This window comes from Rhinoraja longicauda, chromosome 6 (genome assembly GCF_053455715.1).
Source record: "Rhinoraja longicauda isolate Sanriku21f chromosome 6, sRhiLon1.1, whole genome shotgun sequence".
Classification (NCBI taxonomy): Eukaryota; Metazoa; Chordata; class Chondrichthyes; order Rajiformes; family Arhynchobatidae; genus Rhinoraja; species Rhinoraja longicauda.
Window position 1 is genome coordinate 36853599 of NC_135958.1, and position 138986 is coordinate 36992584.

The window sequence follows — 138986 nt, forward strand, 5'->3', positions numbered from 1 at the left end:
GGAGGGGAGGGAAGGGGGTGGAGGGGAGGGGGGAAGGGGGGAGGGGGGAAGGGGGGAAGGGGGGAGGTGGAAGGAGGGGGGAAGGGGGGAGGGAGGGGGACCACCCATTTTCCCAGTACCCCTCTTTCCCCTTTGGGCCTGTCCTCGTAGGGTTTCCATTGTAACCGGGAGGCAGGGAGGGAGGGAGGAGGGAGGTGTGTAGGGAGGAGGGGAGGGAAGGGGGTGGAGGGGAGGGGGGAAGGGGGGGAGGGGGGAAGGGGGGTAGGTGGAAGGAGGGGGGAAGGGGGGAGGGAGGGGGACCACCCATTTTCCCAGTACCCCTCTTTCCCCTTTGGGCCTGTCCTCGTAGGGTTTCCATTGTAACCGGGAGGCGGGGAGGGAGGGAGGAGGGGAGGGAAGGGGTTGGAGGGGAGGGGGGAAGGGGGGGAGGGGGGAAGGGGGGGAGGTGGAAGGAGGGGGGAAGGGGGGAGGGAGGGGGACCTCCCCTTTTCCCAGTACCCCTCTTTCCCCGTTGGGCCCGTCCTCGTAGGGTTTCCATTGTAACCGGGAGGCGGGGAGGGAGGGGGGAGGGAGGGAGGAGGGGAGGTGGATGGAGGGGGGAGGGGAGGGGGAAGGGGTGGGAGGGGAGGGGGAAGGGGGAGGGGGGAGGGAGGGGGACCTCCCCATTTCCCAGTACCCCTCTTCCCCCGTTGGGCCGGTCCCCGAGGGGTGAGGGAGGTGGGGAGGGATGGGGAGTTAGTTGGGGAGGAGGGGGGGAGGGAGTGGGGATGGAGGTGGGAGGGAGTGGGGAGGAAGGGGTTGAGGGGGGAAGGGGGACCTCCCCTTTCTTTTTTCGAAACACTTGCCCCGGTGGCCCACGAGCATAGGGGCCCCATGCTGATCTGTGTATGTTAAGTGACTTGCTATAAAAAACACAACTTTAAAAAACAATCAGCTGCTTCACACAAGCATTGTGACGTCACAAGCTGAAGACCTTGGAAAAAAAAAGGTTAAAAATAAAAAGATGTAAATTTGTAAAGAGTAGACACCCAATAGCAGCTGCTTGTCCATTGTGACATCACACGCTGAAGGGGGGGGGAGGGGGTCAGCTCGAGCTCATCTCACAGGGGCATTGTGACATCACAAGCTGAAGACTAAATCCGCACCGCAGCGCCCCCCTGAAAGGGGGGGGGGGGGGCAGCGCTTTAAAACCTCTGTAACTTAAAAAACACGCGACCAAATTAAATGAAAATATCACGGCCGAGCGAGCGCGAGATTGGCGATTGAGGCGGTGCAAAAACCGTCGTGCTACGGTCCGCCGTTTTGCTGCAATCGCTGTTACGTATAAATATACGATATATTCAGGTCAAACCCAAAAAAATATATAAACAAGATCTGAGTTTTAATAGTATACTAGCACAAGTGTGCCCGTTGGGCCCGTCCTCGTAGGGTTTCCATTATAAACGGGAGGGGAGTGGGGGGGAGGGAAGGGGGAGGGTGGGGGGAGGGAAGGGGGAGGGTGGGGGGAGAGAAGGGGGAGGGAGGGAGGGGAGGGGGGAGGGGAGGGGGGAAGGGGGGATGGGGGAGGGAGAGGGGAGGGAGGGGGTAGGGAGGAGGGAGGGAGAGGGAGGGAGGGAGGGGGGTAGGGGGAGGGAGGGGGAGGGGAGGGGGGGAGGAAGGGGGACCTCCCCTTTTCCCAGTACCCCTCTTTCCCTTTTGGGCCCGTCCTCGTAGGGTTTCCATTGTAACCGGGAGGAGGGGAGGGAGGGAAGGGGGAGGGAGGGAGGTGTGGAGGGAGGAGGGGAGGGGAGGGGGGAAGGGGGGAGTTGGAGGGAGGGGGGAGGGAGGGGGGGAAGGGGGGAGGAAGGGGTTGAGGGGGGAAGGGGGACCTCCCCTTTCTTTTTTCAAAACACTTGCCCCGGTGGCCCACGAGCATAGGGGCCCCATGCTGATCTGTGTATGTTAAATGACTTGCAATAAAAAACACAACTTTAAAAAACAATCAGTTGCCTTTCGCTACAATGTTGAACCCATCTCACACAAGCATTGTGACGTCACAAGCTGAAGACCTTGAAAAAAAAGGTTAAAAATAAAAAGATGTAAATTTGTAAAGAGCAGACACCCTATAGCAGCTGCTTGTCCATTGTGACATCACACGCTGAAGACTAAATCCACACCGCAGCGCCCCCTATAGAAACTTCAATAAGGGGGGGGGGCAGCGCTTTAAAACCTTTGTAACTTTAAAAACATACGAACAAATTAAATGAAAATATCGCGGCCGGTCAGCCGGGAGGTTGGTGATCAAGGCGGTGCAAAAACCGTGGCGCCACGGTTTACCGTTTTGCCGGAATCACTGATTTTTCCACAAATCCTGATACAAAACCTACAAGATCTGAGTTTTAATAGTATATAGATAGATAGACTAGACCAAGTGGGCCCGTTGGGCCTGTCCTCGTAGGGTTTCCATTGTAAACGGGAGGGGAGTGGGAGGGGAGTGGGGGGGGAGGGAGGAGGGAGGGAAGGGGGAGGGTGGGGGGAGGGAAGGGGGAGGGAGGGAGGAGGGGAGGGGGAGGGAGGGGAGGGGGAAGCGGGATGGGGAGGGAGAGGGGAGGGAGGGGGGTAGGGAGGAGGGAGGGGGGAGGGAGGGAGGGGGGTAGGGGGGGTGGGAGGGGAGGGGGGGGGAGGAAGGGGGACCTCCCCTTTTCCCAGTACCCCTCATTCCCCGTTGGGCCCGTCCTCGTAGGGTTTCCATTGTAACCGGGAGGAGGGGAGGGACGGAAGGGGGAGGGAGGGAGGAGGGAGGTGTGGAGTGAGGAGGGGAGGGGGAGGGGGAGGGGGAGGGGGAGGGGGGAAGGGGGGTAGGGGGGTAGGGAGGGGGGATGGGAGGGTGGATGGGGGATGGAGGGGGACCTCCCCTTTTCCCAGTACCCCTCTTTCCCCGTTGGGCCCGTCCTCGTAGGGTTTCCATTGTAACCGGGAGGGGAGGGAGGGAAGGGGGAGGGAGGGAGGAGGGAGGTGTGGATGGAGGAGGGGAGGGCGAGGGAGGGGGGAGGGGAGGGGGAAGGGAGGGGAGTGGGGAGGGAGAGGGGTAGGGTGGAGGGGGAGGGAGGGGGAGGGGAGGGGGGAAGGGGGGAGGGAGGGGGACCTCCCCTTTTCCCAGTACCCCTCTTTCCCCGTTGGGCCCGTCCTCGTAGGGTTTCCATTGTAACCGGGAGGAGGGGAGGGAGGGAAGGGGGAGGGAGGTAGTAGGGAGGTGTGGAGGGAGGAGGGGAGGGGGAGGGAGGGGGAAGGGGAGGGAGGGGGTGGGGGGGGAGGGGGAGGGAGGGGGAGGGAGGGGGGAGGGGAGGGGAGTGGGGGAGGGGGAAGGGGGGGAGGGGGAGGGAGAGGGGTAGGGGGGGAGGGAGAGGGGTAGGTGGGGAGGGAGAGGGGTAGGGGGGAGGGAGGGGAGGGAGAGAGGTAGGTGGGGAGGGAGAGGGGTAGGGGGGAGGGAGGGGAGGGGGGAAGGGGGGAGGGAGGGGGACCTCCACTTTTCCCAGTACCCCTCCTTCCCCGTTGGGCCCGTCCTCATAGGGTTTCCATTGTAACCGGGAGGAGGGGAGGGAGGGAAGGGGAAGGGAGGGAGGAGGGAGGTGTGGAGGGAGGAGGGGAGGGGGAGGGGGGAAGGGGGGAGGGACAGGGGAGGGAGGGGGGTAGGGGGGAGGGAGGGGGAGGGGAGGGGGGAAGGGGGAGGGAGGGGGACCTCCCCTTTTCCCAGTACCCCTCTTTCCCCGTTGGGCCCGTCCCCGTAGGGTTTCCATTGTAACTGGGAGGCGGGGAGGGAGGGGGGAGGGGGATGGAGGGTGGGAGGGGAGGGGGGAAGGGGTGGGAGGGGAGGGGGGAAGGGGTGGGAGGGGAGGGGGGAAGGGGGGAGTTGGAGGGAGGGGGAGGGGGGGTGGTGGGCGTTGGAGGGAGGGGGGAGGGAGGTGGGGAGGGGAGGGGGAAGGGGGAGGAAGGGGTTGAGGGGGGAAGGGGGACCTCCCCTTTCTTTTTTCGAAACACTTGCCCCGGTGGCCCACGAGCATAGGGGCCCCATGCTGATCTGTGTATGTTAAATGACTTGCAATAAAAAACACAACTTTAAAAAACAATCAGTTGCCTTTCGCTACAATGTTGCAACCATCTCACACAAGCATTGTGACGTCACAAGCTGAAGACCTTGGAAAAAAAAGGTTAAAAATAAAAAGATGTAAATTTGTAAAGAGCAGACACCCAATAGCAGCTGCTTGTCCATTGTGACATCACACGCTGAAGACTAAATCCACACCGCAGCGCCCCCTATAGAAACTTCAATAAGGGGTGGGGCAGCACTTTAAAACCTCTGTAACTTTAAAAACATACGAACAAATTAAATGAAAATATCGCGGCCGGTCAGCCGGGAGGTTGGTGATCAAGGCGGTGCAAAAACCGTGGCGCCACGGTTTACCGTTTTGCCGGAATGACAGACAGACAGACAGACAGACAGACAGACAGACAGACAGACAGACAGACAGACAGACAGACAGACAGACAGACAGACAGACAGACAGACAGACAGACAGACAGACAGACAGACAGACAGACAGACAGACAGACAGACAGACAGACAGACAGACAGACAGACAGACAGACAGACAGACAGACAGACAGACAGACAGACAGACAGACAGACAGACAGACAGACAGACAGACAGACAGACAGACAGACAGACAGACAGACAGACAGACAGACAGACAGACAGACAGACAGACAGACAGACAGACAGACAGACAGACAGACAGACAGACAGACAGACAGACAGACAGACAGACAGACAGACAGACAGACAGACAGACAGACAGACAGACAGACAGACAGACAGACAGACAGACAGACAGACAGACAGACAGACAGACAGACAGACAGACAGACAGACAGACAGACAGACAGACAGACAGACAGACAGACAGACAGACAGACAGACAGACAGACAGACAGACAGACAGACAGACAGACAGACAGACAGACAGACAGACAGACAGACAGACAGACAGACAGACAGACAGATAGATAGATACATTACTCTTTATCGAAGGTATCACAAAATGCTGGAGTAACTCAGCAGGTCAGGCAGCATCTCTGGAGAGAAGGAATGGGTGACGTTTCAGGTCGAGACCCTTCTTTAGACTGATGTCAGGGGGGGGCGGGACAAAGAAAGGATATAGGTGGAGACAGGAAGACAGTGGGAGAACTAGGAAAGGGGGGGGGGAAGAGAGGGACAGAGGAGCTATCTAAAGTTAGAGAAATCAATGTTCATATCGCTGGGCTGTAAGCTGCCCAAGCGAAATATGAGGTGCTGTTCCTCCAATTTGTGGTGGGCCTCACTATGACACTGGAGGAGGCCCATGACAGAAGTGTCAGACTGGGAGTGGGAGGGGGAGTTGAAGTGCTCAGCCACCGGGAGATCAGGTTGGTTAAGGTGGACTGAGCGAAGGTGTTGAGCGAACTGATCGCCGAGCCTGCGTTTGGTCTCGCCGATGTAGAGAAGTTGACATCTGGAACAGCGGATGCAATAGATGAGGTTGGAGGAGGTGCAGGTGAACCTCTACCTCACCTGGAAAGACTATTTGGGTCCTTGGATGGAGTCGAGGGGGGAGATAAAGGGACAGGTGTTGCATCTCCTGCAGTTGCAGGGGAAAGTGCCTGGGGAATGGGTGGTTTGGGTAGGAAGGGACGAGTGGACCAGGGAGTTATGGAGGGAACGGTCTCTGCGGAAAGCAGAAAGGGGAGGAGATAGGAAGATGTGGCCAGTAGTTGGATCACGTTGGAGGTGATGGAAATGTTGGAGGATAATTTGTTGTATACGCTGGCTGATGGGGTGGAAGGTGAGGACAAGGGGAATTCTATCCTTGTTACGAATGGGGGGAGGGGGAGCAAGAGCGGAGGCCCTAGTGAGAGCCTCATCTATAATGGAAAAGGGGAAGCCCCGTTTCCTAAAGAATGAGGACATCTCTGATGCCCTAGTGTGAAACACCCCATCCTGGGTGCAGATGTGGTGTAGACGGAAGAATTGGGAGTAGGGGATAGACCTTTTGCAGGAGACCAGGTGGGAAGACTGGGCCTCCTCCAGTGTCATAGCGATGCCCACCGCAAATTGGAGGAACAACACCTATTTCGCTTGGGCAGCTTACAGCCCAGTGAACATTAACTTCTCTAACTTTAGATAGCTCCTCTGTCCCTCTCTTCCCCCCCCCCCCCTCTCCCAGTTCTCCCGCTGTCTTCCTGTCTCCACCTATATCCTTTCTTTGTCCTGCCCACCCTGACATCAGTCTGAAGAAGGGTCTCAACCCGAAACGTCACCCATTCCTTCTCTCCAGAGATGCTGCCTGACCCGCTGAGTTACTCCAGCATTTTGTGATACCGTCTAACAGTGTAATATTAATAGGAATTACTTGAATAAAATTTACCATTTTAAAAGCATACTGTATTCTGACCATGCACACACCTAATATACTACATTCTACATGCAAGGATGAACATAACTCCTTTTAACCAACACCAGAAGTACTCATGAATCATTGCAAAATAAACCCAATGGTATATAGCTACAAATGGCATATTTTTATTCAATTTTGTATTTGGCAAATTTTAAGAGATTTATTCAGAAAGATGCCTACACACTCATGAAACTAATAACAGCACAGGAATATTGCTGGTTGGATATCCCAGATACTGGTGTTAGTTATTGGTCCCCTCCAAACTCTGTCAAGAGAAATTTCCCAGTTTAAATCCAGCTACTGAAAGAAAAATAATCAAGGATTTGTATTTTCTGTATAGGCATTAGATCCTGGCAGTCTAGCCTACTTTCATGCACCTCTGCCCCCTCATCTCACCCCAAACTTAAAAGTATACAGCAAGTGGTAATAATGAAATCATTGTCCATCTGGATCTTTACTGCAGCTGATTAGTTCCAATATGATCAATGCAAAAAATATTTTAACTTTGATGGAGACATTTTTAACATTATTGAAAAAGACTCAGGACTATTTACATAAGACAGAACCAGGCCAATCAAGCCTGTTTCACCATTCAGTCAGCTTATTGCTGATCTGCAGCTCAGTTCAATTCAGTATTTTAATAGTATCGATTGAGACCCTTAAGCGGCACAAATGTGCTAATTGCAGCCATCAATATTTAAATTGATCCAATACTCACAATCTATAATGGTGAACAAATTCCAGATATTAACTATCCGTTGTTTGAAAAATTGATATTTGATTCTTACGTAGGCTTGCTTTAATTTTATTACTGATTAATCATTTTCTGTTATTATTCATCTTGCTTCTTTTCCATCTCTCAAGAGATGAACTTTATGTACAAGCCTGGCATCTTTTCAACAAGTGCCTAATTAGCTGAGTTACTCCAGCATTTTGGATACCGTCTAACAGTGTAATATTGATAGGAATTACTTGAATAAAATTTACCATTTTAAAAGCATACTGTATTCTGACCATGCACACACCTAATATACTACATTCTACATGCAAGGATGAACATAACTCCTTTAGGCCTCAGACCAGCGAATGAGTATGTGATGTTGTGGCCTTGAAGCTGACCAGGAATTGTTGGTCATTAGTGATTGGGCCAAAGCGATGCTCCACAGAAGATGAGGTTTGTATATTGCTGGAAGCATTCATTCAAGAATTATTGAACAAGTTCCACAATTTCAATGATGAATTATACTTCTCAGCACTATCCCATATTTGCACCTTCCTCTAAATCCTTAATTTTACCTGGACCTGCAGAAGGTCATTTTTCCAGGGATATACGGCCATGTGCTCCATTTCTCCCATGCTTCATAGCAAGCAGCAACACTCCCAGGGATTAGATGCCAATCCATATATTAGTTTAGTGCCATATGTAAAGAGGTACAGTGAAAAGCTTTTGTTGCGTGCTAAGCAGTCAGCAGAAAGACAAAACATGATTATAATCGAGCCATCCACAGTGAGTTATGTATTAGAGCTAAGATAGACACAAAAAGCTGGAGTAACTCAGAGGGACAGGCAGCATCTCTGGAGAGAAGGGATGGGTGACGTTTCGGGTCGAGACCTTTCTTCAGACTAGTCAAGGGAAAGGGAAACAATAGACATAGATGATGATGTAGAGTGATAAAGAACAATGAATGAAAGATATGCAAAAAAAGTAACAGAGATAAAGGAAACAGGCCATTGTTTATTAGAGCTCTTAGTGTTATAATATCCTCGATGAGGTTCAGTACTTTAGTTAGCAGCCAGAAAAGATTTTGTGAAAAGGACTCAAAAGCAGAAAAAAATGTGCAGTCAGGAGTTCCATCAGCATACCCAAAGATTAACAAAGATAGTTAGCATCCTATCAGAGTGAAGGAACTTCTTTCCAATGACCCATTTCAGATTTTTAGATGTGCGTAATACTTCTCTTTAAAAAGGTCACTTTTCTTTGAAAGAAACTAACCTTCCAGAGCGTTTTCTTAAAATTCATATTAATTCCCACAATAAATTATGTTGTATTTTTGAAAGATAACTTCAAAATCGCATGATGCAGTAAGAATGCACTAGGATTTATAATTTGCACCTCAATCAAATTTGACAGAAGAGCTTTCTTAATCACAGTATCAGGGGATTACTAGAATATCCTTAGCAGCAGACGTGTAGAATAACAAAATAACATTTGATATACTTAGTACATATTCTGCATTTTTATTGTAATCTCCTCATAATCTTTTAAGTAAATTTAAATGGTCTAAAATTAGTAAACAAATCGCAGCTAGTAATACCTGTTAATCATTTATATAGGGAAATTAACTATTTTGAAATACTGAATAGATAGGAAATAAATTACTTTATGAATGGTAACCAATGAACAGATTGAACTCTTGCATTTAATATTGAACTTTATTGTTGTTTTGAAAATTTACTGCTTCAAAAAAAGTGCTATCCATTTTATAACATGATATCAACTACATGATATCAAATTGGCTCATCCCTAAACTTGTGGAACTTGGCCTTGAGGCCTCCATTTTTCAACAGCCTTCTGGATTTCCTAACGGACAGATCTCAGGCACTCCGATGTGGTCATAAGATTTTCTCCACTCTGACCTCAGCACTGGTGCTCCTCACGGTTGTTTGATCAGTCCCTTGTTTTACTCCCTTTACATACTTTTATTACTAATTGATCATTTCCCATTATTATTCATTGTGCTTCCTTATCTCAGCCATATCTGAGAAAGGATGTGCTGGCTCTGGAGAGGGTCCAGAGGAGGTTTACAACAATGATCCCAGGAATGAATGGGTTAACCTATGATGAGCGTTTGACAGCACTGGGCCTGGACTCACTGGAGATTAGAAGAATGAGGGGGTACCTCATTGAAGCATAACAAATAGTGAAAGACTTGGATAGAGTGGATGTGGAGAGGGTTTCCACGAGTGGGAGAGTTGAGGACTAGAGGTCATAACCTCAGAATTAAAGGATGTTCCTTTAGGAAGGAGATGAGGAAGAATTTCTTTAGTCAGAGGGTGGTGAATCCGTGGAATTTGCCACAGAAGGCTCTGGAGGCCAAGTCAATGGGTATTTTTTAAGGCAGAGATAGATTCTTGATTAGTACGGGTGTCTGGGGTTATGGGGAGAAGGCAGGAGAATGGGGCTAGGAAGTAGATCAAGCATGATTGGATGGCGTAGACTTGATGGGCCGAATGGCCTAATTCTGCTCCTATGACTAATGACATCCATGGCTGTGTGGTCAAGTACCACGCCAATTCTATCTTTAAGTTTGGCGATGATACCACTGTGGGCGAACAGATCAACAACAAAGATGAGACAGATTAGAGGAATGTCAAGAACTTTGTGTCATTGTTAGCCCTTAACATGAGTCGGATGTTGTCTTAAGCAAGTGAATGTGTCAATACACCCTGACCTCATCAACTAAGTTGCTGTAGAGATAGTCGACAGCTTAGTTCCTAGATATCCGTATCACCAGCAACCCAACCTGGCCCCTTCACACTGATGTGGTGATGAAGAAAGCACCTATGCCTGTTTACTTTCTTACACATCTGAGAAAATTTAGCATGTCCAGGAGGATTCTCACAAACTTCTACAGAAGTGATATGAAAAGTATTCTGACAGGCTGCATTCACAGAGTGGTGAATACAGCCCAGTCCATCACAGCCTTGTTACTTCCTTCCATCCAATCCATCTTCACGATGTACGATATCAGGAAGCCTGGAGGATTTCAAGGATGTTTGTCATCCCAGCCATTCCATTTTCTCTTCCACATACAGGGGGAAAGAAGCAGGAGTTTGAAAGCTCAGACATCCAGAGTTAACAAAAGCTTCTTCCCCATCACTATTAGACTGATGCAGCAACCAATTCTATCACACCCCCTGCCCTGGGATGCTGTCAAATACCTTTACTACTACCTCTGCTTCTTTTGGTCATCCTGTTAATGAACTTCAATTGTTTTTTTGCACTACTTCAGATTGCACTACAATCATTCACCTTATCTTTTGTGTTGCATTCATTATTGTATTTATCATTTCTATATGTATATTGTTTACTCCATGAGCTTCATGTGAACAAGGAATTTCATTGCATCATGATGCATATCAAAAGTGTGATGGCATGACACTTCATTAAGCAGATTAAAGGTGCATTTGTTCTGTTGTTAGAATGGGCAGAAAACAAATTAATCTGATACACGAGGCAGATGGGAAGATGAAGAAGGCAAAGGCCACTTCAGCAATTTCAACGTTAGACAGCAGATTTTGTCGTTTCCCCGTGATTTAAAATGCCACCCCGGAGAAAGAAGAGAATCCATCATGATTATGGAAAATGTCAAATCACCTTTCTGGTTGATTGAGTTCTAATTAAATATTCCTTTTCTGTAGCTACATAATTTAATTATTGGCAGCACAGGCTCCCGTACAGAATGTAATTAACCAGTGTTAACATGAACTGGTGCCCATGATTTCTCACAAGTAAACGGCACTTTTCATAGTTAATAATTGGACACAGTTTTGCAAGAAGTACTAAATAATCCACCTTATTAGCTTCAGGAAAAAAGATTGAAAACTATTAAAAGTTGTATTCGATCAGAAGTATCGAATTGTATATTAATACTGGAACATAAATCAGAATTGAATAACATTCTCATCATTTGTAACCTGTTTTATCAATTTACATGTACCCAAAATCTTTACTGTGGCAGTCACACAGAAAATGTCACTTATTGGTAACAAAGTGTTACTTATTAACATTTAAAAAGCCAATAACTGTCAAAGAATTGTGTGTACATTTTATAGTATATTAAGAGAATTTATTTTATAATGTCAGATTAACAGCCTATTCCAAGTTGTGCTGGTCTGATTCATGCGTTTGTTTGGATCAAGTATTTGCCCATTAGCTTCCGATTCCTCGAAGCCAGCCACTGCTAAAATCAACCTCACCAACCAAATATTTTGTAATGTCCCTCAATTCCTTCTCCCTCTCAATAGCAATGACAGATTTTCATCTTTTGAGACTGGTTCATCCTGTCATTGTGAAACAGATTGCTCCGCAGGTTAGCTCACTCATTTATTAGAAGCAAGACTTGGAATTGGATAGTAAAACAGGTAGTTTTAACTTAATGATAACTTGCGTCTCAATCATATTTCCTGCACCATTACAATGATAATTCCATTAATTTCATGCAATTTGACTTCTTACTCCAATCTTTGGATTCTTACCATCGCACTTTTCAATCACAGGTTTGTTAGCAAAATATATCCTGGCAAAATCCCCAAGATCTTCTTTCAAACTGGAGGTACAGTAAAAGTTAGGATATCCTTCACATCAGCTTATTAAAATAGCTCATAAACACTTATCTGCTTCAAGGAAACATCCTTCATTCCAGTTCCCAGGAAAAGGCATGTGACCAGTCTCAATAACTACACTACTGTAACTTAATCCACCATAATAGTACAGGTGTCAGAGGTTATGGGGAGAAGACCGGAAAATGGGGTTAGGAGGGAGAGATAGATCAGCCATGATTGAATGGCGAAGTCGACTTGATGGGCCGAATGGCCTAATTCTACCACTATTCTTTATTCCTATTCTACTCCTATTCCTTATAATCCAATTGGCTGGGCAAATGTAAAAATTGTCCCTAGTGGGTGTAGGATAGTGTTAGTGTGCGGGGATCGCTGGGCGGCGCGGACCCGGTGGGCCGAAGGGCCTGTTTCTGCGCTGTTTCGCTAAATCTAAAATCTAATAAAGTGCATCTGGACAATATGGACCTTTTGCAATATGCTACTGGACAAATAGGTCTATGGAGGATGTCATCTCCCTTGCAATGCATTAATTTCTGGATCACCATGGTATTTAGAAAACTTATGTGAGGATGCTATTCATTGACGACAGCTCAACTTTCAACACCACAATACCAAATAAGCTCATCTCTAAATTCCTGGACCTTAGCCTCGGGGGGTCCACTTGCAATTGGCTTCTGGATTTCACAACCGGCAGACCTCAGTTGGTTAGAATTAGTCATAAATTTCTTTTACCTTGCCGCATAACTTTGTTGCTCCTGAAGGCTGTGCGTTCAGTCCCTGCTCTGCTACCGAGACACCCATGACTGTGTGGGTAAGCATCACGTCAACTCAATCTTTACTTTCAGCAACAATACCACTGTCATCAGCCAGATTAACTATCATGATGACGCGGATTCGAGGAAAGCGATCGGGAACCCTGTGTCAAGGTGTCAGGCCAAACACCTAGTCCTTAACATCAGCAAGACGAAAGAGTTGGTTGTGGACCTTAGGAATCGGGCAGGGGAGGTGGTGGTAAACACAATGCTGTCCTCATCAAGGGAACTGATCTAGAGTGGTTGAGCTTTAAAAGCCCTTGTATTCACACCACTAGAAACCCTAACCTTGTCCCTTCACGCTGATGCAAAGCCGCCACGGCAGATGCCTTCCGGAGGTGCCGGTGAGAAGCCAAGGCCGGTGGCTCGCGGGTCGACGAAGCTCACAGCTGGGATCTGGGCCGGCGACATGGAGGCATCCGGAGAGGGCCCAGCAGCGTTAATGGAGAGATCAGTGCGGCGGTTGACGATGGCGCCGACCCACGGACAAGGACAGACACGTTGAAGTGAGGACGCCGCTGCCGAGGGAAGGAGCAAAGGAGGATTCGGCATGGGGGGACCACCATGAGGGAGCGGGGAGAGCAATGGAGGACCCGGCATGGGGGGACCACCGTGAGGGAGGGGGAGAACAAAGGGGGAACTGGAGTGTGGGGGGTGAGGGATTTGTAACTTTGTAAGCGCCCTTTATGGGTGACTATTTGCATACCTTGGGCATGCAAGCAAAGAGTTAGTTTCACTGTGACTTGTCACGTTAGTCGGCCGTTGAGGTCTTGTACGTTGGATCCATACTGTCCATATATAATATAAATCATAATCATAATTTATTAGTCAAGCATGTTTTGCAGCATACGAGGAATTTGGTTTGTCATAGTCATACCAAAAAAGCAACAAGATACAGAACCTCATTAAAATTTGACATAAACATCCACCACAGCGGCTCCTCCACATTCCCCACTGTGATGGAAGGCAATAAAGTCTTATCTTCTTTACTCCTTTTCTCCCGCGGTTGGGGGAAGTCGAACCATCCACAGTCGGGGCTATTGAAGCTCCCAAAGCCGGCGATCGAAGCTTCCACGACGGGGCAATCGCAGCACCCGTGATCGGGACAGTCGAAGCTCCCACGGCTTGGAGTCCCGAAGCCCGTCGCTAACCAGTGACCGCGAGCTCCACGTTGTTAACGTCCGCAGACCCCCGCGGTTGGAGCCCCCGAGGTTATCCCTGGCAAAGGGATTGCCAGCTCCAAGATGTTAAGTCCGCAGGCTCCCGCGACTGGAGCTCCAGAGGTCTCAGCAAGAGGCCGCCAGCTCCACGATGTTAGGCCGCAGTGCAGATGAAGATGCGACACGGAAAAAGTCACATCTCCATCGAGGAACGAGATTTTAAAAGTTTCTCCCACCCCCCACAAACACAAAACTAAAGATAAAATAAAACATACATTTTATAACAAACTAAAAACACAAAGTAGGAAAAAGATGACAGCCATCGTTCGCCGCCCCCTGGTGGTAATATGATTACAATCGAGCCATCTGAAGTGTACAGATACACAATAAAGAGAATAGCATTTAGTGCATGATAAATATCAGTAAAGTCTAATTAAAGACGGTCCAAGAATCTCCATTAACGCACATAGTAACTCAGGACCGCTCTCTTGTTGTTGATAGGATGGTTCAGTTCCCTGATAACATCTGGGAAGAAACTGTCCCTCAATCTGGAGCTGTGCGTTTTCACACTTCTGTACTTCTTGCCTGATGGGAGAGGGTTGAAGAGGGAGTGGCAGGGTTGCGACATCCTTGAATATGCTGGTGGCTATGCTGAGACAGCGCAAGGTATAAATGGAGTCAATGGAAGGGAGGTGATGGTCTGGGCTGTGTCCACAATTCTCTGCAAATTCTTGCAGTCTTGGATGGAGCTGTTCCCAAACCATGCTGTGATACATCCCAAAAAAATGCTTTCTATGGTACATCTGTAGAAGTTGGTGAGAGTTGTTAGGACATGCTGAACTTCCTAAGCCTTCTAACGAAGTAGAGGTGTGCTTTCTTGGCCATTGCTTCGATATAGGGTGGTCCAGTACGTTGCTGGTGATATTTACTCCTAGGAACATAAAACTTTCAATCATGCCTACTTTGGCACCAACAATGCATAATGGGTTATGTGCCTGAAGTCGATCACTATCACCTTTGACTGGCTGATATTGAGAAAGGTTGTTGGCTTGGACAGTAGAGGTGTCGGTGAGCACGCTCCGTGATTGCATCAATGTGCTGGGCCCAGGACAAATAATTAGAGATGCGCATGTCTAGGAACTTGACGCTGTTCGCGATTTTGTTCCATCGTTGAGGAAAGGCCCCTCATCTCTCCCTGGCCCCTTGCGTTGCTAATAAGAGCAAGATTATTATTCTGGCACCACTCAAACAGATGGTCGATCCCCTGCCATACTCTGACTTGTCATTACCCGTTATTCATCCAACAATGGTACTGTTGGCAAATTTAATACGTTTATAAGTCTTAGGAGCAGAAGTAGGTCATTTGGCCCATCAAGTCTCCTCCGCCATTCAATCATGGCTGATCTATCACTCCCTCTCAATCCCCTTGTCCTGCCTTCTCCCCATAAACCTTGGAACCCATATTAATCAAGAATGTGTCAATCTCCACCTTAAAAATACTCAATGACGGCCTCTATAGCCATCAATGGCAATGAAGTCCACAGATTCATCACCCTCTGACTAAAGAAATTCCACCTCATCTCCTTTATAAAAGTGCGTCATTTTATTCTGAGGCTATGCCCTCTGGTCCCAAACTCTCCCATGATGACCTTGGGAGTGCTTTCTGGTTACCCAGTTGTGGGTATCTAGAGAGTGTAGTAGGGGACTAAGCAAAGCCCTGACGTGCCTTGGTCATTGAGGATTAAGTGCTGTTGCCAATCGGTACTGATCGAGGTGTGTTGATGAGGAAGTTGAGGATCTAGAACGGAGTAGGGACCCAGTTCCAGAGTTTGACAGGGATAATGGTGGATGCCAAACTGTAGTTGATGAACAATAGCTTTACAAACGTGTTCCTGTCAAGTGGTCCAGCATATTGTCGAATCAGGCATACAGCATGGAAATAGGCTCCCGCTGATTCATCTTGGTTACTTTCATTGCAGCTGTCAAACAGGTGTACAGCCACTGTGAAATGGAATTAAATGCAATGGAATGCCACCTACAGATTCCCCTTCAAGTAACACACAATCCTGACCTGGAGAAATGCTCGTATTCCTGCCCCACCTCCTATCTAATTCCTGAAACTCGCTACCCAACAACATGATGGGCCAAAAGGCCATGCTTCCAACAGTCAAAAGGACTACAACATTGAGGTCAGTGGGCCCTATAACTCAAAGGGCAACAAAGAAAAATCAAATGAGGTGCTTCAATGATAGGTTTATAGGATAGAAAGAGATCAACAAATTATTTTGATATGCGAGTGCAGAACAAAGGGTCAATGAGTTAGGCCATTCAGAGGTGAGATTAATATTTCACACAATGATTTGGAATTCTCTCCCCAAAAAGATTTTTGAAGCCAACTAAAATTTTAATGAGCAAGTTTGATAAGAGACATGCGACACAAGCTGGGCAGGTAGATGGGGATACCATTCATGTAGGCTCAGTCATAATCTAATGGAATGGCAGAACTAGTTGAAGGATGTAATTGCCTAATTCTATTCCCATGAGGGAAAATATGGGTTGTTTTCACAGCAAAAATCAGCCTTATTTAATAAGCTCAAACCATCATGGTCCACTGACAGCTCCGAATAACCTTCACCACTGGCGAAGTCATCTGCACAAATATAAAGAGAGTATAAATCCAGGTTCAATATTTGAAATATCTGAACTTTGATGGCTTAGGGAAGAGATTTATCCTTAGATAAACTCAGCTTTCTTTCAACTGCAAGATAAAAACTCCCAAGTTCAGACATGCTTTTATTTCAGTACAAAGCAAGGAGTGAACTGTAGCTGTGGTGATTTAAATTTGCCCACAATTTAAAATGGATTATCTTGGACTTGCAGGTAAATATCACTTGCAGCAAGCAAGCAAACTCAGACAAATGTAGAAATGGACTATCAAGGCTGTTCCAAATAGGAAGAGGACGAGACCACTGTCTGTAATCACCCAATATGATATTAAGGGAATCGGATTGTACATCAGCTGAGCAGTAATATAAATCAAAATAGAATTACATCAACTTTAAAAACAGTAGGGTTAAAATAACATACAACTAAAAGTTACAAAATGTTATAACTATTATGAATATAAAAATATATTGCAGCCCCCAACAGCAAAGCCTATTGTACAAAACCAATATAAGATTTGAATATCACAAAAGAGTAAGGTGCATAACTACAAAGAAAGATCACATATAACCATATAACAACTACAGCACGGAAACAGGCCCGTTCGGCCCTACCAGTCCACGCCGACCACTCTCTCTGACCTAGTCTCATCTACCTGTTCTCAGACCATAACCCTCTAATCCCCTCTCATCCATATACCTATCCAATTTACTCTTAAATAATAAAATCGAGCCTGCCTCCACCACTTCCACCGGAAGCCCATTCCATACAGCCACCACCCTGAGTAAAGAAGTTACCCCCTCATGTTACCCCTAAACTTTTGTCCCTCAATTCTGAAGCTATGTCCCCTTGTTAGAATCTTCCCCACTCTCAAAGGGAAAAGCCTACCCACGTCAACTCTGTCCATCCCTCTTAAAATTTTTAAAACCTCTATCAAGTCCCCCCTCAACCTTCTACGCTCCAAAGAATAAAGACTCAACCTGTTCAACCTCTCTCTGTAGCTTAAGTGCTGAAACCCTGGCAACATTCTAGTAAATCTCCTCTGTACCCTCTCCATTTTGTCGACATCCTTCCTATAATTTGGCGACCAGAACTGCACACCATACTCCAGATTCGGCCTCACCAAAGCCCTGTACAATTTTAACATTACATCCCAACTTCTATATTCGATGCTCTGATTTATAAAGGCAAGCATACCAAACGCCTTCTTCACCACCCTATCCACATGAGATTCCACCTTCAGGGAACAATGCACAGTTATTCCCAGATCCCTCTGTTCCACTGCATTCCTCAATTCCCTACCATTTACCCTGTACGTCCTATTTTGATTTGTCCTACCAAATGCAGCACCTCACACTTATCAGCATTAAACTCCATCTGCCATCTTTCAGCCCACCCTTCCAAAACTCTACTTCATTATTAACTACACCACCTATCTTAGTATCATCTGCATATTTACTAATCCAATTTGCCACACCATCATCCAGATCATTAATGTTAATGACAAACAACAGTGGACCCAACACAGATCCTTGGGGTACTCCACTAGACACTGGCCTCCAACCTGACATACAATTGTCAACCATTACCCTCTGGTATCTCCCATTCAGCCATTGTTGAATCCATCTTGCAACCTCACTATTAATACCCAACGATTTAACCTTCTTAATCAATCTTCCATGTGGAACCTTGTCAAATGCCTTCCTGAAGTCCATATAGACAACATCCACAGCCTTGCCCTTTTCAATTTCCCTGGTAACCTATTCAAAAAATTCAAGAAGATTAGTCAAACATGACCTTCCAGGCACAAATCCATGTTGACTGTTTCTAATCAGGCCTTGTTTATCCATATAATTATATATATTGTCCCTAAGTATCTTTTCCATTAATTTCCCCATCTTTTCCATTAATTTTCCCTCTTTTCCATTAAACAACAAAAGCAAGAGTGTACACTTTCTTGGGGGAAAATTTTGGATTAAACATTACAATTGGAGAAATATTCGTAAGATTTTAGCTTAATATTATACAGAACATTCATTACTGTAATAAAACATTCTGTCTAACTAGTCCAAAGTGGAGTTTAGGCTCAACTCGAGGTACTTCCCATCTTACCTCACTCAACTTCTATTGATCACTCAACTCCCAGCAGTTTTCTTTTCCCATGTGTTTTAGCTTCTCTTTAAATGTATTTGTACTATTTGTCTCAATTACTTCCCATGGGAGTAAATTCATTATGCATTATTCACTGCATAAATTAATTTATTCTGAGCTCCCAATTTGACTTCTTGATCAGTTTTTGATTATATACTTGAGGCCCTCACATTTGCTCTTCATTGTGAATGCAAACAGACTATGTATCTATCATTACTTAAAAAACCTTTACAAGGTCACCGCTCATGTTTCACCCCCTCACCCCTCCCCCCCACCCCACCCCAAAGAAAGCAAATCCATTTGCCCTTTCCTGATGGTGTTCACATTGATGACGAAGTTGCAAAATAAAAAAGAACTTTCATACATTATAAAAGTTGTTAAGAGCGTGTGAAGATTGTCAATTTTTAGTAAGGAGGTTACTGCATTGGATTCTCAATTCATTATTGAGCACAGATGAAGACAAACAGATGAGAACCAGAGCAGGCCAGGCAGACAAAGAATAAGTCAATTAATAAATAATCATGAGAAAAACAATTGAACCATGACCTAGGACAGAGAATTAAATTCATTATGTATTATGTAAATAAATATGTAGAGTTATAAATATGTTAATTAATTGAGAAATCAGGGAGGGGTGGGATAGGGAACATGGTAATGACTGAAGACATAAATTAAGATGGAGTCCGGGCATAAATTTCTCAAAAAATGATTAAAAACTAACCTTCAGTTAGTATCTCAATGAAGCAGAGAATTACAGAAATAAAACCAGTGACTGTGATTAATAATATGCTCAAAGGAGGATTTAATTCCTATGTTAAACTCCACAAATGGCAACATATTTGCATTTAACATCCTGATAATGAAGCAGCCTCAGAAATGAAGGCTCATTTAATAATCAGTTAGAGCAAAATAAAGTTATAAATAATGGCAAATAAAGAGCGTAACATAATCACATTCTGAAAGTCATCGGAGGACATGCAGGGTATAAACCGAGTGTCTTGTGACTGGAAAACATTATTTGTTGTGTTGTGTGCCAAATTGGTGACTGGCAAATGGTTTACAACGGCCCAATGACTCTCTGGCACTCAATGTAGTAAACTCTGCCAGATGGTTAGAGGTATGTAAGAAAAGTCACTTCAATTTTCCAGCTCTCCTTTCAAGATTTGATTTCCAATGGTCTTTGCCCAATCTTCAACTCATTGAGGCTATAAATTTACCATGTGATTTACACTCATCGGGACAATGAGGCACACCAAACTGTATCACCCATGCACACGTGCAATCGATTTTTGCAAAATTTGTCAATTTAATGATTAATATTTTTTCATTCGAGCATCATCAGTCAATTTCTGAAAAAAATATTTTTGTTCAGCACAAACTTTGGTGGTGGCATCTTTGGAGGTTACATCTTGGACAGCATCACAAGCAAACCCCAACTGAAAGTGGTCTTGAGGAACTTTCCAGATTTCATAACTCCTCGGTACGTTGTAGTGTTGACTCCAAATCTCATTTCCAATTACTAATAATGTGGAAACATGATAAAGCTCAGGGTGTGGTGACTGAGGTTACCTCTTAGACCCACTTCTTAAATGCATCAGTACTGCGCACTCACCTTACTTGTGTTGGTTGGGTAAGCTTATTGCTGAAGCCAAACCCCATTGGCACTCAGGCCTTGCACGGCACGGTAGCGCAGCGGTAGAGTTGCTGCTTTACAGCGAATGCAGCGCCGGAGACTCAGGTTCGATCCTGACTACGGGTGCTGCACTATAAGGAGTTTGTACGTTCTCCCCGTGACCTGCGTGGGTTTTCTCCGAGATCTTCGGTTTCCTCCCACACTCCAAAGACGTACAGGTATGTAGGTTAATTGGCTGGGTAAATGTAAAAAATTGTCCCTAGTGGGTGTAGGATAATGTTAATGTGCGGGGATCGCTGGGCGGCACGGACTTGGAGGGCCGAAAAGGCCTGTTTCCGGCTGTATATATATGATATGATATATGACTATGTAATCGCAAAAAAAAAACTCAGTAAAATCCTCTAACAAACTGATGGCAAAGCTGTACTGCCAGCTCCAGAAACATTCCAAAACTATTCAAAGTGAAATAATTAACTTGGTAAATGTGAAAATGTAAATTTAAAAAATCATCTATAAATCGTGAAAAACATTATCACAAACACAATTTTAAAATGTAACTTACCTTATTCTTACTTTCTTCCTTGCAGTTCCAAAAGCTGTTGTTAAATGAGTGGGCATGTAAATGGTTCTCCAAGTACAAGCTGGCATAAATAAGCAGTGTCATTGCTAGGAAGCGCCTGATCATCAACTTCACAAGTTCAATTATTACATACGGTTTGGAAATTAGCAGTGTAGCTTGGCAAATTCAAGATTTACATTCACAAGGGAGACACAAACTTAATAACACTTAAAGTAAAACTCAGCAAAATAAATGCCTTTAAGATCTAGTGTTGGAGGGTAAGGTCCTATCCATTCATCTCAAAAGTCATATTTTATAAACGTAGTGAACCACATCTCCGCCTCCTTTGTTTCAAATAAATCATCCCTTCACAGCTCATCCTAATCGTGCCAAGCTCCACTATTGCTGAACCTGTAAAAAATCATGCTACCTTTCCATTTCTCCCTCCAGCTTGGCTTAGCTTCGGAAGGCAAAACATCTCCAAGCTTTATTTCATTTTGATGCCATCCAGTATTCATCAGCCAAGAAGCAAATTAATAAAATAAATAGGGCGTGGCAAAAATTCTGAATCCCCAAAACCTGGTTAGGACAAATACATCCAAATAATCTGCACATAATAAGCACCAATTTTGTGCAATATTATCAAATAAATGCTCCCATCCTCTTTAACCTTCTTTCTTCAGATACACCATGAAAAAATCACGAGAGGAATAGATCGGGTAGATGCAGAGTCTCTTGCTCGGAGTAGGTGAAATGAAGACCAGAGCACATAGGTTTAAGGTGAAGTGGAAAAGATTTAATAGAAATCTGAGGGGTAACTTTTTCACACAAAGAAAGGTAGGTGCATGGAACAAGCTGTCAGAGGAGGTAGTTGAGGCTGGGACTATCCCAATGTTTTAAGAAACAGTTAGAGAGGCACATGGATAGGACAGGTTTGGAGGGATATGGACCAAATGCGGGCAGGTGGGACTAGTGTAGCTGGGACATGTTGGTCTGTGTGGGCAAGTTGGGTCGAAGGGCCTGTTTCCACACTGTATCACTCTATGACACCAGTAAAGTGCTCAAACATTTTTCCATATCGATAAATCCCAGGACACTGGCTTAAACCTCTGGAGCAAGACCTCATGCTCCCAGATTGACAACATAACTGTGCAGCAAAAGATAAACATAGCAAAGAGAACCTGAAGGAAAAACTATAGACAAGACAGAACTGCAGAGGAAAAGTTTAAAATATTGGATGGGGAAGTGAAAACATGGGTACAATAGAGTTCATTAATAATGGTCGATTAACAAAGTCAAGAGAGATTCTTAAATACTTATTTGTTCTGACTGCTGGTTCATGAATGTTCCACTTTTCAGAACAATGCCCCAGGTCTACGTCACCTGTGAACCATTTTGTTAAAAGTCACTTATTAGTACAACTCTGATTTAATACCAGGTCCAATACATTCACTTTTGTTTCCAATTAAACAATTCCACATTTATTGGATCAATATTCTCACACATTTTCACAATCTGTTTTTGAATACAAGATCTGGGACGTATTTTACAATAAAATATTTTTACATTTATTGAAGAATTGTTTCACACAAATGCACAACGTTTCTGATAAGCAAATGCAAAAATCAGCATTTTTGTACAAAAAACTGGCAGCCTATTGGTGTTCCCCATGGAGTTTCTTTGCTGCAGTTAATGCTTTCCATGACTTACATTTATGCCCATTTTACCAGTTAATTGTTATTGCTATTGGCCAACCTGTACAATAATCATCAATTTTGCTTCCCCCGACTGCACACAGCTTTTCACCTCTTCTCGATTCTTTCTTGGTTTATTAAAAATAGGTCAACTGTTTAATAGAACCATGCAGCATAGAAACAGGCCATTTAGACCCACAACATCCATACCAACCCATCTACACTGATCCCAATTTACCTCTTGCATGAAACCCCATCTCTAATTGTCCTGCTACCAATTTACACTAGTGTTAATTAACCCACCAAGCAGCATATCTTTAGATGTGGAAGGAAACCAAAGGATCCAGGGGAACCCTGTGCAGTCACGAGAGAAAAAAAGTGCAAAATCCTTACAGACAGAACCCAAGAAGATCATGATCAAACCTGGGTCTCTGGAGCTACAAGGCAGCTACATGAACCAACTCGACAAAATAAGTAGTGGCCTTTATTAATTCTTGATGTCTGTAAAATTCAAAAAAGATGATGCCAGCAACAATACAAACATCTATGCATATGTGGAAGCTTACTGAGATGGAATTTCAATTATGGTCAAAAGTAATTTCTCAGAACACCTCTGCTATACCTGATAGGACTCCAGTCAAGTACAAAAATGTACTGAGAGGATTCTGACTGCAAAAGACCACACACAGCAAAATCACAAGATGTTCACATAACCAAAACTATGTTGAAAATTTGAGTAGGCAAGACCAATTGTTAGAGGATAAAGGGACCTCAGCAAAAGAATAAAAATTGTTTGGAAAAAAATGAAGTAAATTAAATTTTCTCTCAGATTAACTGTGGCATTTAGATCTATATTTGTGAAGAGGGGTTCAAAGAAATAAGCTTGTTAAAAAAGTTTTGAGAAGAATAATTAGAAGTTGTAAAGCGTCTGGAGTCTTTTTGCATCCTTATTCTACTGCATGGAGCTTCAAGTTTTAAAAGTTACAACGAAACAAAACAATTTCCAAGAATTTAGCTGTGTTCTTTTTAAATCGCAAACATTTTAGATTCCGGTGTCAGAAGAATCCACCAGAAAAATCAATCATTTAGGACTTCATCATAATTAGATATATCTTGTTTCCATCTGCAAAATATAGCAGGTGCAGGAAATTTGAAATAAAACCAAAAATGTGAAAAACACTCAACAGACAGGCAACAGCTATGGAAAGAAAAGCTTTATGCTTTTGCTACCTTGTCCTATTACTCCTATTGTTACTTCATTTATCCAACTTTATATTCAACGATTTTCCATTTAGTCTTTTCCTCCCACCTTTTTCCAAAACTTAAACACATTTTTATCTCTTTGGGAATCCCTGTATGAATCAAAATTCAATGATCTGATATGTAACTTATGTTTCCCTCCCCAGGGATACATGCTGAGTATTTTCAGTATTTTTTGTGTGTTTTTTTAAATTCTCCAAGTTACAAATTGAAAGCCAGCTTCATTTTGTTAATAAATCAAGTAGTTACATCCCTCTCACAGGACTACATTCAAAGAAACTTTCACAAAACAATGATGCTATTGGGCTTGACAAATTTAAGAGCATAAAAGGAGATAACTTGGAATGCGTTAATTTTAGCAAATCAAACAAAGCTTGTTGAATAAACAATAGAATATGGCATATCTAACAGATCTTGCTATCTATGCAATGTTTCAACTACATAAACTTGGAAAATACCAGCTATTCTATACTCTCAGATGCAAGTTTGGACCAGTATTTTCCCTTGTGATTAATTATTTTAGTTGATTCTTAAAGTGTCAAAGGCAGCTCATTTCCTCTCCTTTAAAGACAGCTTTGTGGTTGGTTGAGAAGAGGATCTCCTGTAGATAAAGATACATTAAAGTATAATCCAGCTAGAATTCTCTTGTTCACTTATTCCACTAAAGAAAGGTAATGTTTTTGATTGTTACAATACTTCGTGGTGGTGTCATTTCAGATATCCACGATAAAATGGAAATAAAATTTCAAGGATTCACTGAAAAAAAATGCAAGTCTTCGCAGAGTGAAAAAGTGTGACATTTGAACAATGAAACAATTCTAGCATAAAAATTAATAATTAAAATATTCATTGGAATGCACATGTTACTTGTATACATTGCAAACAAGTTAGCTGACCCTTTGCTCTGGGCACAGATCAACTGCTCAATGTCAAACCTCATGATGACTGCAAAAAGGCTGCTGCCACACCTAACTTGAATGCATTCCATGGTGACGATAATTTATTCATCGCCAGCACTTTACTGTGACAAATTGAAAAACCCACACACCACACCACAACCTGTTTTGCTAAAGAAATAGAAAAATGTAGATTAGTTTTATCTCTCACTTATAATATACAAATATAAATTTAAGGACATGAATATTTGGACAGCTTTTCTACAAAAGTTAAAAAACAGTCAAAGTCCAAAGCGTGCTGGTGTATGGCGTGGCGTCACTGGTGTTCCTGGTTCCCTCCGCCCAGGTGTATAGATCTTCACCGACCTATAAAACAATTACAAAATTATAAGGAATATTTCTTCATTTCAAATTAAAACAGAAAGGTAGGTAAAAAGTATAAATTAGACAAGGCAAATCACCTTTAATTACTGGGTTCAAAGGTTTACAATAATAAGCTATTTACATGAATAGCTGCACAAAAGCAATTTTCTTTTCCAGCTTGCAGTCCTGTGCAAAACACAAATCAGGCTGCTCTTTTCATCTATATTAAATTATCTTGTCTATCAAGTGTCTGCAGCTGTTTTTTTTTATTTTCCTTCTCAATTCCAATATGAGAAGCAGGCGATAAGTAAAAGGCTAGCTGTATCTTTCAATCAATCAATCAAAAAAATTGTTCAGCCAGACAATCTCAGCCGCCAAATTGTTTTACTGATGAAAGGGTAAAAAGAAAAACTACCAAGATTTTCTTAATGCACTATTGTGTAATCATAAACTTGTTTCCACATAAAAAGGTTTAGGATTTTATTACAGCTAATGGACATTGGATATCTTCTCTCTGTTAGAGCTGATGCAAACTCCTAATACAAGTATTATCTCAAAAGGAGTTTCTGTGGTGTGCAGATTGTAGACTCAAAAAATGCTAAATTGAGGTGTTCCAGCTGTATCATTGGAAGATTGTAATTACAACAAAGCAGTTTACACAGCCAGTTTCCATTAACAATGTGGACATAGGAATTTATTATGAAATAGCTAACATGAGATATGCAAGCCAACAAGATTTTTATATATTGCTCGTTAGTAAAAATGTATTTATCGGCATGGTACAAATAATTGAAAAATTAGACTGCATCACAATCCAAATGTTTGTTTTACACGAGCATCAAGGTACACATTCATGCTGTGCACAACCAATCCCCTCTTTTTTCCTCCACTTCTGTATTAAAGATGCTTTTAACCCTCAGCACATACAACTTGTGGGAAGTCCTATTTGCAACATCAGCAGTAATGTATATCAAAAATGGAGATATTAATCGTTTCCATGCATCTTGGTACTAAAACAATAAAAATAGGAAATGTTGAAAATATTCAGCAGCTCAGATCAGTAGGGAATCTATGATCTATCTCCTGAACTGAAAATTCAAATCAGATGAAAAGATGATGATCTGAACCATTAACTCTGTTTATCTCTTCATGGTTGCTGCTTGACCTGCTGAGTACTTGGTGCTTTCAGCTTATGATTTCTAGTATCAGCAGTTATTTTGCTTCAACTATCATCCAATAGTCTATCGTCCAATTTAAGATTTTAAATTTCATTTCTTATGTTTCTTTATGTGATGAATAGCATTGTTGACAACCTCCGATGAGAAATTCAGTGCAACTCTCCAAGGTTATCCTTTACATTTTTTATGCACACCAGATAATGACAAAGAGCATTTAATTGATCTAGCCTTTTTTCATGCCATGACCTTCCTCAAAACATCTAACCACATTAAGTACTCAAATATTTTTACCTGCAACACTCTCATTGCACAACAACTGCACTCTAAATCAATCCAGAGCCTGACGTCAAGCCTGAACTTGTCACTTAACAGCTTGCACCTTAACATGCCATTGTATAAAGTACAACAGCGCCATTCAGGATGAATAAATACACATGTTTTTTCTAATTCTTCTCATTTTTCTGTAGGAACTCAATCCTATCATTTGAAAATAGAGCCAATAAGCTTAGCAGTTTCATCGAAGCACCAAATACACAGTTAGGATATTTTGAAATTATTTAGTTTGTGATATCTTCATGCCCAGATTTCATTGCTGGGTGTGAACACTTGATATCATTTCACTTTATATACCAAAGATAAGAATATTCAGCTGGTGTTGAAATACACTTCACACCCACAATCCAGTTATTGTTCTTGTTTAGACATTAACGCATTCGATAAGCATAAGCAAATCAAAAATATATTAGATGGCAGGCCAAATCACATTAGAAGTCCTCCAACATCACCAGTGAATATCCCCATATCTGCAGAGGAATGCATTATATGCAAAGAAATGCAATCTTTATTCTGCCAAAGTAAATTACCCATAGAGGCAATGGGGTATGTTATTTGTAGTTATATTGCCAATTAAGTGATACGCTATCACATTTTTTGTGAACTCATCCAATTGGAACTTGAACAGTATTTAAGATTATAGCTCTTACCCCTCAAGATGTGGGGTTCTAGTTTCAAGCTACACTGGGAGATGAACACAAATGTATCTAGTATTGAAGAAATGCTGAATCATCAGAGGTGTCATTTTTTGAATGAGATATTAAGCAAAAGTTCCATCTGCACTCTCAGATGTAGATAAAGGATCCCATAAAAGCATTTCAAACTACAGCAGGAGCAGGAGCATTATCCCCCAACTCTATGGGCAATGATTAATCTTCAATCACCAGTTTTAGCTTATCTGTTAGATAAGCCTAGCTAGAGAGAAAAAAAATCACATATTACATTGTATCGGTCAGAGGTGAACAAAGGCTGAAGAGAATTATATTTACTGACTTTGTCATGTTCTTACAATGAAGGCTATTATGAATTTTGTTCAACCCGTTAGATTATCACGATTTTTCACTGCACACCTACTGAGAGAAGTATTCAGGAATTTTAATGCAGTGTGATTGATAAAAGAATTTGGATATAGTTTTATTTGGAAACCACAGTGTTCAATCATTTTATTGGTTACAATTTCAATACTTGATATAACGCAAAAATAAAAGCAATCATTTCATAACCAAGCTTGATCCGCACTGTACCAAATAATGAAACTAGCCCACACAAAATACAATTCTCTCTTGACTAACGAACCTAATTTTTGCTAAAGTTCCTGTACCCTTGCAGATACCACAATTACTTAAATAATAGGTGTAAATTGCTGTCTCGGCATGAAAATAATTGTTTAATGAGTTATATGCATTGAACAGAACCTCTTTCAACAAATTTCACTGCCAGTAACAAAATTAAAATTGTTTAATTTTAAGGGGGTATGGGGAGAAGGCAGGAACGGGGTACTGATTGAGAATGATCAGCCATGATCACATTGAATAGTGATGCTGGCTCGAAAGGCCGAATGGCCTACTCCTGCACCTATTGTCTATTGAATGGAACACACCATCATTGGATGTGTGTTTTGGCTGATATCATCAGTTCATCTGTATTCTTCCAACCTCCCCAGTTGAATTTAAGATATCAGATAATGGTACGAGGTGGAGCAAAAAAAAACTAACAAAAATGAAAATATTGTGTTACCCTGGAATATTTCCTGACATCAGTCCTGTCTCCACCTATATCCTTTGTCCTGCCCTTGGCATCACTTCCTGTCTCCACCTATAGCCTTTCCTTGTCCCGCCCACCCCCTGAGATCAGTTTTTCTCACTGCTCCCCCTCTGTGATTCCTCCTGCCCTCCTACTCTCCCACTGTCTTCCTGTCTCCACCTATATCCTTTTTTTGTCCCGCCCCCCCTGACATCAGTCTGAAGAAGGGTCGCAACCCGAAACGTCACCCATTCCTTCTCTCCAGAGACGCTGCCTGACCTGCTGAGTTACTCCAGCATTTTGTGATACCTTGCCATTTATAAAGATCGCTTGATTTCTGATGGCTCACTGGGTCGATTTTAGTTGATAAGAATAAACAACGATCCCAGACACAACCCCAACAGATCAGGAATTAAGCCATGATGAGGAAGAACGGTAATAAAAATAATACAATTGGTGTTAGCTACCCTATACTAAAGAAAGACCAAAAATTTCAAAAAGAAAAGCCCAACATTTCCATTCCTTATCACAAGCAATGACCACCCCCCCCACCCCATTCTTCCTCAATAGCCCATATTGAAGAAGAGAACCAACTCACAAGCAGTTTTTCCACCACCCAACATGCATGAAGTAGCCACTTGGCTTACATACTGATAGGTCTGCTATTATTTTTAGAACTGTACTAAAGGACCTGAAATGATTTGAGGGAAGTCAGTGACAAGTGCAGGACATTTTGAAGTGGAACTCTTGTTGTGGATATTAGCATTTCTGAAGTCAAATCACCGAATTGCATTTGTTCAACAATACAAAAATTAAAAGATTCAATGTTCTGGACTTTTATGCTAAATATGAGGAGCCCCTTACAGATCTGCCACCCTTTGCCATTCATCATTTTTGCATGGCAGAAGCCTCAAAGATACGGAATGATACGGTCTCTCAACTGGCTTTGTTAGCCAGTAAAGTTCCACCTCTATCTTTGCCAACTCTCTAAGAGTTCCTGGACAGAGCCAGCTTCAGTACATCATTGGAGGGTCTGCTTCAGCTGTTGTTTGGGAAACTTTGGGCCAGTACATAACTTCAGGGTGTAGTGACTAGAATTGGCAGGTGCATACTAATAAGGAAGCATTTCACCTTTTCCGTGATTAAATTAAAAGGAATGAGAATATATTGTGGAAATTAATTAAAAAATTAAACTCCACAATTGTACCTTCAAATTACATTTAGGAATTAAACTCTGTTATTTGTCAAGAGCATGTTAAATAAAAACAGCTGCAGTTCAGCATATTATTCAGCAATTATTCAGTAAATACTAACACCAATGACTCAACTTCCTCAGAAGGCTTAAGAAGTTCGGCACGTCCCCAACAACTCTCAACAAACTTCAACATGCTCCACAGAGAGCATTTTACCGGAATGCATCACGGCACGGTTTGGGAACAGCTCCATCCAAGACCGCAAGAATTTTTTTTCTTATATATCAAAAAATACTTTATTCAAGTAATAAATATTTACAAAACATCTTCTTTTCAACAACTCCATCCCACATTTCCGGAGGTTACACATTCAATGCAGGTATTAATTTCCAAATTTACAGAATCCCTTATTTGGAGGGGCGTCTCCACCACACCCTGCCCCCCATGTCCAGCAGCGGAAGGACCCTAGACTGTGGTCCTCCCCCACAGAGCCTTGGCGTTGGCTGCACCAAGCTTCAGTGCGTTCCTCAACACGTACTCCTGCAGTCTCCAGCGGGCCAGTCGGCAACATTCCCCCACGGACAGCTCGCTCCGCTGGGAGGTCAACATAGCTCGGGCAGACCAAAGAGCGTCTTTCACCGAGTTGATGACCTTCCAGCAGCACTCGATGTCAGTCTCTGAATGCGTCCCTGGGAACAGTCCGTAGATCACAGAGTCCTCTGTGACGGAGCTGCTCGGAATAAATCGTGACAGGGACCGCTGCAAACCTCTCCAGACTCTCTTGGCAAATCCACACTCTGTGAAGAGGTGGGCAACCGTCTCCTCTCCATAGCAGCCGTCCCTTGGGCAGCGTGCGCTGGTAGTGAGGTTCCGGCGGTGCAGGAGAATTGTGGACGCAGCCCAGACCATCACACAAACCGACCTCCCTTCCATTTACTCCATTTACACCTCACGCTATCTGGGCAAGGCCACCAGCATAATCAAGTCACACCCTGGCCACTCCCTCTTCTCCCCTTTCCCATTGGGCAAAAGGTATAAAAGGCAAAACACACACCTCTGGATTCAGGGACAGTTTCTTCCCCGCTGTTATTGTTAAAGTTCGCTTCTTCTTAAAACGGACAACACACAATGGGTTAGGTAAACCAACACAAGCTTTACTGGTTGATCAGGATGTACATCAATCAAGTATCCAACTGAACTTGACTGTCCCGAGCCACCACTCCCCAGAACAAAGACTGGACCGGATGTTTTATACTGTAAAGATCAAAAAGACACATTCCTTAAGGCATTAGTCATGATCCCAAAATGCTGTCGTTCGTTATCATCTTTCCGGCAACTCTGAGATTGTCTCTCTCTTACATAGCCAGGTACATCAAAGGAAGAACAGGAAAGACACATTTCTAAAGGCATTAGTCCTGGTTCCAATATACACCGCAGCCCAAGCCCACCAGTCTGGGTTTGTCTAGCACTTTCCAACGAGAGAAAGCCTGCTAAAGAAAATTTACGAAGCTACAAAAGATAGTCCTGTATCCCCTCATGCATCAATTATGTATTTAAAGCATTTAACTCTTTCATTATCAGGCAACTGAACCATCCTACCACAACTAGAGAGCAGTCCTGAACTAATATCTACCTCATCGGAGACCTTTGGACTATATTTGATTGGACTTTACTGGCTTTATCTTGCACTAATCGTTATTCACATTATTCCCTTTATCATGCATCCGTTCACTGTGAATGGCTCGATAGTAATCATGTATTGTCTTTCCGCTGACTAGTTAGCACGCAACAAAAGCTTTTCACTGTATCTCGGTACACGTAACAATAAACTAAACTCAAACTCACCAAGTTATAGTTTCAATAAACTTTAGGTTTGATTATGATTTCTATTGAATTGATTTTCACAAGGGAAACAGTGTATTATCAAAAATAGACTCAAAATGCTGGACTAACTCAGTGGGACAGGCAGCATCTCTGGAGAGAAGGAATTGTTGATGTTTTGGGTCAAGAACCTTCTTCAGACGTATAATCAAGCAAGATATGCACTGCCTGTGATGGCTCGGTGCATATTTAATGCATATGATCACTGGCAACATTCATTTATTCCCATAAACTGATTACTGAATACTCAATACAGAGAAAATAAAACAGGAATAGTCTAAAAATAGCCAAATTAAAATAAAACTCCAAGAAAAATATATCACCCTAAAGAAATCCCATCAATGCTTTTTGTTCCCGAATTAAAAGCCAGTTACCAGTCATAAAAGGAACGGCATCTAACCTTGCAGTACCATCTCCTTTGTAAATATCTTGAACAAGAAAGCCCTGGATATCTTTCAAATTATCAGCCAATTCTATATTGTCTGAATTACTGCTAAGTGAAGGAAGAGTGAAAATCTAGAACAGATTTCTTATCTATTTCCATACTGTTGACTAATTAACTGTTGAATTAGAATAATTTGCCTTACAATTTACAATGATTACAAATTACATTGTCATCACTTGCACAATATTCTGAAATGCATTTTGCTCAATATTCCATTTTAGCAGCACTGATAGCTTTAAAGGAATATAATCCTTCCTTTCATGCACACTGGTGAAATTACAAAATATCAATAATATACTAATATTTGTGAGGATATCTGGTTAACTGAACATCTTTGATAAATGAATAAATTTAGCAGTAAATCCACAAAACACATTTGGCATACATTGATTGCACATTTTTAATAAATCATAATTTGGTATTGCATCAGTGACACCTATAGGTGACCTTCTCCAAAGAACTGTTCAAAAAGGGACTGTAGTGTTTTATCTTCAATATTGGGCAACTATAGGAACAGAGAATATTTTCCTATCTCTCTTTCCCAGAAATAGCAGGCTATTATTTCATTCACTTGAGAGAAGGGGAAAAAGAGGGGAGGAGATACTGTATTAAAGGAATCTATCAAATCCAAGATGAAAGTCACCAGAACAATTGTGTTCTCCTGGAAAAAGCCAGACAGATCCCCCAGCAATTTTTGTGCTAGATATTGTTTCTATTCAATTTCGTAAATCAAAGTCTGCTGCGAACACTCTCTCGGTTATATTTAGAAGTGCAACTACTGATGGCTGCATGACACTAGACAGCCACAATATTACATGAAAAATCCTCACAAATCCCTAATGTTTTCCAGTTAATAAATTAACAACAGCTTGGTCTCAAGAATGACAAAATATAATTACTATTCTTAAAGGCTGACGTTAAAGCAACTGTAAAGGGATGAATATTTAAAATATTTACATTAAATTATGTCAAACCATACTTCAAACATTAACTCTGCATGCATAATTAATTACATTTTATGTACATTTTGAATAATCCTTTTTCATAAGGGTCATAACTGTGATGTGCAGAAAGATGTGCTTAAAATGAATGTCTGAATCAGAAGATTAATATATTTACTTCAAAGCTAAATCTATTTTTATCATTTTTTACCCAATTAGATTTTCACTATATTATCCCAAGAAGAAGGTATCTCTCACAGAGGATGATTTGGTAGGAAGCAGTATAGGAACTATCATGCAGAGAACTGAAAAAGGCACAAATGCTCCTGGCTGGCAGGTAGACATCAGTCCGCAGCTTTATTAAAGTATTTCAATACTATTGTTTTGTTCATTCCAATAAACATGAAGACACGAGCCTAATTACAAAAAGGTAAAGCAAGCAAACACATGGCTACGCCAACCTTTGCTGGGAATCGTAAGTTTGCATTTTTATGTTCTGATTATTTTAAATGCAAAACAATAGTGAATCAAAATTAGACAAAATTGAATATTAATCTCTTAATTTAAAAATGGCCTGAACAAGATTCTACTCTATCACTCAGAATAAGGGCTTTAATAATAGTCTGGAATGCTATGATTCTTAGCTGAGCAGTGAAGCCACTGGCTTGCTGCTGAGCAAGTGACAATATATTCTGGACTCTGTACCCGAGCAGTGCAATGGAGAAAACAGGAACACACTGGAGGTGAGGTGCGGCCATCATGCTCCATGAATTACAGACCCAAGGGACAGTTACATTGGTTTTTGTCCCCTTGGGTTTATGCCAACCATAGATGAATCAGAACACCACCCTTCGTTTTAAAAAGGCAAGGTTAAATTCTCTTTATTTCAGTACATATTCATATCCCAAATAAAACATAGAAATTTTGTGTGCTTATAAATAAATGTATTATTTGTAATTTTTGATTTTTTAAATACAGGTATTTTTATTCATTTTCCAACATCACCAATTATCAGAGATATTTGGAAACCAAAAAAAGACCTTCTGCAAGAGGCAGGGCCTAACTTCCCTTGAGTTTTAATAGTTCACAACTAATTTCTTTGATCAACTTGGCAATTACAATTTCTAGCCCACTGCACCTTGTAAACCTGCACTGCACCCTGCACCATTTACCGCATTGCAAACAATACATGAGAAGCTGCAGGGGTGCAAAAGCTGAATGCATGGCTAGCACAGGCACAATTTAGGAGGCCCATGTAGAATCAGTGTAAACCAGCTCAGTTTGTGTATCTATGTTTGCACCAAGGTGAATTATATAATTTGGATATGCTAAATATAATATAATTTGGATGCCGAGAAGTTTCAAACTTTGTCTCATAATATTATTGATACAAAATACATCTTCTTCAGTCTTTCCTATACTGGTACACCACTCTCTCTCTCTCTCTCTCTCTCCCACACAGTTAATCCATACAAGTGTAACATTAAGCTGTTATTTTGAAAGAACCAACCATTAAGATGGTGAAATGTACAAGACAACAATCAATTTTGAATTTGTAAATATTGATTTAACTGCCAGTTCTCCTCAATAAGACTATTGCTAAGAACTACAAAAATGCAGGTCCATTATGGTAACAAGATGGTGATGGTAGTTTAGGGGAGGGTGGAAAAAGGATGATTTCAATGCCTGAGCAAATAAGGAATCCATTAAAAAAAAGTAATTTCCCGTGTACCTCATGCACACTATACTACACTGCTGAAATCCACATGAAGAATAGTTTTTTCACTTCTCTCTCAAGGATGTGGGGATTCATAATCCTACAATTGGATAATACTCATGATTTTTTTGTAAGAATTGTGAATGCAATTTTGCACCCAAGGCCATTGAAAGGTTACTTCCACTGTTCTAACACATTTCATTTAAGACTTAAGTCACAACAATAAAATTCAGCTGGATTCTAATGACAGGACAATGTTAAAGTAAATACAACAAGTTATTCATAAATCTACTGGAAAACCTATAGCAATTATTTTAGGCAACATCAGCAACAAGACCAGAAAATCCAAAGAGATATTAGTTTATACAACTAAATTCAGTTTCATTAGTTTTTTAAAAAATTTATAAAATGCTTTAACAATGTAAATTTTGACAGTGCTGATACTCAGCAATAATTAAATAATTATTTTCTTTGTTATATTCATATTAAAGACTGTGTAATTTAAACTAATCAGACGATTGCCGTATTACATGGTGGAAATTAAATCTGTTCAGTTGACAATCACATTATTTGCATTGGAATGTAGCATCATTGGGAAACAACGGAAGACATACATATTTAATTATATTCTTCCAAATGAAGAAATTCCAATCAACATTACTGTCAGTACTGAAAGGTCTGAAATATTTTGGCTCAATGAGATAGTTCTAAAAATACAGATAAACTATTTGATTAATTAGTCTGTACAGTGAATTACTAGTATTGATCTGTCTTTTTCATCAAAAATATATCATACAAATCCACATATTTAGTTGCTTATATTAAGGTCACAACCAGTTCACACACACATTAACGAGCATTAATATCATCTGCAATCTCAAAATAAAGGCATAATGTGCAAAACTAACTTTTTGCTTCAAGCACAAAGGAAAATTAATGATAGATTAATGTCACTTAAGTCTCGATTAAATGCTTGTTAAAAAGTTAATTTAATTCCATATCAGTGGAAGCCACTCTTGTCAAAAGAATTGAAAGGCCGTTGTGCTGAATTCAGGACAAATTCTGCACAAATTAAGGGTAACACGAAAGGGTCATATGACCTCAATTTGGTTAGGAATATGTTAAGTTTACAAAATAAAATCTCAGTGCAGCAGATGTATTGTCTGAAGAAGGGTCTCGACCCGAAACGTCACCCATTCCTCCTCTCCTGAGATGCTGCCTGACCTGCTGAGTTACTCCAGCATTTTGTGAATAAATACAAATCAGTAAAAGGCAGACTTATTCATTCTATGTGCTATGTTTGAGCAAAGTACTGAACAGGATTATGTGCCTCCCCCCCCCCCCATATTCTACATTCAGTCCTTCAAAAAGGTGTATTACAATAAACTTAAAACAAAAGGGACTGTTTAATTTCCTTCCCTGGTTTTAAGTTCATACTTTCCATTTGCAAGGGGTGAGCAAATGATTTCAAGAATCTTAAAAAGGTGTACCAAAGGAATGCCTAGTTCTTATATTTTTACTTTTAATGTAAACAGCCAATTTCTCACAAATTCGGTAGCAGAGCTGAGATAAAATCTCTTGCTATGGTACATCACAGCAAATTCAGCTCTAAATACTTAAAAAATTTGTTTTGGATTTTTAGAGTTTCATTTATGTTATTTGCAGACGATTTTTGAAAATAGACCCATCTTACTTTAAGATATATATTTCACATTCATTTTTCCGTTTTAGTCTCTCCATTTCAGACACTACCCAGTAAAGAGAAAGCCGATTGCAAGTTCTTCCAGCACCATTTCTGTTGTGGATGCACGTAGACCTAATCTACAGTAACAACCTGTCAGGGAAAAATGTCTGCCTGCTCTGCACCTTATTAAAATTATCAGATGGAAATAAACTCAAGGACGTGCTCAAGGCCTCGTTATAAAGTAACATCCTCACTGATTCTTGTGAATTCCTAGCCCATGACTGCTGAAAGAAGAGCAGCATTTCAGATGCCATCCCTATTATGTTCTACATTTTCTTTATGGAAGCAAATATTATTCATGATAATTAAAAACAACTGCAAACGCTGGAGATCCAAATTAAAAACAGACAATGCAGAAAACACACTGCAAATCGGCATCATTGATTTAAAGCGAAACATTTAGGTTGAAAATTCCAATAACAAGGGAAAAAAATAAGTTGGTTTTACGTTGGAGAGAGGACAAAGGAACTATCTCTGATAAAGCCAGGCCACTGTTGCCATGGAGATAAACTGTAAAGGAAACAATCCAGTCAACCCAAACAATCCTTCCAGATGAAGAGGCGATTCACCTGCATTTCTTCCAATCCAGTGCACTGCATTTAGTATTCACAATGTGGTTTCCTCAACTTTGGAGAAAACAAACACAGATTATGTGACCGCTTTGCTGAGTACCTGCATATAGTCTGGGGAGCGACCATGAGCTTTCTGTTGCCTGCCACCTTAATTCTCCATCAGACCCGTTCTGAATTATTGAAACAAGGTCCAACAGAAATTTGAGAAAAGGCACCTCATCTTCTGTCTGGACACTTTGTTCCTCCTGGGCTCTGTATCCAATTCTACAGCTAACTCACTTTCTCTGTATCTGTATTGTCACTTTAGCTCAGATTTTCACTCTTCATTAGTACAGGATGCCCTGCCAGACACGTCTGATTGTACTACATTTCATAACTTTGTTCTTTTGTGTTCTCATTTGCTAACTGCAACCTTTACTGAACTCTGATCTTGGGTTTTTTTTCCAGAGATATTCCCTTAGCCACAACCATCCTTCCTCCACCATCTCTACAACTTTAAACCAACTAGTTACTTTTCCAGTTTTGATTGTTTTGTAAATCCTAACTCTGTTTTTCCTTCTATAGATGCTGCCTGACTCGCTGATTCCAGCATCTTCTGTTTTATTATGGAACATTACTCTATGTTACGTAGTAAAAGACCACGTGAGATAAATTTCCCATTGAAATGTCATTTTGTACATTTCTATCAAGTTATCCAAAATGATTAAATTAAACTTTCAAAATTTTCTAATTGATTTTTATAAAAATAAATTATGATTCATCACTGGCATGAATTTAAAGTCTTTAATTGAAAGTGGTCAGAGAAGGAGATTTTAAAATTTGGAAACTCTCCTACTATAATCCTTTGCCTTCCCAAGTATTACAGTTTTTAAAAACTCCTTTAAAACATAGACATTCACCATCTTCCATTTCCCTTTTTTTCCATTTCTTTGTTTTCCATCCCTTGATGTGGCAGTTCAACTCCCATTTAAGTTAGAATAACAATTTATATGCAATCTACCTTTGCCATGGCCAATTCACTTATTTGCATCAGGGTACATCAGCTTTGTAGCGATGTATATTGATAGTATATTGAACTGGATCCTTGTCTGCCAATCCAGATTATTGCCTGTGGCTCTTGATCCTGCACTGAACTTAGTCAAAGGCCATAGGCAGTACAGTCACACAGGTACACATCCAAAATGGTTGTGTCGATCAGACAGAGGCTAAGCTGGGGACAACACTTCTATAAAAACTGTTGAGTACATTGTAATATTTGTTTTTAACTATCCATGATATTCACAAACATTTAGAAAAATAGGTGCTGAACTAATTAAAATTTAAAACAAATTATCAATATCATTAAAAATATTAAACTAGTGGAAATAATTAAAAATAGCTTTAAAAAAAACAAAGTGCTGGAGTAACTCAGCAAGTCAGGCAACATCTCGGGAGGGCATGAATTGGCAACATTTCATGTCTAGATCCTTCTTCAGTTTGGTTGTAGTGTGGAGAGAAAGATGGAAAAGAGGTGTGGGCAGGGCAAAGTCTGGCAAGTGATTGTTGGATACAGGTGAGGAGGGTTTGGTTGGCAGATGGGTGGACAAAGGCAAGAGGTGAAAAGGAGATTAAAGGGCATCCAATAAGGAGAACAGAGAAGTGAAATGTAAAGCCAGAGGGAGAGATATAGGAGGAAGAGATAGGAGGGGATGGTAAAGGGGATGGGAGAAAGGGAGAAATTAGTTTGCACCAGGGTGGGGCACAAGAGGGGAGAAATGGCAGGAAAGGGGTGGTGGTGTGTTATCCAAAATTAGAGAAGTCAATGTTCATACTGTTGAGTAATAAGTTACTCAAGCGGAATATGAGGTGCACCGCACTATTATCATCTGGACCGGTGGTTCGAGATTATTTTCAGTTGAAAGGAATGCTATTGCAGCATTCACTACATTCACTACACTAGATTTCAGACATCATTACCAAATAAAAATAATCTTTTACATAGATACATAGACAATAGGTGCAGGAGTAGGCTGTTTGGTCCGTCGAGCCAGCACCGCCATTCAATGTGATCATAGCTGATCATCCACAATAAGTACCCCGTTCCTACCTTCTCTCCATACCCCTTGATTCCGCTAGCCCTAAGAGCTCTATCTAACTCTCTTGAATGCATCTAGTGAATCGGCTTCCACTGCCTTCTGAGGCAGAGAATTCCACAAATTCACAACTCTCTGGGTGAAAAAGTTTTTCATCATCTTAGTTCTAAATGGCCTACTCCTTATTCTTAAACTGTGGCCCCTGGTTCTGGACTCCCCCAACATTGGGAACATGTTTCCTGCATCTGGCGTATCCAATCCCTTAATAATTTTATATCTATATACTAAAACTCTCGTTTGTTTGTTTGTTCCTGAACTATGGGGGGGGGGGGGGGAGAGGAGGGGGGGTAGTGGGGGTGAGTGGGTGCTGCACCAATACAGGAGAGGTTTGAGCACAACGGGTCCACTTGGTCTAGTGTTTCCATAACATCCCCTCTCATCCGTCTAAATTCCAGTGAACACAAGCCCAGTCGCTCCATTCTTTCATCATACGACAGTCCCGCCATCCCGGGAATTAACCTCGTGAACCTACGCTGCACTCCCTCAATAGCAAGAATGTCCTTCCTCAAATTAGGAGACCAAAACTGCGCACAATACTCCAGGTGTGGTCACTCCAGGGCCCTGTACAACTGCAGAAGGACCTCTTTGCTCCTATACTCAATGACGGCCAACATGCCATTAGCTTTCTTCACTGCCTGTTGTACCTTTATGCTTGCTTTCAGTGACTGATGTACTAGGGCACCCAGGTCTCGTTATGTTTCCCCTTTTCCTAACCTGACACCATTCAGATAATAATCTGCCTTCCTGTTCTTGCCTCCAAAGTGGATAACCTCACATTTATCCACTGTTTTTAGGCTTTTCCATACGAATAGATTGATGGTAAAATCAAAGTAATATATTCAAAGAAAATCAGCTCAGAATTGCAAACATAAATCTACATATAGAAATCTAGAGTCAACAGGTAATTAAAACATGTTTCATGCTTCAGAGTGACCATTCTATTTATATTTGCAAAACCTTTAAAAATACTGGTTTAGTTGAAAATGAAATATTGCATCAAGGATATCCAGTATGGAGATCCTCGTCAAATTTCTACAGTTCCCTTTATAAACTACAATACAAAGAGAGAGTTGCAATCCTGCAGTGATGTTAAACTTAAGTCCTGAATGTTCAAATGAAAGGTCCAATGAAATCTATTTCAAATATTTTCTCCGAACGTTAAAGCCAATACTCATTCCACAAAAATATCTCCAACAGAAAGTCAAATCACACATAATTTTTAGGGAGTATAAGAAAATAACTGCAGATGCTGGTACAAATCGATTTATTCACAAAATGCTGGAGTAACTCAGCAGGTCAGGCAGCATCTCGGGAGAGAAGGAATGGGTGATGTTTCGGGTCTGAAGAAGGGTCTCGACCCGAAACGTCACCCATTCCTTCTCTCCCGAGATGCTGCCTGACCTGCTGAGTTACTCCAGCATTTTGTGAATAAAATAATTTTTAGGGATCCTGTTCTGTACCAAATAGGTGAAATGACATCTGCACGCAAATGCCTACCTTTGCAAAGTACTTTGAAAAATATTCTAAATATTAAAGAACCTACTTAAATCCACGATTTTACATGTACCCTGTATTTAGAAGCACATTCAATCGTTTTATTTATATTTTAAGGAGTACAAAAATGTGTTCTTAAAGATTACTAGGGATTCTGAAAATTAGATACGTAGCAATGAAACTGTGGCGCCCTCTGTAGATTGCACATGGAAAAGATAGCAACAGTTCAGAAAATGTTTTCAAATCAAAATAATCAAATCAAAGAAAAAAAAATCAAAAATCAAAGAAGCTGCATTGTACTCAACGTCATGCAAAAAGATCTACTGCAAATCTTCATTGTCTGAGAATTTTCAGTTCAAGTTCTGAAGCCTGCATATACTCAACCAGCCATTTATCTTCTCAAACTATTCTGAACATTTTAACAAAGCCACACAGCAATTTTATGTCAACATTTAGAGTGGAAGGGGATTACCAGAAATGACATATCTGTATGAACATAACTTTTTTTTAATCTTAAAGATTTCAAATCTAATTCCCAATTCTCTATTTGAAAATGAAACCATTGAACACATTTTGATTGCCCATTAAGATTATTTTAAATACCAAATGGTGTTGAATTGATAAACAGATCATGGGAAAAATGATGTGTGCAAACTAAAGGCAAAGCTATCAAGTCATTAATAGGCAAATTCATTTGTAATCAAGGCAATAATGAAGTGTCCATTGATAGCTTGCTCTTTTAAGCATGGGTCACATTCAATATTTTTAAAACTGATACCAAAACTATTAAGCAACATCAACATAATACTTTAGGGGAAAATACTAAATGATCCATACCTCACACTATTCAAAATATTCTTTTTTTCCTGTTCTTCCTTCCGTGCCCGAAGCTGTTCCTGTGCCATAGCCATTTCTTCCTCCATGGACGATAATTCCTCTTTGGCACGCCGGCGGTTTTCCTTTTTATTTATCATAAAATATAAGAATTTAAGGATCATTTTAAAGTACAAATATGGACAAATATGAAAAGAAATATTGTGTCTCCCACTTCCATACTTTGCTAACTACAGCACAACCTGTTCAGCATGACAGGGACAAGATTATAATTTTTCTGAATTTAGGTTTGAGATGTAATTAATCAATGCTGCATGTTTTTCTGATTTCCCCAATTTTATTTCATCAAATTTTCTCTCTGATATATTGGTTCAGAGGTGGGTAAATGTTTACTATTAAAGATCCAAATACATTATTAAAGGGTATATATTTTGCTTAGTTCCAAAAGAAGATGAAAGTATTGGTTAAAAAAGCCACTGCTTCTTTGACTTGGTATCTATCTTTATATCTTCATGTAACTAACCCACATCCTATAATGGTTTCACTCCTAAAAGTCTGAAGAAGTGTCCTGACCCAAAATGTCACCTATCCATTTTCTCCAGAGATGTTGCCGGACCTGCTGAATTACTCTAGCATTGTGTGTCCATCTCTGGTTTCACTCCTGCTTGGGAGTGAAGAACAAAGGTGGAACCTACACTCTTGAATCTGGGCTTCTTTTCAAATATTCTTCACTGGGAGGCATTATGTGAACATACGTACATAAGAAATAGGACCAGCAGTCGGGTATTTGGTTCATTAAGCCTGTGTCAACTTTAAATAAGATAGATGATCTTTACTTCAACACCAGTTTCCTACACCTTCTCCAAACACTGGATTCTGCTCATAACAAGAGGAGTATGAAGAAGGGTCTCAACCTGAAACGTCGCCCATTCCTTCTTTCCAGAGATGCTGCCTGTCCCGCTGAGTTACTCCAGCATTTTGTGTCTACCCAAGATACTTGTGGATCTCTGCTTGGATTACAATCGATGACTTTGGCTCAACATCCTTTTGAGTGAAAACTTCTCAAGTTTCACCGCTTTTGGGTAAAGACATTTCTCCAGAGTTCAGTCCCAAGTAACCCACCAGTTTCTAATGAATTAGAAGCAGAATTGGGCCATTCGGCCCATTAAGTCTACTCCGCCATACAATCATGGCTGATCTAACTTTCCCTCTCAACCCCATTCTCTTGCCTTTGCCCCATAACCCCTGACACACTTACTAATCATGAATCTGTCAATCTCCGTCTTAAAAATATACACTGACTTGGCCTCCACAGCCTTCTGTGACAATGAATTCCATGATCATGGGACTTTGAGATCACAAGCACCTAACCAGAGGATATATTCTCATGACACCCAAGATAGTGCTAGAAATGCTGACAGCAGATAGGATAGAGTTAATACTTCAGGTTAAAGAGTCATCATTAGAACTGTAAAAATAGTTCTGATCAAGGGTCAGAAATATTCCGATTCGCTTTCTAGAGACGTAACCCAACTTGTTGAATATTACCAGCACTGTTTTATTTTATTTAGATTGCAATTGTATGCAATTTTTCAATTTGCCTTAAATATAGAGGTATCACGAGAGGCGTAGTTAAGGTAAATGGTTAGTCCTTTTCCTAGGGTATGCGAGTCGAAAACTCAAGGGCGTAGCTTTAAGGTAAGAGGACATGGATTGCGAGGAATGAAGGCAATTAAGGAAGGCAAATTTATTTCAAGAGGGCTAGAATACCAAAACAGGGATGTAATGCTGAGCCTTTACAAGGCACTGGTCAGGCTGCATTTGGAGTATTGTGAGCAGTTTTGGCCCCCATATCTGAGGAAGGATGTTTTGGTGTTGGAGAGGGTCCAGAGGAGGTTTACAAGAATTATCCCAGGAATGATTGGGTTAACATATGATGAGTGTTTGAAGACACAGAGCCTGTACTCATTGGAGTTCAGAAAGATGGAGAGGGGACCTCACTGAAACTTACTGAATAGTGAAAGTCCTGGATAGAATGAATGTGGAGAGGATGTTTCCACTAGTGGGAGGGTCTAGGACCAGAGGCCATAGCCTCAGAATAAAAGGATATACCTTTAGAATGGAGATGAGGAGGAATTTCTTTAGTCAGAAGGAGCTGAATCTGTGAAATTCATTGCCACAGCTGGCTGTGGAGACCATCAATGGATATTTCTACGGTGGAGATTGACAGATTCTTGATTAGTGAGGGTGTCAGGGGTTATGGGGAGAAAGCAGGAGAATGGGGTTGAGAGGGAAAGATAGATCAGGCAGGATTGAATGGCAGAGTATACTTGATGGGCCAAATGGCCTAATTCTGCTCCTAGAACGCATGAAGGTCGCATACTATCACATGGATGCAACAGGATAATTAGCCTTGGAAAACAATAAAAATGAATAATTAAGGGTCTGGTATTGCAACAGATTCTGTGAATAGAGCACACGCAACATGCTAGGTTGTGGGGCAGCAGGACAAATGCAAAATCAGCAGCTCCAAATGAGGTCTTCAAATTACTTCAAGATGTTTCACAGGCGGTATCATCAAACAAAAAGTGACACTGGGTCACATAACATAGATTGTCATGTTTAAATGAGTGACTCAACAGAATTCAAGGGATTAGGGCATGGTGGCTGAAGGCCTGACTGCCAGTGATGGAACAATTACATTTCAGGAAGAATAATAGGCCTTAATGAAAGGAATTCAGATATTTCAGGATTGATAGGCTTGAAAATAACGAGAATTTTAACATTAAGTCTTTACAAGTGAGAGTTAATGTAAATTTGGGGTGTGGTGGAGGAAGAATGAAAAGAAAATTAAATGACGCAAATGCAGGAACACAGAAATAAAAACATCAAACCTAAAACAAAATGTTAAAAATTGAATATAAAACAGAAAGGAACCAATTCCAAACAAGGCAGAAAATGCACCAAAAACACTAATGGTCTGTGATCACAGCTTCACCACATCACCATCTAGTGGCCAGAAGCCTTGCCAGAACAATGACTGTACCATTTAACATGTTCACTTTTATTCCATTTAGAAAATATAAACATGAATGTGTTTATATCCCATTATTGCTATTGATATAGAAGGATTAACCAACAAAGTGATTACATGAAATGAGATTCAAGCAAATCTCACAAAAAGGATCAGGAATTTCAAATAATAATAATATAATATATTCCTTTATTCGTCCCAGGCCGGGGAAATTTAGTCATACACTTCCTGCTAAACATCTGTACAATTCACGAGAAGACTATTGACAGACAATCACTGTTTGCCACATTTCTGAGTGCAAGTAGTTCTGCTATAACACATTTCACTACACAAGTTGGATATAATGCATTTGATGAATTCAGGAACACTAATTGCTTTGCATGGGTCAAATTGGTTATAACATAAATCTGATCGAAAACTGGAGAAGCATTTAAAAGTTACTTTGGAAATAGACAAGTAGAAAGAAAGCGGTCTTGGGGGAAAAAAAAGTCCCATGAGAAAAAAACGTTCCATGTAGCAGTAATCGCCTACCCTTGTCTCCTAAGAATACAGGCTGCTAGCTTAACCTCAGATGGACATTGAAATTAACAAGCAATTGCTTCTGTTGACACTTGTGCAATGAAACAATGTAACAAACCACCTTTCATTTTATCAGCTCGCTGTAACAAAACTAAATTTATACCTATTAAATAGACCTTTAATTTTGAAAATCCTTTGGGGAAAAATGTAATTGCGAGTCTGGTGCTCTCTCTCAATCCCGTACCCACCCTTTCCCCATGACACAAGTGTTTTTAAAACGTAATTTTCTATAATGCAAGGTTTCTGAGGAATGCAACTATCCTGTCAAAGTAAAACTACCTGTATGTCATTAATGGGAAATATTAAATTGCCACCCTGTATACTCAAATCCAAGATGTCACTATCTATATCTGACAATGATCCCAACACTTCAGAAACACCATCATACACCTCTCTCCATCTAAAATCATCAATCAACACAAATCTGCTTTCTGTTATCAGAACATAAGAAATAGCAGCAAGGGGGTACACGATACCTCCCCTTAAGTCTCCTCCATATTCAACAAGATCATGATTTATCTATCCAGTCTAAAGTAGGAACCCAACACAAAACATTATCCATCTATGACCTCCGGAGATGCTGCCTGACCCGCTGTTACTCCAACACATTATATTCTACATACGATTCCAGCTACTGCAGTTCCTTTTCTCCATGATTTACCTTGATTCCATTTTCTCATCCAGTCCCCATAACCCTCCATTCTTGTAAAATCCCAAACTCTCATTCAAAATTACAGCAAATCAGCATTCACAGCTCTCAAGGATACAACATTCCAAAGAATCACAAACACACAGAAGAAATTCCTCCTCACAAGAACACGTGAAAATAGGATCAGGTGTAGGCTACCAGACCCTTCAAGACTGCATCACCATTTAATACAATAATAGCTGATCTACGCTGGCCTCAACTCCTCTTCTGTGCCATTTTACCAAACCCCTCTATTCCCCGATCTGTTCCCTGATCTCTACTTTAAATACTTTGAATGATCCAGCTCTATCACCCAGCAGTGTAGAGAATTCCAGACATTCAAAACCTGCTGTAAGAAGATATTTATACGTACCTCCAGTTTAAATGACAAGCCCTTTCTCTCAGTTATGTCCCCTCGTCCTTGACCATCTCATGAGTGAAAATATTTCAATCTAGACTGCAAGTTGGTATGTTGGCATTCATAGCAAGAGGATTTGAGTTTAGGAGCAGGGAGGTTCTGCTGCAGTTGTACAGGGCCTTGGTGAGACCGCACCTGGAGTATTGTGTGCAGTTTTGGTCTCCTAACCTGAGGAAAGACGTTCTTGCCTTAGAGGGAGTACAGAGAAGGTTCACCAGATTAATCCCTGGGATGGCGGGACTTGCATATGAGGAAAGACTGGATAGACTGGGCTTGTACTCGCTGGAATTTAGAAGACTGAGGGGGGATCTTATAGAAACATATAAAATTCTTAAGGGGTTGGAGAGGCTAGATGCGGGAAGATTGTTCCCAATGTTGGGGGAGTCCAGAACCAGGGGTCACAGCTTAAGGATAAGGGGGAAGTCTTTTAGGACTGAGATGAGAAAACATTTCTTCACACAGAGTGGTGAGTCTGTGGAATTCTCTGCCACAGAAGGTAGTTGAGGCCAGTTCATTGGCTATATTTAAGAGGGAGTTAGATGTGGCCCTTTTTGCTAAAGGGGTCAGGGGGTATGGAGAGAAGGCAGGTACAGGCTACTGAGTTGGATGATCAGCCATGATCATATTGAATGGCGGTGCAGGCTCGAAGGGCCGAATGGCCTACTCCTGCACCTATGTTCTATGTTTCTATGTTTCTAAGTTTAGATTGCAGTCTAGTTTGCATGGGATCCAGGGAGAACTAGTCAGCTGATAGAGAATTGGAAGGAAGCAGAGTGTGATGGTGGCAGGTTGTTTTTTAGACTGGAGGCCTGTGACTAATGGTGTGGCTCAGGGATCGGTGCTGGGTCCGTTGCGTTTTGTGGTTTATATCAATGATTTGGATGAGAGCGTACAGGTCATGATTACTAAACTTGCAGTTGACATTAAAGTGGGTGGCATTGTGGATAGCAAAGATGTTTATCAAAAATTGACACAGGATCTTGATCAGTTGGTCTGAGGAATGGTTAATGTACTTTAATGCAGATAAGTGGGATGTGTTGCACTTTGGGAAGTCAAACCAGGGCAGGACCTTCAGTGTATGGCAGGGCTCTGGGGAATGTTGTAGAGCAGAGGGATCTGGAAGTGCAGGTGCATTGAAGGTGGCATTCACAGGTAAAAGGGGTGATCAAGATGTTATTGAGCACATATCCATTCATCAATCAAACTCTTGAGTATAAAAGTTGGATCGTTATGTTATAGCCATACAAGACATTGGTGAGGCCACATTTGGAGTATTGTGTTCCATTTTGGTCACCCTGTTATAGGAAAGATGTTGTTAAGCTGAAACGGGTGAAATACCTTCACAGCATCCATCCTGCCAAACATCTTAGAATTCAGAAGCAGAAGGATCTCTCACATCCTTCCAGAGTCAAAGTCAGACAGCACAGAAGCAGGCCCTTTGGCCAACTTGCCCATACCAACCAAGATGCCCCATCTACACTATTCCTATCAGCCCGCATTTGGCAAATATCCCTCCATGTACCAGTCCAAATTTCATTTAAATGTTGTTATACAAACTGCTTCAACTACCTCCATTGCACTCATTCCATATACCCACCAGTATTTTGTGCGACAAAGTTGCCCCTCACGTTCCTATTGCATCTTTCCCCTCTCACCTTCAACCCATGTTCCCTCACTTTTGATTCCCCTACTCTGGGTAAAAGACTGAATTTACCCAATCTATTCCACTGGTGATCATGTATACCTCTCTAAGATCACCCCCAAACCTCTTGGAAACCAATGAATAAAGTCCTAGCCTGCCTAACCACTCCCAAGAGCTCCTCGTAGATTTTCTCTGCACACTTTCCAGCTTAACAAAATCCTTCCCACAGCAGGACGACCAAAACTGAACACAATATTCCAAATGGGGCCTCACCAACACATTGTACAACCTCTATACTCAATGCCCTGACTGACAGCCAATGTACTGAAAAGCCTTCTTCATCACCCCATCTACCAGTGATGCCACTTTCAAGGAACTACGTACCTGCGCTCCTAGATCCCCCTGCTTTACAACACTCCCCAGAGCCCTGCAAAGGTCCTGCCCTGGTTTGAACATTCATGCCCTGAACTCCTGTAATCACACTTTAAAAGCATCCCACTTTCCGGACTTCCTTTAACCAGTAACAACCTACTCCAATCAACTTAAGCAAGTTCCTGTCCAATAGCAAAGTTGGCCTTAACCCCCATTAAAAAGTTTAACTCATGGGCCCACCCTATCTTTAATCATAACTATTCCACCCATCTAAGCCCTTGGCACTGTGATAATCCCAGTCTATAATGGGAAAGTTAAAATTCCCTACTATGACCACTTTATTAGTCTTTATTATCAATCTCCTGGCATATTTACTCTTCTGATTCCCATTGACTATTTGGGGGCCTGGAGTACACTTCCAACAAAGTGATCAATGCCTTTTTATTTCTCAGCTCAACCTTTACAGCCTCATTGGATAAACCATCAGTAATGTCATCTCTGACTACTGCCGTGACATTCTCCTTAATCATTAAAGCAATATCCCCTCCTTGCTTACCTCCACCTCTCCCGTTACACCAGCACATGTACCCTGGAACATTAAGCTGCCAGTACTATACCTCTTAACTAGATTTCCATAATGGCTACAACATCTCAGTCATACATACCTATCCACGCCGAGTTCATCCGTCTTACCCATCTCTCACATTGCCAACATGCACAATGACTTCTGGCAGCTCATCCTCCCACTTGAGAATGTTATGCAGCCGCTCCAAGACATCCTAGATCCTGGCACCAGGGAGGCAACACCGCATCATGGAATCTCAATTGCTCCCTTTCCAAACTCCAGAACTGAGGTAAACACTATCTTTCCTCATAAGCCAATTTGTCCTGGCCAGGAATTGGAAGCATGAACCTTAGCTAAACGATCTCCAAGTAAATTGTTCCTTAAAAAAGATACAATTTATATGCAAATCTTTCGTCAATTTTATATCCAAGCTGCTAGTATTTTTAGTGCATATCAAATGAAACTTTGCCAAAAGCCTTTCAAAAGACTATAAAATGTAACCCCAGCTGCAGCTCTTACTCCAATTCCTCAATTGTTTCAGAGAATTCAATCAAGATAGTCAAAAACTGTTCGTCTCTACACATCTGTGCTGGTTTTCATTACTCCATACTTTTTCAAATGCCAATTAACTTACTTTTTGGCTGTCTCTTAAAGTTTCAGAGTACCCAACTTTAGACTGACTATAAAAACTATAGGTTTCTTCCTATTTAAACAGGGATGTAACAATCGGATTTACCACTCCCGGGGCACCACCGCATATTAAAGATGTCATTTTCTATCATGAATTGGCTATAATGTGACTGATGAATTAAGGAATACGGTTTGCATTATTCAGGCCAAATAGGTTATCATGTACATTTAATCGGAAACTAGAAAATCACTTAAAAGTTCGTTTGGAAATTGAAATGCAGAAAGAAGAGTCCTGGAAAAAAAGTTTAGTGGAAAAAAAAACTGTTTCCTTGTAACCTCCCACAGTAACCAGAACCATTGTCTCTTAAGAACTCAGGCTGCTAGTTTCACTTGGGGGGCATAGAAATTGACCAGCAGTCACTTCTATTGACACCTATACAATGATACCCTATTAAATAATGTAACAACTGCCTTTGGTATTCCTAGCTTGTAGTAACAAAGACCTTTAAGTCCTGTGAGGAGAAAAAAAAAACCTTGCTTATTGTGAATCTGAAACTCTCTTGGTCCTCATCCCCTTTCCCTAATCGATACAATAGATTTTTCATTATGCAAGCTTGCTTATGATAACTATCGTGTCATAGCAGAACTACCAGTATATTCAAATAATCAGCAATGTTTAAACATATGTTTTAACAAGCAGGATAAATCTTATATATTCACATTAAAGTGACTGTAAACTATTAGAGTTAACCGGCCATACCTGTCGGGTTTTACCAGCTTGTTTAACACTGTAAAACATTGGCCCAAGTTCAGCTAACCACTCCCCATCCACTGCAGTTACGCACTGCATGTATTCCTGAAAAAGATGATTTAATTCGTTACATATCAAGTAAAAATTAAAATATTTAAAGTACTCCGAGGTAATGTACAGATATTTTCCCTAGAGTTTTATCATTCTGCAAAGAAAACAATGCTGATAATGTTTTCTCCCACCCATTTCTCCCACTATCCTGCCCCCCCCCCCCCCCCATTCCCTGCAACCTGTATCCCTCTCTCTGGCTTTACATTTCATTGCTCATCTCTACTATCTCACCCTTTGGCTCCTTCTCATCGCTAGACTTTGTCCACCCATCTGCCAATCACTGATCCCCTCACCAGTGTCCACCTATCACTTGCCAGACTTTGTCCTGCCTCTTTTCCAGCTCGCAATCTCCCCCCCCCTACTACAATCAGTCTGGAGAAAGGTCCCAATCTGAAATGTCACCTATCCAAATCCTCCACAGATGCTACCTGACTCGCTGAGTAACTCACGCACTTTCTAGTCAAGATTCCAGTATCTGTCGTTCCTCGTGTCTTTTTCTATATTCAATACCCTGACTGATGAAGGCCTATGTCTCAAAAGCCTTCTTTACCAACTATTCTGCATGTAACACCACCTTCTTTTGCACCCTTTTGACCTGTGATTCAATGCCCCAAATAATTTACTGTTCTCTTTCAATATAAATCATTATAAAGCCTGACACAACCCATAAATTCAGTGTCATGATTGCACAAAATTAGAGTAGGCACAAGGGTATATGATTAAGCACATTTACATCTCCTATCGAAACTCTAGCTAGCTACAAATTAGGCTAACATTTGCACTGAAATTCAAAAAATGAAAAGACAGCATTTTAAAATAATTTGTTATTCTTTCAACAGAAACGGTCATCCCAGCTTCTTACCTTTGAAGTCATCACGAGTTCGTGGTACACAATGTAATCCGGTGTGTATCCCATGCCAAAAAGTGAACTAGTTGGGTGCAAGTGACAAGGCATGCCTGTTCTCACATTCACATACTCTCCTATACCCTGCAAAACATTACAAAAAGAGATAATTGTTAAATTAAAAGGTGAGGACTACAGAGCCGAAGTTCTCAAATACTGAATTCCCGTCATACTATGTTATGAAAATAGTTAATACCTAATGGGACTCGAGAGCTTAGTGGCAGACTATTCTACATGAGGATAGAACAGAAACATAGCCATGGTGAAATGGAGCCATAGCCAGAGAAAGTGAAACAAAGTGAACAAATGCATTCAGGAGATTTTGGAAAACTAGTAATTAATATGGATAAGGACAGGTGGCATGGAATATGATACATGTGAATGGAACAAAAATAAAATGAAAAGTTGGACAAAAGGCCATCCTAACAATGATGAAATATGCCACACAATTAATGGAATAATGTATTTCACCAACTTTCAGAAAACGGGGCTTCCCCTCCTCCATTATAGATGAGGCTCTCACTGGGGTCTCTTCTACATCCCGCAGCTCCGCTCTTGCTCCCCCTCCCCCCACTCGCAACAAGGACAGGATCCCCCTCGTTCTCACCTTCCACCCCACCAGCCAGCGGATCCAACATATCATCCACCAACATTTCCGTCACCTACAACGGGACCCCACCACTGGCCATATCTTCCCATCCCCTCCCCTCTCTACGTTCCGCAGAGACCGTTCCCTCCGTAACTCCCTGGTCCACTCGTCCCTTCCTACCCAAACCACCCCAACCCCGGGCACTTTCCCTTGCAACCGCACGAGATGCAACACCTGTCCCTTTACCTCCCCCCTCAACTCCATCAAAGGACCCAAACAGTCTTTCCAGGTGAGACAGAGGTTCACCTGCACCTCCTCCAACCTCATCTATTGCATCTGCTGCTCTAGACGTCAACTTATTTATATCGGCGAAACCAAGCGCAGGCTCGGCGATCGCTTCGCTGAACACCTGCGCTCGGTCCGCATTAACGCAACTGATCTCCCGGTGGCCCAGCACTTTAACTCCCCCTCCCATTCCCAGTCTGACCTCTCTGTCATGGGCCTCCTCCAGTGCCATAGTGAGGCCCGCCGGAAATTGGAGGAGCAGCACCTCATATTTCGCCTGGGCAGTTTGCAGCCCGGTGGTATGAACGTCGACTTCTCCAACTTCAGATAGCTCCTCTGTCCCTCCCTTCCCCTCCTCCTTCCCAGATCTCCCTCTATCTTCCTGTCTCCACCTATATCCTTCCTTTGTCCCACCCCCGACATCAGTCTGAAGAAGGGTCTCGACCCGAAACGTCACCCATTCCTTCTCTCCCGAGATGCTGCCTGACCTGCTGAGTTACTCCAGCATTTTGTGAATAAATGAATAAGTCACAATCCTTTCGTCAAAAATTCACAGTAGATTATTTTTTTAAGTGACCATATGACAAGCACTCTATTCGAGAAGTTGCTACTCACACACTTCTACACTTGTTCCTTTGATAATGCACTTAATAACAAGAGGTTGAAGTAACAAAGCAGTTAATACCAAGAATAACTATGCCGAAAACATTACGCACAGCGGTAAAATGAAAGAACCACCTGGAGGGGCACAGCACATCAAATAAAATCTGCCAAGAATATACACCATATTATATATCTACTGACCTTGAGTTTTGCAGCCTGATGAAAGTATGCTGCACAGATACATTTTCTGATGATATCCCAATCAGTACCACAGCTTACAATATTCATACGTTGTTGCACCATTATATCCTTTAACTGAGAACGAACTTCTCGAACCTTTGGTAAGAGAGATAGGCAAGTCAATGATCTCAATACGACATCCGAAGGCATCACAAAATGCTGGAGTAACTCAGCGGGTCAGGCAACATCTTTGGAGAGAAGGAATGGGTGACATTTTGGGTCGAGGCCCTTCTTCAGACTGAAGAAGGGTCTCGACCCGAAACGTCACTATTCTTTCTCTCCAGAGATGCTGCCTGACCCGCTGAGTTACTCCAGCACTTTGTAATACCTTCGATTTGTACCAGCATCTACAGTTATTTTCCTACTCAATACAACTTCCAATTAGCAATCTGTAAATTTTCAGTATTCCTTCTCCTTCCTCTTGGCTTTCCTTTACCACCCATCCAATACAAAACTATTCCTCTGTGAATTTCCAGAAATTTGTAGGTAACATACAAAGTATATGAACAAGAAGCTGTAATGCAAGGGTTAAACAGATTGCGTCAGCTAAAATGGAGTTCTCAGCTAAATTAGCAGCACAGCAATTCAAACCCTGCTTAGGAAAACAAGTTTTCGAAGAACGTTCAGCCTAACTCAAAGGGACCAGTGGAACATGCGGACACCTGCGAGACCACTAATATAAGCTTTGCTTGCCCAGAGACATCCAAGACTAGCTCGGTGTCTGACAGGACCCATAACTCACGCCATTTTGGTGCCAAGGAGAATAGCTAGTTTGATACATAATCGCCTGTTGTTCTTAGAGATAAAAGTTATTATATAAATACATGCTTCTACCATGAGAACATGAGGTTCACCTTCGGGGAGAGAAAAGAGCTTCAAAGAGAGATAAAGACTATGAGCAAGCCTGGTGACAGCCAGACAGGAGAATCGAATACTAAGAGGGGCTTGAGACCTGTTATCTATTCTCCTCTCAGAATCTATTCTCATCTACACACTCGGGCCACTTTACTGAGATTGGTTAACCTCCCAACCAGCACAACTTTGGGATGTGGGAGGAAACCAGAATCCCAAGGTAAAAACCATAGTCATATGCAGAACGTACAAACTCAACACAGATAGTAGCCAAAGTTAGGATCTAACCCATCACTGGAGTCATGAGGATGCAGCTCTACATTACTATGCTGCTGAAGTTGCAGAATGAACTTCAAAAGAAACAGCTGTGTTTCAGCTGAGACAGACAAAAATGAGGGAAATCATTATTTTTTGAACAATAGCAATATTTTGAAATGCATATAATGCATTTAGTAGGCATATTTATTTCTGGAGGAGAAAGAAGGAGAATAAACACTTTCCATACTTGTTAACAAAAAATCTGCTGATAACAGTGTTGTCATCAGTCATCATTCTTTGGCGAGGACTGAGGAATGGTCAGGTTGGTACTCAGCAATGAGGAATGGTGGGGAGGGTTGCTTCACTCCTTTGAAGGCTAATATTATAGAAAGTACAATTTCCACATCACCACATTTTAAGTAGAGCCTTATTGATTTCTGATAATAAATTAAATCCAAAAACCTATTATAATGTGCAAAAATTATTACTGTAGGGAGTTACCTTCCTCATAGCTTTGGCATGAATAAAGTGTTCATTAGACCAGATTGTAGAATAATTGTTATTCTTCCACTGCAGGTAAACATTGAGGTATGTCAAATGGTCACTTTCGGGCACAGCAAACTTCTCCCTCATCTGATCACTCTCTTCTTCTCGGCCCTGTAATGTTAAATATATATATCATAAGAAAATCCAGAGACCCAGGTAAGTTATTTCACCTCTGAAAGATAAAAGAAAACTAATTATTCCACTCCTGTGACCTTGGATTGATTTATTACAGTGTACATTGTGTAAATGCAACAAACATTTGAAACCAATCAGAGAAAATGGTCAAAAGAATAGTTTAGAGGGGAAGAAGAAAAAAGATTCCAGCAGAACTATTTTTATTATCAAATTGGAAATTTGACATTTCTAGAGCCAATACAGAGATATTGATCCTATCAGCTATTGCGATTCAGAAACCAAATTAAGAAATAAAACTGGAAAAATTAAGATTTTCAAAGTGTTTCAGGTTGATAATCTTATTAAAAAAATAATAAAATGTGGAAAATGTAGCAGATTTAACCCAGTTGTGGAAACAGAGGCACTACAAGCAGAGTGGAATGGGAGGTGGTCAGGGGGTGAGGGAAGGAAGAACAAAATGGAAATTCTGTAAAAGGCAAGGGAAAGATAAGATGAGAAAAGGGATACAAAAAAAGGCAACAGAGCATTTATTTGTAAAAGTTATGGATATACATGAAAAGTGGCAAAAGATGATAAAACAGAATTTTTTATTGGCTTTAAAAATAACTTGGATAAAGAGTTGAATGTGCTGCAATTTAAAAAGCTACACATTAGGCCATGAGGAATGGGATTGCTTTTTTCAAACCAGCATCAACATGGCTCAGGTGCCTTCTTTTGTACTGTAAATTTCTATGTTCAATGAACTGCAAAGTTATTACTAACAGCTACTGCTGGAAGGAGTAGCTCGTACCTGAAATTGATAGACTTATCAAATCTGGGAAATAATAACAAAGGCCAAATTGAAAGTTCCGATGCTCCTGAATTGTTGAGTTTAAAAGAGCAATGAATTTTCCATTAAAGTGGCAAAAGATGCTGAAATGAAGCAAGATGGCTGTCATATTTTGAATCGATTTAACAATCAACTGTTGCCCTGCTTAATATTAAACCACAAAGGAAATTTTAGAAGAAAAAATTTGAATTGGAATTTAAAAAAATTATATTTATGTTTCAAGTAGTTGAGGGGTGACTGCATACATCTTTCAAACCATGAAGCAGAGCCATGAAATACATTTTCTTACATACTAGTATTGTTATTAATGGGTCAGATAGTATCTATTTATAAGCTAAATTGTACAGAGAAATACTGATTATCATCCACATCATCCATTTATATCTGTGCATTGAAATTTAGATGTGAGCAAAAGGTCAGATTCCCACTTTATTGCTGAACTAACCACACCTCAGTCTAACAACGGAGGACAGACAGGAAAGAGGTCCAGAATGTATTTGCAACCCTCAGAATTACATCTGGGACAGTTGTTGTGGATAGTATTTCAATGGGCTAATCAATCAATAACACAAAACAAAATATGAGCATGGGTAGACCACCCAGCCCCTCAAGTCTGTCCTGCCCTTCAACACAAGTGTGGTTGATCTGCCCCAGGCCTCAACTTTTCTTCTGTGCTTGTTCTCAATGCGCATTCTGACCGCAATGATTCTATTAAATAATACCACGAATAAAAATAAATATCAAAATTGTTAATGCGGTCATTTTCATGGAGACATACCGAAACAAAGTGGAGAGAACTCCGCACAAATTTGGGTAAAAGCATATTTCACCATTCTCTAGAACCGCCTATATTTCAGGTTCTCTCACATACCTTTGGTCGATAGAAGATGGCAGGCACTGAAAGCATTGACACAATGATGAGGACATCAGCACTACAGCTCATATCACACGATACTATCAACATCTTTGAGAGAGCAGGATCGAGTGGGAATTCAACCATCATCCTTCCAGTCGGAGTCAGACTGCCTATCAGGGTAAAAGAAAATGACATAAAATATTGGTTCAATAAAATTGGCTGGATTTTCCCAAACATCGTCCACTCCCTGGATCACCAGCTGTAAGTCACACAAGCCGGGCAAGATGTAGAAAGCAAGCCTCAGTGACTCTCTGCACCGAGCAATCAGTTAGCATGTACAATGTTTCAGGAGGTGTATACACACAGCCTAGCCCCCTAAACGCATTAAGATTTTTACAAAAGCCAAAGCTACAGGGAGGGATGGGGTAGGTGGGAGGAACGACCAGGAAAGAGCGTTAGGGCACGTATGTGATAGAGTACGCAAGTTTAATCGAGAGCGAGACAGAGGGAGAAAGAGCGCAGAAATTAGATGGGTGCCATTAGAGTTGGGACATCTTAGGACAGATCTTTGGAAACACCACCGGGTGGCGCCACTATGGCTGCCTCGCCAACTGTCTGTCTGCCCCTTCTTTGTGTTTTAAGAGTATGTGTTAAATGTATGTTTTTAGCGTTCTTTATCTTGTTTTATGTGGGGGGTGAGGAGTTGGGGGAAACTTTTTCTGACCTCTTACCTCGACGGAGTTGTGATTTTTTTTCCGTATCGTATCTCCGTCTGCACTGTGGCCAAACATCGAGGAGTTGGCGGCCTTTGCTGGAGACCGACTTTTGAGAGCTCCACCGCGGGTAGCCTACGGGACTTACCATCGTGGAACCCATGATCCCTTTGCCAGGGATCGACCTCAGAGCTCCAACCGTGGGTGCTTGCGGACTTAACATCACGGAGCTCGCGGTCTCTAGTCAGAGACCGACTTCGGGAACTCCAAGCCGCGGGAGCTTCGACCGACCCCACGGATGGTTTGACCGCCCCGACCGCGGGAGAATAAAGAGGAAGAAGGTTGGACTATTTTGCCTTCCATCACATTGAGGAATGTGAGGAATCCGCTGAGGTGGATGTTTATGTTAACTTTTATGTAGTTGTGTGTCTTGTTGCTTTTTTTTTTGTATGGCTGTATGTTAATTCGCAAATCACTGTACCTTAATTGGTACATGTGACAATAAAAGACCTTTGAAACCTTTGAATAAGGACTATACGGTCCACACTGAGTCAACACATAACTGAAGCCAGCTCTGGAAGGGAGGTGTCTTGCAAATAGCTGTAGTGTTGGTAGCAGCTTAGAAGTCTTATTGCTAATACAGCAGGCATTAACAGACTAATTTCTGTGCACCCTCTCCCTCTGGATTAGACTCACACACTCACAGTGGGATTACAATATTAGTTCTTTAGCTCGCAAATCACTGATTTTGTTCTTGCCAGCATTTCAGTTTTAAATTTGAAAGGAATCATGCATCCAAGGTTAAATCTAGATAGAATCGTGAAAGGCTTGGATAGAGTAGATATGGAGAGGATGTTTCCACTAGTGTGAGAGTCTAGGCAAGAGGTCATAGCCTCAGAATTAAAGGACGTTCTTTTCGGAAGATGAGGAGAAATTTCTTCAGTCAGATGGTGGTGAATCTGTGGGATTATTTGCCACAGAGGGCAGTGGAGGCCAAGTCAGTGAATATTTTTTAAGGCAGAGATAGATAGATTCTTGATTAGTACAGGTGTCAGAGGTTATGGGGAGAAGGCAGGAGAATGGGGTTAGGAGGGAGAGATAGATCGGCCATGATTGAACAGCGGAATAGACTTGATGGACCGAATGGCCTAATTCTACTCCTATCACCTTTGACTTTATTATAATTAAGTTTTGCCTAAAAATACATTAACATGTTTCAATTAGAACCTCTCTCTCCCCCAAAGAGGTTTTCCCAATCACTACTTGGCATGTCTGGGTTAAATCCAAACACTGGCAGATTAGTGCTGCATTTCGAAACTTCGACGCCATCTGCAAAACCCATGATTTTCAGGTTGAACAATACAATCACAAAGAAGCATTAAAATATAATGCAGAACGGGAGTTTCCAAAAAAGTCCTACAGAATAATTACCCGTGTTGTCAAGAGCACCCAGGATCCAGAGTTGGTACATAGAATTCAACATGTTATCTTCAGGTGGCGGGTCCATAAAGTGAAACTGGAGTAAATCTTGAACACCAAGTGATTTAAGCAGCAGCACCACATTCGCCAAATTTGTTCGCTGAATTTCAGGAACAGTGGCGGACAGCATCTCATTTTTATAAGCACTTTGTGTGTACAACCTAAGAGGTTTAATGAATAAATTATTCATTTGAGGGGAAATTAACGCGCATCTTTCACCAGTCTTATTACTTTTGTACATATAATTTACCTGTATATAACATAATCCTTGCGATCAAGTGTAATAACAAGCACAAAGATAACCCCATATAAAATGAAGTGCTTTTAGTTTATTAAAGTAATCTATTAAAGATGATAGTCTAGAGTAAATGTATAAAGGTTGTTAGTTGCGATGTTCACAATGTAATGTGATAATTATGAAAGTTGCTTCACCATAATCAGTAGTCAGATAAAGAGCAAGCCTTTGGGACCAAAGAACTAATCTATGTATGGAGCCAGGTGATATGGGAAAGGTACTGAATAAATACTACTCACCTATACTCCCCCAAGGAGAAGAACATGAAAGATACAGAGTTCAGGGAGGGGCACATGGATAATCTGGAGCAGTTCTAAGGGGAAGGTGCTCGGTGTCATGTAATGCTCACGGGTTAATAAAGCCCCACGGCCAGATAAGATCAATCTCACCCCACGCCTTAATGGAATATAGAACAGAGTACAGCACAGGAACAGACCCGTTGGCCCACAATGTCAGTACCGAACATGATGCCATGCTAAACTAATCTCCTCTGTCTGCATGTGATCCATATCTCTCCATTCTCAGTGTATCCATTTGCCTATCACAAAGCCACTTACAATGCCATTATAGCATCTGCCTCTCCCACCACCCCTGACTGTCCACCCTACCTACAGCTCTCACAACGTGATATATTTTTATCTGGTCTCCCCTCAGCCTCTGACTCTCCAGAGAAAATAATCCAAGTTTGTCTAACCTCTCCTTATAACTAATACTCTCTAATACAGAGTAGGTGAATCCAAGACCAGAGGACGTAAGATTAAGGTGATGGGGAAAAGATTTAATAGGAATCCGAGGGGTAACTTTTTCACAAAGGGTGGTGGGAGGATGGAACAAGCTGCCAGAGGAGGTAATTGAGGCTGGGACTATCTCAACATTTAAGAAACAATTAGACAGGTACGTGGATAGGACAGGTTTGGAGGGATATGGGCCAAACGCAGACAGGTGGGACTAGTGTAGCTGTGGACAAGTTGGGCCGAGGGGCCTGTTTCCACCTCTATGACTCTACAGGCAGCATTCTGATAAACCTTTTCCATGCCCTCCAAAACCTCCACATCCTTCCTGTAACGGGACAAACAGAAATGCACACAACTCTTCAAATGTGGCTTAAAGTCCTATAAAGCTGCAACATGATTTCCTGACTCTTATACTCAATGTCTACATCCCTCACACCTTCTTTACCATTCTACCTACACATGTTGCCACTTTCAGGGAGCTATGGACTTGGACCCCAAGACCCCTTGGTACATTAGTGCTGTTAAGGGTCTTGCAAAACGCTATACTTTTCCCTTCGTTTTACCTCTCAAAGTGGAAAACCTCACACTTTCTCAGATTTGTCATTTCTCCACCCATTTCTATAGCTGATCTGTATCCCACTGTATACTCTGATAACCCTCCTCACTGTCCATAACTCCACCAATTTTGGTGCAATCTGCAAACTTATTAACCAACCCATCTACATTTACGTCCAAGTTGTTTTTATTTATATATATATATATATATACAGATCCATGCTAACTCCACTGGTTACAAACCACCAGCCAGAATAAAACCCTTTCATCCTAACCCTCTGCTTTCTATGAGTAATCCAGTTCTGAATCCAAACTACCCGTGTTCACCATGGATCCCGTGCATATTGATCTTCTGGATCTGTTTGCCACGAGGGACTTCATCAAATGCCTTACTAAAATCCATATAGACAACATCCACTGCCTACGCTCATCAAACACCTGCATCACCTCCCCAAAAAAACTCAACCGAGATTTCTGCATCTCCGTTAGCCACAATGAGGTACCAACAGAATGGAGGATAGCTAATGTTGTTCTTGAATTTACAAAGTGCGCCAGAGATAAGCCTAGTAACTACAGGCCAATGAGCTTTGCACCAGCGATAAGGAAATTATCGGGGAAAAACCCTAAAGTAAAAAAAGTTGCCGATCAAAGATAATCAGCTTGAATTTGGGCGTGGGAAATCTCGCCTCACTAACTTGAGTTTTTGTTTTGAGGAGGTAACTAACAAGAATGATGAAGGTGTTAAATTGTCTATATTCATTTTAGCATGGCATTTATCAAGGTCGTGCATCGTAGGCTGGTCCAGAAGGTTAAAACAAGTGGAATCCAGGGAAAGCTTAATTGGATCCAAAATTAGCTTGGTGATATAAGGTGATAGTGGAAGGATGGTCTTTGGATTGGAAGTCTGTGACCAATGGTATACTGTAGGGATTGGAGCTGGGTCCCTTGTTGCCTGCGTTTAATTTAGTTTAGTTTAGAGATACAGCACGGAAACTGAAGGTTCCCACTGGTGAAACTATAATGGATTGTTTTCCAACCTATTTAGTTCAAGCCATCTACTTTCGTCATCACAAAATAATTTAAACAAAGTCATTATTTTTACTTAGAGCTTCATAAAGTTAAACAACTCTTTGAAATTGAAGACTTTTATTCTGCCTTGACGTAGTTTAACATTCAGATGAAGCAGTTTTCTACTTACACAGGGACTTGCATGTAATGCATGTGCCTCGAGGAATACCAGGAGATGACACAACCGTGATTAGGTACCATATTATAATGACAGGTTTGCATATCCCACAAAGATTCACCAAATATTGGTCAAGCAATTGGAAATGCAGCACATCTGCAAAATAATGGGCAAGGAAATATTATTAGTTATTACCTGAAACACTGTCCTGGGCCAGTTCTCCCAGCTCGACCAGCACGCTGATTGGCATTGGCCTGGCTGATTGGATAAATCTGAAGAGCATCCATACCCATTCTGGGGTTAAAGACCTACATAAGAGTTCAAACATTAAAGTGCAAAAATAATGGCAATCAATATGCATTTGAACAATGTTTTTGCATTGTTTTAGCGTTTCTTTTCCGAAGTGATTGACTGGCAAAAAATCAAATTTTGATTTGTCATTACAATGTTCAGGCAACTGAATCATCCTACCACAACCAGAGAGCAGTCTTGAACTACTATCTACCTCACTGGTGACCCTCGGACTATCGTTGATCGGACTTACTGGATTTACCTTGCACTAAACGTTATCCCTTTATCATGTATCTATGCACTGTAAACGGTTCGAGTAATCATGTATTGTCTTTCCGCTGACTGGATAGCTTTTCAACAAAATCTTTTCACTGTACCTCGATACACGTGACAATAAACTAAACTGTTAATTCAACATTGGGAATAAGAAACACCTTTATGTTCAATCAACTCTGCTCCTTCATCCCACAGAAATATTTCACTAGCCACAATACCATTGTAACCACACTTCACCCTATCAGAGTTATTACTTTGTCCTATCCATCTGTTCACTCACTCAGCAACAAAACTACTTAATTCTACTCTTTCCCAGTTCTGATAAAGTATCTCCAACTTAAAACATGAGCTGTGTTTCTCTTTCTACAAATGCTGCCCGATCTGCTGAACGTTTCCAGCATTTTCACCTTAATAGATACTTACTTTTAATTTGCAGTATCCTGAATCAACAACAAACATGATGCCATCCACTGTGAGTGAAGTCTCCGCAATATTTGTAGCCACAATACATTTGCGGATTCCATCCGGAGCCTTGATGGACAGACAATTGCAGAAATGAGGAGAAATGAGTAATATCTTTACAAATCCCAGACACTTGGCGGATATCAGTGAATTAAATCAGTAATTGTTTAACTTTTGCTTTAACGTTGCAATGAAATGAACATGCTGCCTTTCAGTCAATCCATAGTGAGTGTTCTGGAGCTGTTTTCTTAGAAGTGTGTAGATCGTAAATAAAAATAAGAACCACATACATTTACATACAAAAACCCTTTCTCAGAAATGAAGTGAAGGGGAGGCCAGAGAAAAAAAATCTTCCACGCTTCACGATTATAATTTGGAACGCACTGTCTAAAGATTAAGATGCATAGGGTTAATAGTGACTTGGTTGTATAGATTCATAATTGACATAGTGATGGAAGACAGAAGATTATGGTGGTGGGGCAATATTCAAACTATAGATATATCCCTGAAAATGGCAACCCAAGTAGATATAGCGGCATACGGTATGCTTGCCTTCATCAGTTGGGGCAATGAATACAAGAGTAAGGAAGTCACGCTGCAGCTTTAGAGGACCTTGATTAGGCCACATTTGGAACACAGCATGCAGTTCTCATCATGCCATTAAGGAAACAATATGGAGGCGTTGGAAAGGGTGCAGAGGAGGCTTATCAGAATAATGCATGGATTAGGGTGTGTTAGCCACAGGGAGGGGTTGAACAGACTTTGATTGGTTTCTCTGGAGCACCAGAGGTTGAGACTTGATAGAATTACATTAAATCATGAGAGGAAGAGCTTAGTTCTGACTGTCTGCCCTATTTCCCCAGGGTGGAAATAACAGATACAAGGCAGCATTGCTTTAAGGTGAGAGGAGCAAAGATGTGTGGAGATAGTTTTTTTCACACAAAGGGTGAGTAAATTCCTAGAGCAGTGGTGGAGACAGAGACAACATTGGCATTTGAGAGACTGTTGGATAGGCACATGGATATGTAGGAATATAGATTGTGTGCAGACAGACAAGGGTTGGTCATGTTCAGCCCAGACAATACGAGTCAAAAGGCCTGTTCCTGTAGTGTACTATTCCATGAAAGCACAGTGGGGGGTGGGGGGATATTCAACTATGATGTAATAGACTATTACTTGAAAATATAAAATGTAAAAAATATTGCAAGCAAATAGACAAAAGGACAGGAAAATGGAAGTGACAAAAAGATCTGAAACACTCAATGGGCCAAAGGGTCTCCACTTTTTTGTAGCAATTCAATGCTTCTATAATTAAAAGGTAATTCTATAATTAAAAGGTAAAAAGCCTGATTAGAAACAGTCAACATGGATTTGTGCCTGGAAGGTCATGTTTGACTAATCTTCTTGAATTTTTTGAAGAGGTTACCAGGGAAATTGATAAGGGCAAGGCTGTGGATGTTGTCTATATGGACTTCAGTAAGGCATTTGACAAGGTTCCACATGGAAGGTTGATTAAGAAGGTTAAATTGTTGGGTATTAATAGTGAGGTTGCAAGATGGATTCAACAATGGCTGAATGGGAGATACCAGAGGGTAACGGTTGACAATTGTATGTCAGGTTGGAGGCCAGTGTCTAGTGGAGTGCCCCAAGGATCTGTGTTGGGTCCACTGTTGTTTGTCATTTACATTAATGATCTGGATGATGGTGTGGCAAATTGGATTAGTAAATATGCAGATGATACTAAGATAGGTGGAGTAGTTGATAGTGAGGTAGATTTTCAAAGTCTACAGAGAGACTTGGGCCTTTTGGAAGGGTGGGCTGAAAGATGGCAGATGGAGTTTAATGCTGATAAGTGTGAGGTGCTGCATTTTGGTAGGACAAATCAAAATAGGACGTACAGGGTAAATGGTAGGGAATTGAGGAATGCAGTGGAACAGAGGGATCTGGGAATAACTGTGCATTGTTCCCTGAAGGTGGAATCTCATGTGGATAGGGGGGTGAAGAAGACGTTTGGTATGCTTGCCTTTATAAATCAGAGCATCGAGTATAGAAGTTGGGATGTAATGTTGAAATTGTACAGGGCATTGGTGAGGCCGAATCTGGAGTATGGTGTGCAGTTCTGGTCGCCAAATTATAGGAAGGATGTCGACAAAATGGAGAGGGTACAGAGGAGATCTACTAGAATGTTGCCTGGATTTCAGCACTTAGGCTACAGAGAGAGGTTGAACAGGTTGGGTCTTTATTCTTTGGAGCGTAGAAGGTTGAGGGGGGACTTGATAGAGGTTTTTAAAATTTTGAGAGGGACGGACAGAGTTGACGTGGGTAGGCTTTTCCCTTTGAGAGTGGGGAAAATTCCAACAAGGGGACATAGCTTCAGAATTGAGGGACAAAGGTTCAGGGGTAACATGAGGGGGAACTTCTTTACTCAGAGGGTTGTGGCTGTATGGAATGGGCTTCCGGAGGAAGTGGTGGAGGCTGGCTCGATTTTATTATTTAAGAGTAAATTGGATAGGTATATGGAAAGGAGGGGATTGGAGGGTTATGGTCTGAGTGCAGGTAGATGAGACTAGGTCAGGGAGAATGGTCGGCGTGGACTGGTAGGGCCGGACAGGCCTGTTTCCATGCTGTAGTTGTTATATGTTATATGTTATATGTAACTACAGTGCCCATCATAATGTTTGTGAGTAAGACCCATCATTTATTTATTTGCCTCTGTACTCCACAATTTAAGATTTATAATAGAAAAAAATCACATGTGGTTAAAGGGAACATTGTCAGATTTTATTAAAGGCCATTTTTACACATTTTGGTTTCACCATGTAGAAATTACAGCTGTGTTTATACATTGTTCCCCCCATTTCAGGGCACCATAATGTTTGAGACACATGGCTTCACAGGTGTTTATAATTGCTCAGGTTTGTTTAATTGCCTCCTTAATGCAGGTATAAGAGAGCTCTCAGCACCTAGTCTTTCCTCCAGTCTTTCCGTCACCTTTGGAAACTTTTATTGCTGTCTATCAACGTGAGGACCAAATTTCTCATGTAATGTAAACACTGATGTAATTTCTACATGGTGAAACCAAAATGTATAAAAATGGCCTTTATTAAAATCTGACAATGTGCACTTTAACCACATGTGATTTTTTTTCTATTACAAATCTCAATTTGTGGGGTACAGAGGAAAATAAATAAATGATGGGTCTTTGTCCCAAACATTATGGAGGGCACTGTATCTGAACAATAAAAATACCAATACATGTGCAGAAGTTTCTCCATCTCACAATAATGGCTGACTATAACTTGGCTGCAAGGAAAGGGTGAAAAGGTAAATTTACTCTAGTAGGCTGAAAGATATAAAGTGAAGAGTTACCTAAATTCAGTCTAGCCATGTATGTGTCAGAGCATGAGAAACTGGCCTTGTGCTAGTAGTCCAAATTTAGACCAGTGGTGCAGCAGTCAGTCCTGCTGCCTGACAGCTCTGGATTCAATCCTGACCTGTGCAGAGTTTGCACCGTTTCTCTATGATCACATGAATTTCTTTTATGTATCATGGTTTCCGCCCATACCCGAAAGATATTCTGATAGGTTGAATGGCTACTGTAAATTATCTCCTTAAGTCAGTCATAGCCAAAAGAGAATCAATGAAATTGGTGAGCCTGCATGAGAAAGAATAAGTTGCAAACTTACAGGAAAACAAGGACAGGAAAAAAAAGGAGCCAGCATGGATCAGAATGGCTTCCAGCAGCATAATCATAAAATAACGTTCAGTTTAGCCAAATGCGATACATTTCTTAGAATCAACATATCCCCGCCATACATTTTATCAATAAACAAAAGCAGAAACGTTTTGCACTTTCAGTTCACCATGATAAATAAAAACACATGTGCACCTTTTGAAAAATCTTGGCCTGAAGATCCGAGGGCAGCTGGGAATATATTGGTAACACTGCCAGTTGTGGAGAATTTTCTAGTTCTTCCAGGCGTTCCACTATCTGATCACAAGTCACCTAGATAGAAATAGCATATTTTCATGAGAACAAAATTCACAGTTTTAGACACCAACAAATAATCTTCATGCCCATTCTCAAACATCAACCACTGAAGTGAAATGAAGATTTCTCAAAAAGGAGTTTGCAATAGAAATACAGTTTGGATAGATTTCTTATTTTATCAAATGGTCACAATCCCCCGAGAAAACTGACCTCTGGCAATGCCTGACATGCGTGTGGAGATCTCTTGAACATCAAAATAAAAAGATTTCACTTTGAGCCATTTCTTTGGTAGCATTAAAAGAATTGCAAAAATGAAAGGCTGATGATTCTTCTCAAAAACTAAATCAGAGTAGCAGCTAACATCATCATTGTCAAGCAATTTGGACACTCCATTTAATCTTATCCCAGAGTCCTGATGACCACTGTTATTTTTATTCAAATACACACTTGCTGTCACAATACCAGACCCACACGCTTTCACTCTTCATGATGACAAAGTAATAACCCATCTGCATGGCAAGATTCTACCATTTGCAGTCCTCAAAATGCAAAAATCACTTTTCCAATGATTTTGTTATTGCAAAGTCAGTTGGAGAGTCATATAGTAAGAGAACAGGCCCTTCAGTCCAACTCGTCCATGTCACCTAGGATACCCTATCTAAACCAGTCCCATTCCCACCCTGCTTCCTGCAAAGACTCTATCCCCTACTCCCAATTCCTCCGTCTACGCCGCATCTACGCCCAAGATGAGGTGTTCCATACCAGGACATCTGAGATGTCCTCATTTGTTAGGGAATGGGGGTTCCCCTTTCCCATCATAGATGAGGCCCTCACTTGTGTCTCCTCGGTACCCCGCAGCACCGCCCTTGCTCCTCCTTCCCGTAGTCGCAACAGAGACAGAGTTCCCCTAGTCCTTACCTACCACCCTGACAGCTGTCGCATACAACACATAATCATCAGAAATGTCCGCCACCTCCAACGGGATCCCACCATTCGCCACATTTTCCCATCTCCAACCCTTTCCGCTGAGACTGTTCCCTCTGCAACTCCCTGGTTAACTCATCCCTTCTCACCCAAACCACCCCCTCCCCAGGTACCTACCCCTGCAACCGCAGAAGATGCAACACCAGTCCCTATACCTCCTCCCTCGACTCTGTCCAGGGACCCAGACAGTCCTTTCAGGTTCAGGTTTCACTTGCACCTCCTCCAATCTCATCTATTGTATCCGTTGTTCAACGGCGAGACCAAAAGTAGACTGGGCAATCGTTTCGCTGAACACCTATGCTCAGTCCACCTGAACCTACCTGATTTCTCGGTTGCTAAACACTTTAATTCTCCACACTGACCTTTCTATCTTAAGTCTCCTTCACTGTCAGTGAGGCTAAACGCAAATTGGAGGAACAGCAGCTCATATTTCACTTGGGCAGCTCACACCCCAGTGGTATGAATATTGATTTCTCTCACTTCAGGTTCCATCCTATCCCACCTTCTCCAGACCCTTCTGACCCACATCAGTGACACTGCACACACCCTTCAACTCAGTCTAAAGAAAGGTCTCGACCCGAAACGTCACCCATTCCTTCTCTCCTGAGATGCTGCCTGACCTGCTGAGTTACTCCAGCATTTTGTGAAATAAACACCCTTCAACTCTTAATAACTTTCCATTTCTAAGCCCCCATTGCTTTGTCTTTACCATGGACATCCAGTCCCTTTACACCTTTATTCCTCACCACAAATGTTCTTCCTTGAACAGACCTAATCAATCTCCCTCCACTAACACTTTCCTCCACCTGGCAGAACTTGTCCTCAGCCACAACAATAACTCCTGTGATTCTTCTCACTTTCTTCAAGTTTAAAGGTGTGGCTATAGTTCCTCACATGGGCGGCAGCTCTACCTGCTTTTTTGTTGGTTGTGTCAAACAATCTTTGTTCCAAACATACACTGGCACCATCCCCCAACTCTTTCTCCACAACAACTGCATTGGATCTGCCACCAGCACCTGTGCACAACTTGTTGATTTAATTAACTTTACCACTAACTTCCACCCTGCCCTCAATTATCTCTGATACCTCTATCCCTTTTCCTGATCGCTCTGTCTCCATTATAGGAGACAAACTATCAACTGACATCTACTACACACCTACTGACTCCCATTCATCCCCTACTCTCAGTTTCTGCGCCTCCGCTGCATCTGCTCCCAAGATGAGGCTTTCCATTCTAGACATCCAAGATGTCCTCTTTCTTTACGAAACATGATTTCCCCCTTACTGTCATAGACGGATCCCTCATCCACATCTCCTGTGTCCCTGTAGTTCTGATCTCACACTCCCTTTCCCCCCGAACAGAACATGAATTGAGTTCTCTGGACCTCACCTTTTTTTTCCCCACCAGTGTCCACATCCAACACCATCACCTCTTCCCAACCTCCCCCCCCCCCCTTATGACCTCCGGAGAGACCACTCCCTCTGCAACTCTATGGATCACTCATCCCTTCCCACCCAAACCATCCCCTCCCCAGTTATTTTCCGCTGCAACCACGGGAGATGAAACACCTGCACCTCCTCTTGCACCTCTTTCAAGGGACTCCAACGTGTCCTTCCAGGTGAGGCAAAGGTTCACGTGTACCTCCTCCTACCTCATCTACTTCATACGGTGTGCTCGATGAGACTCCTGTACATCAGTGAGACCAAGAGTAGGCTTGGCAGCCGTTTTGCCAAATACGTGCTAAGTTCGCCTCTGTTCCACACCTGGACTCGCACCCATTTCTCCCCTCCCCCCCCCCCCCCTTCACCTGCCACCTATATTCCTTATTCTAGCTTCACAATTCATAACTCTTCAATCATTTTGTCTGCACTGTCTATCTTTTCATCTCTAGCCTTAGTCCAACCACCTGACAATAAAAAAGCCCTCACCTCTATCCGCCTATTACCTGCCAGGCTTCATCCTGCCCTTCCTCTCCTCCAGCTTTCTTCCTCTACCCACAATCATCAATCTGAAAAATGGCCCCAACCCACAATGTAACCTATCCAGATTCTCCAGAGATGCTGCATGACCAGCTGATTTACTCCACCATTGTGCCTTTTTTTTCTCCAAATAAAATCACTGTACTTTCAAATAACTCTTTGTGCAATGCTTTCACATCAGTAATACCCCAAACATTTTACAGTTAATTAAACCTAATTGTCTTTGCCCCTGCTACAACTCTTTTCCAGATTTCTTCCCCTTACTACAATTAATCTGAAGGGCCCTGACTCAAAATATCACCAATCCATTTCTTCCACACATGCTGCCTGACCCAGAGTTATTCCAGCACTTTTACTCAAGATTCCAGCATCTTCAGATTCTTGTGTCCCCATGATGGTTCCCGACTTATGTCAAAGCATGGAACAATAAAATTCTGGAGGTTTTAAAAATTCTGGAATAAACTAAACAATAGTGGTGTTGGTGGCCAGATATACATTTTAACTTTACCGTGTGCACAGTTGGCTGACACAAGGAACAATCATAAGTGTGTGACAAGTTCTGACAAAACATTGTCAGCCTTAAATATTAACTCAGTTTATTCCTGAAAATAAACTACCAAATCTTAATTATTTCCAACATTTTGTTGTACTTCATATTTCCTGTAACCACACAATTTTACATTTTCCAAAGTTTCTTGCATGTTCATGACCGAGGTCAGGCTATACAGAACTATAGTTAGTTAATAAACATGCCTTTGTGTTCCTTTCAGCTTTGAGTAATGCCATATTTCTGTAACATTCAGCTTTCCACAACGATTCCAATAAAAGTTTTGTTTTAGCATGCAAAATCAAGCTTAAAAAACAAGCCGTAGTATTTTGCCATTTTAAGCATAAAAGGGCTTTACATTTTGGTTTTCATGGGGTTTACTCAAAAATAAACAATGTTCTCCTCTGACTGCCACTGGACCATGATAAAAGTCAGCATTCAATATGCCAATCATTCAGTGCTGCTCTCCACAGGCCAGCTCTGTAGTGTCATCGTCCTATTGATCCAGGGAATCATTTACTGTGATTAAAATACATCACTTCATGACATGTCCAGTATTTGTGCTTTGGAAGGGGTGACATAAATGAGAAAAGATGAAATTATACTGTTTTTTAAATTAATTGACAGTTCTCTCACCTCAATATCTTCTTGGCCTGGCATAAAAATCAATATATCACCTGGAATAGTTGACAGGTGAATTTGAAGAGCCTGTTTAACTCCTCCTTCAACATAATCTTCTGTGGGGGTCTGTAAAATGATATAGAAATTAACTACTTAATAAGTAGAATGTAACACAGGGCAATCAAACTTAAGGTTTTAATAATCTTGACTTAACTCTCAGGTTTATTGAGATCAGCTAAAAAAAAATCTTCCAAAAATGTGTTTCTTTGATTGGACGACGACAGTATGTCAGGCTACAGAACTGTGTCTCGGACATGGTAGTGAGCAACCCAGGGGCCCCACAGGGGATAATCCGCTCTCCCTTCCTGTTCACCATCTGCACCTCGGCCTTCAGATAGAACTCTGACTCTTGCCACCTGCGGAAGGTTTCGGATGACTCTGCAATTGTGGGCTGCATCAGTGAGGGGAAGGAATCTGAATATAGAGGTGTAGTATCATATCATCATATCATATCATATCTATACAGCCGGAAACAGGCCTTTTCGGCCCTCCAAGTCCGTGCCGCCCAGCGATCCCCGTACATTAACACTATCCTACACCCACTAGGGACAATTTTTACATTTACCCAGCCAATTAGGTGTAGTCAACGACTTTGTTGAGTGGTGTGGGCTGAATCACCTACAGGTCAACACAGACAAGACTAAGGAGTTAGTGGTGGACCTTAGGAGGAGAGGAACACCCCTGTCCCGTCTCCATCAAGGGTGTGGATGTGCAGTTTACCAAGGAGTACAAATGCCTTGGATTTTAGCTGGACATTAAACTGGACTGGTTCATTTATGCTGGGGCATTGTATAAGAAGGGACAGAGTTGTCTGTACTTCCTGAGGAGGCTCTGCTCTTTCAATGCCTGTAGTAAGACTGACTCCTCCCTTCCCACCCCCAATCTTTGCACATCCCCAATCCTGGACTGTCCACTCGTTGCTTTAATTTCATGTTTCATGTATTTGTTGTGTTTTATGATTGTTGGCAGACCTATTTCCTAGGACAAATACATTTATATCATATAAATATCAAAAATAATAATTTATTTTGATTTAATTTGAAACCATTTTGTCAGCCATTGTATTTTTCATGGAAAGACACCCAGGGCTCCAAAATTAATTATTAATTTTATAGGAAATAAATTACTTACTTTGTAGTTTTTTTATAATGCAATAATGAAACTGAGCAATTTATATTTAGTGGGTTTTTTAAAAATGTGTAAGTAATTTGAAAAAGAGATAAAGATAAAGATCCAGGCTCTTTCATGTGATCCACCCAATCATCATGCAACCATGTGGATAATGATCGATAGGCCTGGAACTTTATCTTGCATGCTCCACAAAAAAGAGGGATATCACTTCATATCCTACCAGTAATAGAACAAAATTTCAAACCACAACAAGCCATTATTTCTTACAATTTAAAGTGTTTGCTTCTCTTGGGGAAAATCTAGAAGTAGGGATCAATGTTTAATAAGGGGTCGCCCATCTAAAAGAAAGCCTTGGAATATTTTTAAGATAGATTTTTGATCAGAAACAATGCGAACAGGTGGATGGAAATGTGGGGAATTGAGGTGAAAGCACATCATGATCTTATTAAATATTGGAATCCGAGGACCCAAGTGACTACTCGTGCTCCTAAATTCATGAAATCATTTGTGTAAGTGCAGCTAACCATTAGGTATCAACAGTTTTCCTTCAGGAATCTGACAGTTTTATGTTTAGATTCAATGTAGTAAATTCTGAATTAATGTCATAATTTGCAGTAATAATCTGTTCTAGAAGAGATTGAATCTCAGCAAACAAAAAAATTCTAGCTCTGCCCAACGATCTAAAATCCATGTACCCTTAAATTACATTCACTAAGACTCTCAATGTAAGCATTTGAGTCCAACCTTATTTTTAGGGAAACCTCAAAGATATTCTCCCCGACACTCAATTTTTCATATCATATCATATCATATATCTACAGCCGGAAACAGGCCTTTTCGGCCCTCCAAGTCCGTGCCGCCCAGTGATCCCCGTACATTAACACTATCCTACACCCACTAGGGACAATTTTTACATTTACCCAGCCAATTAACCTACATACCTACATTACTTTTTCTAAAGTAAATAGTCTTGTCCGTGACCAAGATCTCCAATGCTGAGCTTGATCTGCACATTCTTAATTCACCATGTGAGCAAAACAGAAAACATTGCAAATACATTCACTCAGTGCATTATATAACCTAACCACAGCAACACATAACCTAACCATAGGCTATTTGCATTACATCTCAATTTAGACTTCAGAACTACAGTGCAGAAACAGGCCCATCGGCCCACTGACTCCGCGCAAACCAGCGATCTCCCCGTACACAAGCACTACCCTACACATCAGGGACAATTTACAATTTTACCAAAGCCTTGAAGCCAGTACGTCTTTAGTGTGGGAAGAAACTGGAGCACCGGAGAAAATCCACACGGCCACAGGGAGAAAGTACAAACTCCCTGCAGGCAGCACCTGAGATCAGGATCAAACCTGGGCCTCTGGTGCTGCAAGGCAGCTACTCTACCGCCACCGCCCTATTCATTTATTCCAGCCACCTCATTCTGCTCTCCCTTGAATTGTACCTTGTACAGCAATATATGCAGAGCAATGCATTGACTTATACCTCTGTAAGACGTCTATCATACAACCCTACTTCCTTCATTTGACCAAATCTGCCAATATCATAGATTTGTTTTAAAATAATAACTCTTTACTCATTCTCATTTCATTAACAAATTTAGGAGTTTGTTACGTAAACATTTCCACGCACATCTCATTTAAACTTTGGCTCTCTCAACTTAAAGCTCTGCCCTCTAGTCTTTGATATTTCCGCTCCGGGGGAAAAAGGTTCCGACTGTCTACCCTACCTATGCCACTCATAATTTTATGTGCTTCTACCAGGTCTCTCTAGCTTTCAAGAGAGTTAGCTATAACTCTTTGGGCTAGCGGAATCAAGGGAATTGGGGAGAAAGCAGGAACGGGGTACTGATTTTGGATGATCGGCCATGATCATATTGAATGGCGGTGTTGACTCGAAGGGCCAAATGGCCTACTCCTGCACCTATTTTCTATGTTTCTCTGTTAATGCCATTACCTAAATGAATTTAAATGAATAGCTCATAACCAACTATCCTGATCCATTCCTATGTTTAAAATATGTTATTAGTACCTTCCCACCAATAATAACTATCCTCGTGTCATGTAATCTAATATTTTCACATGAGCCTTCTGCATGATACTGTACAGAGGGTCTTTTGGAAACTGAAATTTACAACATTATCCATTCATCATTCTAAGAATTTCATCAAAGCAATCTCCAGTTTGAGAGAACGTAATTTCATCTGAGCCATTCCCAGATTCCTTACTGGAAGAGGATGGTTCAGTAAATTAAGGTCAAAGATGATAAATTGTCATAAATAGCAATTTTTCTTGCATTTAGGATTTGGGTTGGCTGCGAGTTCTCTCAGGCTGTATGTCGAGGATTTTGCAATTCATCATTTACATTGTTGATCTTTAATTGCATTTTATTAAATTTGTTAATGATCTAAAAATGGTCAATGGTCTTGGAGGTCAGCACGGACTATTGTCTGTGAGAAAAAGGATAACTGGAAATAAAGTTCCCTTGGAACACATGCACAAATACATGCAAGTCCTATGGCGTTGTTTAAAATTAACTACCCAGTAGGTTTTAACAAGAAAAAAATTGTTGATATCAAGGTACTTCTTCCTTTCTCCTCCACTGTGGAAGAGCAATGAGTTATTTTGATACTAAGCTGCAAAAGTTAGAAGATCTAATATATAGAAGTCTAGTATATATTGACTTTTAGATCAATCTTGTTAAAAGTCAGCTCGAGTTAAAATCACTGCTTCTCCTAAGGGGTGATTTTGGAGTCCTTAAATCTAAAGAGGCAAGTGCTACATCTTATTCAACATACAAACATGTGAATTCGGAGTGGTAATAGACAGCTTAGCCCTCCAATCCAGATCTAACAGTCAATAAGGTTCTGACTTGCCTGATTTTAATTACTTCCATCTATGCCCAGTAACCTTTCAGCAATGTGTTCTTCATATATCTATCTACCTCTAATTGTAACGGTAGTAGAAACAGTCAAATATATTTCAGGAAAGAATGTTTCCAAGACAGATTAATTTCAGGGAAAAGAATTGGACCTCACCTCAGTCTTGAATTGGTAAACTGTTATATTTAAACAATCGCCTTTAGTTTTGGACTATGCCACAAGAAAAAATATATATCCTTTCCAAATCCTCCCCATCAAGAGCCCAGAGATATTACATTTCAATCAAACCATCTCCCACTGTTCTAAATGCCAGCATGTACAACATTGGTCGGTTAATTCTTTCTCATGACAACATGACCATTCAAGGTACAAGTCTAATAGACTTGCTTCCAATGAATTAGCAACCTTCTTTACAAACTCTTAATCTTTTATTTTTCTTATATTCTTATTTTACCATCTTTTGTTTGCCTTTTTTATTCTGTCTCGCCATCAGCCTTTGAACAATTGTATACTTTTAAGTGTGACAGCTAAAAGATACTTTCTTGCAGAGAGTGGTGAATATGTGAAATTATCTACCCATGAGGATTGTGGAGACTGGATCACTTGGAATATTTCAAGAGGAAATAGATACATTTCCGAAAGACCACCGATTTGAGATCTATAGGAAACTGATACTGAAAAGATGAGGCTGGTAGAGATTAGCCATTCTCATATTGAACTAGGGCAGGCTTGTGGGGCTAAGTATCCTCCTTCATTCTTATTTCATTACTAATATTTATTATCTTTCCCTTTGACGGGTACCCGTAAAAGGGACCACATCACACTGATTCTGGCCTCTCTCCACTAGCTCCCTGTACGGTACAGAATCAACTTCAAGCTCTTCCTATTCACATATAAAGCCCTTAATGGACATTCCCCCCCCCCCCCCCCCCCACATCAAAAATCTTCTAACCCACCTCTCTAACTCCAGGTCCCTCAGGTCGGCCGACTTGGGGCTACTCACCATCCCGCGGTCTAGGCTTAAGCTCAGGGGTGACTGCGCTTTTGCGGTTGCAGCTCCTAGACTGTGGAACAGCATCCCTCTCCCCATCAGAACTGCCCCTCCATCAACTCCTTTAAGTCCAGGCTCAAAACCTATTTCTACTCCCTAGCGTTTGAGGCCCATTGAGGAGGCGCTGTGAACTGTTTTGTATGTGCTGTTATGTTTGTGTGCTACTGTATGTTTCATTTTTTCCTTAGTACCTAAACAGATGTACAGCACTTTGGTCAACGTGGGTTGTTTTTAAATGTGCTATACAAATAAAATTGACTTGACTTGACTTTAAGTTAATTGCAGATGTTGGGTCCTTCCCTAGAATGTACAGGAAGTAAATTGTAAGGAAAAGACGTCATTTTTTTGGGAATCGCTGGGTTTGGATTCAGGTCACTCGCTGCTTGAAGCAGTGATTACATTTTCCTTCTTTTTTATATACTGATTCTCCTACCCACAAAGGAGATCAAGGATAAAGTGGCCACTTTACAGAATGCTTTCATTAGGTCCACAAGTAACTCCAAACTTTTGGTCACCACATTCCAGTCTAACCTCTGTCGTGTCCCTCCTTCATTCATCCAATGAAACTCAACAATCTTAAGAACAGAACCGTATATTTTTGACTGGGCACATTACAACCTTGACAACTCTGATGTCAACAATTTCAAATATTCAACACTTACAGCATATTCATTTCAAGATCTTCACATTTCTGATTTTAGATAAATATCCTGCATTTATATTTTCCCTAGACTTTTAGTTACTTTTCACTATCATTTTTGTCGCTTTATCCTTCTCGTTCTCCATCATATAGCTTTCCTTTTGTTCTCTTCGCCCACCCTCTGCAAACCAGTTTTCTTCAAGTACTCCCACTTCTGTTGGGATTTCACTGACCTGAAGAGTTAATGGCTCTACGGATGGTGCCTAAACCGTTACATATTTTGATCACTTTATATTTCAGAGTTACAACATCTACGGTGTTTTGGTTCTGTAATGCAGTTTAAGAGAATTGTATAATAGAACAAATTTATTAAACTGAACTCCCAACACAAGTAGAAATTTCCAAATCAGTACCATACCTTGCTGAAGAAAATATCAACTGGAAATGTCCGGCCAGGGATATAAAACACAGGAACATTCCCAAAAAATATTGCAAATTTGCCTGCATCCATGGTTGCCGATGTAACAATCAGTTTTAGATCAGCACGACGACCTACAACCTAGAAAAGGGTAGACACTAGTTCAAGAGAAATATTTTCCATCTCCTACATCATTCATAATGTATTTAATGAAATTCAAAACCTTAATACACTTAATAAAAACAGATTAAGAACAGAAATAGAGAAATTACAAAGTCACAAATACTCAATGTACGAAACTGATACGCAATACCTCCGCTTTGTAGATTATATACACACCTCTCGAAGTAAGCCAAACAGTACATCAGTGTTTAGTGACCGCTCATGGGCTTCATCCATGATGACAGCACTATAATGATCCAAGTCTGCTTCTCTCAGAGATTCTCGAAGTAGAATACCATCCGTCATATATTTAATGACAGTTTGTTCAGAAGTACAATCTTCAAATCGAATAGCATAACCCACCTAAAAAAGTAATAATACAAAGTTAATACTCTGAAAAATAACAATGGATAGCTTAAGATCTTAAAAGTTTTCTCTTTTTCTGTCTTCTGTCTCTATCTTATAGTTTTTTCAATGGCCTGTGCCCTTACATAGACATTCCTTCTGTTCTTTCCACAACGTTTCTCATTTTTTTGACTTCTGAAATGTTAAATCAGTTACAAATCACATTCAAATCCTGCTTCAAGGCAACTTTGCATGTGTTTAGTTGTACTTTTATCATTGAAAACATGTTCAATTTATTCAAAGCCATCAGAATTTTTATCAACTTTTCTCATTTTATGATAATACTATTAAACTTCTTGAAAAGCTATACAATTGTTCATAAAAAAATATTAAATATCTGAAAAAAAGCACTGTTTATAACTAGCTTACTTTTATGGAGCTGAGTTTTTTTTGAAGATCTGGCTCAATGCTAATCTTAAAGTAAATGTAAACCTGGCAGATAATGCCCCTGAAGTATAGGGCTTCTTCAATGTGAGCCACAGCTAGTGATCACAGAATAAGTTAACAATTTTAATATGAATTTCAATGATGCTTTTCACTCTCATTGAGAATACTAAATGTTTGACATACTGTTTCATAAGAAACATAATTAAAAAAGAAAAGCTATTGCCATGCATCTCTGGTGAGCATAATTAAAGTAATATTACAAAATCGCAACCAAACTAATTTCATTACCTCTTCTCCAAGATTCACATTCATTTCCTCACTGACACGTTTTGCCACAGACATGGCTGCAACACGCCTGGGCTGAGTACATCCAATCATGCCGTAGTTTGAATACCCATCTTCGCTAAGATACTGTGTTAGCTGAGTAGTCTTTCCACTCCCAGTTTCTCCAACAACAATGACCACGTTGTTATCCCTGTAAGAATGAAGGAAAAAAGGGGATACTTAAATGTTGCTCCTTACTGCTTTCATCTTCTCGAGTTAGGTTTATCTTTTTATGTCCTAAATCCACGATAAAAGTTGAATCAACTCCTATGGTGTTTTGACATTTCAGGTCGGGTCTCTTCTTCAGAAAGATTGTTGTTTGGGGGGGGGGATTCTGGGATCGATGGGGAGGGCAAAGCCTGGCAGGCAATAGGCTGATACAGGTGAGGAGGGTTTTCTGATTAGCAGATCAGAAACCCGCCCGAGGGCTTGATGGACAGCGTAACCGGGAGGAAGCTGCAGTGGTTGGACGCAAAGACCGGTTTGAGGGTTAACCATAGTAAAGACTCCAGCGCCTTCAGGTTGGCTGCAGGTGGCACCCTCGGGACACAAAGATGGCTGCTCAAGGAGAGGAGAGGGACATCGGTCACTACCTATAGGAAAGGGTCCGTCGAGTGAGGAGGGCAAAATCTTAGAATAAGGCATTTGCCATTTAGGACAGAGATGAGGAGGATATTTTCCACACAGCTAATTGTAAAGTTTTGGAACATGGCGACTCAGAAAACGAGGGATGTTCATGTGTTAAGAACATCCAAGTCAAAAAACAGTAGATATGAGCAGGAGTGAAATCAGATGATATGACAAGAAATTTGAGGTATGTGATTAGATGAGACCTTACTGAAAAAAAGAGCAGGATCAAAGGCTATAAGGCATGCAATTCCTCTTATACTGAATCTTAGAAAGTCAAGAACGTGAGAAGCAGAAAAATCAGTGATGACACGTCATCACTTAAGCCTTTAAGTATTACCAACCTCCATTATAAACATAAAATGACTGCTTACCGTATTATATTGAGCAACTGCTCCCTGACAGCAAATATTGGTAGATACTGTCTCTGTTCTAGAATCGTTTTCTTTTTTGCAAAATCACTGCTTGCAACATTCTTGTCTTTCATGTGGTCAGCAAACTTTTGATCAATTCTATATTTTAAAAACATTGGAAAATACATTTTAGTGTATTTAACTGTAATAAAACCATAGTAGGACCATGACTTTTGAATCTTGAGACAACATACAGCCACTTAAATGTGTATTGATGGGTGGCAGAGAACAAATGACATTTTGTGATTAGTTAAACTTGCATTTGTTAAGATACATTGGAAAAAGACAATATACAGAAGTGTGTTAGAATACAGTTTTTTTTATTGCCAAGATAATTTGCAGCTGCATATCGAGTTGAGCTGTCTCTTTGACAATTAAAAGGCTGTACTGCAACACCTGTGTGAGCAACGTCATTGCATTTCCTAATAATCACGAGGATGCAAACTGCAAATTTCACAACTACAATTAACTATTTACTTGTTGGGCAATAGCTTACGATTTTCAAGATTAATTTTCATTTGTTTGGCCAGTTGTGCAATTTATGAATAACTAACAAACGAATCGAAAAAATCAGTGACCATTTTTCACACCTAACATCCTCTTATACCATTAAATTCAATGTCCGATTCCCGAACTGTTTTGTACAAAACCTTTCTCATATTTTGTATTATTTTGCTGTTAGCTTTTACAAACTATTAGGACTGCGTTGTTCGAACAATGGCTTCCAAATTCAAGCTGCGAACATACCAGTCATCTAGTACGAAATAGTAGATATTGAACCCCGTGAGAATAAATTGAGCAAGGATTCAACACCCTATTCAATATAGGACTTCTTGCAGGTCAGTTCAATTGACTGCAATTCTTAACTTGGACCTCAAAATATTCTTCTCCAATTTAGGGAGTCTAAGCATTCAATAGTTTGGGATTAGCACTGCTGGGTTGGCAAGCAAAGAATTTCACTGTGCCGAGTAACATGTATTCCAATAAAGTATTCCAACTATTTCTTTAAATTAGTTTAACTTATTTTAACATATTTTGCCGCTACTGTTTGGCAACCATTTTATTTTACGAATTAAAATGTTACAAATATTGGTGAGGGGGAAAAATGAAAACATTTTTAAAACAGTAAAAATTAATCTACCTGTAATCCACTTTCCCATCTTCTCCTACATCTTTATCTTTCTCTTCTACCTGTTTTATGCCCATGATGTCTCCCAATTTAGTCCCAGCCAGTTCCCAGTGTTTATGCTGAGCCTAAAAAAGAAAAGTTGCATTAGAATTATATTATAAAAAATACCTCAGCCATTTCACCATAATTGTCACAGCTTTCAGAGAAACAAATTGGGCTAGACAAATTCCATTCAATATTTCTTTATTTTCTCAACAGTCACGATGTCTCGCTTACTAAGTTAAAAGCAATGTACAATATAAATGTAGTGCTGGCAAGCATGGTGTGTTCCAGCTGTATTGTAAAAGTATTTTGAAAATATTGTTACTTCTGCTGAACAAAATGCTAAATAGCACCCACAAATAGTTATGAAAAATAATTAGCTGACATGAGAAATGAAGTCTCTCAGATTGACTGTCACACCAACAGCCAGAATATGGCACAGTTTATAATTTTATCCAAGAAGCATATCAATTTAAAATTACTACATTTCAATCCAATTGTGAATATCTTTGGCAAAAAGTGAAGGTTCCAGAATTGATCCTTGAGAAATGCAGCTATACATTAGCCAATCAATCAGACGATTTCTTAGTTTAGTTTATAGATACAGCATGGAAACTGACCAAAGTCCACACTGACCATCCTACACACTAGAGGAAGTTTGCAGAATCCAATTAACCTACGAACCTTGTCGTCTCTGGAATGTGCGAGGAAACTGGAGCATCCGGAGAAAACCCATGCAGTCACAGGGAGAACGTGCAAACTCCACAGACAGTACCCGTAGTCAAGATCGAACCCGGGTCTCTGGCGATGTGAGGCAGCAGCTCTACCACTGCTCCACTCCCAGATTTATGCTATTCATATTCCAAACAAATTACCATAAAATGGCTCCCGAAGGTTTACAAAGACCTCATCGAAAGGAATCCCCAATCCACCACACAGCTGGCAATCACAAAAATTCAATCAGTGATGTACCCTACACTTCACAAATCTTTCTGCACATACTATAATTCTGCCGCTTAAAACTGATTCCAAATTCTTTTCTCCAACTGACAGGTCTGATTTTACCTTTGCCTCCCTCCTTGAATGAATGATATTTGCAAATTTGCAATCCAAACCCCATTTGCTGAACTCAAATATTTGGGAAATTATACCCAATTTATTCGAAATTTCCTCAGTATGAAATCCTGGAAACTTGACTATCTTGACTTATATCTTCCCTTAAATAATTCTGCATATTGAATTCACAATACTACTTCCTTCGCTCTTATTTAGCTTATTTTATTGCTGTGACAACAGGCACCAATAAAAGTTGCTTGGCAAGACAGTTGTTTCTTTCTTTGTCCATTGTAGCACAACATTCAGTTTGTTACTGAACCCAGTTCCTTTAAATGTCTCAAAATATTTAAAATAATTAGGTTTAATCACCATTAAGTCTATATTCTGTTGCAATTACCAAGATTTACTCTGAATTCCCACTGCTGGCAAACACAGTAAATTCATGTTTTTCCAGTATTTATGCATCCTGAATTTTCATGCAACTGGAAAAAAATTGTAATAGTAAGCAATTTAGTTTAGTTTATCAGTTTAGAGATACAGCGCAGAAACAGTCCCTTCGACCCACCGAGTCTGCGCTGACCAGCGATCCCCGCACATTAACACTATCCTACACATGCTAGGGACAATTTTTACATTTACCAAGCCAATTCACCCACAGACCTGTACTCCTTTGGAGCGTGGGAGGAAACTGAAGATCTCGGAGAAAACTCACGAAGGTCACGAGGAGAATGTGCAAACTCCGTACAGACAGCACCCGTAGTCGGGATCGAACCCGGGTCTCCGGCGCTGCAAGCGCTATAAGGCAGCAACTCTCCCACTGCGCCACCGTACCGCCCAAAATTTCATAAAACATTCTCAAATAAGCATAAATTTGAACTTGGGTTCTGATGATAGTTTTTTCACTCAGTGATTCCCATTCCCTGTCCTCAGTCCATCATGTATTTACAAATGCCAGGTGGGTTCCAATAGTGTTTCATAAACTGTAAATTTATTTTGCCCATCTATCAACTACATCAGATAAAAATACTCCTGACAATGGTATGAAATGGAGATGAGTTCTTTTAATATCAAAAATAGAAAGTAGAAATAGGTAAAAGACCTGAAAAAAGTAAAAATAGTACTGTCTTATGGAAGAATTGAACATTGATTTCTCAACAATTTGTTACATTACATCAAAATCCAGTTCATGAATTCCTCCTGAGCGCTAAGAGAGATACAAGTTTTGAAAAATGCCATGCATAGAGCGAAGGACAACCAAGATCACACTTTATATGATTAGTTTTCCTTGGAGTACAGAGGACATCTCAGGGATAATGCTGTGGAAAAAGTAGAGGTATTTTATGAAAAAATGAAAATCCCAGAGCCTTCTCTCAAAGATAGCTACTCGTTTCAAGATTCGGTGTGGAATTCAAAACTTAGATGCCTTTGGCGGAAAAAAAAACTGCCGAAACAATAACAGCAGAGGCATTTTGCGAAACATAAGAATTTAGCTATTGAATAATCTGGGTGCCGAGCAAATTTATGATGCTGATGAAACAAGGTTAATGTGGTACTGCCTTCCAAACACAACATTAACTGGTGCAAATGCTTCTAAATAAAAAAATCTCTCAAATATACATGTGTGCTAATGCCACAGGAACCCATTATGTGCAATTACTTGTTATCAGGAAGTATTCAAAGCCAAGACATTTTACAGATATTATTCATCTCCCTGTCAATTATCAAAAGAATGCCTGGATGGATGAAGAAATTCATTGTGTAGATTCATCATGTTTTTGACAACGTATTTATGTAAAAAAAGTTCCTGAAGACAGCAAAGAAATGTTTTTGTTAGATAACTGCACTCATCCTTCTGCAAAAAAAAAACTTGTGAATGGACATTTTATTGGTATTTTTCCTCCCTGGCAGGGTGACAAATTTAATTCAGCTTACGGGTCAGGGCATGATACAAAATGTATACATTTTGTAACAGTATGAAAGTGATGATGAATGAGTGCCAGAGGAAAACATTTATTGTTAAATTACTGCCAAAGTAATTTTAAAATGTGTTAAAACTTGTTCAGCAACGAAATGGCATTCCTGCTCACACTGTAATACAGATTCATCTTCTTCATTTACACTTTTGCACGATAAAAAAGTCATGTAAGCAAGCGCACATAAAAAAAAGCCATGTAAGCAAGCCTAAATCTTCTCAGCCATGTCTTTAAAAGTTCTGTGGAAATTGATGAATAAACTGCATTGCCATTTTGATATTTAGAATTTAATGATTTTAGTTTCAATGATACCCTAGCCTTGGCTAGGATATGCATAAAAGTATATGCATAGCCTATAAAAGGTTGATTAGCTTTTATGAACACATTTAGTTTTGTATTAAGTTAAATAAGTGTAAAAAGACATGTTTAGTTTATTTATATGTTAATACCGAAGGTCAGTGCAGTTGTAGGCCTATTAAGAGCAACATCCTCTGAACATTTGGCACATCACGTGATAGTGAATAAAAGAGTCTCAAACCGAAACCATTCCTTCTCTCCAGAGATGCTGCCTGTTACTCCAGGTTTTTGTGTCCATCTACAGTCTTTTGACTTATTTTTCCTGTTGTACAGTAATTATGTTTAGCATGAACATATAATTGCAGTACATAGACATTTAAATATTTATAGGGCAGTTAAGTGGTATATAGTTCAGTCATTTATTTTGTAGGTTCATGCATAGAATAGTGGTGTGATACAAAAAAAATTGAGCATTTCTCATGTAACTGGCATCCCACATGGATGCCAGATGCTGAATATGTGCGGCACATCCAACTATTTTCAATGAAATCAATTCATGTTAACTCTAGCTCTACAGCTCTCCCCATTGATTACACGATTACAGCGATCAGACACTAATCAATAACAAAAGCAGAAAATGTGAGAAATACTCAAGGCAGCAGGATCAAGCTAGGGTTTCATGGTATTATGCCCTTTACAAAATTGCCTGGTTGATAGATTAATGAGGGCAATTAGAGAGAGAGTTTAAAAAAACAGAAGATGTAAAGCTGTGAGATACAGGTCAGAGCTATTGCAGAGAGACAGATCAGGCAGTACTTGTAGAGAAAGAAAAACTCAATTAACATGACAAACAGAATCCTTAGTGCAGGACCGGCTTGTGCTGATTCAAACAGACAAGGCAAGTTATTGCAATTATCAATTTCAATATTTAGAACTGAAGATTACAGTGTGTCTAGGCCGACCCTGGAGTCTGTATTTACCTTCACAAAGAAGCGAGGAAGAACGAGGCGGATGCAGTGGCTCATACAGACAGTGGCCAGGAACCAGACTTTGGGCGGCGGAATGCCGTGGTTCTGGACGTGGCTATGATCTGCTGGGCTGTCTGCCTGTCGTTGATCAGCTTCTTCACCCACTCATGGATGCGGGGCTTCTCCAGCACGCCGTTGAAGTACATGACAAGCTCGATGTTGCTGCTGAGGCAGGCCTTTGACAGGGAGCTCAGCATATGGTTCCAATGCCCGCCGCCATTTGGCCCTAAACCTGTCCTATCCATGTACATGTCTAATCGTTTCTTAATGTTCTTAAAATTGAAAAATTCTCTCTACTCATATTCAAATTTCACATTTTAAAAGAATCCACTCCTCTCACCTTGCAATAAATTCTTCCCTGCAATTCAAAGTAGCAGGACCATTTTAAATTATAATCAATTTACCTTTTTGCGCTCCTTCTGCTCACGGTGCCTACGCACGAGCTGGCTTCCTTTACGAGAGATGATAGCCATGTCGGATGTGGCATCTTTTACTGGAATCACTGGCTCAGGCTGCCAAAAGGAAAAAAAACAGTGTAAAAATATAATCAATGGCAGAAATAGGTCATTTTGTCCTTCAAGCCTGCCCTATCATTCACCAGCATCATGGCTGCTTCTGCCATTTTCCTCCATCAACCTCATATTCCTCAATTCCCTTACACTCAGAATTCTATTGTTCTGTTTAGTGTGAAATGAATGATAGAGCGCCCATGTCTTCCAAACATTAATCACCCGCAGAGTGAAGATTTTTTTTGTTTCATCTCAATCCTAAATGGTGTATTACTTATTCTGAGATTGTAACTCTTAGTTCTAGACTCCTCAGCAGTGAAAACAATCGCAGCATCCAGTTTATCATGCCATGTTAGAATTTTACAAGTATCTAAATTCTGGAGACTCAAATCCTCTTGAGATAAAGGCCAACGTACCATTTGCTGTACTTTTACGTTACCTTTCAATAACTTTTATGCAAGCACAATTAGCTCCCTTTGAAGAAACAAGGAACTGAAGGTGCTGATTTACACCAAAGGACACAAAGTGCTGGAGTAACTCAGCGGGCTAAGCAGCATCTCTGGAGAACATGGATAGGTGACAATTCGGATCCAGACCTTTCTTCAGACTGAATCAGTCAGAAGGATCCCAACCTGAAATGCCACCTACCCATGTTCTCCAAAGATGCTGCTTGAGCTGCTAAGTTACTCCAGTACTTTGTGTCTTTTAGCTCCCTTTGAACTTCAATATTAAACATCACAAAATATTCTGTTAAAATGTTATGTGCACCGACTCAGCTGGTGCTACCGAGATCTAAAAGGCAAAGATCAGAAATCACAATGTAGTTTGGATAGTTTCTACAAAGCAGGGTTGGGTTAGTCGGACTAAATTAATACTATCATGTATGAATGGGTTATGCTGGTTCAAATCAGGAAGCTGATGAATTTTTCCAAAATTCTTCCACTTTAACTTATCAATGAAGGGGGGAAATTACAAATTAACTTAGCTGAATGCAATGTCCAATCTAAATCCTATGTGATATTGTGACACTTGGACCAGCACGGAAACAGGTAGTCTCTCTGTCTGCAGTTGGTTGAGCAGTGGCTGAAAACACTCAGCAGTGCATTATAACACTGCAGATTGTTAATGGAGGTGTTATATCGACAGAAAAAATGGGTAACTGCCAGACAAATGAGGAGCAGAAAGGTATTTCAGGAATCTTCAGGTCAATTTTGCTCTCAAAGCTCCCTCTTTTGACACCACTGGGAGCAATGTTTCCTCAGAGGAGTGCAGTCACTCATGGGTACAGTTCTCAACACCATGCTGCATTAGACAATTTTCTCATCACCTTTTCTCATCCCCTTTTGTCCCTTTGGTGAATTACTATAAATTTGTTGTCTCATCACTTACACTTCTATCATCTGAAGTAGCTCTCCTTATATACAATATTATAATTCTTTATGATGGTGATCAGCTTCATTAAATGTTCCTTTACACTTCCACACTCCAAGCATAATCCCAGATGTTCGAGCTAAATGTGCCTGAAGTTCAACATCCATTGGGACGTTCTCTGCATTCACGCTACATTAATCAGTTCCTTCCTAAAGTGGGCTGCTTAAAATTATACAACCGTAGCTGGGTTTCAAGTGGAAATGTAAAAGTTCAGCACAATTCCATTCATATTTTTGTATCTGAACACATTTCAAACATGTCTGTGAACCAATTAAAACACTACAGGTGCACTAATGCTGGCGGCATACATTAAGTCTGAGATAGATTTGTAACAATGCCACCATTGTGAATATTTGAAGATATGGGCTTTACGCTGGTTACAAAACTATTTATTTCTTTAAATATTTTTAACTATTAATCATCTCCAAACATTAAAAACCATACTTCCCTTTGAAAAGAACATAACAGCTGGCAGCCCAACATAGATCTCTTGACTCCAACATTATTTTATACAGACAGGTTTAGGATTTGAGTTGGTTAAAAATAATACAGCTAGCTGTGGACTTACTTGTTTGGTGAAGACAATTCGTCCATCCAAGAATGGCGGGACTAAATTGTGTACTAATAAATGAACTCGAGTTGCATTGTCCTCTTCAAAATCTTCATCCACTTCCAGACGTTGAACCACACCACTGGTTAACATTCGATTTGTTTCCCATCGCTCATTATCCTATAAAACAGCCATTTGGCAACAATCAATAATTTCTGACATATTCTTCAATCAATTGTACCGTATGAGATTAATGGAATCAAATGTCTGAATACAATTTTGTTAACAAAATATAACTCAGCTTCAGCAAGAATCTGATGAAAAAGAAATCTAACTCAGGAAAGGACTTGAATGCAATATGGTACAAAATGTAATACAACTAGGCAAATATTTTACAAAACCAAATAAACTTAATAATTACCAATAGTGTTTGACAAATCTGAATTCCAAGGAAACCAACAGTGAATTCAGCAAGGTAAACTTATGGGAGTCTCAAAATATAATTACCTGAATGATGGCCGATTAGGAGAAGGGGAGATGCAACGAGACCTGGGTGTCGTGGTACACCAGTCATTGAAAGTAGGCATGCAGGTGCAGCAGGCAGTGAAGAAAGCGAATGGTATGTTGGCATTCATAGCAAGGGGATTCGAGTATAGGAGCAGAGAGGTTCTGCTGCAGTTGTACAGGGCATTGGTGAGACCACACCTGGAGTATTGCGTACAGTTTTGGTCTCCTAATCTGAGGAAAGACATTCTTGCCATAGAGGGAGTACAGAGAAGGTTCACTAGATTGATTCCTGGGATGGCAGGACTTTCATATGAAGAAAGACTGGATAGACTCGGCTTGTACTCGCTGGAATTTAGAAGATTGAGGGGGGATCTTATAGAAACTTACAAAATTCTTAAGGGGTTGGACAGGCTAGATGCAGGAAGATTGTTCCCGATGTTGGGGAAGTCCAGAACAAGGGGTCACAGTTTAAGGATAAGGGGGAAGTCTTTTAGGACTGAGATGAGAAGGTTTTTTTTCACACAGAGAGTGGTGAATCTGTGGAATTCTCTGCCACAGAAAGTAGTTGAGGCCAGTTCATTGGCTATATTTAAGAGGGAGTTAGATGTGGCCCTTGTGGCTAAAGGGATCAGGGGGTATGGAGAGAAGGCAGGTACGGGATACTGAGTTGGATGATCAGCCATGATCATATTGAATGGTGGTGCAGGCTCGAAGGGCCGAATGGCCTACTCCTGCACCTATTTTCTATGTTTCTATAATCTTAAGCAAGTTTTTGGTTAATGTGTACATTTTAAAATTGCATACTCTAGAAATGCTAGAAATAGGTTTACATTTTACACTTTTTCTGGATGCTTTCAACAAATTGGGGTAGAAAATAAACTTAAAATATGATCTGTACCTCATTAATTTGTCTCTTCTGAGCAGAAATTCTTTTCTGAGACTGTTTTTGCAATAATTGTTCCCGTTTCTTCACATATTCTTCTGAAGTGTATGCTAGAGGATTATGAAAGTCATCATGTCCTTCGTCCATCATGTACCAATCTCTATCTGCTTGCTACAGACATTTTAAAAACACAAACAAGATAGAACAATAATATAATTGTTTATCAAATAAAACAGAAAATTAGGTTTTCTTTACTATGCTTCCAATGTTTTACAGATCACCAAGGATTCTGTAATGATTTAATTTTGATGCAAATTGTGTTACCATAAACATTAGAACGGTATACAGATCTTCAAAATGTATAGTATTATCAATGGAAAATCATGTTTACATGTAAAGAATTCTTTGCAGGAAGACGTAGCAGCTTACACCACTCCAGTGATCACAATGATACTGTCAATAGGCAATGTGAAAGGAAATTTGGCTCAATTACTAATTTTCTGGACCTCGTCAGTTATAATGTACTCAACCTTGCATTCAAGATCACTGACATGAGAACATAATTGAAACTACTGTAAAAATCTGATAGTTTGGCACCCTTTGAAACTTTCAGAGGGCAGGAAAGGGTTCCCACTGAGCAAAATGCTGAACCATTGGTATTTCAGGACAACTGGGCAGTGTATTTTCAAAGTTTCACTGTTTCAGGAACGTGCAGTGCTCTTGGACTGCAGAATGAACACGGGTGCTGTCTTTCTGAGACATTAAACCTTTCTAATTGTTAAATTCAAAGGAATCTGTAGCACTATTCAAAAGAAGTGTCCTACCCAATAGCATTCCATAACTGGTCATTTTATTTTGTGTTACATTCGTGTGCACTTTTGACTCAATTACAACCGAGATGAACCTTAACACTGCAATGCGCTTAGGCAGTAATTAGGAAGTGAAAGGCACCGTAGAGGCAATTCTTTTTTTAGATTCATATTCCAAAATAATTCAATCATATACTTAATTTTAAGTGGTTCTTTCTTTCAATCAAATCAATTCTCATATGCACACGGGTGGTGAGGTACACATATAGCAAAAATCTTGCTGCAGCAGCATCATGGGCACATTGACTCAAACATACAAAGACAAATTAAATGTAAAGATCACAAAAAAATGTATTGAATTTTACGGTAAGGCAGTAAAATTGAAAAAAGAACTATGCAAAAATAAAGACATTAGTGAAAACAATTCTTTCCACTGAAAAACAAATTGATATTGATGAAACAGTCATTAATGAATAGCCGAGGAGGTTTGAGGGACCATAATGGACTACCTCTACACAATTTTAATGTTGTTCATACAGTCCAAGAACAACTGCTATGTGCACAATCCTAATGAGCTCCCTCCAGAGTTCCTCACCATCACACAAGCTAACTTCGTCCAATTCAATTCATTCCCTGAAAATAAAAAAGTAGCTTTGACTTCTGAATGCAGCAAAGTCTACGGAAGCAGACAAATTCTCAGCTGCAGCATTGAAGGCTTGTGCACAGAATTACCTAGATCTCCAGAAGAGTTACAATTCTGACATTACCCAAGTATATGGAAAGTTGCCAAGCTGTGTACAAAAGGAGAGTTAAATCTAATTCAACTAATTACCACCGAGTGAGTGTACTGTCCATCATGAGGCCACAGCATGTTTGTCCTTGGCAATAGGGTAAGGCTTATTAAGACAAACATATTCATTATTATTAACTAAAGCTCACTAAAGCACAATTAGATTCAGAAAAGGAGTTCCGTTTACGCAATGGCTAGCAAAGGAAATGCACACCTGTGATTGGAGTCATACCTTACCAAGGATGGTTGCGATTCTAAATTGGGCGAAGGCTAATTAAAACAGTATTAGGCAGGAAATGGAAAGAGTAGATTGGTTCAATGGTGCTTTGTCACATGTGCAAAGTGCAAATGCAGTGAAATTCTTTTCTTACAAACTGTCCAGTAGAGTATCGCCATACCACCCCCATTAGCAATTGTACAGAAATAGTTCACTGAACCTACATGCAATAGATACCCTGTTTTGGTGCCCTTTTCAAAGTCCAGTCAAAGCTCCAGTTGTTATAAGTGGTGCCCGATTCAAACCACAGGCTGCTGTGGGCCTCCAGCTTTCTACTTCCTTGGTCGACTAGCAACCGATGTCCTCTCCTTGCTAGATTACCTTTGTCCCACAGCTGACCTCGATGATGTGGTAGTCCCAACCCCGGTTTCCTCTCTTACCGGTCTTGCTCCTCTCCTGTCGCATCTGGGCTTCATCGCCGGCTCCATCCTCCATAAGGAGCAAACATATCTTTGATTTTTTTTTTCTATGACTCCGAGAGCAGCCTCGATGCCATACGTGCTGGCAAGAGTGGATATCTTTTGAGTACAGAGAGCCGAGGTCCAAGATATCATTATACTTGAATATCTCGGTAGTTTCTTCCCGTAGTGTTCAAAACAGTTTCCTTCTCTCCTCTCCTGTTGGCCGTTTTGTTCCATGGAACAGCGAGTGAGGCAACGAGTGATTCCTCTGGTCCCATAAACAACTTCGTTTTGTGCCACAGACATAATTAGTGAGGAGAGGTCAAAGTGCACCTTTATGATAGGTAACTTCAGTTTAATCTCACACCACTGCATTTACTCTTGGGTCTTCGATCTTGCCTGTGGTATCAATATTTTCTACTCTTTGCCTTGCGGCTCTTTGTAGACTCAGAATGTTCAGAAGAATCTTGGTCGGTGAGTTCATGTTCTTGTCTTCAGGAAGGTCTTCATCTTCCCTCTCCACCAATTTGTCTGGATCATCTCCGGCCTCCTCTTCCTCACTTCAATTTCCTCATCCTGTTTCCAACACTTTTTGGCATCTGTGGTGGCAGTGTCTCCTTCATCTGCTGCTGCATCAATGATTTGGACCTCCTCCTCACTAGCTAGTTTGGGCAGTGGCTGCTTGAGGGTACATCTACATATAACATGTTTGAGTCTTTCAAAGGCCAGCTGGTTGGAGTCCAGGTCAAGCATGATCCTATAAGGTTGAAAGATGCGGTGCCAAAGTTCAGGAACCTTGGATGACAAGAGATCTTGTAAAGTCAAAATACAAGGACAAGGCCCTAGCGTGATGTAAAGGAAGCAAGAAATGTCCTTGGCAAGTGGGATTAAGGAGCACCCTTTCCCCAACTCTCTTATTTTTAACAGACATATATTAAAAGTAGGAGAGTAGGTCCACTCAAGAAGAAAGAAGGGAATCCACGCCTGGTGTCAGAGGAAGTGGACAAGATCCTAAATGAGTGATGTGTGTTGGTTTTGGATCGTAAATGAATTACCAAAGAGGAGGTACTGATGGTTTTAAAGTGAATTAATGATAAATCCCCAGGGCATGACCGAATACACCTTCAGACCCTGTGGGAAACAAGCGAGAAAATTATAGGAGCCCTTGCAGATAACTGCCCAATATGAAGTAAAAATGTTGTTAGGACATATTTGGAGTATTGTATGCAGTTCTGGTCGCCATTACAAGAAAGATGTGGAGACTGGAGAGGATGCAGAAGGTGGTTACCAAAATGTCTGGATTAGAGAGTATGAACTAGAAGAATCTGGACAAACTTGGATACTTTTCTCTTGAGCGTCGGAGGCAGAGGGGCAACGAGATAGAAGTATATAAAATTTTACGGTGATGTAGATTTAGCTGATGGAGACTTTTTCCACAGGGGGAAATGCCAAATACTAAAGGGCATAGGTTTATGGTAAGATGAAGTTTAAAGTAGATGTGCAAGACAAATATTTTACATCTAGAGTGCCGGGTGTCTCGAGTATGCTGGCAGGGAGGTGGTGGAAGCAGATATGTTGATGTTCGAGTTACATGTTCCATCACACACCTAACTCTTCAGTAAAGTAAGTAATCCATTTCTGATGCAGCAAGATTCTCAATGATTTTCTAGCATGAGAGGGGCAAATGTCAGCATTTGCATGACACAAATGTTGGGCAATGACCACTTTAGAAATATAGCGTGAAACCAAGTCCTTCATCCCACCGAGTCTGTACCGACCATAATCACCCGTACACATTCTAGGGATAATTTACAGAAGCCAATTAACCTGCAAACCTGTACACCTTTGGAGTGTGGGAGAAAACCAGTGCACCTGGAGAAAACCCACGCAGTCACAGGAAGAACATACAAACTCCATACAGAGAGCATCCGCAGTCAGGATCAAACTCGGGTCCCAGGCCCTATAAGGCAGTAACTCTACCACTGCCGCCACGTCTAACCGGAAAGCCAAAGTACTCAGTTGATTTTCAACAAGACTGCCTTTACGAAGATCTATAGTCACAATCCTGGAGATCATAATTAGCCAGAAAATAAATTGGATCAGCTCTGTAAAGGTAAAAACATCAGCAATGGTATCCAATGCCAAATGACTCAACTCCTGATTCTACAAAGCCTTTCCACATTTAGAAAGCAAAGAGTTATGGATGAGTGTTCATTTTCCTGTACAAGTCTATTATGTAAGATGACTTACACCATCCGGAACATAGGCGTGTGCATGATAACACCTTGACTAACAATGTTAAAGATGTACGTCACTTTCTCAAGGGCAATTAAGAATTGGCACATGCTTTGTCAGTATTGGCCACATCCTATAAATACGCAAAAAGTCTTGTTCATTACACAAAGAGAACAAGTGAAAGTTTAACAAAAGCTTAACTGCGTAGAAATTCTAATAATTTTCCAAAGACAAACAGCAATGTTAAATTCTTTTAGAAACGTTTTTTTAAATTAATACACCTTACCCTTTGATCTTCTTCCCATTGTCTTTGCTCATCTTCATTTTCAAAATAAATGCCATCTTTACCTTCCTCCCTTCTACCTAAATTAAATTGAGATATTTAGTTTAGTTGAATACAGCAAATCAATCGTAGCTGCGGCAGAGGGTCGTCTTTCAATCACAATTTGATTATGTTAAATTTCCAAATCTGCACACCTTTAGAATGTGGGAAGAAACTGGAGCTCCCCGAGAAAACCCCCATGCACATAGGGAACATACAAACTCCACATAGACAGCACCCGTATACAGGATCGAACCCGGGTCTTTGGCATTATGAGGCAGCAGCTCTATCGCTACGCCACTAAGCATTCCTTGGAATTTGGAAGGACAAGGAATTACATGATTTAAAGGGAGCTTGACAGGTAGATACTGGGATGTTTCCACTAAGGGTGCAATATTACACTTTAGTGAAAACGTGTAATATTAATAAGGTTTTAAAAGAACGATATCAATAGCATTCAAGAGAGAGCTAGATAGAGCTCTTAAGGATAGCGGAGTCAGGGGGAATGGGGAGAAGGCAGGAACGGGATACTGATTGAGAATGATCAGCCATGATCACATTGAATGGTGGTGCTGGCTCGAAGGGGCGAATGGCCTACACCTCCACCTATTGTCTATTGACCATTGAAAAGCATCCAAAACTATACCTTTGCCTTTGGAAAGTCGTGGCGTTGCCCCCAGATGCTTTCTGTCATCAGCCCATTCATTGTATTTATACGATGGCGTTGGTAATGGTGTATCCTCTTCATAATGATTCCTTCTAGACCTGAACCAAACAAGACATCCAAATACCATTTTTTCTTTCATATTCAAGTACTTACCCAGGTGGTAAACTCTAAAATAGTCTACGGTGGCAAAGTATACATTACAGAACCGAATGAATCATGGTAGTTTGGATTTGTTAAATGTTGTAATTTTTTTATTCATTTATGTACAGGCATAGCACTAGAAATGGACATTGAAAGGCTCTAACAATGCAAGCAATTCTATTCCAAGATATAATCAACTAAATAAGCATCTTTTCAAGAAGCATTTTTATGTCACAGGGAAACAAAATCCACACCATCTCAAATAGCTTACAATAAATTATTTTCATTGTGATCTTCGCTATATCCACATTTACAACAATGCATGAAATATTCACATAGAATACTGCATTACCATGCATTGCTGCCAAAGCTCAATGTGTGCAGTACTTGGATTGTGTTACTTATGTAATTTTGCAAAGTTATAGTAAAGTCCTTGTTCAATACCAAAACTTAAATCCTATACAAATATTTAATGTAAATATCATACTGATATTAAGCTACATTTACACATTCAAAAGGAACCAACATTGTTAAGTTACTTAAAACAGAATGTCTTGGGTTGTCTTATATTTTCATCTTCCTCAACAATTTTCTCAGCTAACCACCTAGTCTATTGCAATTCCTCATTCATTCTTTGGTATCTCACCCAAAGTAGCCAATAATCATGTAGCAACCCTGACAATTCTTCAACATTGGGAAATGTTTTAAATCACTCACAAAGCCATCTGTGAAATTACTATCTATCTATCTATGCCTGATTTGAGATCAGTTGGCATAGATCAGTTAGGGCGGCACGGTAGCGCAGCGGTAGAGTTGCTGCTTTACAGCGAATGCAGCGCCGGAGACTCAGGTTCGATCCTGACTACGGGTGCTGCACTGTAAGGAGTTTGTACGTTCTCCCAGTGACCTGCGTGGGTTTTCTCCGAGATCTTCGGTTTCCTCCCACACTCCAAAGACGTACAGGTATGTAGGTTAATTGGCTGGGTAAATGTAAAAATTGTCCCTAGTGGGTGTAGGATAGTGTTAATGTACGGGGATCGCTGGGCGGCACGGACTTGGAGGGCCGAAAAGGCCTGTTTCCGGCTGTATATATATGATATGATGATATTTGCTCTGCTATTCATCATGACCCATCAAGGGAAAGTGTCTACAATGAGTGATTTAAACTATCACAATGTTTAAATTGTAGTTGGGTCTACAATAATCATGGCTACAGTCTCTACGAGTGCCAAATACTTTATCAACAACACAATCAGAATTGTATTTTACCTCCATCAGATAAGAGTTCCTTCCTGGAAAGCTGAAACAGCAGCCATAATCATAACACTACAGCCATCTGTATTTAAAATATATTCTTTGTTTTGGATTGCCATACCTTTCTTTATCACGTCTCTCAGTATCCCGGCCTGAACTCCGATAACTTCTTTCACTCTTATCCAAATCCTTTTGCGAGGGAGTAGGAGATGGTGATTCCCATTGAGATCGATGTGAATAATAACTTCCATTCCCACTGTCATCATCCTCCCAGCTAGATCGAGAAGGAGTAAGAGCATCTATAAAACAAGGCATTTCAACAGTAATGCAAAACATTAAAATCAGGCCACTTTCATTTCATTCTAAGCCATCAAACTACCCACCACCCACATTCACTCTTGCTGCATCTTCTACGTGAAAGAGCTGGAACCAAATAATCTATTCCACATTTTTGGCAATGCTTTTGGTAAATGTGAAATTGTTCTATAATTTTCTCATATTTTGCTTTTATCCACTGGTCTACACCTCTAATGTGAACAGATTTTAAAAGCTAAGAGACAGGAAGCACCAATAATCCATTGGAAAAAGAGCAGTACTACGAGATTGTCGGAGATATAAAGTTATTTCTATATTTGGGCAGGCCACCAAAATAAATTTAGGGAAGCAAGATCATTATTAAGCACAATAATGTGGAGGGCCCGTGGCTCACTTTTCCATTTAGCAAGATCATGATTGACCCTGTGCTTCAAAGTTACATTCACACTTGTACCCAGTATGATCCAATATTCTTTTCAGTAATACGCTTTTGATTCCGGCCTTTAATGCAGTCAATGAATGAGAGTCTACCACAGTCCCCAGTTAGAAAATGATACAAACCTCTGCCAAAGGGACATTTCATTTCAATCCTAACCGGTAAATTGCTTTCATGGATCTTTGCCTGCCAGCTTCTGACAGAAGCATATGCTGAGAAACACTTATCATCCCTTTTCAAACTTTTTTATATCAAAACGATCATTCTTCAAAATTCCAGAGAATAAAGATCAATCTTACTCATTCTCGCTCGTCTGTGGCAGGAAAGAAAATAGAGTCAAAGTACAATCCTTATGTTCTACCCATGGAGTGGAGCGGACAAGGCAACGGCCAACAAGAAGAAGTGGCAGCTGGTGAGAGGAGAGGATGTGCCACTGTGACCAAGCGCATCTTGTTACTGGCAGGGGCCAGAAGAAAGCGTTGTCGCCAGGGCTACAACATGAGCGGCAACAACAGCCATGTCAAACAGACCATACAGTGATGAGGAAGAGGTCACTGGTGCAAACCAGCATCAACTGCACCTAGTTTGAAGATGAAACAACACAAAGTGCTGGAGTAACTAGCAGACCGAATCAGTCTGAAGAAGGGTCCTGACATCCTCTATCCATGTTCTCGAGAGATAATGCCTGACCTGCTGGGTTACTGCAGTTCTTTGTTTCAATCACATACAATAATAATACCATACTTGGTTACAGTGGACAATCGGCAATAACGGACACCATTTCCCCCCACTACGGTCTGTTCCAACAAGAATTTACTGTATTTATGTTCGTATTGTCAAGACTAAGGAGGAGTGACACCGAAAATAGGAATAAATAAGCATGGAGAACAGGTAAATAATTGGCAAATTAATTTCAACATGAATAATTGAGAGTTTTTACAATTGGCAAGAGTAAGCGATCAGCTCATTTGAAAAATAATAATCTAAATGTAAAGTAGAAAAAGATCAAAAGCAGAAATACACTAATCATCCAGGTTAATAGGGTCATTATAAAGGATTTATTTCCAGAGTCAAATTGGAAAATAGTTAAACTCATCTCGTAATTGTTAGTTAATCTTTAGTTAGCCCATTATAAAACAGCATTTTGGCCACAATAGGAATATTGTGCCTAGCTCTGCGCGCCATCTCTTGGGGAAGGCTCCAAAAGGAATTACAAAAGTGATACTAGGAAAGAGTAATTGAACAGACTGGACAAACTGGAAAAGTAGATGTTGTTCATCTTAAAATAGAACAAGTTACAATGGGTAGAACACAAAGGCCAGAGAACACAAAAGCTGGGTCAGGCAGCGTCTCTGGAGGATATGGATAAGCGACATTTCAGGTCTGGGCCCTTCATTAGACTGCTTCATGGAGGTCTGATGAGGTATTTAAAAGCCTTGAAGGGTGTAGACAGAAATGAAAGGAAAAAAATATATATTGGCGGGGGGGTCAAGAACTTTGGAATATAAAATGAGGACGATTTGCAGAAGAAACTGAGAATTATTCTTTATTACGTAGTCACTGATTAGTGTCAAGAATGCACCGTCGGGGAAGGCGTTGGATGCAGATTCAATAGTAATGTTCAAAAGTATCTGAAAGGAAACATTGCAGGCCTATGAAGAAATGACAGGTAAATGGGACTAGCTGCATTACTTTTAAACAGAACCAGAATTGATTCAGTGGGCCAAATGGCCTCCTTTGATGGAATAAACATACTGTGATCTGTGAAGTGGGCAATAAAATCAAACATTAATTCCATGAATCATCACTAATGTCTTTCTTCCTAGCCATTTTCTAAGCAAATAATGTAGACTCTCAAGCAGCAGGTTCAATAATAATCAAACTGCATAAAAATGTATCTTTTCTCCACATCAAATTAGGAAACATTTTCATTCATTCCAAATATTGATCAATATTTGAGCTCACCTTTCAATCTGTGTCTGGGAGTGTCAGGTTCATCTTTTCTGCTATTTCTACTTCGATCTGAGCAATTGTCTCTGTACCCTCTCTCACTTCGCTCCAACCGGTCTCTGTCCTTGACTCTGGACGAGCTGGACCTGCTCCACTCTCGATCATCTAGAAAGAACAATATAAATAACCATACTATCAGGATGGATCTAATTTACATTTTGCCCATGTGAAACCAAGCTATGGTAGAGCTCTTGCAAAACTTGTATTCGACTAACATGTCTATAAGGCTCTTATTTTTCTCTCCCTTTTGTATTTAAAAAAAAAATTAGCATTATTGCACTTTCCAATTACTTATTTCAATGATAAATTTTCAAATCTTGGCACTGGATTTAATTAACATAATTTGGTTAGTTATAGATCTAAATTAACAAAAAGCTAACCAATGCAGATGGCCAGCAAAATTAACCCTTTCTTTACTTGAAAACTATAACTTTATTCTCACATGACATGCTTAACACTTAAAATTTTACTTTTAGTGAAAGTATCATTATTCTAGAAGTCATAACATTTTTTTTTAAAAGAACAATTCTAATTTGGTATCCAGACAATATAGAACAAATTCAAATGTCATCTCACTGTATTCAGCATCGTTAATGGTTCCCCTTAGCAATATGCCACCTGTGCAGATTTAAACCTTAAGTTATAAACTGTTTAGGTTTTTAAATATTAAGAGAATTAAGAGATATATGGTTGGAAAGTGGTACGGGCCATGTTGCAATTCAGGCATGAGGGAACAAATGGCTTTCTCCAGCTTCTACCAATATGCTTAAATTGACAGATAGGTTTAGCAGGTAATATAAATATCAAAGTTCCTAATGGCAGCAGAGCTGGAGTCCCAAAATATGACAGCAACATCAGGTAAAATGATACAGTGAATTTGATTCACCATTGCAACTACATTTACGACACAAATAAAAATAGTTAAAGACTTACCTCTGTCCCTCCTCGATTCGCGATCATGGTCTCTGCTCCGATCTCTTTTCTTTTCCTTATCACTGTCCTTTGAAGATGCATAAACTCCGTGTTCTCGGCGATCTCGTTCTCTTTGCCGATGCCGTTCCTTAAATTCCTCGCTAACACCACCTGTGTGCGAAGGTGTCTCTGCACCAGAAGTCCGATAATATCTGCAAGAAAATTACCAATTTTTAAACAATGCTCACGTAAAATATAGTGCCATAACTATTATTTACAATCTAACTTAAATAGTAACCATTCAATTGTATTAAGTTAATACCGAAGCATTTGCACATAATTTTTCTGGCAATAATCTCTAGCATATTATTCCAAAATTTAATGCAAAAATGAATTTATATACTTTGCAAACAAATTAAATACAATCCACTTGTTAGCTTAAGCCAGAACTTGCTGACGGCAATGAACCACTAACTCTTAATAATTATCCATTATGTACTTGTTGTATGATATTCGCCTGGTCCATGTATGAGCTTGTAGGTAGGACCTTGGACAATACATGCGGCGGCTTGGAATTTTAGGGGAAGGGTGTTGAGGATGGTGGTCGAGCAAGGCTTGCAAATAAAACAGCAAAAAAAGAACATGACAGTTGGCAATGCAGTAGCTTGAAGATTTCAAACTTGTCAAGAGTTGTACAGAATAGAAACAGCCCACCTAGTCCATGCCAACTATCATTCCTATCTATACTAATCCCACATGCCTGTATTTATTGCATATACCTCTATATGTTGCTAACTCAAGTACCTGTCTAGATACCTCTAAAGTGTTGTTACTGTCCCTGCCTCCAACTCCTTTTCTGGCAGCTCATTCCAGATAGCAACTTCTCGGTATTAAAAATGTACCCTTCGGTTCCCCTTTATACCTCCTCCCTCCGATACCCTCTGGTTTTAGTCACCCCATGAGAACAATTCACATCTTCGAATGTGGCTCGTGTCATATTACTTTGTTGAATGAGAAATGATAGACGCTTTTAGCAAATTTGGACAGATAGTAAAGCGAAAACAAACAAAAACACAAAAGGTTTTATAAGCATTAATAGCATTAATCAACTAGAATGTCTTGCCTCTCCTTTTTCCCAGCTTTGCCAGCTTTGCTATCGCTCTCCTCAATTGGGCCAAAGTCTTCCTTTCCTTCTTCCCAGTCTTTGTATGACACCTTGGATTTCTTCTTCTCCTCTTTTTCTTCCTTCTCTTCTTTTTCTTTTCTTTTCTGAGCAGCCAATTTATCAAGCCCCAGTAGTGAGGCCTTTGGTGCTGGGGCTCGAAAAATGTGCTGATCATCTGTGGCACTCTTCTTTTTTATTATCAATCCCCCAATCTGATTGTCAGGGTCATAGCCCTCCAACCTGTGAATGGCATCGTCATCATTCATAATTGAAAGTAGGCACGCATAAAATCCACTAAACGGTCGTCTTTGCGGGAATTAGGTAAAGGCCCCTAAAAACAGGTTGTAAAAATCATTATTGCAGAAATTCATTATTAATGAAAATTACAACGATTAAAATTCAGCAGAGTGTGATTAAAGATAGTAACTGCAATGATTTATTACTTGATAAAGTGTGTTATCCCACATTTGGGAGTTTGTCTAAATGCAGATACCCAGAACATGACATGCTTGCTAGTAAGCTATCCATACATTCAGGTGCAAGGCCATCAAAACACCCTTTATTAAACTAGACAGGCTTTATAACACAAAACATTAATGTATAAGGAAATTCATGCTCGTTTATAAATTATGACCCTCAAAGGTCATTTCCGATGATTAAATTGTTAAACCTGTTTCAACTATTTTACTATACCAGCTACAGTGCTGTCCATGTTTGGGACAAAGACCCATCATTTATTTATTTGCCTCTGTACTCCACAATTTGACATTTGCAATAGAAAGATAAAACACATGTGGTTAAAGTGCACATTGTCAGATTTTAATAAAGGCCATTTTTATACATTTTGGTTTCACCATGTAGAAATTACAGCTGTGTTTATACATAGTCTCCTCCCCCCCCCCCCCCCCCCCCCACCCCCATTTCAGGGCACCATAATGTTTGGGACACATGGCTTCACTGGTGTTTATAATTGCTCAGGTGTGTTTAAAAGCCTCCTTAATGCAGGTATAAGAGAGCTCTCAGCACCTAGTCTTTCCTCCAGTCTTTCCATCACCTTTGGAAACTTTTATTGCTATTTATCAACATGAGGACCAAAGTTGTGCCAATGAAAATCAAATAGGCCATTATGAGACTGAGAAACAAGAATAAAACTGTTAAGAGACATCAGCCAAACCTTAAGCTTACCAAAATCAACTGTTTGGAACATCATTAAGAAGAGAGCACTGGTGAGCTTACTAATCGCAAAGGGACTGGCAGGCCAAGGAAGACATCCACAGCTGATGACAGAAGAATTCTCTCCATAATAAAGCAAATTCCCCAAACACCTGTCCGACAGATCAGAAACATTCTTCAGAGGCCGGATGTGCATTTGTCAATGACCACTGTTCGCAGAAGACTTCATGAACAGAAATACAGAGGCTACACTGCAAGATGCAAACCACTGGTTAGCCGCAAAAATAGAATGGCCAGGTTACAGTTTGCCAAGAATCACTTATAAGAGCAGCCACAGTTCTGGAAAACGGTCTTGTGGACAGATGAGATGAAGATGAACTTATATCAGAGTGATGTCAAGAGCAAAGTATGGAGGAGAGAAGGAACTGCCCAAGATCCAAAACATACCAGCTCATCTGTGGAACACGGTGGTGGGGGTGTTATGGCCTGGGCATGTATGGCTGCTGAAGGTACTGGCTCACTTATCTTCATTGATGATACAACTGCTGATGGTAGTAGCATAATGAATTCTGAAGTGTAGAGACACAACCTATCTGCTCAAGTTCAAACAAATGCCTCAAAACTGATTGGCCAGCGGTTCATTCTATAGCAAGACAATGATCCCAAACATACTGCTAAAGCAACAAAGGAGTTTTTCAAAGCTAAAAAATGGTCAATTCTTGAGTGGCCAAGTCAATCACCTGATCAGAACCCAATTGAGCATGCCTTTTATATGCTGAAGAGAAAACTGAAGGAGACTAGCCCCCAAAACAAGTATAAGCTAAAGATGACTGCAATACAGGCCTGGCAGAGCATCACCAGAGAAGACACCCAGCAACTGGTGATGTCCATGAATCACAGATTTCAAGCAGTCATTGCATGCAAAGGATATGCAGCAAAATACTAAACATGACTACTTTCATTTACATGACATTGCTGTGTCCCAAATATTATGGTGCCCTGAAATGGGGGGACTATGCATAAACACTGCTGTAATTTGTATACCAAAATGTATAAAAATGGTCTTTCTTAAAATCTGACAATGTACCACATGTAATTTTTTTTATTACAAATCTCAAATTGTGGAGTACAGAGGCAAATAAATAAATGATGGGTCTTTGTCCCAAACATTATGGAAGGCACTGTTTTTCTTTGTTCGAGCATAGAATGCAACAGTAGAAATCAAGCAATAAATGTAAAAAACTATTGAAATTTCACTAGCAATGTGTACAATTATGGTAATCACGTCACAGAAAGGATACTTCTGCACATGTTGAGCATCATCCTGATATACTAAGGAGGAGACTGACAGATATTTGAAATGTCAACAAGTTGAAGTCTGGGGGAGATCAGATTGGGGTATTGATGCCAGGACTGGATCAGCCACTATTTTGTTGAATAGTGACGAAAGCTCAAGGGGATGAGTGGTCTCCCCCTCTGCCACTTCCAATGCTCTTGTGAACTTGCCATGGCATTTCCCACTTATGAGTGGCAGAGACCCAGTAGATGGTCAGTGTCTTTTTCCCAGGATGGAAATGTCAAATACCAGAGTACAAAGCTTTAAAATGGAAGGGGGAAAGTTTAAAAAAGATTCATGAGGCAAGATTTTATTTTAAACACCAAGAAAGGTAGGTGCCAAAAATGTGCTGCCAGATGATGTGGTGGAAGCAGATCAGGGGCAGCACAGTGGGACAGTTATAGTGCTGCTGCCTTACAGAGCCAGAGACCCAGGTTCAATCCTAACTACAGGGGCTGTCTGTATGGAATTTGTACAGTCTCCCTGAGACGGCGTGGGTTTTTTCCGAGTGCTCCGGTTTCTTCCCACATTCCAATTGGCTTCTGTAGATTGTCCCCAGTGCGTAGGATAGAACTAGTGTAGAGGTGACCGCTGGTCAGCACATACTCTGTGGGCCATGGGGCTGTTTCCAAACTATATCTTTAAACTGAACAGATACATTTAAGAGAAATTTAGGCAGGGGATGGAAGTATAAAGAACACATGCAGGCAGATGTGCAGTTTAAATTAACATGTTTATACAGATATTGTGGGCTAAATAACCTGTCCCTGTGCTATAATGTTTTAACTTCTAAAACGGTTGCAAATGTAACATTGAAAGAGCAGCAATAATCAAATAGAGTGTGGACACCAAAGTAATTGTGAATTATCATGCAAATTCCATGTAAAATCTGCAGATTTAACCAAGGGCTATTTAAACCAAATAGAAACAGAATATTATCAGACCCACTCAAGTAAAGAAATCATTGTCAAGAGAATGCAGCAAAAGACAAAAGTAGTGTTCCAGGGAGTTTGAGAGCAGATATATTTGCCGAGCTTTGCTGATGATCTGGTACTATTGTTGTTCATTTTATTTGTATTGCTGGGAGTAGTGGTTTTCAAACTATTTTTCTAATTACCTGTTTTAACCAAAGGGTTCACCAATGAGATTTAATAATAATAACCAGATAACTAAAAATCTAATATAGGTAGTTAAACAACTTTAGTTTAAACAACTTTAGTTAAACCCTGATATATATATGTCATAAGAAATTTATATTTCATGTAAATTTCTCTGTTAGGTTCTGTTAGAACAGGAGGATTTAGAGCAACAAGGGCATAGGCATAATATGCAGTTATCATGAAGCCAAAGAATTTAACAGCACAGAAATAGGCCCTCCAGAATCTCACTTCTATGCCACCCTTTTTCCCCATCTACATTAATCCCTATGATCCACTTTAGATCAATATCCTTCTCTGCCTTGCCATGCAATTCTTCAGATGTAGACCCATGCGTATTGGGCCACTCTTTCCTGCACATCCCACAAGCTCATCATGCCTCCCTATCTCATGCTCTTCCCAAATCCTATCCCAACAGGGTCTCCTTCTCCCACACTCCTTGGGCCTCCCTCCTACAAGTTGCCAACTCTCTAATCACAGTGCTCCCTCCGTGAATCATGTAGAAAATGTAAGTCTCATCCTGCTCCACAGAGTGGACTCGATTGGAAGATGTACCAACGAGCAAAACTTGTTGACTTCGGCTCCATCGAACATGTCCATTGTTTCTGCGACAGAACCTTCTACATTCCAACCATTAAAGCATTTTACTCAGACCCAATTCAGTAATAACTTGAGGGATATTTTTAAAGGGAATTGCAAATGCTGGTTAATAGCAAAGATAGACACAAAATGCTGGATTATCTCAATGGGTCAGGCAGCATCACTGAAGAGGGGACCTGACCCGAAACATCACCTATCCATTTTCTCCGGAGATGCTGCCTGCCCTGCTGAGTTACTCCAGCATTTCAGAGCATGAGCTGACTCATTTCCAGTCCCACCAATGTTGTTGACTCTTAAATGCAAATGGCCGTGCAAACAGCTTTGCCGTGTCAGTGGTTACGCTGACACTGAGAAAGCATAACACCCACACAGACCTTTTAGCATCAACCTATTAACCTAGTTAGGAGATAGAGCCATACAACACAGAAACAGGCCAACGCTCCCACACCCAACATTACAATTTTTCCCCAGCTTAGTCAACCTTGCAAAGTCCTCCTCATAAACATATGGGGACCAATATCTAAATTAGATAGCTGTCTCACAAACTAATCAAGCAACAGCATGACATAGTCATCCTCACAAAATCGTAACTCATTAGATAACCTGGCAGTCTCAGACTTGGGTACATTTAGTCCCAGTAGGACAGATCCACTAGAAAAGCTGACAAAATCACATAAACAGAAAGGACTCCAGGCCCCTTTAACTCCCAAAGCATTAGATAAACCAGAAAAGGAAATATTTTCCTAACTATTACCTGGAGTAACTCAGCAAGACAGGCAGCATCTCTGGAGAAGGAATGAGTGGCAGTCTTTGGGTTTCAGAATAAAAAAGGGTCTCGACCCAAAAGATCCATCACCCATTCCTTCTCTCCAGAGATGTTGCCTGTCCCGCTAAGTTAGTGTAGCATTTTACATCTGTCTTCAGTGTAAACCAGCATCTGCAGTTCCTTCCCACACACCTAGCTAATAAATACTCTGGCACATTACAACACAGAAGAAATATTGAAAGTAGCATGGATAAATAAAATACTTTAAGTGGAGGACAACAAAGACAGTCATCACATTTGGCTCAGTTGCTCCAGCACTGACTCGTTTAGCAGCAAAAGATACAAAGCCTCTTAACTCTCCCTGCCACATTAAAAAAAACTTGTGTGACCATCTCAGATCAGAAGTTGGGTTTTCTGCAGCAACTGAATTTGACATACACAAGTCAAGAGTGTGGAGAAATACTCTCCACTTGTCTAGATGAATGCAACTCTAAAATCACTCACAACCATCCAGGTGAAAGTATTTTCCTTAATCCGACTGGATGCCACGGTTACTCACCGAGGCTACTCTGACAACCCAAACCTATGTGGTCCAGCACCAACACGGTAAAGGAATTCAAGTGTAGGAAGGAACTGCAGATGCTGGTTTAAACCGAAGCCAAGGTAGACACAACAAGCTGGAGTAACTCAGCGGGTCAGAGAGCATGTGTTCTATAACGGCGCTCCTTGCACATTCCCATCCAGTCATACATGATTGTGACTCGGTTCCTTCATTATCACTGGGTGTAAATCCTGGAACTCCCTCCTCAACGCACGGTACTGCAGGTGTAACCTCACGGTTCACGAAGCCAAGGCCTTTCACTCCATGACCCTCCCCTGGGGGAATGGGAATAGAAAAGGAAATGCTGGCCCAATGAATTAAAAACACTTGACAGGAGCCACGACGCCCAAGTTCCACTGTGATCTGAGACAGCGCAACGGGAAGGATGTGATTGCACTCACACGGCTTCACATGTTGTTTGAGTCGAGCAGCAACAGCAGCAGCGCGTCGGCCATGACGCTCCCGCCGAGCCGACCTCAGCGCGGGCCGCGGTGGTTGCCGGGGCACGGCCGGAAGTCAGGCCCCGGCTCCCGGACCGCTTCCGGTGAGTGAGTCTCTCCCTCTCCCTCTCTCTCTCTCTCTCTCTCTCTCTCTCTCCGCGGCCGCGATTCATTCCCGACCCGATCGCACACAATGCCCGATTCCGTGGTGGAGAAGGTGGTCGTTCACCCGTTGGTGCTGCTGAGCGTCGTGGATCATTTCAACAGGTGAGGCGGCGGCGGCGAGCCGCGTCTGGGGCCGGCAGCTGGGGGCACTTTTGGTGCACTCTCAGCCAGGGCGGTTCAGGCCCGGCCTTACCCTGCTGAGTCACATTGACAGCCCTTCTCCCAGGGCTCATTCCCAATCCCACCGTGCAGTTTATATCCACGACTATTGTTTTCCTTCTTAAACGACACTCTGTTATCATGCAACCCAGGCGTGCACTGAATCTTATACTACCGGTTAGATTTCACTTTTTGAGTGCAATGTAACCAAAATCCTTTATGCTCAAGGCTGATTCATGATCCAGTCATTTGATTCTTAGCAAGAAAATGACACGATCCAATCGTTATCGGGAAAATAGCATTGATTTCCTCATCAAATATTTTCAACTTCTATTTTTTAATTTAAAAATATGGATCTGCACGGTAGAGTTTTGCGTATATCTTGTTTATGTCCAAAGCACGCTTTATTTCAAAACCACTCACTGAAATTGATACCTCCCTGCAGAATGGAAAATTCATAGTGCTGATCATAACAGTTGACATTTGTCTAAAGTTATTTCACATCTCTGGTATCCTGCTCCAAAATCGTCTGAATTTATATTTGGAAGCCATAAGTAAAATCTCATTCTGTTTCATGGGTGATTATAATGATTAAGTGGCGTTTCTCCCCAGTTTGGAAACAAAACCTTATGTATCCCTTAACATAGAAACATGGTAAATAGGTGCAGGAGGACATTTGGTCCTTCAAGCCTGCACCGCCATTCATCGTGATCATGGCTGATCATCTACAATCAGTAACCTGTGCCTGCCTTCTCCCCATATCCCTTGATTCCAATATCCCCTAGAGCTCTATCAAACTCTCTTTTAAATTCATCCAGTGAATTGGCCTCCACTGCCTTCTTTGGCAGGGAATTGCACAAATTCACAACTCTGGGTGAAAAGGTTTCTTCTCACCTCAGTTTTAAATGGCCTCCTCTTTATTCTTAGACTGTGTTTTTTATCAAAAAATAAATTGTATATTTCCTCCAAGGTATCAGATTACACATTAAATAGTGTATTGTTGCATCTTTTCAGTAAGAGCCAAAAATGAAGTCCATGCACTTAAATAGTAATGGGGATGAGGATTGTCACTGAGTGAAAGAAAGACCAGGAATAGGTCTTACAGGAACCTGTACCATCATTCAATATTACCCATTAATTCCCAGGAATCAGCTTAGTAAACGTTTGTTGAACTGTCTCCGATGCACACGTAGCTGCTCTGAAGTAAGACCAAAACTTTCTGTAGCACCGCAAACGTGGTCTCACCAATACTGTGTGATTAGCCAATCTTCTCTCCTTGGTAATAATTATTGTGTGTTTTGTATCTATGTATCAACTTATTAAATATCATTTTGAAATTCAAATGTCTGCAGGTTTCCCTATACCCAGCCTGCCATTTGCATCCTCAAGGAATTTCTATTTTGAAAGTCTGAAATGTGAAGCCAGATGAAGGGATGTAGGTGGAATGGGGCAGCGGGGAGGGGAAAGAATAGCGGGGTAGTTGGAGAAATGGGTATACATCAAGGTCGAGCACAGTTGTTGGTTAGTAAGTAAAATTAGAGAATTAAATGCTCATAGGTTGTAAGCTAACCCCTGTCTCTTCCAGGTTTACCCCATCCTTCTGCTTCAAATTTCACACTTTTGTCTTTGTTTAATCTCTAGCCTTTGTCCACCCATCTGCCAATCAAAGCGCCCCTTCCCTGTATCAACCTATCACTTTCCTGGCTTTCTCCCACCCCCAGCTTCCTTCCCCCTACAATCAGTCTGAGGAAGTGTCCCTACCCGAAACGTTGCCCATCCTCATCCCCCAGAGATGCTGCCTGACCACCTGAGTTACTCCAGACTCTGTGTCTTTATTTCCTCATTGATAGGTTCAGTGGGCAATGCTGTTATTCAGTCTCTCCAGCATTCAGTTCTATTGATTATCTTAATCAAACCTTTTTTTGTATGACTAACCTAATATAAACATTTCAAATGTTGGGTCGATGTAGTTTCCAGACATTTGAGTAAATAGCTCCACATTTCCACTACCTGTTATATGGAGAAGTCTTTTCAGGCATCAATAGCACCGGTGAATGATTGAGCTCAAATCTCCTCCTGCCTTCTTGATCTGGACTGTACACTCCTGTCCCATTTCTATTTTGTTGACTGTACATCAAATATATACAGTGCCCTCCATAATGTTTGAGACAAAGACCCATCATTTGTTCATTTGCCTCTGTACACAATTTGAGATTTGTCATAGAAAAAAATCACATGTGGTTAAAGTGCACATTGTCAGATTTTAATAAAGGCCATTTTTAGACATTTTGGTTTTCATCATGTAAAAATCGCAGCAGTGTTTGTGTGTTTATACATAGTCCCCCCCCATTTCAGGGCACCACAATGTTTGGGACACAGCAATGTCATGTAAATGAAAGTAGTCATGTTTAGTATTTTGTTGCATATCCTTTGCATGCAATGACTGCTTGAAGTCCGCGATTCATGGACATCACCAGTTGCTGGGTGTCTCCTCGGGTGATCCTCTGCCTGGCTTGTATTGCAGCCATCTTTAGCTTATGCTTGTTTTCGGGGCTAGTCACCTTCAGTTTTCTATTCAGCATATAAAAGGCATGCTCAATTGGGTTCAGATCGGGTGATTGACCTGGCCACTCAAGAATTTACCATTTTTTAGCGTTAAAAAACTCCTTTGTTGCTTTAACAGTATTTTGGGGATCATTGTCTTGCTGTAGAATGAACTGCCGGCCAATGAGTTTTGAGGCATTTGTTTGAACTTGAGCAGATAGGATGTGTCTCTACACTTCAGAATTCATGATGCTACTACCATCAGCAGTCGTATCATCAATGAAGATAAGTGAGCCAGTACCAGCCATAAATGCCCAGGCCATAACACTCCCACCACCGTGTTTCACAGATAAGCTGGTATGCTTTGGATCTTGGGCAGTTCCTTCTCTCCATACTTTGCTCTTGACATCACTCTGATATGTTAATCTTCGGCTGATCTGTCCACAAGACCTTTTTCTAGAACTGTGGTTGGCAGCGGTAGAGTTGCTGCTTTACAGCGAATGCAGTGCCGGAGACTCAGGTTCGATCCTGACTACGGGTGCTGCACTGTAAGGAGTTTGTACGTTCTCCCCGTGACCTGCGTGGGTTTTCTCCGAGATCTTCGGTTTCCTCCCACACTCCAAAGACGTACAGGTATGTAGGTTAATTGGCTGGGTAAATGTAAAAAAAAAATTTAAAAATTGTCCCTAGTGGGTGTAGGATAGTGTTAATGTACGGGGATCGTTGGGCGGCACGGACTTGGTGGGCCGAAAAGGCCTGTTTCCGGCTGTATATATATGATATGATATGATATGATACTTCTTGACAAACTGTAACCTGGTCATTCTATTTTTGCGGCTAACCAGTGGTTTGCATCTTGCAGTGTAACTTCTGAATGTCTGTTCATGAAGTCTTCTGCAGGCAGTGTCATTGACAAATCCACACCTGACTCCTGAAGAGTGTTTTTGATCTGTCGGACAGATGTTTGGGGATTTTTCTTTGTTATAGAGAGAATTCTTCTGTCATCAGCTGTGGAGGTCTTCCTTGGACTGCCAGTCCCTTTGCGATTAGTAACCTCACCAGTGCTCTCTTCTTAATGATGTTCCACACAGTTGATTTTGGTAAGCCTAAGGTTTGGCTGATGTCTCAATAACAGTTTTATTCTTGTTTCTCAGTCTCATAATGGCTTCTTTGACTTTCATTGGCACAACTTTGGTCCGCATGTTGATAAACAGCAAAAGAAGTTTCCAACGGTGATGGAAAGACTGGAGGAAAGACTAGGTGCTGAGAGCACACTTGTACCTGCATTAAGGAGGCATTTAAATAAACCTGAGCTTCATACACCTGTGAAGCCATGTATCCCAAACATTATGGTGCCCTGAAATGGGGGGACTATGTATAAACACACCTGTAATTTCTACATTGTGAAAGCAAAATGTATAAAAATGGACTTTAATAAAATCTGACAATGTGCGCTTTAACCACATGTGATTTTTGCTATTACAAATCTAAAATTGTGGAGTACAGAGGCAAATAAATAAATGATGGGTCTTTGTCCCAATCATCATGGATGGCACTGTACCTAACCCTCTCATGATGGACAACTGGAAATAATTACAGAATAAATTTTGAATGTAGGCCAGGCATCCTAAATTAAATCAATTAAACTTCAATACTACATTGAACAGTTGGGTCAAAGAGCATGCTGTAGTTAAGGTTAACAAAATAGATAAATAAGTGAGAAGTTAAAAGGAATAAAGCTCCTCCACTGATTTTCCAGCAATTTGTGGCCCTGCACCCACTTTAATCCAAACAAAATTATGAGAGTGCACTTGAAATCCCTCCCAGGAGTCTCCCCTGAAAATATTCTATCTCGGCTAGGTAAGGTGGCTGATCTCTACACCATCGGGACTTCCACGCCGATCAGTGTGTCGAATTTCTCCCCCCTCCCCCACAGCCAGGCATCTGGAACTCTAGCCCGGCCGGAGCCAACAGATCAATTCCCATAGCTGACTTTGTGGACCGGTACCTCAGCCCCCCGGTGTCCTGTGGGGTCGAATCCTGGATCGATGGGTCGAATTTGCCTCCTGAGGCCAGTGCTCTAGAACTCCGGCCTGACCGAAGGCAGCAGATCCGTTCCTACGGCCGACTTTGGGGGCCGGGTATCTCAGTGGCCTAAGCGGACCATTCCGGTACCATTGGATTCCTCTTGGGGGCAGTGACGTCTGTTGGTCCAGCAAAACGGATAATCCGGACAGGCTCTGGAACCAAGGGTGCCGGAAAATAGGTGGTAAACCTGTATATCGATTATGGGGTGGATAAATAGAGGCATGGATCACTTGGACTGAATGGTTTGTTCCTATACTGTAAATTCTATGTAATTTTCAAAATCAAAATGCACAGCTAATTTATGTTAGTTTTTATAACATTGATTATATTTTGGTCTCCATTTATGAAAATAAATCACAAAATCAGGTTTGATTTTAACCATAAGAAAAATGGTTTAAATGACAATATATCCAAGTAGGTTGAGCAGACCAAAACAACATGTAATCTTAGTAAATATCTGTTATTCACAGGGATATTCCCAAATCACAGCTCTTTCTGTGCTGTTCTGTACTGTGCTCTTTGGATATAAAGAATCAATGGTGTTTTTGGTTTTTGTCATATGTGTATCCAACTGACAATTTAATGCTGTTAGAGCTGTTGCCTCACAGTGCCAGGGACCCAGGTTTGATCCTGACCTTGGTTGCTGCCTGGGTGGAATTTGCACTTTTTCCTGTGACCAGATGCGTTTCCTCCCACATCCCAAAGACGTGCGGGTTTGTAGGTTAATTGGCCTGTGTAAATTGATCCTATTGTGAAAGGAGTGGCTTTTGATAAGGTTCTGCCTGGTATGCTGCTCTAGAAGGTTAAATCGCATAGGATCCAGGGAGAGCTAGCTGACTGGATAGAGACAATAGGTACAGGAGTAGGCCACTCGGCCCTTCGAGCCAGCACCACCATTCAATGTGATGATGGCTGATTATTCTCAATTAGTACCCCGTTCCTGCCTTCTCCCCATACCCCCTGACTCCGCTATCCTTAAGAGCTCTATCTAGCTCTCTCTTGAATGCATTCAGAGACTTCGCCTCCACTGCCTTCTGAGGCAGTGAGTTCCACAGATTTACAACTCTGACTGAAAATGTTTTTCCTCATCTCCATTCTAAATGGCCTACCCCTTATTCTTAAACTGTGGCCCCTGGTTCTGGACTCCCCCAACATTGGGAACATGGTTCCTGCCTCTAACGTGTCCAACCCCTTAATATTCTTATATGTTTCGATAAGATCCCCTCTCATCCTTCTAAATTCCAGTGTATACAAGCCTAGAATTTACTTCATGGAGGGAAGCCGAGGGTGATGGTGGAAGATTGTTTTTCCGATTGGTGGCCTGTGACTAGTGGTGTGGCTTGGGAATCGGCGCTGGGCCCATTGCTGTTTGTAGTTTATATCAATGATTTGGATGAGAAGGTAAAGGCATGATTAGTAAGTTTGCAATTACATTGTGTGTGAGAAGGAACTGCAGATGCTGCTTTAAACCGAAGATATACACAAAAAGCTGGAGTAACTCAGCGGGACAGGCAGCATCTCTGGAGAGAAGGAATGGGTGACATTTCAAGACGAGTCTGAAGAAGGGACTCAACCCGAAAAGTCACCCATTCCTTCTCTCCAGAGATGCTGCCTGTCCCGCTGAGTTACTCCAGCTTTTTGTGTCTATCTGCAATGACACTAAAGTGACTGACATAATTGATAGCGAAAATGGTTATCAATAAGTACAGCAGGATCTAGATCAGTTGGGCAAATGTGCTGAGGAATGGTTAATGGAGTTTAATGCAGATAAGTGTGAGTTGTTGCATTTTGGAATGTCAAATCTGGGCAGGACCTTCACAGTGAATAGGCGGGCTCTGGGGAATGTTGTAGATCAGATTGATCAAGGATTACAGGTACATAGTTCCTTGAAAGTTGTGACATATGTAGATAAGGTGGTCAAGAAGGCTTTTGGTACCTTCTATACTCAATCAGGGTATTAAGTATAGAAGTTGGGATGTTATGTTACAGTTGTACAAGATGTTGGTGAGGCCATATTTGGAATTTTGTTTTGAGTTTTGGTTACCCTGCTCTTGGAAGGATGTTGTTAAGCTGGAAAGAGTGGAGAGAAGATTTACAAGGATGTTGCCATGACTTCAAAGCCTGAACTATAGAGAGAGATGGGCAGGCTGGGATTTTAATTCTTGGAGTGCATAGAGGTGTACGGGAACACTGCACTGAAGAGGAATTCATGAGGGGGATAGGGAATAAACAGGAGCAATCTTAAATGTTAACATTGATAAGTATGACATAAATTAGAATGGGCAACAAATCCTTGTCTTCTCCAATCTCATTGCTGCATTTGTTCTGATTTATCTAATGTTCAAAGTATTCAAGTTTTGATTTTTTTTTGTTCTCTTGACCTGTGAGTTTAATGCCAGATTTTGGGTGAATAATGAATTTGCATATAGCAACCAGTTCACAATATATGAAATGATTTGCTGAAGAATTATTTTAGGTGGCACAATTTAGTGGATGAATGGTGGCCAGTTGAATTCCCTGCTCTTTGAATGATGCTGTGTGGCTTTTTAAAGAATTAACCCAAACCTTCATTCTATGCTTTTAATGCCGTGTTGTGTCTAAAAGATCACACTTCAGGATTAATTCAGTATTGTTGAATGTAGATACCACAGTTCTTAAGTGGAACTGGGGCCTGTAACCCTCTGACTTGGCAGCAACAGTGCTAACCAAGTTTGCTTGGTGTGTTGTGTGATAGTCCTGTTGATGAAGGTGACAAATTTAGGGATGTGCTGCATTCATAAATAAGCAAAAACAACAAAGTGCAGATGAGTTTTTTAACATTGATTTCTCTGGGTGAGCTTGAATTACAAAAATTATAGCTGAAAAATATCTTGTCCATCTTATTATGCAAATCAAAACAATAATCAAAATAAATCAAAAATAAATGTTTTGTTGTATTTATACAATATCAAGTTATATTTGATTGGATTTTACAAAGCTAAATGCAAACTTTAATAGACCTGATGTTTCAAGCAATAAGCTTTGCATTTTTATTCCAAACCGCAAATATATATATTTTTAAGTATTTGACCAAGTGCTAACTGTTGTTTTTGTCACATTCTGGAAAGTAAGAAGTGTTGATGCTTTGACCTGGAAATTTTTAATAATGGTGTTAGAATTTTTAGTTTATTAGTGGCATTTTTAGGAGGAATCATTTATAATGTATTTTAATATTTAGAATAGGAAAAGTTGGAAATCAAAAACGAGTGGTTGGAGTGTTGCTGGGTTCTTGGCACAAAAAGATACTTGATGTTTCCAACAGTTTTGCAGGTAAGAATTAACATTTGTGATGAGTAGAATTATTACAGATTCATTATTTGAAGTAAATTCCTTGCAACATTGATTTGTTACACCGCACGTGGGAGTAAATGAATATTGCTCTACTTGAGTGTTGGTGTCGGTAGCATAGTTCCTTAACTGCAGCAATTGATTTTTCTATTTAATACTATAAAGACAAAATTAATCTCAATTTTGAAAAACAGATGGCATATAATGTACCTGTCAGTCCGCTGCATGTATAGTTTCGTGCACATTCACAAACTAGTAATCATTAATCCATTTTTAAATGGAAAAATCATTGTATTATATTTGGTTTAGATTGGCCAGTTAAATAATGAGCAATAATGCACATTTTGAAATTAGTTACATTTTTTGTTAGTTATTGTGTTATGAGAGTAAATGGTTATCTTTGCAACTTGCACAAAGAAGGAAATCATATGACATATATCACAATGTTAGAGGTCATCTTTTAGTTTTTATGTATTTCAGAAGCTCTTCATTTTTGCACATTTTTTAATTTCCATTTTAGTCCCATTCGATGAAGATGAGAAAGATGATTCAGTGTGGTTCCTGGATCATGATTATTTGGAGAACATGTATGGGATGTTTAAAAAAGTCAATGGTAAGATTCCTGACATAAATGGAAAGGAAGCTGAAGTTATGGGTGCTCTGAATCCCTTTAGTTTTATAGTTTGCATTAAAATGATATTCCAGAAGAGTAACTTTGCATATTATTTTGTAATGTACAAATACCGCAGAGGTTTTCCCTGAAATCAAGTTTGTCGCTTTCTCCTCTCTCGTGAGGCACTTTGATTAGGTAAACACTGTGAAAATGTTTCCCTTTGGGATAAATAGTATAGGAATATGTGGCAAATTTTATGCTTTGACAAAGAAAAGGAACTGTCTAATGTTAGTTTACGTGGCAGTGATCAGGATGGTATCAAAATTGGCAGAAATCTTCTACTTCAAACCTGCATTTACTTTGCTTAGAAAAATCAATTAAAATAATATTAAATATTCATAAATCTTGTAGCTTAATTTGCACGAATGCTATCAGTCATGTTTCCTGTTTTTTAAAAGAGAGATTATGTTAATGTGTTCTCATTCCCAATACTGTTTAATCAATGCAATGAGTGCATTAGCTATTGTCTTAACATTTATTGAATTGCATTTTAATGGGTGGTTATGTACCTGTCTTAGCTAGGGAAAGGATCGTTGGATGGTACCACACTGGACCCAAGTTGCACAAAAACGACATTGCTATCAATGAACTTATGAAACGATACTGTCCTAATTCCGTAAGGTTTTAGATTTTCTATTTTTAAATAACTTAAGAACTTAATGGTACAATTTGGCAAAGCATATCAAGCATTTGTTTTGTAGGACAATCCAAATTGTTTCATAGCATAGCTTTTTAAAAATGATTTAATGAGTTATTTCAATGCATTGCATTCTGTTATTTTGTGGTGTTGCTTTTTGTTTATGAAAATGAAATCTCTTAATTGGTGACAGTGGTTTCACAATTTATATTTTTGTAGTGATATATTTTTCACATCAAAGAGCTGGGCCTTGCACAAACCCATTGTGTAAATGGAAGTGTGCATGCCTGTATGCATTTCTATGACGTTTCAGTTCAACAAAAAAATGTTTGCTGTGCAGCATTTCACTAGTGTTTTCTGTATGGTCATTGTCTATCAGTTTGTGTGTTAGGTCAGGTAAACAATTTGGAATGAGATTAATATATTGTGCATATACGGATTAATTGTTATTTTAATTATTTAAGATTATCAAGCATTTGCATTCTTAAAATACAAGTATTGAAGAGCATGCTAGATAACATGTGGATCAAAGTGAAAGTCTGGCAGCAACTTTGTTTTAAATGGGTTTGAGATAGTGGCACAGTGTTAGTCATGGGGCCTGGTTCAATCCTGACTTCAGTTGTTGTTTGTGTGGAGTTTGTACATTCTACTTGTGACCACATGGGCTTTCACCACAGTTTTACGTTTCAACGCACATCCCAACAATTTGCTGGTAGGTTCATTGCCTACTGTAATTTACTATTTTAGTGTAGATAAATGGCAAAGGAATCAAAGGGGAGTTGATGGGAACATGAGAGAGAATAATAGGGCTACAGTGCAAATGAGACTGATGGAATTGTTATTCTGGAGTGAGCCTGGATCAAATGGACTAAATGACTTCTGCTACAATAAGTGGAAGGTGGAAACAAAAATGAAAAGATTAGGTATCAAAATGTTTCATTTAAAATTTAAACTGCAAATAGTTAGGACATACAAGAGACTGCAGTTACCTTAAACAAAAAATAAAGTGCTGGAGGATTGATCAGTCTGAAAAATGGGTCACAACCTGGACGGTTGTCTGTCCATTTCCCTCCACAGATGCTGCTGACCTACTGAGTTCCTCCAGCACTTTGTTTTTTACTGCAAATAATTTGTTTCTTTTGAATTTAATCTGACTGGAATTAAAATAGTTTGTGGAAAAGGAATGCGAGAGACGTTTCCCTAAATTTCTGTTTTGAGATTCATTTGCAACACTTGTAAAGAATATGAAACATCGCCATAGATGGGCAATTGAATTTATGACTTTAATAATTTCCAAATTGGATACTTATTAGCATTAAAGAAAAAAAATGCTATTGTTGAATTTACTGAAATATAAATAATATACAGCATCAAGATTGAAGTTGTAAATTCTGTTTTTAAGGTTTTAGTCATCATTGATGTGAAGCCTAAAGATCTGGGACTACCTACAGAAGCTTACATTTCAGTAGAGGAAGTTCATGATGTAAGTTGTTTTATGGCTTCTGTGGAAACCCTTTAAATATTGTGAATCATTTAGTTGCAATTTTCTTTGGAAGGTGAATCCAACTGAAATTTGGAATCTACACTGCTCAAATAGGTTTGAAAAATGTTCATCAAAGTTTATTCAATTTCCAGTGGCAAATAAACGAACTTAATTTGGAGAACAATGAACTTGTGGAATCCTTATCTGAGAAGGAAGTGGAGGCCAAATCAGTTAATATATTTTAGAACAAGTTGATTTTTAAACACAAAAGGCATCAAGGGACCTGGGGAATATGAGAGAGGAGGGCATTAAGGTGAAGTTATCAACCCTAATCCTGTTTCTAATTAAAAAATAGTGGAGCTGACCACAGGAGTTAAATAGAAACACAAGAAACTGCAGATGTTGGAATCTGAACCAACAAACAATCTGTTGGAAGAATGTGGCAGGAGTAACTTCTGTGGTTTGAAAGAAATGTTTGAAAACCTGCATTAGGAATGGCCAAATGGCAAATTCCTGTTCCTATTTTCTGTTTCATTCATAGTCTTGCTGAATTGCAGAGCAGGCTTGAAGTGCTGATTGGCCTACCTCTAATCTATATGTTCATACATTTAGGACTCTGCTTAAAATCACTGACTTCAGCATTTAGTCAGCTGCCTTGATCTGCTTTCATGGCACAATGACATTTTTTTTAGTAATGCTCCAGTGAAGCACCTTGAAACATTTTTTACTTTGAAAAGGTGAAAAATGCTGGTTGTTTTTGTTTTTCCTTGCCTTGGTAATATTGTGAACATGACTCTGATCAATATCTTTTCTCTTCGAGATAAGTTACTTAACTTTTATTTGGCCATCACTTCAAATTTTTTAGTTCAGGTGCCGCTCGATTTACCAAGAAAGAACAAAGAAGCAATCCCTGGGTTCTCCTTTTGGTTGACACAAATGCTGGAATAACTCAGCGGGTCAGGCAGCACCTCGGGACAGATGGAATGGGTGACGTTTTGGGTCGAGACCCTTCTTCAGGCTTACAGCAGGGGAGGGGGCGGGACTTTGTCCCGCCCCCTCCCTTGACATCAGTAAAATAGTAAAATAATTTTAGTACAATCGGTGTGTTCACCTAAAACTTCACCAGATCCAACGTGACTGCAAAAGAGAACTGATAAATGAGTTAAATTCACTATTTATTGTGTGGTCTCTCTTCAGGATGGAACTCCAACTTCCAAAACATTTGAACACGTAACTAGTGAAATAGGAGCAGAAGAGGCTGAAGAAGTTGGAGTGGAGCATTTGCTACGGTAAACTCAATTTTTCCCAAAATCCTTGCTCTTGGGCAAAATCATGGGCTTATTTCCTTTTGTACAAATATAAGACACTGTTGGCTTGTGATGATGATAGCTAAAGAACTAATTTTGACTAGTTTTACTATGACCTCCCAATGGATGGCAAACGTTCCATATTAGGCAGGAAATGGTTTTGGGTAGACTGATGGGACTGAAGGCTGATAAATCCCCAGGGCCTGATGGTCTGCATCCCAGGGTACTTAAGGAGGTGGCTCTAGAAATAGTGGAAGCATTGGAGATCATTTTTCAATGTTCTATAGATTCAGGATCAGTTCCTGTGGATTGGAGGATAGCAAATGTTATCCCACTTTTTAAGAAAGGAGGGAGAGAGAAAACGGGTAATTATAGACCAGTTAGTCTGACATCAGTGGTGGGGAAGATGCTGGAGTCAATTATAAAAGACGAAATTGCTGAGCATTTGGATAGCAGTAACAGGATCATTCCGAGTCAGCATGGATTTACGAAGGGGAAATCATGCTTGACAAATCTACTGGAATTTTTTGAGGATGTAACTAGGAAAATTGACAGGGGAGAGTCAGTGGATGTGGATGACTTTCAGAAAGCCTTCGACAAGGTCCCACATAAGAGATTAGTGGGCAAAATTAGAGCACATGGTATTGGGGGTAGGGTACTGACATGGATAGAAAATTGGTTGACAGACAGAAAGCAAATAGTGGGGATAAATGGGTCCCTTTCGGAATGGCAGGCAGTGACCAGTGGGGTACCGCAAGGTTCGGTGCTGGGACCCCAGCTATTTACGATATACATTAATGACTTAGATGAAGGGATTAAAAGTACCATTAGCAAATTTGCAGATGATACTAAGCTGGGGGGTAGTGTGAATTGTGAGGAAGATGCAATAAGGCTGCAGGGTGACTTGGACAGGTTGTGTGAGTGGGCGGATACATGGCAGATGCAGTTTAATGTAGATAAGTGTGAGGTTATTCACTTTGGAAGTAAGAATAGAAAGGCAGATTATTATCTAAATGGTGGCAAGTTAGGAAGAGGGGATGTTCAACGAGATCTGGGTGTCCTAGTGCATCAGTCACTGAAAGGAAGCATGCAGGTACAGCAGGCAGTGAAGAAAGCCAATGGAATGTTGGCCTTCGTAACAAGAGGAGTTGAGTATAGGAGCAAAGAGGTCCTTCTACAGTTGTACCGGGCCCTGGTGAGACCGCACCTGGAGTACTGTGTGCAGTTTTGGTCTCCAAATTTGAGGAAGGATATTCTTGCTATTGAGGGCGTGCAGCGTAGGTTCACTAGGTTGATTCCCGGAATGGCGGGACTGTCGTATGTTGAAAGGCTGGAGCAATTAGGCTTGTATACACTGGAATTTAGAAGGATGAGGGGGGATCTTATTGAAACATATAAGATAATTAGGGGATTGGACACATTAGAGGCAGGAAACATGTTCCCAATGTTGGGGGAGTCCAGAACAAGGGGCCACAGTTTAAGAATAAGGGGTAGGCCATTTAGAACGGAGATGAGGAAGAACTTTTTCAGTCAGAGAGTGGTGAAGGTGTGGAATTCTCTGCCTCAGAAGGCAGTGGAGGCCAGTTCGTTGGATGCTTTAAAGAGAGAGCTGGATAGAGCTCTTAAGGATAGCGGAGTGAGGGGGTATGGGGAGAAGGCAGGAACGGGGTACTGATTGAGAGTGATCAGCCATGATCGCATTGAATGGCGGTGCTGGCTCGAAGGACTGAATGGCCTACTCCTGCACCTATTGTCTATTGTTAACTGTTTTTCTTGGAATGTAAATAATTGTGAAACGTGGGACTGCTGGGAATGTTTTGGGGTATACTTTGATGTGCAACTAACCGTTTTATTGATAGACAGGATAGTACCATGATATATTTTGATTTTTGTTAATTCCAGCCAGAGATGGAATTGCAGTGTTTTGCTGATGGTGGAGGGATATGGACCAAACACGGGCAGGTGGGACTAGTGTAGCTGGGACATGTTGGCCGGTGTGGACAAGTTGGGCCAAAGGGCCTGTTTCCACACTACCACTCTATGACTCTATGTTTAATACATAGTGGTGTCCTCTGTCAGTCAAGAACAATTTCATAATAGGCTCAATGCCGCTGTATTTTTATGGAATAAAATTTGTCCACTGTTGTATCTTGCATAAAAAATATTACATGAGAATAAAGTTGTTTTTCTTTGCTTGTGTTACCATTACAGAGATATTAAAGATACCACAGTGGGAACACTGTCACAGCAAATCACAAACCAAGTGCATGGCCTCAAAGGGCTGAACTCAAAGATTTTAGAGATAAGGAATTACTTGGAGAAAGTGGCCACAGGAAAATTGCCCATCAACCATCAAATTATCTACCAGCTGCAGGATGTCTTCAATCTTCTACCCGACGTTAACCTGCAAGAGTTTGTGAAAGCTTTTTACCTGAAGACAAATGACCAGATGTTGGTGGTATATCTTGCTTCACTTATTCGATCAGTGGTTGCTCTACACAACTTAATCAACAATAAAATTGCCAACCGAGATGCAGAAAAGAAGGAAGGGCAAGAAAAGGAAGAGGGGAAGAAAGAAAAGAAAGATGATAAAGAAAAAAGCGAATCAAAGAAGGAAGAAAAGAAAGACAAAAAATAAATTGTGCCGTGCATTTTTTAAAAAAGAAAAACAGAACTTCAGCAATACTTGGTATCGAGGGGGAATGTTATTATTTCGGTCTTCTGCAATAAAAGGGCCAAAATATCCAGCCATTGATGTGTTTGCATGGGGCAGTTTTCTGTATCTGTACAATGTACATGTTTAAAATCTTGAAACATTATAAATATTACTTTACTAATAATGTTATTCTAGGTCTTTTCATTTCTGTTTGCCTTGGGGTACTAAGAAGAATGAATGTTCAATTCTTCATACATATCTAACCCAAAACAAATGTGAGCTATGTACATCTTAGCAAGAGTGAATCAGCGAAAATGTATTTGCCCTTAAATCCATTGCCATAGGTGAGGTGCCAGAAGATGGTAGGGTGGATAATGTTGTACCTACACTTAAGAAAGATTGTAAGGAAAAAATCTGGGAACCACAGTTGGATGAGCCTTGAATCAGTGGTTAAGTTATTGGAAGGTGTCCTGAGAGATAGGATTTACAGTGCCCTCCATAATGTTTGGGACAAAGACCCATCATTTATTTATTTGTCCTCCACAATTTGAGATTTGTATAGAAAAAAATCACATGTGGTTAAAGTGCACATTGTCAGATTTTAATAAAGGCCATTTTTATACATTTTGATTCCACCATGTAGAAATTACAGCAGTGTGTATACATAATTCCCCCCATTTCAGGGCACCATAATGTTTGGGACACAGCAATGTCATGTAAATGAAAGTAGTATTTTGTTGCATATCCTTTGCGTGCAATGACTGCTTGAAGTCTGTGATTCATGGACATCAACAGTTGCTGGGTGTCTTCTCTGGTGATGCTCTGCCAGGTCTGTATTCCATCTTTAGCTTATGCTTGTTTTGGGGGCTAGTCCCCTTCAGTTTTCTCTTCAGCCTTGAGGCATTTGTTTGAACTTGAGTAGATAGGATGTGTGTACACTTCAGAATTCATTATGCTACTACCATCAACAGTTGTATCATCAATGAAGATAAGTGAGCCAGTACCTTCAGCAGCCATACATGCCCAGGCCATAACACCCCCACCACTGTGTTTCACAGATGAGGTGGTATGCTTTGGATCTTGGGCAGTTCCTTCTCTCCTCCATACATTGTCTTGCCTTCACTCTGATATAAGTTAATCTTCGTCTGATCTGTCCACAAGACCTTTTTCCAGAACTGTGGTTGCTCTTTTAAGTACTTCTTGGCAAACTGTAACCTGGCCATCCTATTTTTGCGGCTAACCAGTAGTTTGCATCTTGCAGTGTAGCCTGTGTATTTCTGTTCATGGCGGACAGTGGTCATTGACAAATGCACTCCTGACGAGTGTTTCTGATCTGTCGGACAGGTGTTTGGGGATTTTGCTTTATTATGGAGAGAATTCTGCTGTCATCAGCTGTGGATGTCTTCCTTGGCCTGCCAGTCCCTTTGCGATTAGTAAGCTCACCAGTGCTCTCTTCTTAATGATGTTAAAAACTGGATTTTGGTAAGCCTAAGGTTTGACTGATGTCTTTATAATAGTTTTATTCTTGTTTCTCAGTCTCATAATGGCTTATTGACTTTCATTGGCACAACTTTGGTCCCCATGTTGATAAATAGCAATAAAAGTTTCCAAAGGTGATGAAAAGACTGGAGGAAAGACCAGGTGCTGAGAGTTCTCTTATACCTGCATTAAGGAGGCAATTAAACACACCTGAGCAATTACAAACACCTGTGAAGCCGTGTGTCCCAAACATTATGGTGCCCTGAAATGGGGGGACTATGTATAAACACAGCTGTAATTTCTACATGGAGAAACCAAAATGTATAAAAATGGCCTTTAATAAAATCTGACAGTGTGCACTTTAACCACATGTGATTTTTTTCTATTACAAATCTCAAATTGTGGAGTACAGAGGCAAATAAATAAATGATGGGTCTTTGTCCCAAACATTATGGAGGGCACTGTACATGCATTTGGAAAGTCAAGGGCTGATTAGGGATAGCCAGCGTGGTTTTGTGTGGGAAATCGTATCTCTTGAAGTTAATTGGGTTTTTTGAAGAGGTGACCAAGAAGATTGATAAGGGCAGTGCAGTAGATGTTGTGCATAGACTTTAGCAAAGCCTTCGACAAAGCACACTGGTCTGGAAGGTTGGATCACATGAGGTCCAGGGTGAGCTGGTCTAATTGGAAGTAGAACTGGCTTGAAGGTTGGAGACAAGGTGATGGGAGAAAGTTGGGGTTTTTTCAGATTGGAGGCCTGCAAGTGTTCTGCAGTGTTCTGTTCATTATTTAGATCAACGATTTGAATGCGAATGTAGATGGCGTGAGGAGTAGGTTTTCTGTATGACACGAAAATTGATGGTTTTCATATGAAGGAACTGCAGGTGCTGGTTTACACAGAAGATAAACAAAAAATGCTGAAGTAACTCAGCGGGTCAGAACAGGACTATGTGATGTTTCGAGTTGAGACCCTTCAGGTATAATGGACAGTGAACAAAACTACAATTAAAATGAGATCTTGATCAACTAAGCTAATGGATTGGGCTGTGGCAGATGAAGTTTAATTCAAATACTTGCAAGGTTTTGGGAGACTTGGATGTAAATAGTGTTGTACACAGAAATCTAGGGTTACAGGTGTATAATTGTATGAACATGGTGACACCGGTGGTGAAGAAGGTATTTGGCACATTTACCTTCATTGGTCAAGGTATGAACATAGCCGGGACATCATGTTATGGCAGGACAAGACAATGCTAAGGCTACATTTGGAGTACTGTGCACAGTTTCTTCACCCTGCTATTGAAAGGGGTGTAGGAAAATAATTGCAGATGCTGGTACAAATCGAAGGTATCACAAAATGCTGGAGTAACTCACGGGTCAGGCAGCATCTCTGGAGGGAAGGAATGGGTGACGTTTCCAGTCGAGACCCTTCAGTCCGAAGAAGGGTCTCGACCTGAAACGTCACCCATTCCTTCTCTCCAGAGATGCTGCCTGATCCGCTGAGTTACTCCAGCATTTTGTGATACCTGCTATTGAAAGGGCGTTGTTAAACTGGAAAAGGTGAAAAAAAATTGATAAGGAAGTTTCTGGGTCTGCAGGGTTTGAGTTGTAATGAGAGGCTGGATAGGCAGGTTCTGCTTCCATGCTCTCTGTACAACTCCAATTTGAGAATGTTGCAGGGAGAGTTGATAGCAGGGTGCCTGTAGATGGAGTGTATTCAGATTTCCAAAAGGCATTTGACAAGTACCACATTGATGGCTGATGCATAAATTGAAACCCTATGGTATCGAGGGAAGTGCATTGGAAGGGATAGTAAATAGAGTTGAAATAAATGGGGCCTTTTCAGACTGGACGAAGGTAACCAGCACAATACCACAGGGATCAATCCTGAGCCCGCAACTCTTCACTACATTCATGACCTGGGCAATAGGTGGAAAGGAATGTTCCGATGAGGATACTGTGAACCTGCAACAGAATATGGATGGATTAAGTGGGCAAAAGGAATTTAATGTGTGGAAGAGTGAAGGCATGCACTTTGGTTAGAGAATTCAAAAAGCAGATTATTTCCTAAATGCGAGAGTGAAGTATGGAGGCAGACACAAAGTGCTGGAGTAACTCAGCGGGTCAGGCAGCATCTCTGGAGAAAAAGGATGGGTGATGTTTAGGGTTGGGACCCTTCTTCAGACAAGGATGGAGGGGTCTACTGTAGGTACTCCAGTGCATGAATCTCAAAAAAACTATCAGGCAGGTGAGAAGGGAAACAACATTTTGGCCTTCATTGTAAAGGGGCTGGAGTGTAAAAACAGGAAGGTTTTGTTGCAAATGCACAGGATGTTGGTGGTCTGAAGAAGGGTCTCGACCCGAAACGTTACCCATTCCTTCTTTCCTGAGATGCTGCCTGACCTGCTGAGTTACTCCAGCATTTTGTGAAATAAATACCTTTGATTTGTACCAGCATCTGTTGTTGGTGAGGCCTCGCCTGAAGTACTGCATATTTTTCCTTGCCTACAACAAAGTTATAGTAACTGGAGGCAGTACAAAGAAGATTCACCAGTTTAATTCCTGGGAGGAGGGAGTTGTCCTACCAAAAGCCACTCCAGAGATGCTGCCTGCCCCATTCAGTTGCTCCAGCATTTTGTGCCTGACTATGGTGTAAGCAAGGGTTGGTGCATGACAAGGCAGAAGTCGGGATGTTTTCACTAGTGGGGAAACTCTCACATAAGGGGTCATACCTTCAAAATAAGGATGGCCGTTTAACACTGGGTTATGTAAAAATGTCCTCTCAGATGGTGGCAAATCTCTGGATTTGAATATGAATTTCTTTGCAAGTAGTCAAAGTAAGATGCACACTAAGTATGTAAAGTGGAGGTGGATAAATAATTGACAGATTGAGGAATAGAGTGATATGGATGAAAAGCACAGAAGAGAAGTTGAGGCCAGCACAGATCAACCATGGTCATATTAAATGTTGGGATAGGCTTGGAGGACCTGATGCCATATGTTGGCTCCTATTGTTTGTGTTCTTGTGGTAGGTTTAGTAAATAAATAAAATTAAAGATGCACACAAATTTTGGCTCAATTTGTACTCAACCCGGACTAATGCACAGGACTGAAGCATTGGTGAACACAGAGTCTTATCTTTAGTTCGTTCTGCCTTACATTTAACTATCATGGATCTATTGCACAAAGCTGGTAACAATTAACAATGTCGAGAATTTCAATGAGAACGCAGCTCTGGAATGTTGGAAATCCCACTTAGTTGCAACAGAAGTTTTTTTTTAAAAAGGAAATTCACTGCACCTCACTGGGGAATAATGCCCATACAACTGGTTCATTATTTAGCAGATTTTTTTTTTCTAAATTAAAACATCAAAAAAGCTGCTGTTTTGGTATGCATCGATAAACTAATTGAGGAATGGTACTGAATGTGTGCAGTATTAGGATTTCTAGAAAGTTAATAATGGTGTATAATGAAGGATCTCTGGGCAAAGAGAGATTGATTAATGAAAGGCACACTGAGTATACACCATGTTCGGTGTACCTAGCCAAAACCAAACCAAGTGTGACAATTGCAGTGAGAGAATGAATACAAAAACACAAGATTTTAACACGTGCAAAGATTTGGCATCTGATTACCTGCTCCCTCAAATTATTCAGCAAGGGATTGTGGACTCAGTATTTGGAAGTTAAACTTGCTGCAGTAGAAACAGGCCTTTCAGTGTAGCTAGTCTATTCCAACCAAGATGGCCATCTACCCCAGCCCCATTTGCCTGCATTTGACCCACATCCCTCTAAATGTTTGTTATTCATGCACCTGTCCAAATGTCTTTTAAATGTTCTTGTAGAAGAACAACCACATTCTCTGGCAGCGCGTTCCATAAAAATACCACCCTCTGTGTGAAAATGCTGACCCTCAGGTTCCTGTTAATATTTTCCCCTCTCACTTTAAAGCTATGACCTCTAGTTCTTGATTGGGAAAAATGCTATGTGTTTTCACCCTATCTATTCATACACCTCTACAAGATCTCCCCTCGGTCTCCTATATTCCAAACTATGAAGCCCCATCCTACCCAAACTCACCCCATAACTCAATCTCTCATGTCCTGACAAAATCTTTGCAAATCTTCTCTGCACACTTTCCAGCTTAATGGCATCGGTCCTATATTAGGACGTCCAGAGCTGAACACAATACGCCAAATGCGCCCTCGACAACCTATTGTTCAACTGCAACATAATGTCCCAACATCTACACTCAATGCCTCTACAACTGAAGGCCAGCATGCCAAATGTCTCCTTTACCACCTTGTCTACCTGCGATGCTGCTTTTAGAGAAGTATCTACTTGTACTCCTAGATCCCTCTGTCTTTTCATATTCCCCAGGTCCTTACCATTCACTGTGGAAGTCAAGTCAAGTCAAATTTATTTGTCACATACACATACACGATGTGCAGTGAAATGAAAGTGGCAATGCCTGCGGGTTGTGCACAAAAATAATTACAGTTACAGCATATAAATAAAGTTAATAAGTTACTATTAGTGTCGACAAAAATTTAGTCTCTGGGGTTATAAAAGTTGACAGTCCTGATGGCCTGTGGGAAGAAGCTCCGTCTCATCCTCTCCGTTTTCGCAGCGTGACAGCGGAGGCGTTTGCCTGATCGTATCATCTGGAACAGTCCGTTACTGGGGTGGCAGGGGTCCCTCATGATCTTGCTTGCTCTGGATCTGCACCTCCTGATGTATAGGTCCTGCAGGGGGACGAGTGTAGTTCCCATGGTGCGTTCTGCCGAACGCACTACTCTCTGTAGGGCCATCCTGTCCTGGGCAGAGCTGTTCCCAAACCAGACTGTAATGTTGCCGGACAGGATGCTCTCTACAGCCCCAGAGTAAAAGCAATGAAGGATCCTCAGAGACACTGAATTTCCTCAATTGTCTAAGGTGGTAAAGGCGCTGCTTAGCCTTACCCACCAGTGCGGTAATGTGTGTTGCCCACGTCAGATCCTCTGTGATGCGGACTCCCAAGTATTTAAAACTGCTCACCCTATCCACAGTAGACCCATCTATCTCCAGTGGCGTGTACGTCCTTGGATGTTTAGCCCTTCTGAAGTCCACAATCAGCTCCTTTGTTTTAGTGACATTCAAGAGGAGGCTATTGTCCTGACACCAGAGTGCCAGATCAGCCACCTCCTCCCGGTAGGCCTTCTCATCGTTGTTGGAGATCCGGCCCACCACCACAGTGTCATCAGCAAACTTGATAACATATAACATATAACAACTACAGCATGGAAACAGGCCTGTCCGGCCCTACCAGTCCATGCCGACCATTCTCCCTGACCTAGTCTCATCTACCTGCACTCAGACCATAACCCTCCAATCCCCTCCTATCCATATACCTATCCAATTTACTCTTAAATAATAAAATCGAGCCAGCCTCCACCACTTCCACCGGAAGCCCATTCCATACAGCCACAACCCTCTGAGTAAAGAAGTTCCCCCTCATGTTACCCCTAAACCTTTGTCCCTCAATTCTGAAGCTATGTCCCCTTGTTGGAATCTTCCCCACTCTCAAAGGGAAAAGCCTACCCACGTCAACTCTGTCCATCCCTCTCAAAATTTTAAAAACCTCTATCAAGTCCCCCCTCAACCTTCTACGCTCCAAAGAATAAAGACCCAACCTGTTCAACCTCTCTCTGTAGCCTAAGTGCTGAAACCCAGGCAACATTCTAGTAAATCTCCTCTGTACCCTCTCCATTTTGTCGACATCCTTCCTATAATTTGGCGACCAGAACTGCACACCATACTCCAGATTTGGCCTCACCAATGCCCTGTACAATTTCAACATTACATCCCAACTTCTATACTCGATGCTCTGATTTATAAAGGCAAGCATACCAAACGCCTTCTTCACCACCCTATCCACATGAGATTCCACCTTCAGGAAACAATGCACAGTTATTCCCAGATCCCTCTGTTCCACTGCATTCCTCAATTCCCTACCATTTACCCTGTACGTCCTATTTTGATTTGTCCTACCAAAATGCAGCACCTCACACTTATCAGCATTAAACTCGATCTGCCATCTTTCAGCCCACCCTTCCAAAAGGCCCAAGTCTCTCTGTAGACTTTGAAAATCTACCTCACTATCAACTACTCCACCTATCTTAGTATCATCTGCATATTTACTAATCCAATTTGCCACACCATCATCCAGATCATTAATGTAAATGACAAACAACAGTGGACCCAACACAGATCCTTGGGGCACTCCACTAGACACTGGCCTCCAACCTGACATACAATTGTCAACCGTTACCCTCTGGTATCTCCCATTCAGCCATTGTTGAATCCATCTTGCAACCTCACTATTAATACCCAACGATTTAACCTTCTTAATCAACCTTCCATGTGGAACCTTGTCAAATGCCTTACTGAAGTCCATATAGACAACATCCACAGCCTTGCCCTTATCAATTTCCCTGGTAACCTCTTCAAAAAATTCAAGAAGATTAGTCAAACATGACCTTCCAGGCACAAATCCATGTTGACTGTTTCTAATCAGGCCTTGATTATCCAAATAATTATATATATTGTCCCTAAGTATCTTTTCCATTAATTTTCCCACCACAGACGTCAAACTAATAGGTCTATAATTGCTAGGTTTACTTTTAGAACCTTTTTTAAACAAAGGCACAACATGCGCAATGCGCCAATCTTCCGGCACCATCCCTGTTTCTAATGACGTTTGAAATATTTCCGTCATAGCCCCTGCTATTTCTGCACTAACTTCCCTCAATGTCCTAGGGAATATCCTATCAGGACCTGGAGACTTATCCACTTTTATATTCTTCAAAAGTGTCCGTACCTCCTCTTCTTTAATCCTCCTAATTTCCATCACTACTCTACTTGTTTCGCTTACCTCACATAATTCAATATCCTTCTCCTCGGTAAATACCGAAGAAAAGAAATTGTTTAATATCTCCCCCATTTCTTCCGGCTCAGCACATAGCTGTCCACTCTGACTCTCTAATGGACCAATTTTATCCCTCACTATCCTTTTGCTATTGACATATCTGTAGAACCCCTTGGGGTTTACTTTTACATTACTTGCCAAAGCAGCCTCATATCTTTTTTTCGCTTTTCTAATTTCCTTTTTAAGATTCCTTTTACATTCTTTATATTCCTCAAGAACCTCATTTACTCCCTGCCGCTTATATTTGATGGAGTTTGAGCTGAACCTGGCCCCACAGTCATGTGTGTACAGGGAGTCCTATCCTGGTTTGATGTCTCAAATGAATTCAATTATTTTTGTTATTCCTCAACCAGCTTATCCAGCTGATTAAGATCCCTCTACATTTCTTGATAGCCACTGACTCCAATACCACCTATCTTAGTATTGCTTGGACATTTACTAACCATGCCTCACACATTACTATCCAAATTGTTTGCTCTACATCAAACTAGGTGCACTATGGTGCAATAAAATGATTATTTTGTAAAACTGCTTATCTTTAATGCAGCATAATGTTATGAAATAAAGCCAGAGTTACTGTTATTCAATTAATTTATCAAAATATTTTTGATAAATGGGAAGGATCTCGACCTGAAACATCACCTATCCATGTTCTCCACGGATGCTGCATGACCTGCTGAGTTACCCAAGCACTTTGTGTCAATTATAAGTTATCAGTTTCATCTCAGTGTTAGCAAATTTGCCTCTTAACATCCTGGCTTTAAGTTGTAAGTCAGTAATTGAAGATGTTATCTGGCTTTATACTTCAGCATAAAGACGATAGGCTGAATCATGCATTAATGAAGCAAACATTGCAGTATTAAGAACCATTAATAAAGCAAACATTGCAGTATTAAGAACCATTAATGAAGCAAACATTGCAGTATTAAGAACCATTCCAAAAATCCACCAACATGGCAAAAGTAAATTGGTTATATTGTCTTTTATCATTTTTGAGGTATTCTGCATCTCATGCAAACTCCACACAGATAGCACCCGGGCTCAGGATTGAACTCGGTTCTCTGGTGCTGTGAGGCAGCAGCTCTACCAGCTGCACCACTGTGCTTCCCCAGATTCTTTGGGTAAAATAGAAAGCCATGGGACATGGATACATCTCCAGCTCTGTCTGTACTCATAAAATTGAATCTTTTGAATGCATGAAGATAAAGATATCATTGGATACAGAGAGAAAAAAAAACTTGTATTTAGGTAACAATTCTCACATCCAAAGCACTTAACAACTAGTTTGCACATTAGAAGTGGAATGACGATTAATAACATACCTAAAGTTGACTTGACTTGAAGTTGTTATTTGTCACTCATTCTCGAGTAAGACCATGACATCCAGTTCATAGCGATGCAATGTGTACAGAGATGGCCATTGAAACCAGCCTGGGCTCGAGAGTTCCTTCCACACAGATGACAGGGGTATAGGAACGCGAAGCATCAGTGGTTCTTTAGTGTACACTTGTGATTTAAGGAAAAAGGAAACTACTGCAGACGTTCAGGCAGAATCTGAAATTTCAGCCATACGGAGGAAAAGACAGGGATGTTAGGCAAACCAACACTCCCTTCATATTGTACTGACCTGTCACCTTGGGTAGAAACAAGGAACTGCAGATGCTGGTTTATAAAAAAGAGCACAAAGTGCTGGAATAACTCGGAGGGTCAGTCAGCATCTCTGGAGAACATGGATAAATGATGTTTCAGCTCAGAACCTTTCTTCTCAGACTGATTGTGGGTGGGGGGGGGGGGAATAGTTGTGAGACTCTGACAGTTTTCTTCACCCCACCCCCCACACACAATCACTTTGAAGAAGTGAGCCCAACTCATCACCTGTGCATGTTCTCCAGAGATGCTGTCTGATCTGCTTGGCTACTCCAGCACTTTGTCACCTTGGATAATATATTCCTCCCAAACTCAGAGTAGGTATTGAACCCATGACCTTTACACACAAGTAGACATTGGCTGGGGGGGGGAGGGGAGGGGGGGTAAGAGGGGGAGATGTGAGTGTGGAGGAATGGGAAGACCTAAAAGAATTAAGTGGGGTGGGAGATGCTTCTTCTTTCGTGTCCATCATCTATGTTTCAAATGTTACATCACTGTCATCGTCCGTCCTGAAAAGGGCACAAGCTTCCGGCGACAATCAGTGGGAGCCATCACTTGTACAATAGATGATGGTGGTAGCAGAATTAGCTCAGGGCACTTCCAGTTTCCAGCCCCGCGACATGGACGCTTATGCTATGGGGCCGTGGGAGATGCTGACCTGAGTAGAATGGGGGTTGCTGAATTAAGACGGGTAGGGGGTGCTGAACAGGGTGGGAGGTGGGTGCTGTATTGAGTAGAGTAGGGGTGCTGAACTAAATAAAATAGAGGATGCTGAATTGTGTAAGATTACTAGTGGGCCCCTCACTATTACCTGAAGTCTAATACATCATAAACACCACTCTTGCACAATGGGTTCCCAGTAAAATTCAAGCCCTCTCCTTGACATAAATTGCTAGCCCTATCAATGCTTGTAGTCCCAGAGACATACGTGCTACTTCAGGAGGAAGAACTAGTTACAGTGAATTTAACATTTATTAATATCCTTGGAAAAACTGAAAACAAGGTCTTTCAGAGATTTTTCATGCCATTTATATAGGTCACCACCAGGTGGCACCATTGTTCTGATCATCCACTCACTTGCAACGAAAGAAATACAGTAGAGAAAATGCTGTAACACCATCAAACCACACAATGCATTTATGGAGAGAGTAAACAGAAGCAATGTCTGACTTGCTGAGTGTTTACATCATGTCTGGCTTTCATTCAAGCTGTCCTGCAGTTTTCAGCGTTACTATTCTCGATTTCAGCTGTGAAACATGATCATGTTTGCAACTCTTTCATACTTAAATATCAAATTTCCATTGGCAACAAAAGGGTGTCAGTTTAATTCGTGGTTTATGTACTATGAGAACTCTCGCGTTAATATGCTGAAGTCTTCACAGAAGTGGAGTTTGAGTGTATACAGCTTACACTGAAATACCTTTGTAAAAATGTTATCACCATCTAGATTATCTGGACCCCATCCAAATATTATGCAATCTAGTAAACTGATGAGGAAAAAGCAAATTGCTCAGAAGGTCAGCACCTGCAGTTCCTTGTGTCTACAATGGTGAGTTTTTACTTTGAAGAATATAAATTGAAAAAAAATTGCTTGCACCATTGTTGGTAGTACCTGAACCATATTGTCAACTTTCTACATAAACAATTAAGCAACAGGTAAATTGTTACCTTCCCAATGACTACCTGTTCTTGGGCCCAAGTATCTTGTTATCAAACCTGGGGCAGTGACTCAGTAAATCAGAACCAATTCAGAACTTTTTCCAATTCCATTTTCGTATGAGTAGATTAAGAGATCGTCTTGAAGAAGGATGGAGGGAGGTGGAAAAGTTTTACTTACAACAGAACCCTTTTTAAGCTCAGCACATAAACTTTAGGATTAATTGAAATCTTGCAGTGCACCATGCCTTCAGATTCAGTCACACATAGGACCAAGTGACATAAACTGAGAGAGGTGCCTGGGCGGGGTGGTTCAGTGAATTTGTTTAATGACAAAACAGATCTCCGATTTAAGAATCAAATATCTGGAAAGAACTTGGAGGGCAGAAAGAGGGCAGAGATGACGCTGGTAAATAATATAGATGAAGATCTAAAGAGATTTTACATGAAGGGAAAAAGGGTAACTGGAAGGTGAATAGGGCCTCACAGACACCAAAGCAGTCACCTGTATTTGGAGATGCAGGCGATCAGGAAGGTCCTCAATGAATATTTCTCCTCTGTTTTTATCATGGAGTAAGACATGAAGACTGGGATACTTGAGTAGGGTGAAATACCTGTGTTAAATGTTATCACCATCTTGATTATCTGGATCCCAGATCCTTCAAAGTGAAAACTCACCAGGAACTGCAGGTGCTGGAATCCTGAGTAAAAAAGAAAGTGCTGGAGGAACTCAACAGATCAGGCAGCATCTGTGGAGGGAATGGATCCCTCCACGAATATAGCCTGACCTTCTGAGTTCCTCCAGCAATTTGCTTTTTCCTCATCAGTGTAGGTTAGTTGTACTAGATTGCATAATATTAAAGGGAGATGTCCAAGACAGTCTGTATTACAGATAAGGATTTGTTGGATGCCCTAAGGCGAATGAAGGTAGATAAATCTCCCAGACTGATCAGTATCTGAGGCCACTGAGGGAAGCTAGAGAAGAATTTGCAGGAGCCCTGGCTGAGATATATGAATCATCATTAGACACTGGTGATGTGCCGGAAGACTGCAGGGCGGCTAAAGTAGTGCCTTTATTTGAGAAGGGCGGCAAGGAAAAGTCTAGGAACTAAAGACCAGTGAGCCTAACATCTGTGGTAGGCAAGTTACTGGGGAGGATAGTAAGGGGTCAGATATATGAGCATTTGAAGAGAAAAAGACTGCTTAGGGGTAGTCAGCATGGTTTTGTACATGGGAGATCCTGTCTTACGAATCTGATTGAGTTGTTTGAAGTAAGCAAAAGGCTGACGAGGATAAAACTGTAGACGTTGTCTCTAAGGATTTCATCTAGGTCTTTGATACGACTGTTCTGGAAGGTTACATCACATACAATCCAGGGAGAACGTGCCCGAATATCTCAGCCATAATGCCCACACTGCCCTTGGATATATCTCATCAGACATAGGAGATTTGGCTACCTTTATTAGTCTTAGGACACAACGCACCTCGTAAACATAGAAAATAGGTGCAGGAGGAGGCCATTCGGCCCTTCAAGCCAGCACCGCCATTCATTGTGATCATGGCTGATCATCCACAATCAGTAACCTGTGCATCTTTGACTGTAATATGGACTGTCCTCAAGACAACTCCATTAACTGTCCTTGGTTCACTAGTCTTCATGTCTTTCTCTGTTAGGCCTGTGACTGGTGGTGTGCCTCAGGGATCGGTGCTGTGTCCTTTGCTGTTTGTGGTTCATGTCAATGATTTGGATGAGAATGTGGAAGGCATGATTAGTAAGTTTGCAGATAACACTTGAGTGGGTGGTGTTGTAGATGGTTATCCAAGCTGCAGCAGGATCTTGATCAGCTGGGCAAGTGGGCCGAGGAATGGCTAATGGCTTTAATGCAAATATGTGTGAGATGTTGCATTTTGGGAAGTCAACCAGGGCAGGACCTTCATAATGAATGGTTGGGCTTTGGGGAATGTTGTAGAGCAGAGGGATCTAGGAGAGCAGATACAGAGTTCCCTGAAAGTGTCATCACAGGGACAGAAGATAGACACAAACAGCTGAAGAGAAGGAATGTGTGACGTTGAATGAAATGTCACCCATTCCTTCTCTCCAGAAAAGCTGCCTGTCCCACTGAGTTACTCCAGCTTTTTGTGTCTTTCTTCGGTTTAAACCAGCATCTGCAGTTCCTTCCTACATCACAGGGACAGGATGGTTGGGAAAGGTTTTGGTACATTGGCCTTTATGAGTCCGGGCATTGAGTACTGAAGTTGGGATGTTATGTTACAATTGTACAAGACGATAGTGAGGCTGCATTTGGAGTATTGTGTTCAGTTTTGATCATCCTGCTATAGGAAGGATGTCACTAAGATGGAAAGAGTGCATAGAAGATGTTTCTAGAACATGAGGACCTGAGCTACAGGGAGAGGTCGGGCAGGCTAGGACTTTAGTCCTTGGAGCGCAGGAGTGATTTTATAGAAGATAGACACAAAAAGATGGAGTAACTCAGTGGATCAGGTACCATCTCTGGAGAAAAGGAAAAGGTGATGTTTCGGGTCGAGACTCTTCTTCGGCTTAAACCAACATCTGCAGTTCCTTCCTACACATAGTGATTTTATAGAGGTATGTAAGATCAAGAGGGGAATAGACAGGGTGAATGCACAGTCTTTCACCCAGAGTAGGGGAATCAAGAACTAAAAAACATACATTTGAGGTGAGAGGGGAAAGATTCAATAGGAACCTGATGGCCAACTTTTTCCACACAGAGGGTAGTGGATATATAGAACGAGCTGCCAGAGGAGGTAGATTGGCAGGTACTATAACAACATTTAAAAAACATTTGCACAGACACTTAGATAGGAGTATATGGATGTGGATTGGGGCATCTTCACAAGTTATAGGAGTAGAATTAGGCCATTCAGCCCATCAAGTCCACTCCGCCATTAAACCTCTGCCTCCTAATCCCATTTTCTTGCCTTCTCCCATAACCTTTGACGCCCGTTCTAATCAAGACTTTGTCTATCTCTGCCTTAAAATTATCCACTGACTTGGCCTCCGCAGCCCACTGTGCCAATGGGTTCCACAGATTAACTACCCTCTGACTAAAGGAGTTCCTCCTCACCTCCTTTCTAAAAGAGCATCCTTTAATTCTGAGGCTATGACCTCTGGTCCTAGACTCTCCCACCAGTGGAAAAACATCCTTTCCACATCCACTCTATCTATGCCTTTCATTATTCTGTAAGTTTCAATGAGGTCCCCCCTCAACTATCTAAACTCCAGCGAGTAGAGGCCCAATACTGTCAAGCGCTCATCATAAGCTACCCCCCCCCCGTTCCTGGAATCAATCATGTAAACCTCCTCTGGACCCTCTTCAGAGCCAGCACATCCTTCCTCACATAAGGGGCCCAAATTTTGGTCGACATGGCCAGGTTTACCTAAGGGTCACTCTCCATGCTGTGTGATACTATGACTATGACTCTGTGTTCAGCGTATTAATTTGCTGGGTGGTGAATACCATGAGGATAAATATAAACGTAATCTTTTATTCGAATGGGAAATAAATCACATTCATTTACAGAATTAGAGAACTGCCAGACACTATCAGAACTGCATTTCCCACATCAGGGTGAATTAATTTGAAAAATAATTATCCTTATGGGATACATGAAACAATGTTTGCAAATCGTTCGCGGGTTTCATTTCTAAACAGCCCAGAACAAATTTTAAGATTCTACTTCCTTCTTCACCAAAAGATTATTATTCCCTTGCATCTACTTTATCAAATCATGAATAGACACAAAATGCTGGAGTAACTCAGCGAGACAATTTATGCTATCATTTAAAAATTCAATTAGATTACCTCTTCGGCATTTAAAGTCACTGCATTACATTTGAGTATTGTGGAATCTGTTTATATAATTCAATCCTTTTAAATACCAGTTTCACGTGAATCTGCATTGGACTTAATAAACTTAATTTAAAAAAAATTCTCTGGGTGCAATTAATGCCCTGTACAGCAGCCTGTTTATGTAAATTATAGCCTATGAAAGATTTGTCAACTTATTAATACCATTTTGAACTTGTGCATTAACTTGTAATAGACTAGAAACCTTTAGTTAACTGCTTTTTAAAGTCCTAATCTATCATCAGTAAGAAAATAATTCTGTTCTTGCCATTGCGTCAGATCCAGGCTGATGAGTGGTTAGCCTCCAGATACCATGTTTTACCATCCCCAATGTACATTTGACAAAGCCACTCCTGAAAAACTATATTGATACAATACAATACAATACAATACAATACAATATATCTTTATTGTCATTGTACCCAGGGGTACAACGAGATTGGGAATGCGCCTCCCATACGATGCAATAATTTAAGTAATTTAGACAACAGCAACCCAACGAAACAATTGTAACAGTTTTAGACAGGGTAAAGTGCAAGTTGATCTATGCGTTGTGACCATCCGGCTCAGCAGGACCGGTTCATAGCAGCTATGGCCCTGGGGATGAAGCTGTTCCTGAGTCTGGAAGTGCGGGCGTAGAAGGCCTTGTATCGTCTGCCCGATGGAAGGAGTTCGAACAGACTGTTGCAGGGGTGTGAAGAGTCTTTGTGGATGCTGGTGGCTTTTCTGAGGCATCGTGTGTTGTAGATGCCCTCCAAGCCTGGTAGCTGTGTTCCGATGGCCCTCTGAGCTCTATGGACTACCCGCTGTAGAGCTTTCCTTTCTGCCTCCGTGCAGCTGAGGTACCACACAGGGATGCCATGCGTTAGGATGCTCTCTATGGTGATCCAATATACCCAGCCACTTTTAGTAGCAGGAGATTTAATTTGGGGCTTAATATTTTGATAAAATTGAATAAGTTCAGTATTTGAACTGTGCACCAAATGAGGCTGAAGTAAATCACACCCATCGAGGTTGTTCAGCATAATTTGTGAAAGGAAAATCATATTTAGCTAAATGAGCTGATGGTTTTGAGATGATCACTATGTACATATAAAGCAAAGCCAACCAATGAGATATGAATTGATTTGCAATTGCAAGACTGTCAATTTGTGCCACCATAACACATCCATTCTCCATCCATTCCTCAACTCAGTTGCTGCTAAATTGTCCAATCTTGTCGCCATGGGGCATGGTTATTCTGATACTCTCCTAGCCTGCCTTCTACTCTGCTCTTTAGCTCAACCAAAGTACCACTGTCCAAATTCTAATTCACATCTTTCACCTTCTCAGGTTAGCACGCAACAAAAGCTTTTCACATGTACCTCATACATGCGATAAACTAAAAACTCTGTACTCTTCCAATTCTGGCTTCCTGCACATTCAAGCATCTCTCTGTCCTCCATTGATCACAATGCCCTGAGGTGACTGAGCCCTCTAAACCTCCGTCCCCTCTGAACCTCTCAATGAAACCCACCACTTTGGCATGTGTTAATACCCACCTAAGTGGCTTCTGACACGTTATTTGATAATGCTCCTAAATTAACTGATGATGTAAATCCTAGATGCTGCTGGGACAAAATTAATTCCACCATGAAGTGGTACACGTGGTACAGTCTCTTATTCAGACCAATAGACAGCTCTGGCCTCCTACAGCTGTTAAAGTGTTGAGAAGACTCATCAGCCTTCAATATTTGAGGGCAAGAGAGAATCCACATGAAATCAATATGTTGTGTTAATTGGTTCCAACAGTTAGATACATGGCATCAAGTTTGTACTTCTATGGAGACATTTGATTTCCAGAACCTGACAAACGAATTAAGAATGATGCTGATTCCTCACTTTAAAGAATTCATACTTTACATTTTGTTGACTTTCCCGTGTGAAGATCAGACAGGTTCCATGGTTATCTGTTCCACCAAAGGCCAAGTCTAAAATCCACCCTATAGTTAATAAAATGGTGGAATATTAGCCTCCTCGATCGGCAGAAGAGGCCACATGATGGGAATATTGTTGTAAATCATTAGTTGAAACATTTTTCCAGCAGAAGAAGCAATTGTGGATTGTTAAAGAGGAAGACAATGAGCTCCTGCAACTTTTGGGATATAATCCATGAAATAACAATCTAAACCTTCACTTCCTAATGGCATAACTCAGCAGTTATTTTCTTAAATAAAGCCAATCTTTGTTTTGGCACATTGGCCTTCAACGGTCAGGGAACTGAGTATAGAAATTCCCTGACAAGGCCACACTTGGAGTATGGTCTTCAATTTTGGTCACTCTGCTGTAGCAAAGGTGCCATTATGCTGGACTGAGTGCAGGG

At 40.9% G+C, this 138986-nt stretch overlaps 2 protein-coding genes across 3 annotated transcripts; one reads left to right on the plus strand and one right to left on the minus strand.

The window, feature by feature from the left end:
• Positions 1–21505: 21505 nt before the first annotated feature.
• dhx38 (DEAH (Asp-Glu-Ala-His) box polypeptide 38) lies at positions 21506–106000 on the minus strand. Of its 2 annotated transcripts, none has more exons than XM_078400787.1 (27): positions 105465–105894; positions 99832–100204; positions 98730–98920; positions 97752–97901; positions 95157–95334; positions 93620–93738; positions 92938–93014; positions 88155–88310; positions 86768–86929; positions 84664–84771; positions 79876–79988; positions 78696–78833; positions 77659–77845; positions 76756–76941; positions 76417–76557; positions 70230–70340; positions 65981–66097; positions 62053–62160; positions 61258–61370; positions 58245–58453; positions 56116–56270; positions 54236–54391; positions 52586–52720; positions 50866–50991; positions 49902–49997; positions 41217–41338; positions 21506–25009 (listed from the first exon to the last, which is right to left on the minus strand). In XM_078400787.1, the coding sequence occupies exons 2-27, from the start codon at positions 100137–100139 to the stop codon at positions 24925–24927; spliced, it is 3747 nt and encodes a 1248-aa protein (XP_078256913.1). In that variant the 5' UTR covers positions 100140–100204; positions 105465–105894; the 3' UTR covers positions 21506–24924. The 2 variants fall into 2 exon arrangements, with proteins under 2 accessions (XP_078256913.1, XP_078256911.1); XM_078400785.1 differs by lacking the exon at positions 105465–105894 and adding an exon at positions 105908–106000 and having other exon boundaries at positions 21507–25009.
• Positions 106001–106012: 12 nt separating this feature from the next.
• On the plus strand, positions 106013–121169 carry psmd7 (proteasome 26S subunit, non-ATPase 7). Its single transcript, XM_078400788.1, has 7 exons — positions 106013–106213; positions 114120–114211; positions 114750–114842; positions 115421–115518; positions 116942–117022; positions 118220–118311; positions 120541–121169. Exons 1-7 carry the CDS (start codon positions 106140–106142, stop codon positions 120965–120967), a joined length of 957 nt encoding a protein of 318 aa, XP_078256914.1. The 5' UTR covers positions 106013–106139; the 3' UTR covers positions 120968–121169.
• Positions 121170–138986: the final 17817 nt, after the last annotated feature.

Excerpts from the sequence above, each read along its gene's own strand:
- dhx38 (XM_078400787.1), bottom strand. The coding sequence starts at position 100,139 with ATGAATGATGACGATGCCATTCACAGGTTGGAGGGCTATGACCCTGAC. Across the intron at positions 62,161-65,980 it reads AGGCCAAGATTTTTCAAAAG|GCTCCGGATGGAATCCGCAA; the intron begins GTGCACATGTGT and ends CTGTCCATCAAG. Across the intron at positions 56,271-58,244 it reads GGGTGCTCTTGACAACACGG|GCAGTCTGACTCCGACTGGA; the intron begins GTAATTATTCTG and ends TTACCCTGATAG.
- psmd7 (XM_078400788.1), top strand. The coding sequence starts at position 106,140 with ATGCCCGATTCCGTGGTGGAGAAGGTGGTCGTTCACCCGTTGGTGCTG. Across the intron at positions 106,214-114,119 it reads GTCGTGGATCATTTCAACAG|AATAGGAAAAGTTGGAAATC; the intron begins GTGAGGCGGCGG and ends TTTAATATTTAG. Across the intron at positions 118,312-120,540 it reads GGAGTGGAGCATTTGCTACG|AGATATTAAAGATACCACAG; the intron begins GTAAACTCAATT and ends TTACCATTACAG.